This window comes from Cupressus sempervirens, chromosome 7 (genome assembly GCF_028749045.1).
Source record: "Cupressus sempervirens isolate cs-2001-9-10 chromosome 7, ASM2874904v1, whole genome shotgun sequence".
Lineage (NCBI taxonomy): Eukaryota > Viridiplantae > Streptophyta > Pinopsida > Cupressales > Cupressaceae > Cupressus > Cupressus sempervirens.
In genome coordinates this window covers 549060543-549204721 of record NC_143124.1, presented here as the reverse complement: position 1 = coordinate 549204721, position 144179 = coordinate 549060543, and the positions used below count along the sequence as shown (strand labels likewise).

General features: G+C 35.5%; 1 protein-coding gene across 1 annotated transcript; it reads left to right on the top strand.

The window, feature by feature from the left end:
• The first annotated feature begins 35843 nt into the window (after positions 1-35843).
• COP13 (Proteasome component (PCI) domain protein) lies at positions 35844-120552 on the top strand. The gene is made up of 11 exons (XM_089791989.1): positions 35844-36217; positions 59593-59708; positions 84948-85194; positions 97535-97592; positions 97679-97768; positions 98310-98372; positions 113274-113363; positions 113858-114016; positions 114186-114307; positions 119794-119866; positions 120022-120552. Exons 1-11 carry the CDS (start codon positions 36024-36026, stop codon positions 120091-120093), a joined length of 1284 nt encoding a protein of 427 aa, XP_089648115.1. The 5' UTR covers positions 35844-36023; the 3' UTR covers positions 120094-120552.
• The last annotated feature ends 23627 nt before the right edge of the window (positions 120553-144179 follow it).

Here is a 144179-nt window from a genome sequence, read left to right as displayed (position 1 = left end):
ATGTGAAATACCTTCAAGAAATGGCTACGAGTAAGCCAACCTCAAAAGATTCCATAGATGTGAATGGAGATGAGATGCAATGAAGAAAGAAACCTAATAATGTTATGCTACCATGAAACTATGTAAAATCTAGAAAATGAAACAATGCAAACAATTAACAAGGGTTAGCTCTAAGCATGAAAATCTCTAAAAGCTCTAAAACTAAACTAGCATGATAATAATGCAAGGGAGGAGATGAGAAATTATTGAGACAAGGGCTCTATTTATAGGCTTGAGAGAGGCCTCAGGGATGTGGCATCTATGTGACATCCACATAGGTGCCACAAGAGAGACACATGGGCTAAGGAGACAAGTCATTCAATGATCAACATAAGCCTTTTTGGTGATAGAGATGGCTCAAGGTTTGCTCACACATGTGTGAGCAACCTTGGAGAAAGGAAAGGGGGACAAGTGTGTAAGAGTGTAAGAGACTTTTTGGATAAAATAATAAAAGGGAGACTTTCTTGGATTTTGAGTTTCTCACACGTGTGAGAAAATACTTAGGGACTAAATGATGCTTAAGAAAGTGTTTAGGATAATTAAGTGGGATTAACTAGTGGGTAGACTTAGAAGGATGACAGTGATGGGTGGTAGACTAGGTTTTAGGTGGGATTAAGACTAGACTAAATAAGATTTAATTTTATCATAGGATTATAGAATTTAATAAAGTGGAGGGAATTAAATAAATTGAAATTTATTTAAAAGGGGATTTATGGAGCACTGTGCATTAAATAAATTTAACACATTAGGGGGAGTATTCAAATTATATTTAAATGCATTAGGGAAGTGAACCTATTTAATTAAACAAGTAGAAGAATATGACAAATACAAAAGAAATATTAATAAATTAATATAGTGTTTAGGACAATTTTAAGTGTCTACATTTTGTCCCTCTTTGATGTGGTGTCAAGACAACAAGGGACGAGGGTGCCCCCTTGAGGAAATGGGGTGCAAAAGGAATATATTTTGCCCCATTTTCTTGAAAATAGACACATGAAGGAAAAGGGAAAGAGAAAAGGCTTAAGAGATGACCTTGCATGACTTGTCGGTAAGATCAAAATGAAGCAAGGTGAATTGGATAATGATATAACTAGATAATGAATATAAATGCATTGTAACTATATGATACCGAGGGATTCAATTGTGTTCATATGGGAGAGCACACCCTAGTTTGATATTGCAAGAGGAGCTATGCATCAAATGCTATAGCAACATGGATGACAAAGTTCCTTTGCGTGGACCAGACTCTCAACACAATAGAGACTTTAGGAACATAGATGTAAGTTTCATAGTCATGATGAAACAAATGACATATATGCACTAGAGAGGTCTAGGCACACCCAAAGTCTTTTCAAGGATCTTGGTGGAAATTGTGCTAACCTGTTGCCCCCCATGAGCAATGCATAACTATAACTGGAGACTGTCAAAGATGTTTTAAAGAATCATGAAAATAGATCATACTACAAAATGACACGTTTAATCAAGTTAAGCCATGAAAATGATACCAAGATATTGAAGACTGAGGCACTGAGGCACATTTGGGAAGGTTGTCGCTGACACACAAAGATAAAATCAACAAAAAGACCTCATGACCAAGTAGTCATTCAATTCATAGTTCTTGCCATGAACATTATTCGAATGGTGAATCTGTAAAGTTTGTGTAGGAAGGATTCATCCTGTAAGGCAAAAATTGATTGTTTGATTGAATTATATTGAAATGTTTGTGATTGTTTGCTAGTAATTATGTGAAAGGAATGGGTTCTCAAATCATGTAGTCTCAGTGTGAATTTGTGTAAGTTTTTTTTGCAATCACTATTTTGATAAGCTCAGTTTGATGGGGTGAAGCTCAATGTCCTGAGATCATATGTTGAATACAAGAATTTAGATAAGTTATGATAAGATGATGGATGAATTGAATTGGAATGGAAGGAGAATGCAAGAGAGCAAGTGATAAATGTTCTCTAGAGGAAAGTTTTCTTAATGGAAGACTACAAATTTGATGAAGGTATATGAAAATAAATGGAAAAATGAAGGAATTGATTATGGAAATTGATTTGTATGAGATGATTAGAAGAAGGGAATATGATTAGATTAGAGGAGAAATGAATTGATTGAATTGATGAAAAGGACTAGATTGGGACCATTGACAAGGGAGATCCAAGGAATGGTAAATCGATGAGATGGTGGGGATATCTAAATGGTGGAACAATATGGGGGACCAAAGGGTCCAATATAGGAAAATTGGGAGCCAAGGACCATGTTTCAAAGGAGTTACCAAAAATGTCCTATACGAAGGGTAGGAAAAATGGAAGGAAATATGGTGGGAAAGGATGAATGAATATGGAAAGATGGTGCAAAAGTTATTGTATGGAGGAAGTTAAGGCATGTATTCTTCCAAAGCATGTATGAACATTTTGTTATCATGCCTCTAGTATTGATCATGAGCATAGGCATGAAAGTGGAAGGAGTATGGGATATGGGAGGGAGGGTATGAAAGTGGAAGAGATATGAATACAGTTGATGAAAGCAAGGGTATAAATATGATAGGGATAATGGTATGAAGGAAATGGATGAAGTGTGGAACATGAAATGGAGGAAAGGCATGGGAGGGAATGGAAGTATGTAGGATTATGTATGGATTATGAGCCAAGGATAGGTTGAGCATATGGATGGATGGAAGGTAAAGGAGAGTCAAGATCAAAGATGGAAAAGGAGGATGAACGGTATATGGAAGTATGGTAAGACAATGGGATATGGATGAAGCTTGCCCCCAGTATAGAGTGCACATGGAAGGATAAGTGAATGGTTGAATATATGAATTGAAAGGCATCGGATACAAAGGGAGGACTCAAGCATCAAGATACATGGATGGTATCCCTTTTTATTTCTCTTTCTTCTTTTCAAGGAATTTTTACTATTTTCTCATAGATGTTGGTAGGAAACTGAAAAGAACGATGAAATGGATTAGAAAATGAAGGTCAAGGACTTATGACAAAGTTTGGATTAAGGGGGTGGAGTGATTTGGAGGAAGAAATGGTTGATAGATGCTAGGTTGGAAGAATTGTGAATGAGTGGATGAAGGAGGTGGAAAGATATTCATTGACACAAACCTTGAAGAGTGATGGAAAAGAGGAAATATTGGAGGATATGTAGGAGAAAGTTTGACTTTTGGGACATACGGACCCAAAATGGATGAAGGAGATGATGGATTTAGGATGGTGGATTTGGATACATAAGGACCCAAAATAGAGTTGGTAAATGGAAGTTTTGAGGATTTATGGATGAGGGAAGCCTTTGGATTAGCAAAATTGGATGTCATGTTGGACTTTTCTTTGAGACTCATTGCTAGTTTGAGTAGCTTTGGAATCCACATGATTTTTGCATTTTTTATTTTCAGCCTTTGCGGCCTTTGAATTTTTTTCTTTGTTTTGGATCATATTTTTCTTTTCTTGAACATGTCTTTTAGAGGAGAAATGTCGATCCTTGAATTTTTGCATATTTTTGGCTTGATTCACTTTATCTTTGGCATCAAATTTGCTTCTATTGGCCATGGTACGGGTGTATGAGGATAAATGGTATGGAGAGCTTATGGATGAAATTAGGGATGGTGAACATTTAAAGTAATTAAAGGATGTGTTCCTTTGTTGATCTTTATTAGGAGCATGAGGGGATGAAGTGGAAGAATTGGATATTGTGGATGGATGTATGTAAGGACCCAAAATGGATGGAATGGATGAAGGGTTTTTGTTTGGAACATAAGGACCAAGAATGAATGGTAATGGGGATGGAAGAGGATTATTGATATAAGGTCCTGAAATGGATTTAGAATATGGATGATGGGAACATTTAGGTTTAGATGGAAGAATTTTGGATTTGGAAGGAGTTGAAGGTGTACCAACATCTTGAGACATTATTTCTTCAATGGGATACTTATTATTTTCAATACAAGATGCGAGTCCATGTATATCAGGTTCATGAGTGGATTGGATAGGTGTGATAGGATCATGTGGAGAATTAGGATCATGGGGGGGGGATTATGAGGGATAACATGATCTTTAGATGGACTAGGATCATGAAATGCAAATGAAGGGGTGCTTTGATCTTGACTTATAAGAGGATTATGTGGTTGAATGATTAGATCATGAGATGGAATATAATCATAGAATGGAGTGGAGGGAATGGAACCATAAGATGAAGGATCAATGAATATAGCTCTAGAGATGGAGGGTAATCAACAATACGGTACATGGAATGTCTTGATCTTGATTAGGAAGGGGATCATGAGATGGATTAAGAGGGATAAATGGATGTTGAGGGATAAGGGAATTATGGGATGGGGAATTGCTTAGATCTAGAGGAGAAGAGGAATCCATGATGGAATGCTTTGGAACAAGTGCTTGACATGGCATTGGGTGTATGACTTTGGGTGATTGGATCACTTCATTTTTAGTTTGGTACTTGTTGCCCCACTTTTCACCCTGTAACCATTTTGCAAAAGTGGAAAATTTTGTGTCTCAGTTAAGCCTAGGTTTTTCTAGGTCTAGTTTTAATTCCTCTTAGGTGAAAAGAGTCTCCATTTGATTTTTCATCTTTCCCTTCTCTCATATTTTATGGTTGAGTGGTTATCCTCGATGTTGTGAGTTTACGGGTAGCTTAGTACCTGATTCGATGGGGATTCTTACAACATGCAAAATTTATTCACAAACCTAGGCTTTTTTGTGGCTTATCATGTTTTCGATGAAAGAAGGAAGCTTGTGAAAAAATGAGCATCACCTTCTCCTCAGCGAGTTTTCTACCCATGAAGGCGATTTCTTGCAAAGAGCAACAAATGGGGCTCATGGATCGACGTAAGAAGATAATGAGCTATCTTATGGAAAATCCCTATTTTCACTACCATATTCTACCTTGGGAGACATTCAAGATTCATTATAGCACTCAAAATCATCTTAGGCGAAAAACTCAAAACTGACTTCTCCTCGATGGGCTTTTGACCCATGAAGTCCATTTTCTGCCAAATGCAGTTGTAAAGGAAAGAAACGAGAAAGTGGGCCTCCTTTTGCCTTTCATAGTCCTTTTAAGCCTTTCTGAGCCCAAAGAAAATATTAACTCAAAAGACAAAGTTTAAAGGAAAGCTTGGGTGGAAAAATGAGAATCGTCTTCTCCTCGGTGGGTTTTCTACCCATGAGGACAATTTTTCGCATTCAAGAGAAAATCAACTTTGTAAGCAGATTGGGCTCACAAATCACACATAAAACATCATAAGATGATAATGGAAACAATTTAACCATTACAAGAAAGGTATACTGTGTAGAATTTAATTAGGCAGATATTTCCTTACGGGATACTAAATTCATAATTCCCCGAAACTTAATGGGAAATGGAAAGGTAAGTATGAAAGAAAGGAAAGTTATCATTGGGCCAACAAAAACAATGAAAAGACACCAAAATATCTGTTAGAGCTCTCGCTTTTACTATTTCAATGAATTTATCCTTTAATTCATTCGTGTGGTGCGAATCTTGAAGATCAACAAATGAATTGAGACTCCTATATAGATGGAAACATAATAGCTATTCAAGCTATCACTTTTTCTTGAACTGTTATTCTATTAAATTGCATAATTCTTTCAAATAGTCTATATTTGTGAATTCAATATCCTATTCTTCATCTAGATTCAAAGTTCCAATTTACTTCATTCTCAAATAGAATGGCAACCAGGTTTGTGGGTTTTGATGGGCTAAATGGAATCAAGTCCAAGTTGCAAAATTTCACAGATACTTCACTCCATTTTTATGATATGCAAGATTTCCAAAGGAGGTTGAAGTTAGAGCCGATTCATCCCATAACTGAGAAGCTCTAAGGAAGTGGACTAGTAGAGGCAACTAGTTTCCCAGTAGTAGTCCAAGCTCCAAAATTGATTTATGAATGCATAAATCACTACAATCTAGATACCAGACAAATTGTGTTACCTGATCATACAATATTAATCTCCATTGATAGCTAAACTGTGGTGAATTGCCTCTGAGTTCCAAAACAGGAGGAGTTTTCGAACTTGACAGTAGGAGGAGTAGTCTTTGAGTTCTCCACAAAGAAAATGGTGTTGTGGAAGGAAATTATGCAATCTTGGTTTCAAAAGCCGTAGAGCGCTAAGAGTAAGGTCCCCAAAACTCTATTTGGTACTAATCTCAAACCTGAGATTGTAGATATTCTGGTTCTCTTGCAAGACTAAAAAGTGAGGTAGAAGCTTTAAATTTTTTTGAATGGTATTTCTTTCTAGTACGAGTTATTTGTTCAAATACACAATATATTGATTGGGCTCATGAGGTAAGTGAAAATCTTTCCAATGCTCTTAGGGCCACGAAGTTCTACAACACTTTCTATATGTCTTCCTTTCTAATTTACATGCTAGCATCTCTACAGTTATGGTCAGGCCTTCCAAGAATACAAAAATTTCCTGATGATGTGAAGTGTTATGAGTTCTATCCATGTTTGCAATTGCAAAATAGTTATGCAAAGTATGTCAAAGTTAATGATGCATTCACAATGAGAATTTGTAGGGAACTCCAAGGATGCCTGAAGAGGAGATTCAATCTAGAGGCAATGATAGCTATTAGTCAGTTCAGAAGCTATTTTATCCAGTTCTCATCTTTCTCATATTTGCGTCTTGTAGCTTTCAATGGATTCCCCTTAAATCTGCCCAGGTATCTGAGCTACATGATTGTGCTGATAAAGATCATGAGGCAGGCAATCTAGGTGAATGTGCTAAGTGAAAGCTTGAAGAAGAAGGGATATGAGCTCCCTATGAAAGTAACATCTTATAGTTGCGAGTCCTACTCTAATGCAAAGAATATGCTCAAAGTGTTCGAGATGAAATACAAATTGGAGATGTATGAGTTCTTGAGACGTATGTTTGATCTGAATGGATATGCTAGGGATGTGTTGTAGATTGGGAGTGTGATCAAACACATTATCACTATTGAAGACTATTGGGCGAATTGTAAAGATGAATTTGAAATTCAAGATCGTGCTTTTGCCAGGCTCACAATGGAGCAAATAAAAACATATAATATCAATCTTAATATTGAAGGATTGGAGGATGATGGGAAATATATGTATTGTAATACATATCTGACTAAGTTAAGAAACATTCCTATCCGTTCAGAGCCTTATGAGGATGCTAAGGAATATTTAGACACTATGATGGCCTAAATCATCAAAATAATTAGGAAGTGGGTCAAATGGACAACCAAAAGAAGCCAGAGTAAGGGCACAACCACTCAAGCTTCTCTAGCAACTACAACTCCCTCTTCCTCTCAGAGTGTTACACCATGCGTAACACTAGCTATCACTCAAGGGTTGGCTCAACCTTTAGGAGGAGGTGACCAAACTCCAGATAAGAGCATTCCCATAGCTAAGACGTGTCAAGATGGCTCCCTCCCAGTTATTGGAACCCAAACTGGTGCTGACGAGAAGAAGATAGAGGAGCTAAAGGATAATGTTGTTACCTCAGTTCCCTCTCCTCATGTTACACCAGTTCCCTCTCCTCATGTTACACCAATTCCCTCTCCTCATGTTATACCAGTCCCTTCTTCTCATCATAATCCAGTTCTACCAATAAGTGGTACACTTCTACAACCAAGTGACTCTCCAATACAGATAGTAGACTTGGGAGATGGAAAGAGCAGTAGCAGTGAATCTACTGAATCTGATGAGGCAACGAAGAGAACCTCAGAGGTGGAGAAAGGCTAGAGCTCTTCCAAGCTCATTTCTTAGGCCCCAAAGAATCCCTTCTCTACAACTACAGTGACAATCACTCTAGTCAAGAAGAAGATGTTTAGCATAGATTCACTTGGGACAATCTCCAAGGTGATGAGCATTGATTCTTGGTTAGAGGATACTATGGAGAGAAAGAGAAAAAGGAAAGATGAAAGCGCCCCACCAAGGATACCATATCCCTTGCAATTCATTCTGGATCTACATTAACCAAAGTAAAGAAGTAGAAGACTTTTTCTATACTTGGGCAAGATCCAAAAATAGGGCACCTAACAATGGAGATGGCCAAGCCAAAAAAGAAGGAAGAATTGAAGATATGACTATTGATGATTTTACTTTGCACTCGATGGACCTTGGAGAGGCTAGACATGACACCAAGGTTGGCTTGTGGAGGTCAACCAATGAAGTAATTGAGGGACAATTGGAAAACCTGAAGTTGTCAAAAGCTAGGATGAAGGCTGAGATAGAAGAGTTGAATAGACTCTTCAGACAATTGGTCACTCCATTGGCAACTAACTCCAGAGTATCAATAATAAGAAATCCTACTACTACCAAAGTTCAAGCCCTTATCTCTCAACTTCAAGAAGATAGGCACTTTGGCCAAATTGGTAAAGACTGGATTGGGAAGCTCAAATTAGAGGGAGTCGCTATTATAGAACAAATTGGCAATTTTATCTTAAGATTAGAAATAGAGAAGGATAATATCTTAGCAAATAGCAGTACTTTGGTTAGAGAAAGAGCAAAGAGTGACGATTGTATCTCTCTTCTAAAGATGATCATCCAAATGAAGGCAAAGGAAGCCATTAAAGCAAAAATCTTGCCAAAGGGAGACAAACCTCTATTCAAATAGCTTCAGAGCATGCAGTTCAAGTCAGAGATGATCTTATTAGTAGAAAAAGGACTTAAGGAAATAGAGGATAAAGTGAAGAAGACTCAAGACAGAGGATTTGAACTCATGAGGGGACTACATACAAATTCATAGACTAGTGGCCAGGGGGAAGCACTCATTGGGATAAACATCACGAAGGAGAATTTCTCCAAATTTTTAGATAGTTTGACTGATGTATCTTCCAATAATCAAAATAGAGTTGTGGAACTCTAGAAACTCAGTAGATGCATACACATGGCCATAGAGAAATTGCCAAATCAATTGAATGATGTGAAGGAGTTGGCCAGGGAACATTCTAAGTGGCTCTTGAGATACACCAACATACACGTGCTTAGGCATGAAGAGCTAATCCCAATCATAGTTGCCACTAAGGCCTATAGAACAAAAGTAGAAAAGGGGAAGAAGATGAAGTGATTCACATTCCGCCCCCTTTTCACTTTCTTATGTAATTATTGCAATACGACAAACTAGTTTCTTGCCATTTATCATTCTTTGAGGAGATGAACTGATTGAACTTCTATTGTAACAGTCATCTCAGAATCCTATATGTATGAAAATGAAAGATTAATAAAAGGTCAAAATTATTTTGGTGTGAAGTACTTGAGCTTGCAGAGTCAATTGAACGGTATTTTGTATCAACTATTTTCTATTCCATTTCTATTAATTGTAGTTACATGTTTTCTCTTTTGTCTGGATTGAAGCAAGGAAAGAACAGAGTTTCATTCCCCTATTTCAAGGCAACGAATGGATGTGATAAGTAGTGTCATTGCATGTTCAAAGAGGAATCCCTTAAACGTTTCTCCCTTTTAGTTAACTTCTTCTTCTCTGTAGTTCAGATCCTAGTTAATTCAGTTTAGTATTAGTTGTTATGCTATTAAAGCTTTGTGAGCTCATAAGATGTGTGGGTTCATAAACTTAATCAATTCCTCAGAAATCTTTTTCTGCCTGAGTTAGATCTTGTTTAGCTCTGGCTCAGTTTTACCTCTTTTGTTCTCCGGTCAAGAACACACCCCCATATTAGTTTAGGAATAAAACATAATTCATTGCAAATCCACCATAGGGAGTTGTACCTATTAATTTAGAGAAAGGCCAATCTATCCAGAAGTGGCTTTTCAACTACTTGTAATCAGACATTGTTCATAATTTGGGCATTCAAGAGTCATAATTAAAAAAGGAAAAAAAATTTACACCAAAAGTACTTAGATAAGATTTTTGCCAATGATTGTGGCACAAAGACATACTTATTACAAGGTGGGGATGATGTTGATTTTGGAGGATTAGGATTATGTGGTGATTGAGAGCTAGGTAGGGGATTGGGATAATGGTTGTGGACATTAAGCTCAAAGTATGGGGAATTACATGGAGGATTTGGGTTGGATGGGACATGAGGATTATGGTCTTCAAAACATGGGGGAAGAGGACATATGTCTTGGAAGGTAGATATTTGCTTTTGATTTTCTAGGTTCAAGATAGAATTCTTGAGTTCCTCAATTTCTTTGGCAATGACATTTTTGTTTGAGGAATTGTGTGGGCTATGAATGGAATTGTATGTGGTTGAAGGATAATGAGGTGGATTTCCCTTGTCAAAGGTAGAAGAATAATGAACATGAGATGGATTAGAATTAGATATGAAGTTTTGAAGATTGATTTGATATGAGGTTTGTGCTGGAGGTGTGACTCCATATTACCTTTGAAGGTTCCCAACCATTTGGTTAAGCCAATTCGTATCCATGGAACTTAGATGAGGAGTGGTGAAATATTTGATGATAGATGAAATATGATCTTAGGACTTGGAGCAATTTTGGACTTTGTTTTGATTTGGATTTGGATTGATTTGATATGAAGGTTTGAGATAACCTTGATGTAGATAAATACTTTATGATATTTCAAACAATTGGATGTTGGATTTGGATGATGATATATTTTTCCACTTTAAGATGGAAAAATGATCCCAAGTTGGAATAGGATACAAGATGGATGACTCAATACTTGGTGATGGACAAATAATCCCAAGTGAGAGAGTGTAACTAGGACAATGTTTGCTAAGGATGGAGGTCTAGTATCACACATTGCATAAATTTTTCTTCCCAAAGATTGGATTTAATCTTGATGAAGGAGAAATATGATTGATGATATTGATTTGAGTGCATTAAGATAGCTAGGATTAAAGTCCAAGATTTATGATGGTGCTCCTATGTCCAAAGTGGAAGACTCAATTAGAAGAAGATTTGAGTAGATGAAATTAAAAAGATTGATTTTGGATGTAAATGTATTGAATTATGAATTGATTAGAAATGAATGAATTTGATAGGGGATTGGATTAAGAATCGCGAGGATGAATCATTGGACAAGGGAATTGGATCTTGATGTGGATTATGAATCATGACTAAGATGAAGATTAGGAATTTGATGGAATGATTAAGAAAGTGAGGAAATGATTAGGAGGGTTGAGATTTTGAAGAGTGTGATGAAATGGATGAATAGAAGAAGTGATGTGGAAAACAAGAGCTTCTTTTTATTATTTTTGTTTTTAAAATGTTTTTGGATTTTGAATATTTACGATGTTTTTGGATTTTCTTGAAACATAACATGCAAAGCATGCAATGAAATATATACAAGAAAAGTTTAGATGGTGTGTCCCCTTCAATTGGGGAGGGTTTTGAACACTCAAGAACATCAAACATACCAACAATCCTATAAGGTTTTGACTACGATATACAGGCTCAACTAGGCGTCTCCTCAATATACGTAAGGTATGTGAGGCCCAAATTTATAGATGAAAGAAAATAATGCCACACAACCGGTAGGAGATGGTAACCCAAATCCCCACCTTCACTTTCCAAAGGTATAAAGTTCTTTGGGACTTAGTCAAGAGTGACAAGATTTTACTTCCAAGAGAGGTGTCTTTTGATTCACCTCCTGATATTTATATTCCACCACAATGCTAGAGTTGAGGTTGTCCCAAGGGGTGATGAAATCTCCAAGCAGGCCTCCTAAAAAGTGTAAAACAAAGCCACTTATTTGTTGTGCACTCAAGATCACATGAAGGTGCGGGAGGAGTGAATACATAAGTGGTTTCGGATTTAAAAGACACTTTTTCTTTTTTTATGGAGATTTAGGGTTTGTAATTTATTTTTGAAGACACTTTTGATTATAACATACAATGTTCTTTCCAACCTAGAAATGTCGTAAACATAATAAAAATTGAGACTTTTCTAGCATAAGTAAATTAGGCATCGTCCATGTGAGAAATTTGATAAGGAAAGAGTCAATTCGTTTATGCATTCAAGCTTGAGTGAGTGTTTGTTTTAAGCACCAAATCCAAATGTTCATTGCAATGTTCTTTGAACCTTAAGCATTCAAGATTTGATGAGACTCATTTTAAACCCAAATTGAAATGTGTATCATGGTATTGTTCTTTGACCTTTCAAGCATTCAAGAGAGTGTTTTCTATCTAACCATTCATTCCAATGAAAAACTATCAATTCCTTAAGACACTCAAGATTGTGTTTTGTCACTCTACACATTCATTCCGATGAAAAGCTTATTCATTTCTTAAGGCATTCAAGAGTGTGTTTGAATATTTATCCAAATGAAAGATTTTTGTTCAATTGATTATGCGTTCAAGATTGGATTTGCTTGTTTTAAGTTTAGTCATTCAAGAGTGTGTTTGATTTATCCAATTAAGTGTAACATACATTCAAAGACAGGTGTTTAAGCATTCAAGTTCATTTCCTAAGAGCAACAAAACTTTTAGAAAAATATGCAAGAAAACATGATTAGGTGTTTCTAGAAGGCTCCCTTTTGCAATGCTGCAATAAACAACTTGATTAGGTTCAACAAAATCCCCAGCAATGAAAGCTTAATTATGGGAAAACTTATTTTAACTTTTTAAAATTATTTTTATACATGTAAATCAACTTAGAATAACCCATAGCCTACAAAACCACTAAAAGTCAATTTTTGTTTTATACTCTTTAAAAAAAAGTAGACGATAGAATGTAGGTGCAAACGATAAAACTTCAGACACAACAAAACGAAGATGACAAAAGAGGAAATGGTGAATACCTGATAGTTTGTTTTATCACAATTGACAATAGTATGTTAGGATTAAACCATGGATAAAAATAACAATTACATGCAAATATAACCAATAACAGAAAATAATAGATCACACATAAAAGAACACAAAGCACCACAATCTAATAATCTCCCACTTGGGGACTAATCAGGCTCCACACTAAACAACAATATCCCACTTGGAGACTGATCCTATAGCAATAGCGCTACCACATGGGGCTCCCATTGGAGCAAACCACCCTAGACTTTACTGTTCTGTTATTCATATTTAGTCTAGAAGACCCATCGAAGTTGAAAAGGAGTTCAACTTCTCCCTTGTTACTACCTTTGTCAACATATCTACTAGATTGTCATTGGTATGTATCTTCTCTAGCTTTAACCCTCCATCCTCCAAAACTGACCGAATCAAATGGTACCGCAACTATATGTGTTTGGTCTTTGAATGCAGAGGTGAATTCTTTGCAAGATGAATGACACTCTGACTATATGTGAACAAATAATTATCCTTTTGAGGATGTCCCAATTCTTGTAAGAAGAACTGAAGCCATATCATCTCCTTGGTTGCCTTTGTAGTAGCTACATACTCTACCTCTATAGTGGATAAAGAATTAACCTTTTGTAACCTAGAAACCCAGCTTACGGCTGCCCCACCAATAGTAAAGACGTAACCTATAGTACTCTGCTTGGTATCAATATCCCCTGCCAAATCTGAGTCAACATAGCCCTATAAATTAGTAGTAGAGCCCCCAAAGTGTAAACACTTATTAGATGTTCCTCTCAAATATCTGAGAATCCATTTAACTGCATTCCAATGCTCAATTCCTAGATGACTCATATACCTGCTAACAACTTCCACTACATGTACAATATCTGGCCTAGTACATACCATAGCATACATAAAGCTTCCTACAACTGAAGCATAGGGTACCTTGGACATCTTATCCTCCTCTTCTTGTGTCTTAGGACACATGTCCTTAGTCAATTTCAAATGACCAAGTAAAGGTGTACTGACAACTTTAGCATTCTCCATAGAGAAATGTTGCAACACCTTCTCAACATAATCAACCTAAGATAGCGTCAATGTTCTATTTTTCCCATCTCTGCAAATCTTCATACCAAGGATTTGTTTTGTTGCCTCCATATCCTTCATAGCAAACACATGTGCTAATTAGCTTTTTAGCCCCTTAATGTGATCCATGTTAGACCCAACTACAAGCATATCATCAACATATAAACATAAAATAATGTAGTTATCATCATCCAACCTCTTAAAGTAGACACAATGATCTAAATGACACCTACTGTAACCATGCTCATGCATAAAATTGTCAAATTTTAGATACCATTGCCAAGGTGCTTGCTTCAAGCCATATATACTTTTCTTCAATTTGCACACTGAGTTCTCCTTACCTTTGACCGCAAATCCCTGTGGTTAAACCATATATATCTCTTCATCCAAATCACCATGAAGGAAGGTTGTTTTAACATCCAAATACTCTAAATGCAAATCTTTAGTAGCCACTAGACTTAAAACTGTATGGATAGAAGTTATTTTAACAACAGGAGAAAATATCTCATCAAAATCAATTCCCTTTTTCTGTGCAAATCCTTTTACAACTAAACTAGCTTTAAATCTTTTCTTACCTCCATCCTCTTCTTTTAACCTATTTGTAAAGCCTTTTTACCTACAGGCAACTTGCATAAATCCCATGTCTTATTCTTCAGCAAACAGTCCATTTCATCTTTCATTGTAGACTCCCACTGAATCTTAGTATCCACCTACATAGCTTCATCATAACTTTTAGGTTCACCAGCATCAGTAAGTAAAATAGAATACAAAGAGGGAGAAAATCTTTGTGGAGGTCTAATTTGCCTTGTTGATCGTTTAACATTCACTGGTGTGTGTGGTATTTGTTGTTGTGGTTGTTGCACATCATGAGGAATGACTAGAACATTAGCTTTTGGAGTATCATCTGGCACTACATAATCATCTTCTTTCTTCTCATGGTGTTGCAATAGATCTTTGTACAACACTTTCTCATTGAATATGACATCCCTACTTCTTACAATTTTATGATTTTCAAAATCCCAAAGCCTATAACCAAACTCAGTAATGCCATATCCAACAAATACACATTTCTTTGACTTAGCTTCTAGCTTGGTTTTATTTTCAGAATCTATGTGAGCAAATGCTTCACAATCGAAGGTTTTGAGAAAAGAATAACTCACCTTCTTACCAATCCATGCCTCCTCTAGAATACCATAGCCCAAAGGAGTAGAGGGACCTCTATTAATCAAATATATAACAGTATTGACAACCTTTGCCCACATGTGTAAGGGCAACCTAGCATGCAACCTCATGCTCCTTGCACGTTCTATTATAGTCTTGTTCATGCATTTAGCCACTCCATTTTCCTGTGGAATCCTTGGAGCAATTTTCTATCTATGAATACCATTAATGGAGCAATAATCTTCGAATTCATGATTGTAATACTCACCACCATTATCAGATCTGAGACATTTTAATTTTTTACCAGTCTCATTTTCAACCAAGCATTTTCATTTCTTAAAAGTTTGAAATACATCATATTTCTGTCTAAGGAAATAAACCCATACTTTTCTAGTTGCATCATCAATAAATGTAACATAGTAATGAAAGCCACCAAGGGAAGATACCTGAGCTGGTCCCCATACATCGGTATGCACAAGCTCTAATTTCTCCCTTTTATTTTCCTTCCTAGTCTTTACAAAACACTCTCTCTTTTGTTTTCCATACACACAACTTTCATAGAAATCCATATTAACACATTTTAGACCTGGTAAAACTTTCTTTGAATGAAGTACTTTCATACCTTTCTCACTCATGTGCCCAAGTCTATTGTGCCATAGTGTTGTATCAGAATCTACAGCAGTTATTTGTTCTCCCTGCTCAACTACAGCAATTGTTCCTAAACATTTATTTTTCTCTGAAACAATTAAAGTAGAAGGAACAATATGACCTGTACAAAGATATAAGATGCCTACTTTCACACCTTTTGCTACTACAAGGGAACCTTTTGAAACCTTCCAATTTTTACCATTAAAAGTAACTACACAACCCTCATCACTGAGTTGCCTTGCTGAAATTAAATTCCTACTTAGCCTTGGAACATGTCTTACCTCATGTAGTAGCCTATGATTCCCATTCCACAACTTAATCTTAATTTTTCCCTTTCCAACAATCTGACAGGGTTCATTATCCCCCAAATAAACAAGCCCAAAATCCCCTTGGACATAATCAATGAAATAACCTTTATGAGGTGTAACATGAAATGAAGCCCCAGAATCTAAAACCCACGAATCATCAACACTTTCTAAAGATAGAAGCAAAGCATCCGCTTCGAATTTGTTACTTACCACATTTGCCTCCTTGTCTCCATCTGATTTATCTCCTTCATTTTTCTTTTGATTCCAGCAATCTTTCTTTTTGTGCCCTGCTTTCCCACAATACTAGTAATTGTTCAGTCCTCTCAATTGAGACCTCCTCCCTTTTGACTTTCCTCTTGATTTCCCACAATTTCCAGAATTACTTCCTCTCTCAGTCATTCTACCCCTGCTTTGTGCATTCAAAGCACTTCCTGATGTAGATCCACTTGAGGTTTTCCTACGAGTTTTCTCACTGAAAATAACATCGATCACATCATCATATTTTAGGGTACTAGATCTAGGAACAAAATTACTCACAGGCATTACCAAGCCATTCCAGCTTTCAGGCAAAGAACACAAAATCAAGAAAGCCCTAATTTCTTCTTCAAAATTGATACCCACAAAAGATAATTGACTAGTCATAGTATTAAACTCATTTAAATGATCTGTAACAGATCCACCTTCTACCATTTTCATATTAAATAAGCGCTTCATAAAAAATACCTTGTTTGAAGCGAAGGGCTTTTCATACAGTGTCACTAGGGTTCTCATCAATTCTTCTATCATCTTTGCTTTTGGAATATTAAATGCCACTGATGGTGCCAGGAATAATCAAATACTTCCAAGTGCCTTTCTATCCAAAAGATCTCATTCATCATTTGACATAGATCCTTGATTCTTGGCTTTGCCTTCCAATGACTTCCATAAATCCTTCTAATACAAATAGTCTTCCATTTACAAATAACAATTACATGCAAATATAACCAATAATAGAAAATAATAGATCACACAGAAAAGAACACAAGGCACGAAGATTTAACATGGTTCACCCAATCCCTGGGCTATGTCCACCAAACAACAAGTCCAATATTTTTATGATCCAGTGATTACAATCTGTAATCCCTTATAGCTCAATATTGCTGCAAGAACCAATTTCCCATCACCTTATGAAACAATCCCTAACCCTAAGCCCTTTTTATACAAGTATTTTAACTACTTTAGGGTTATAATTAATAATTACATGTCGGCCCAAAATCTTGATAAAATAGGGCCCAAATTTTTTTTTTTCAAGGTGATGCCTCAAACCCCAAAGAATTTATGAAGTATGTACAGTACTTTCCTTATCAGTCACCACAATCTAACATAGTAGAACAGAGACGCTAAGCCACATAGACGATAGAACTTGCAGCTATGAAAAAAATTACAGATGACAAAACTAGGATTTGCCGACAAATCGCAGACGCCAAAACAGTGGGTGCCCGAGAAATCCTAGGTGACAGTCTACATGCAAAGACACCGTTTAAAAGGCAGAGACTTTAGTCAAGTAAAACTACTAATTTTTAGTAGTCCATAATGTAGAAGACAAAACATTAAACTACAAAGATGACAGTTAAGTATGCAAAGACGTCCAAACATTGGAGATGACTAAATAAATTTTAAAACAAAAAAATGGGTAATTTTTTGTGGGTTGTTGAGTCTGTCACTAGCACATATACCAAAATGTAGAGATGATGATGAGTGAAGATGATGAAGCATCTATGCTGATGACATTGCATCCTAACGAAGATGACAGTGTGTTGTTTCCTATAGAAAATGCCAAATTTTTGACCGAATTTGAGTATGGAAAAGGGACGTGGGTCCCACTAGGCGTGCCAAAATGTATGCAAAAAAAAACCTAACTTGTTAGGAGCTCATGTCAACAAGCAAACATTAGTTGCACATGTATATCAAATATCCAAAAGAAACTAAACTACAACTAATCCTATGCTTGGGTTTTAAAACTTAGTGCAACCGAAAAGAAAAGTCCTCATGCAACTTCAAAGCAACTCAACAAGGGCACCCATAAGAGGTCTTGTTGGTGTGCTCAAGATGAGGGATGTGGATGTGCTCTCCTAAGAAACAACTATGAATGAATCCCTTTAAATCATTTGAATGAATACAAGAATGCATGTATGAAAACTATGCTAAGACGTATGTGAAATACCTTCAAGAAATGGCTATAAGTAAGACAACCTACAAGGATTCCATGGATGTGAATGAAGATGAGATGCAATGAAGAAAGAAACCTAACAATGTTATGATACTTGTTAGTTTGTGGTGACTGATCAAGAAAGTACTATACATATTTTTGTGTCGTGGCCAATGTTGCGGCCGACATATAGCTGACATGTTGTAACCCTAAAGTGGCATAAAATTACTTGTATAAAAGGGCTTACGGTTAGGTATTTTATTTTTGTGGTGATGCAAAATTGGTTCTCGCAGTAGTATTGAGTTGTAAGGGATTACAGATTGTAATCAAGTTGTAATCACTGGATTGTAATAATATTAGACTTGTTGTTTGGTGGACGTAGCCCAGGGATTGGGTGAACCACGTTAAATCTTGGTGCCTTGTGTTCTTTTTCGTGTGATCTATTATTTTTTGTTATTGGTTATATTTGCATGTAATTGTTATTTATGTCCATGGTTTTATCCTAACAAGTGGTATCAGAGTGAGGTTTTGGTTTTTCAGTTATCCTCTATAGGAAAGTCTCACAGTTGAGTGGGAGTCTCATGGTCGAGTGGGAGCAATGGCAGACGAGGGTAAGCTAAGGGTTGATAGGTTTAATGGGTAGAACTTTTAGTTATGGAAGATGCAAATGGAAGACTATCTTTGTCAGAAGGATTTACGGAAGTCGTTGGAAGAAAAAATCAAGAATCAGGGATCTATGTCAAATGATGAATGGGATCTTTTAAATAGAAAGGAACTTGGAAGCATTTGATTATGCTTGGCACCATCAAACAACAAAAGAGTTGATGAAAACTCTAGTGACACTGTATGAAAAGCCCTCCACTTCAAACAAGGTATTTCTCATGAAGCATTTATTTAATATGAAAATGGTAGAAGGTGGATCTATTGTAGATCATTTAAATGAGTTTAATACTATTACTAGTCAGTTATCTTTTGTGGGTATCAATTTTGATGAAGAAATTAGGGCTCTCTTGATTTTGTGTTCTTTGCCTAAAAGCTAGAATGGCTTGGTAATGGCTATGAGTAATTCTATTCCTAGGTCTAGTACCCTAAAATATGATGATGTGATCAATGTTGTTTTGAGTAAGGAATCTCATAAAAAATCCTTAGGTGGATCTACATCAAGAAGTGCTTTGAACACACAAAGTAGAGGTAGAACAACTGAAAGAGGAAGCAATTTCAAAAATCATGGGAAATTAAGAGGAAAGTCAAAGGGGAGGAGGTCTCAATTGAGAGGACCGAATAACTGCTGGTACTATGGGAAACCATGGCATAAAAAGAAAGATTGTTGGAATTGAAAGAAAAATGAAGGAGATGAACCAAATGGAGACAAGGAGGCAAATTTGGTAAGTAACAAATTTGAAGAGGATGCTTTGCTTCTATCTTTAGAAAGTGTTGATGATTAAAGGTTTTAGATTTTGGTGCTTCATTTCATGCTACACCTCATAGAGGTTATTTCATTGATTATGTCCAAGGGGATTTTGGACTTGTTTATTTGGGAGATAATGAACCCTGTCAAATTATTGAAAAGGGAAAAATTAAGATTAAGTTGCAAAATGGGAATCATTGGCTACTACATGAGGTAAGACATGTTCCAAGGCTAAATAGGAATTTAATTTCAGTAGGGCAACTTGGTGATGAGGGTTGTGTAGTTACTTTTAATGATAAAAATTGGAAGGTTTCAAAATGTTCCCTTGTAGTAGCAAAAGGTGTGAAAGTAGGCACCTTATATTTTTGTACAGGTCATATTGTTCCTTCTACTTTAATTGTTTCAGAGAAAAATGAATGTTTAGGAATAGTTGCTGCAGTTGAGCAGGGAGAACAAATAGCTACTGTAGATTCTGATAAAGCATTGTGGTACAACAGACTTGGGCGCATGAGTGAGAAAGGTATGAAAGTACTTCATTCAAAGAAAGTTTTACCAGGTCTAAAATGTGTTAATATGGATTTCTGTGAAAGTTGTGTGCATGGAAAACAAAAGAGAGTGAGTTTTGTAAAGATTGGGAAGGAAAACAAAAAGGAGAAATTAGAGCTTGTGCATACCAATGTATGGGGACCAGTTTAGGTATCTTCCCTAGGTGGCTCTCATTAATATGTTACATTTATTGATGATACAACTAGAAAAGTATGGGTTTATTTCCTTAGACATAAATATGATGTATTTCAAACTTTTAAGAAATGAAAATGCTTGGTTGAAAATGGGACTGGTAAGAAATTAAAATATCTTAGATCTAATAATGGTGGTGAGTATTGCAGTCATGAATTTGAAGATTATTGCTCCACTAATGGTATTCATAGATACAAAAATTTTCCAAGGACTCCATAGGAAAATGGAGTGGTTGAACACATGAACATGACTATAATGGAGTGTGTAAGGAGCATGAGGCTGCATGTTGGGTTGCCCTTACACATGTGGGTGAAGATTGTCAATATTGTTGTATATTTGATTAATAGAGGTCCCTCTACTCCTTTGGGCTATGGTATTCCAAAGGAAGCATGGACTGGTAAGAAGGTGAGTTATTCTTTTCTCAAAACCTTTGGCTATGAAGCATTTACTCACATAGATTCTGAAAATAGAACCAAGCTGGAAGCTAAGTCAAACAAATGTGTATTTGTTGGATATGGCATTAATGAATTTGGTTATAGGCTTTGGGATTTTGAAAATCATAAAATTGTAAGAAGCAGGGATGTCATATTCAATAAGAAAGTGTTGTACAAAGATCTATTGCAACAACATGAGAAGAAAGAAGATGATTATGTAGTGCTGGATGATACTCCAAAAGCTGATGTTCCAACCATTCCTCATGATGTGCAGAAATCGCAACAACAAATCCCACACACACCGATGAATGTTAGATGGTCAACAAGGCAAATTAGACCTCCAGAAAGATCCTCTCCCTTTTTTTATTCAATTTTAATTACTAATATTGGTGAACCTGAATGTTATGATGAAGCAATGTAGGTGGATGCTAAGTTTCAATGGGATTATGCAATGAAAGATGAAATGGACTCTTTGTTGAAGAATAAGACATGGGATTTATGCAAGTTGCTTGCAGGTAAAAGGGCTTTACAGAATAAATGGGTTTACAGGTTAAAAGAAGAGGAAGGAGGTAAGAAAAGATTTAAAGCCAGGTTAGTTGTAAAAGGATTTGCACAGAAAAAAGGAATTGATTTTGATGAGATATTTTCTCCTATTGTTAAAATGACTTCTATCCGTACTATTTTAAGTATTGTGGTTGTTGAAGATTTGCATTTAGAGCAGCTTGATGTTAAAACAAACTTCCTTCATGGTGATTTGGATGAAGAGATATATATGGCTCAGCCATGGGGATTTGGGGTTAAAGGTAAGGAGAACTTAGTGTGCAAATTGAAGAAAAGTTTATATGGCTTGAAAAAAGCACCTCGGCAATGGTATATGGAATTTAACAGTTTTATGCATGAGCATGGATACAATAGGTGTCATTCAAATCACTATGTTTATTTTAAGATTGGATGATGACAGCTACATTATTTTATGCTTATATGTTGATGATATGCTTGTAGTTGGGTCTAACATGGATCATATTAAGGGGCTAAAATGTCGATTAACACATGCATTTGCTATGAAGGATTTGGGGGCATCAAAACAAATCCTTGGTATGAAGATTTTCAGAGGTAGGAAGAACAAGAAATTAATGCTATCTCAAGCTGATTATGTTGTGAAGGTATTGCAATGTTTCTCTATGGAGAATGCTAAAGCTATTAGTGCACCTTTACCTGGTCATTTGAAGTTGACTAAGGAGATGTGTCCCAAGACACAAGAAGAGGAGGCTAAGATGTCCAAGGGAGACACATGAGCTAAGGATATAAGCCATACAAAGGTCAACATACATCTTTTTGGTGATGGAGATGGGTCAAGGTTTGCTCACACATGTGAGCAACCTTGGAGAAAGGAAAGGGGGACAAGTGTGTAAGAGACCTTTTGGATAAAATAATAAAAGGGGGGCTTTCTAGGATTTCGAGTGTCTTGTACATGTGTGAACAAATACTTAGGGACTAAAAGACTCTTAAGAAAGTGTTTAGGATAATTAAGTGGGCTTAACTAGTCGATAGACTTAGAAGGACGAGAGTGATGGGTGGTAGACTAGGTTTTAGGTGGGATTAAGATTAGATTAAATAAGATTTAGTTTAATCATAGGATTATAGAAGTTAATAAAGTGGAGGGAATTAAATAAATTAAAATTTATCTAAAGGGGGATTTATGGAGCACTATGCATTAAATAAATTTAACACATTAGGGGGGAGTATTCAAATTAAATTTAAATACATTAGGGAAGTGAACCTATTTAATTAAATAACTAGAAGAATATGATAAATTATAGTGTCAAAGGAAATATTAATAAATTAATATAGTGTTTAGGATAATTTTAAGTGTCTACACAAGGTTTTAATGACCATCCAAGAGTCTAATCATTAGTGGCCTTCCTAAGGTATCTAACAAGACAATCCAACAATTCTTGGTAGAGTTACAAACTCTCTAACCAAGGAAACCTTGAATCCTATCCTTCCAAAGGACTACCTTTCCACAATTGCTTTACTAAATAAGATATAATCAAATTAGAATTTCTCATAGAGAATGAATGTGTTTATATGTTACTTAGACCCAACATGTAACCATAGATACTTTTCTTCTTGTCCACGAAAAAACCCACAATCCAATTTGTTGCAGTAAGGGGTAAAAGAGACATGATAAAATTAGCCCTCCTAATGAAGTATTTGAGTTTTTTCTCCTACAAATCCTAAATTACCCCCAAATTAAATTGCATATTTAGAAACTCTTTTTAGGCTATGAAATAGTATCAAAGAATGAGAATTTGGCTTTTCTCCTAACTCCCTTCTCTTAGATTGAGCAAGATTAGGCTTGATTTGCAGATTTAGGACCAACTCGCTCTGTAAGTTACTATTGAAAATATTCACTAGACATCTCTATTACTAAGGACAAAATCCTATACCCTTGATGGTATGATTTTATATGTTTTCATTATTGGTCAAAACATTTATATTATGTTGTATAACATAAGAAGAAGTGTTATCAAAGAAGTTTTACTAATATACTTATAATCTGGTCCAACTTCCATTAACTTTTGAAATAAATAGATCACGGGATTCTTCATCTTGTATTTACATTCTCACTGGGACTTATTTTTTGTTTTCTATTGATTATTCACCGTTATATTTTCTAATTTGCTTCCAATATTTTCACATCATTTTTTCTTTGTTTCTACCCAATTGTCTATTTGTTCTCGTCTCGAATGCATCCTTTTGGCATAGGGTGAAATCATTTGTTAAAAAAAGGATTTGTATTTTGTGGAGTAATATGTTTACAAGAACAAGAAATGACTTCTTGTGTTGTTACCGTTGTAAAAAAAAAAAATTACATCTTTGATCTCACAGAAACCTTGATCCAATATTTCCTCTTATCCCCTAAGTTTTCAGGATGGGGAGGATGGTAAGGGACAAAAATTAAAATAAGGAAATTGATAGAAGTATAGAAAATGTATTTTTTAATTCCAAACGAAAGAATCATTCACCTTTTTCTAACTAATAGTAATTACAAGATTCATATAGATGTAAAAAATTAATGAATCTGATCATTACTATATTCAAACATTATATAGATAATATTAATAATAAATTATAGATAGAGAAAATTCTAGTATGCATATTAAAGTCACTCTTAAATGAATTTTTATATAGTTGTTAATGTCTTATCAAATTTGACATTGAGAAAAATTACTGCTTGCTTGTTAATTTAAACCAAGATCTCATTATGACTTGTGTCCTGTCGATTAATTTCCCACACTTCTGTTGACATATCAATCAAGTTTTTTATTAGTGACACACACTTATTCAGTTTGTATATAGCTACCGAGTGCATTGTATAGTTCATAGTGTTTGTCATGTATTTTAGTTGTCACCGAGTTCTATAGTTGCTACCGAGTCCTTTGGACAAATCTCAGTGGTTATCAAGTAGATTCAGTTAATGTGAAGACCAGTAGTGTAAACCGTGCATTTCAGTTGATGCCAAGTTTATTAGTGGTTATCGAGTAGTGCAGTGTTCACCATGTTCATAGTGTATGTGATGAGATTCCAGTGTTAATCGAGCTTCCCAGTGTTAACCAAGAGACTCAATTTATATTGAGCTTGAGGTGAGAATGCTTACCGAATCATACAATGTAAATCAAGAGACTCAGTTTATATGAAAAATTTCACAATGTCTACCAAGTCACCAGTGCAGACAGAGTTCAAGACTACTTAGAAGTGATCAGTATGGACCGAGCTTCTACATCTACCAAGTGCATGACGATGTCGAGCAATGACAGTGGATATCGAGTATCAGAACCTCACCGAGTCAGTCTTCAGAATCCGAATGTCTTCATGTGGGCTGACTTTGTAACATTTGTGGTAACTTGTATGATGGTCGGCTTTGTAATTTGTATAATTGGATTGATATATATGTAATGCATTGTATCATATCCAATGTATGTATGTAATGTGTGTGAAAATATAAAGATGTGAATGCGAATTACATCAGAGAAAAGCAGAAGAAGTGAGTTGTAAAGGCCATAACAACAAAAGGAGCAGCAAAGAAATATATATCATAGAAAGGTTATTAGTACACAAAGGAATCTCATTCAGCAAACTAAGTTGCAAATCAGAGATCTTCTACTGCTTTGTCCTAATAGGTGGATTAGTCAAATCCTTTCACAAGGTAGACCTAACAGTCTTTTGTAAATTTCTTTACCGAGTGCATACTTAATTGTATGTTTGCAAATTCTTTTACAAGGTGGACCTAGCAGTCCTTATTGCTCCTAACAGGGTAGATCATTAGAAGTAATCAATGTAAGTTTTAACAGGCTAACTTTATACTGCAGTACCAAAGTTGTGGATATCATCCCAAGCCAATTTTACCTTCTATTTGGAAGGTTTTTGGGTCACCAAATCTTTGTTTCTTAGTGTTATGAATGCTTTTAGTTTCTTATGCATGCAATTAGATCATAATTTATATGATGGATTAAATGCTAATTGAATGGTTGGATTAAAGGTTGAAATTGTTGCAGTTTTAGAAGTTTCTGTTTCACCTCTCCCCTCTTAGTAACTTAGCTTAGTCTTGAATATTTCCAACAATTGGTATCAGATCTTTTTTGTTCTCAAAAGAAATCTTAACAATTTGAGCAAAGATCAAGGCCATGGAGATATTCAAACTTGAAAAAGCCATTGACAATGAAAAGTTGGATTTAGAAATGGCCATTGCCCAACTCAAGAAAGAAAATGAGCAACTCTCTCAATCCTTGAAAAGAAGAAAAGAACTTGCAATTAAAATGAATGATCAACTCTACATTGAAGACCTTCATTCAAGTAATTTAGATGAAGCCAATGAAGCAATCAAAGAACTCCTAGAAAAGAATGATTCCCTGCAAGAAGAAGTAAGAAAACTAAGAAGAGAACAAGAAATTTAGTCAGTAAGGTTATGTGAAGTCTTGGAGCAGAGAAACAAGATAAAAGAAGAGATAGATGGAAGAAATAATGAAATCTAGAACAAATCCCTTCAGCAAGTAGACCTTATTGATCAACTCTCCAATGCAAATGAAGAATTCATGAGCCTAAGATTTGAAAATGAAAGAATGAGGAATGATCTAAATTCTGAAAGGAAAATCAATGAAAGAATGAGAAATGATCTAAAATCTCAAAGACAAATCAATGAAAGATTAAGGAATGATTTGAACTTTGAGAGGTAAATCAATGAAAGAATGATGATATCTCAAGCAGACATGAATCAATTGAATGAGAAAAACCTCTATAGGAAAAAAGGAAAAGCAAGAATTTGATATATAGAAGAAGGAGAATCATCCAAGCAAGAAGCTCAAAAGAACTAGAGACCTACTTGCAATCACTATGGTAAGACAGGTCATACATAAAACAAATGTTGGAGTAATGGAAAAGCAAAATTCAATGGAAAATGCTACAATTGCAATTAGCATGGTCATAAGGCTAATGAATGCAAAGAGAAATCAAGATTTGAAGGAAAATGTCACAAATGCAAGAAACATGGACACAAGTCATCAAAATGCAAAACCAAGGTATAAAATGCAGTAGAGCAAATTGTGAAAGCAATATTTGGATGGGACTACAACACCTGGTGTAAATGTCATTACTGTGGAGAATTTGGAAACTATGAATTGTGTTAAACATCATATGAGGAAAAGAGATACCACTAAAAGATGTTTCATTTGTACAGAACTTGGTCATCTTGCCAAGAACTACATGAATACTAGTAGAATTGAAGATGAGAAGAAGGCAAAAGCTGATAACATTCAAAAATAGATGAGACAACAATGGGTTCCTAAGTCTACCAAGGATACAAGTCCAAGCAATGATGGTCAAGTCACTCAAGAATTGGGTGACTACCATTTCTAATTAAGTTCCCAAGGGAGAACTTGAACTAGGCTATCAAAGATGACATCCAAATCAGTTCTAGTTGATCCTAAGGCTGCATACTTTGGAACGTATGATGAAGCAAAGGCCAAGATTGAACTTGAAATAAAGTTCCCTCAGGTAGTCAACAAAGGAAAGAGAAGGATTGCAAAGCTGAAATCAAGTACACCTCTCTTGTTAACTAAAGGAAAAGGTGAGGATGAGCAAGGTGAAGAAGTAGAGGATGAGGAAGAGTCTGAGGAAGAAGAGCCACTAAAGAAAAAAGGCAAGGTGATCATCCCCAAGCCAGCAAAAACATCCACTATAGTTTTCACAAGGAGATCTTCAAGGAAGAAAGCTTGCAAAGAAGGAGGAGACATCATATACAACAAACCTCCACCCACCTTCTAGGATAGGTTAAATCAATTGGAAGAAGGGTCAGGCACAACAAATTTCAAATCATTGAAATATGAGACTAGGACTATAGAGGAATGGAAGCAAATTGAAGACCTGGTGTTGAATAAAATGGGTGAGTGGAAATACTCACTAGATTAGCTCACTTCTCAAGTTCCTAGTGGATTATTGGAAAAGATAAATCCAAGATGAGATTTTGCTATGCAAACTGTCAAGGACATATATGGGCAAACCTTGAGGCAGCTATTACCAAGCATATCAGATGCTAAGGTAAAAGAGTCATTGAAGAAAAATAAAGAAAAATTGATTCTAAAGTTTAATACTTGTCTAGTTTTGATCAAGGACATTGAGCATGTTGTTAGGGATGCAACAAACACTTGGAAGAATATTTATTTTTTACATAAACCAAGTGATTTTCTAGTCAATGTCAAAGATGATGAAGAAGAAGATAAGGAGAAAGATGAAGTAGAGAATGTTGAAGAAGTCACTCACTTTGACAATAAAGAAGATGAAGAGGATCAAGGACAAGAGGTTGCTGAGGAAGAAAAGCAAGATGATGAGGAGACTTGCCTAGTTAAGATAGCTATAGTAGTCATTGCCTCACTTCCTCACTCTCCAAGCAAGCTAGTGTCAACATCAAGCATGGAGATAGCATTAACAAGTTTGATTATGACCACTAGTGACATTTCAAATGTCCAATCACTCTTTGCTCCTACTCAGCTCAGTACATCATTGATAGAAGTAACTTCCACTTCATCTACCCAGCTACAGATTCCTCCTTCATCTACCAAGTTGAGTTCTTCAATTTTGACTTCTCTAGTTCTGATTTTTTTAGTTGTAAGCAGACCAGCTTTGGGTTCTACAATTTTGAGCACACCAATTTTGGGTTCCTCATGTATTTCTATAAATATTCCTTTAGTTAGTACAATATCAATTTTTACTGCAAGCCCAAGTATCTCTACTATTATTTCTATTCTGGATATAAAAGCAATAAGTGTAAGGACAATCTAGCCCAAGGTTCAATTGAGCACAAATTTTTTGGGAAAAAGAAAGGAGATAGAGGAAGACATTGATTTAGACGAGGAAATAGTAATCCCCAATTGGGATATTTACAAGCTTACTCCAGACCAAATGTAGACATTTAATGAACTCCTCCAGGAGAAGGCTAAATAGAAAAGGATAAGAGAGGAGAGAGATAAATAGTATAAGATAATTGAAGATGCTAAGAACATTTTGGCAGAGGCTATAAGAATTGAGATTGATTCTTCTCAACCTATTTTGTATCAACTAGCAGAAGTAGTCTAAAAATTTAATGAAGACACTGATGGACAAGATATGTTGGTGCATAAGGCTAAAAAAAAGTTTGACAATAAAGTGTTGGAGCACATTGCTCAGCAGATAGCCTTATAGCAAGTAGAACCTTCTACAATTTTGGGCAATTTAGAAGCATCATGTTCAAATGTGTTGTCACTTTTTGGGAAACTATGAGATGTTTCTAATTTTACAAAGGAAATAAAGGACAAATTGTCCAAAATAGATGAAGATCTAAAGGCTAGTGCTCAGTAGCTGCAACTCGACCCTAGTTCAAGCTCTATACACTTCAAGAAAATAAGATTTTTGTCAGATATGCAAGCAGAATTGCTAAAGGAAGAAGCAAGGATCATATCCACATTAATTGATATACAGATCATGATCCTTCCCAACATGGATGAACTGCAAAAACATATTGCATATTCAAAAACTCTAATCCATGACAATAACTTCTCTATTGTGGACCATATGATAGAATTGTCAGCAGAGGTACAAATTGCACTTCATACATGCAAGGTCCTACAGGAAAATTGGGATAAAACCTTGGCAATCATTCTTAAGGTACATTCTAATTTTATTTTTCTCATTTTGGTGTTTCTATGTAAATAAAATAGAATAAATCTTTGCATTACTATCAAAAAGGGGGAGAGAGACACATACTATGAAGGAAAAAAGAGGGAAGAGAGACACATACTATGAAGAAAAAGACAGAAGACAATATGGGAAAAATATGCTATGGGGGAGAACTTGCAATAAGTAAGACATGTATAGAAAGACATGTTGTATATAGTGGGAAGATGTATAGTATACTGTATATACCTTACAAAATCAAATTTGAAAAATCCCAAAAATAGTATACTCTACCAAGCCAGTATCACGTGGTGATGGATATAAGGTATTTAGTTTTGGCTGATAAGTGTTTTTGTCACTAATTCCAAACGGGGAGATTGTTCACATGTTGGTTCAAGTTTGTTATTAGTGACACACGCTTATTTAGTTTGTATATAGCTACCAAGCTCATTGTACTATTCACAATGTTTGTCATGTATTTCAGTTGTCACTGAGTTCTACAGTTGCTATTGAGTCCTTTGGACAAATCTCAGTGGTTACCGAATAGATTCAGTTAATGTGAAGACCAACAATGTAAACCATGCATTTCAATTGATGTTGAGTTTATTAGTGGTTACCAAGCAGTGTAGTGTTCACCGAGTTTACAGTGTATGTGATGAGAGTACAATGTTAGTCAAGTTTCTCAGTGTTAACCAATAGACTTAGTTTATACTGAGCTCGAGGTGAGAATGTTTACCGATTCAAACAATGTAAATCAAGAGACTCAGTTTATATGACGAGTTTCACAATGTCTACCGAGTCACCAGTGCATACCGAGTTCAAGACTACTTAGAAGTGATTAGTATGGACCGAGCTTCTACATCTACCGAGTGCATGACAATGCCAAGCAATGACAATGGATGTCGAGTATCAAAACCTCACCGAGTCAGTCTTCAGAACCCAAATGTCTTCACGTGGGCTAACTTTGTAACATTTGTGGTAACTTGTATGATGGTCAGCTTTGTAATTTGTATAATTGATATATGTAATGCATTGTATCATATCCAATGTATGTATGTAATGTGTGTGAAAATATGAAGATGTGAATGCAAATTAAATCAGAGAAAAGAAGAAGGAGCGAATTGTAAAGGCCATAACAACATAAGGAGCAACAGAGACATATCTACCATAGAAAGGTGATCAGTACATAAAGGAATCTCATTCAGCAAACTAAGTTGTAGATCAGAGATCTACTACTTCATCCTAACAAGTGGATCAGTCAAATCCTTTCACAAGGTAGACCTAACAATCTTTTGTAAATCTCTTTACCGAGTGCATACTTAATTGTATGTTTGTAAATCCTTTCACAAGGTGGACCTAACAGTCCCTATTGATCCTAATAGGGCAGATCATCAAAAGTGATCAATGCAAGCTTTAAGAGGCTAACTTTATACTACAGTACTAAAGTTGTGGGTATCATCCCCACCCCAATTTTACTTTCTATTTGGAAGGTTTCTAGGTCACCAAATCTTTGTATCTCAGTGTTATGAATGCTTTCAGTTGCTTATGCATGTAATTAGATCAAAATTTATATGATGGATTAAATGCTAATTGAATGGTTGGATTAAAGGTTGAAATTGTTAAAGTTTTAGAAGTTACCAATTCACCCCTCCTCTCTTAGTAACTTAACTTAGTCTTGAATATTTCCAACAACTTCAACTGATCATCTGCACGGATGTACATTCGTCACCTTCTCTTTAATCTAAACCCCTCAATTTGATTACAAGATGTCCTTCCATTGAAACAAGCATATCATGTCATCTTAGGGTTTTTTTGGCACCATGTATTTTCTCTCTTTGTGTTGCTAGGCTTCCCATTTTATTAGATTTTTAAGCTCCCAATTGGTCTACTTCACATTCATTCTTAGACACTAATTTTTTGTCGTCTGCATTTGCTGCTATTTCAATTGGTTTGAAAATGTGTTACAATGTTTAGCAATTTTTGAATTTAATTGTGTAAATAATTATTTTGTTATTAGAATGCAAGAGAGCTAAGGAGTTAAAAAAAAAAACAATTCCTTCATCCAAGCACTAAAATCAAGATCAACAAGTAGTGAACAAATTGTAATATAAAAGCATTCATTTTTTTGGCTTGAAAGCAATAGGAAAAGTTAGTTTATTCAATCATTACTTTGATGTACTTATTTTTGTTCTAGTTTTGATTTATTTCCATGTAATTACTAGAAGGGCAAGATTTGTTGTTTTGTTGATTTTAGAATTAGATTTATTTTTTTGGTTGTAAAGTGTGTCATTTCATGCAAGCATGAATACAAGAACATAGAAAAGAAGGGTTTCCTTTCATGTAAAGTCACTATGACCCAAAATTCCACTTTAATCATTCATCTATGACATCTTTGGATTTTTTTCACTGGCTTGCAATCTTCCAATGGAAAACATGATCGTCAAAGTCCTTGATGTGCTCAGCCATTCTCACGACTAGGGTGATATTCTTAGCTTGCATCTTCAAACATTTTGTGCATAGTCACGATTGTGGACTGACAATTCTAAACCAAATCAATTTGTTTTTTTGTTTTTTGACAAAAATCAATTGATTCTCTTGATGGATCATGATGAAAAGGGTCTTTAGGAATGATGAGTTTGGTTCCTGTATGGAGTAAGAATTGGTCTCTGGAGAATAGACCAACAATAGGTGATCTAAAGGAAAGGGCCAATGTTCTTTTTTTTTTTCCAACCTTCATGCACGTTGAAGATAAAATGAAACACATCTATGTAAGGATTTTTTAAATGTTGATGAAATGAGCCTAGTGAAAATCGTAGATTCGTGTCGAAGTCTCTACACTTGGCCTATGTTTTAAAAATACCATCAACATAATTGACACTAATTCTCATGAGCAACACTATGCTAGAAAGATTAAAACAATTTTAAAAAGAAAAGTTTAAATCATAAGGTCCAATTTAACTATAAGTCATAGATTTCAGAAATTTCATAACACTAACCTTCAAATAGTTATCAATTTTAGTCTCGAAGATATACTTAACGTTTGCTAGATCCACAGTGAAAAAGAGTTTGAAACTTGTGGGGTTCACCTTGAATGTGGGCATTTGAATTGTAGGTTTGTGGTCCACAACATCATTTGAAGGTCCTCCTCCACTTCCTCTTCCAACAACAATTTTTTTTAAAAATATTTTAGCAGGCTGTTGCAATTACAATGATTTGATCCAACGGAATGACGTTGGATGAACAACATTTTTGTCGCATGGTCATCGCCATTATGACGACTAAATCTGATGGATATCCGTCACACCCATGGCACTGCTATCACAAACCATCACAATTGCAACGCCAACTTTGATGAATGATTGTTAGCCTTTGAATGTGGGCATCACTATTACAATGATGTAGTGAAACTGTCAAATGTCGTAATTGTGATGATGGCCTGTCACATTGACAACAATGTGATGAAGAACTCTTGGCCTTGGCTTCTACCAAATTGCAAAGTATTTTGGCATCCCAATTGTGACGGATGAGCTTGCCATCGCAATTTGCGATGCCAAAAGTCCAACACTCGTCGAACGAGAGCCAATTCTTGGTATTGTCATTTGGGCGATGACCTACCATTGCAATTTGGGTCCAAATATAGTAGTGTGGTTTTGTGCTTGGGGATCTTTGGAAGTGTTTGTAAGATTTCCACTAGTGTAGGTGAACATGTGAGTTAGCCATGTTCCCTATCCTTATCGGTTGTTTCATCCTTGCACTTAGTTACCTTATGTTGTTGTTATTAAGGAACTTCATTAAGAAAAAAAATTATTCAATGCATATTTTTATCCTTGTTCCAAGGATCTCTGGGTGGGGAATTACATGATTAGATCATGACAATGGTAAGGTCTCTTAAGATAGAAGATTTGATTCGGGAAATTTCCCAAAGGGAAAAACCTACCTAATTTTTCCATTATTTGACTAAAGCCTTAACATCTATTATTCCAAGTAAGAGATTTGTCTACTGAGGTAACTTCCACTAGGGCATTGGTGCTTATCTAGTGATTAAAATCTACAGAGGCTTGAGAAAGTTTTCTCAACCCTCCTCTTTTTTCCAAAGGTGAGGTTATTGCATTTGAATCTCCTCCTATAATACAAAATTGATTTTAAGGGCCTAGAAATGTGTCCCTAACTCCTATCATACCTTCATTTTATTAGAGGTAGAAGTAGGGCCATGTACATTAAAACAATGAAATAATCAAATTCTTATTAAGATCCTTAACTTGAGCCATCATCTAGTAATTTTTTGCAAAAATAGGAGAGATGCAAATGTTGTGGGGGTTCAAGATGAAGGCCATTCCCCCTGCAGTCCCTTCTTCTAGGCTTCCCCAAATACTTCTAAAACTCAGTTTGTTATTGAATTTAGATAGTTCTTTTGTACTCATTTTAGTTTCTTGAATAATAGCTACATCAAGTTTGTATTTATTAAGAGAACACTTTAGAAGGTGTTGTTTTTTAAGGCCATTGAGGCCCCTAACATTCCAAAATAGGACTTTCTCCTTGAGAAGGCTCTTCCCCTTCCCTGCTTCAAAGAGATTAGTTAATTTTTTCTATCCTTCTGCTTTAGCAGCCTAAGTTCTTAGTTCGATTAGGGATTTCCTTCCTCTTTTTTAGGTAATCTATCCAGGTTAGGAGAGGTTAGAGGAGCATCTAATTGTTCAATACCTATGGATTTGTCCAATTCCTCTAATTCTAGAAGATTTGCATGATGAAGGTTAGCCATAGTGTAGCCTTCCCCACTGAGGGTAAGTAGTTGATCAATAAACATCTTCTTGTGAAGATCCAAACCATCTTTGACCGCATCCTTTGTAAAGGTATTATCTTTGTCAACTTCTCACAAAGGGCTTCTTTCTCATCACTGCTCAACCTTTTGTGAGAGGAGCCTCTATTATTAGAAGAGGAGGACCTTTTTTGAAAGGGATTCTAGTAGATCCTTCCAATTGGTTATTTTGATTTTGATCCCTCGCTAAGAAAGTTCGAGGAGGAGTCTACCCAGGATTATCCATGGAAATATGAGTTGTTCTTGGGGATGGCACTATGTTCTTATCATGATTAAGGACCTCCTTGCATTTTCTAGCAACCATAGAAGAGAGAATACATCCTCCTTTAGAAAGATGCTTCCCTCTAATAATAGAAAATCCTGCACCCGAAGGATTGAGAGTAATAGAAAATTCCATATTGTTGCCCTCATTTGAAGGAGGGTGGGAGAAGATGGCAAGATCTAATTTAGGGCATCCCCTAAATTATCCTTATTGCTAGGAACATGGGTTGCTGGAGAGCTAACCCTAAGTGAGGATCTACTAATCTTTGTCCAACATTCCCTAGACATATTGATTCTATGGAAAATACTTTTAGTAAAATAATTATTAGAACTAGTTGGTAGCCACAATAGATGACCCTCACAGGTACCCATGAAAATCTCTGGATTGAGATAACATATAGATTGATTCATGATAATTCTGAGGGGTTTTAGAGAAGATTCATTAACATTGAGACCAACCAAAATTTTCACATCAACATAATTTAAGAAATTTTCATCTAATTGTCTAAATCCCCCCAAAGAATTACCAATTTGACACAAAATGTCCTCTTGGAGGAGCTCTACAAGATTTTTTTTGGAAGTAAACCATTTCACAATTTAATGATTGTTGAAATTTTGACCATTAAAATTAGGCACCCATTTAATGAATTTTACATGTTGTCATTGTAGAAAAAATGGGACATCATAAAGTAATTTATCTCTAAGTTCCTTTCTTTTATAGTGGATAAAAAGTGTACTATTGAACAAGTTAGAAATACTTACCTAATCTCCCAAGACCGAATCATTCAAACAAAAACTTTGTCAGAAGCGTACTTGACCCACTCCATTTGGTAAAGAGGCCTTGGGTTTTGCATTATTCCACAATTTTTTTTTGTATTTTCATTGTCGAGGATTAGGGTTTGGATTTCTTCTTGTTCGTTAAGGAGGACATTTGACACCAGGGCACTCGCTTAAAATCTTGATGCAAGCAATTTCCAAAAAGTGGGTTAGGGTTTTTATAAACCCTTCACCATTGATTAGTCTTAACATTCTTGCCTACCACTCCATGCCCCAATGGAACATAATTGGCTCTTGTTGCAATGAAAGGAATTCAAGTCGACACCACCCATAGATTATTGTTTCTAGCTATCCACTGACTTCGAGGAGGGGCTTCCTTTGGATCAGAATTTTAGAAGCCATTAGGACTTTGCTCTATTCTTCTTTGTTGAGAAGGACGATGATCTATAACAGTAAATGCATTGCATTTAGCCATAGCCTGATCACTAACCCCTAGACCCTCCTTGAAGTAGGACAATCCCCTCTAGAGTAGAAAATGAGTTCCTTGTAGGAATAGAAACCCATACAGTGCCCTATTTAACCACATGAATTCAAGGAGAAGCAGAGGAGAAGCCAGATCGTCTTGAGGAGCTGAAAGGGCATAGGGGAAACTACCTCTTGCCATTTCGCCTGCCTACTTTTTTCGCCATTTTTAATTAAATTCAAACTAATCACATTCATTTTTTAAAATTATAAACTATAAAATATAAAATTGACAATTTATATTATTTTTCTAAAATATAATATCTTTTACTTTCATATTTCCTCTTGTCCTTTCAAAACCCATCCACCCACATGAATTGCATTACAAAATCTTTAGTATTTTTCATATACATATATTTATATATGAAGAACACTAAAAATTTAAAGAAAATGGAAAGTTTAACATATTACTAAAATATCTATAAACTTTTTCCGCTAAAGAACGAACTCTTCAAAAACTGAGTCCTACGAACGACGGGCAGGCTTGTAAGGTGTATAAATGCGTCAAATGATAGTGGAGGTAAGAATAATGCGCAGGTACAGGCAAGCAAAAGAAGATCATCGTAGGGGAGGTTGAGCCTAAAAGACATTCAAGACATTCTACAGAAAACAACCAGAAATCTTGAGTTGAGTGACAAGGCGGAGCGAGGGGGTGAATTGAGGAGGCGGAAAAAGTACTAGAAAATAACGGAATAAAACTGAAAAAATGGATCCATTGGATGCTTTGATAGCTCAAGTTCAAGGATTTTCAGACAGCAATGCGGATGTTACACATCTCCACGGGTTGCTCAAAGACTTCGACGCGCAATCTCCTCTCCACGACCTGCCCTCTACTCGCTTGTCTCATCTTCTTTCACAGTTGGACCCTGTCAAGCACTCTCTCGGCTATCTCTATGTCCTGTTAGTATTCTTATTTATCTTTAGGATTTCAGATTCCATTTTCTTTTAATGCCAGTAGGGTTTTAAACCTTCTTTCCGAACATTATGGGGGTTTACACTTTTAAGAGTATTATGATGCTAGAATAGCAATTCTGGAAGGATTTCTAAATCCGTGACAGGTAAAGTTAACATGGACATTCGTCAGCTGTGTTCAAAGGAAGTTGGGAACATGGGATTTTTTTAAAGAAAACTCCTTTTGGTGAATTGACCACGAGGTGGCCTAATTTACATACCACACGCGGCATAGCTTTTTCATCATCTTTACCTTGAATGCACACTATCCCTTGTCTTTCCGAGTACGCCTCATCCAATAAGTTGTATGAGGCCTCCTACGCAGATTCAACATTTCATCAAGTCTGCTGGAACCTTGAATTCGGAACTCTACTTTGGAAGTTCTTCTGCTTCTACTATTTTATATATATATATAAAATAGAAATGCTAGAAGGGAAAACTGAGAAGCAAATTGGAACATGTAAGGAACTTAAAAGAAGAATGCGTGGCTATGAGTGCTATGCATAAATTCCTGAGATAGAGTGTTTTCATGGTTCAAGAAAAAAAGCAAGCAAAAGTGTTTGAAATATTTGGATCACATTCAGTGATTTTCTTCTCTATAAAAGAAGATTGCATAGTTATGCGTGATGTGCACATTATTCTGTAATATATAAGACATGGGGTTATAACAGTCCATGTGAATGATTGAGTAGAACTTCTGTAATAATTGTGTGAATTATTTACAGAAGCTTTACTCTCTTTGATGAAAACATGATTAACCCAATTATTTCCACAAGCTTTACTCACTTTGACGCAATTAAAATTAGCCGAATTATTTCTAGAAACTTTACACTGTTTGCTGCAAACAAAATTAACCCAATTATTCCCAGAAGCTTTACTCACGTATCCTTGAAATGTGTCCAGTTATTTTAGGGTTATGATTCTCAAAAGTTTAGGTGGAGAGGTTTAGTCCAATCGTAATGACCAATGCTACGCTGATGCAAACAAAGTCCATACAGTTATCTCCAGAACCTTTTCTCATGTAGATGCAACCAAAATTAACTCAATTGTTTCCAGAAGCTTTACTCACTCATCTCCCAAATAAGTTGAGTCAGATTAGTGTTAGGGTTCTTAAAACTGTACATATGGCCAAGGCTTAGGTTTTAATTAATAAGTGGTATTGTCTACAAATAGTTAAGCTGTTGCATGGTTTTTGGAAGCTTAGCAATCTCAATTCTCAACTACCGGAAAGAAAAGACTTATTGTTAGGAATCATACAAGGGCTTATGAACCTAAATGCGTTGGTGCATTTTTTTAATTATTTCCACCTTCCAGGGATGATCATGAATGAGAACAAATAAACAGAATCAACTTGTCATCCAGCCTGATGCATCTCATATATTGGTTCCCTGTTCCTTTCTTGCCATCCCTGTTTATGTGCTTTATTTTTCTACGGTGTTTCCCCTAGCGTTTAATATGATATACAAATTGAATATGTCAAGGCCTGTCATTATAGATCATTGAAATCAACTGCTTATGTCACAAGACCTAAAGAAAACAATGTATTCTTATTTTCATAATTTTAATAATTAGAATATTGTGCTAAATTTTGTTGACCAACAGTTCTATATAGTCATGATCTTGTGATAGTCATGCAGTCATTGTTAGGATTCAGGAATAATTCAGGTAGAATAAACTTTCTTAATATGTAAAAGGAATCTGTTTGCCGTAAAGTTTGTTACATTAAGGAATCTCACTTAGTAAGGATCTTGAAAGTGTGACTCAGTGAGCAAGTATGCATTCCCATGATAAAAAAAATCATGGGAAGAAATTGTGATGGCCTAAAATGCCAACTTACAGTATTCTGTTTGGGGAATGTTCTGTAGGAGTCCTGAATACTGTTTGTGATCTACTCATTGTTCTTGTGAATTAGATCTTCATCCTTTCCCTCTAATACATTCCAGTGTATTGTTAATTTTATGCTGATGTTGTGTTCTGTAAAACCCAAAGCATGTCAATACACAACAGCTTCCAGTGTAGACGATCAGCCTCTGATCATGTGAAATGAAGATAGATTATTTTACCTTTATTTTACCTATCTAGGTCGGATGCCGCAGTTTCATTGTTGCCATTCATTTCTTTCAACATTATATTTGTTCCTTTTCCCTTAAGAAAACAATTTTAAACACCACCTGAAATAAAAAAAATTCAATTAGTTGTTTATAATGTTTTTAGCTGCTCATGCAATGTGAGAATTTCAGTTAACAGCTCTAATTAGGTTTGACAGCAACTGTTGAAAGGCTTAGACAAATTCCATAATGAGAAAATCACCTGTTTACTGTTCATGCATTATCAATGAGTAGAGCAATATTTCTTTAAATCAGTGACCATAACTTTATAGCAAGCATGGACGACGACAAGAAAATATAGGTACAAGATGTTAGACAAACACTATAGCTTTTTTTTAAATGACTCATTTGATGCGATATCCATGAGAACTCATGTCTGGTGTGAGCTTAAGAGGAGCAGCTATGATGTGACTAGGAAAAATCTCAAAAATGAAAAGTTGAGATAATAGAAATTTTGTGAGATAAAATGGGTAGGTTGGTAAGTATTTATTTCTTAACATGATTTTTTTGGATTTTGATAACACAGACAGTAAAAAATGTAAATTGGTGGAGAAAATTGAAATTGTAAACCAACAGAAACTATTTATTCAACTTCTCAAAGATTGATTACATTTTGCAAACTATATTTCAAATGTTATAAAAGGCAGTCTTTTATAGAGGTTACAGCCTCAAAAGACAACTCAAGGACTCTTAAATAAACATCAGTTCATGCAATCAATAATGAGCAGCTCCTTTTTTAACTTACGGATAAACTTGACAAAAGACTGTTAAAAAATGCAAGCTAACTGTCTAAACATGCAAAAGTGTGCATGGCAAACAATTGAACACATGGGAGAAATTTGAGTGAACTGTATGCATGGTATTGTACACCAGTATCACATACCGACAATTTGTTTCATTTGACCTACCCAATAATCTGTGATAATCTAGCTAAATATTTTACATCATATGTCATGCAAATTGAATTTCTAAGGCATTGAAGAAGGAATTTGATCAATTTGCGATCAAGAGTGAATGCCATCGGTGTATCTATTAGTGTATAAACTGAACCTTGTAACTTCCACTTGTTTTCAAATGTTTGCAGGTCATTAATCCAAGTTAACAGATTCGCCTTTGGCAGGCCCAAATTTGGGTTTGTCCTCAGCAAATTTGAAGTCCTGCCAAATTTGCTGCAAATTCTGCCACAGGTGGCCAAATTTGCTGCAATGTGTGTCAGCAGAACCCGAGCAGAATTTAAAGTGAATTTGAAACAAAGTGGCAGAACAGAGCTAAATTTGGGCAAAAAAAACCCTTTTTCACTTTTAAGTTTTTTTCTTTTTGTCCAATTTTGTCTACTTGACCCTGTAACCTTAAAAAGAACACTAAAAGGTCAAAAAGGATGTTTTATATGTCATTTGGGCTAAAATGTTAATATATATGGGCAATGTATTTGGCTGTGTTGCTTTAATATTAGCATAGTGGTGTATGAACTTATTTGCTGCTGCATATATATACATATATATGTATTTTTTTTTTAAACATGTTCTGTATGGACTAACCCAAAACAAATTTTAACCGATCCCCACCATAATTTTGAACCTCAATCTCAAACTCAAATCCAAAGTAGCAACTTAGCATTTAATTAATGATGCCCAAACCATGCACCAAAGGAAGAAGTGGGAGGTGTAAACAGGATATTACATATTGAAATCTCTTCAAGATCTGATTAGAAACATTGGATTTGATGGTTACTACCATAATTCAAGAACTCACCCTAGGCCAAACTCTGGCAGCCCAAGAATATGACTTGCACTTGGCAAATAAATCAAATTACGTAAGTACTTAAAATAATCTCCAGGATTGCGTGAGAATCATAAAAAATGAAATTAGAGAATGTGTGTGTTAATTTTGACAATTATTTATCATTGATGAACGATTATTTATGTGATAAGCCTTTATTGCTAAAAAATTAAAATCTCAGTAGTAAGAAATCCAAAACTTATAAGCAAACACTTATTTATTGTGCTTTAATTTGCAGTTACAAGAGATGGCAGCACTTGCGTTTGCATTTATTGCTCCTTTGCTGCCTATATAAACTTGCAAGTTTGCCAAATTAGGCAAATTACTTTGTTTTAATGATCTTAACACATTGAAGTTCGTACATGGATGTGCTGCTTGAATTGCAAAAAAATTACAGTATACATGAAGTTTTCCTTTTTCCGAAAACATGCTAAAGAGCACAAAATCAACACACTTATTGGATCACACCTACCTAATTAGCCAAAGTTTGGTTCTCAAAAGCTAGAGATTCAACAAAGGAGGGTGATAGAACCCCTAAACAAGCAACATGTGTGTCACTTCACCTTACACCACTTTAGAAAAGCAAACTACAACTTAGTATATTTTTGTTCCGGGATTTCAGACGATAGAATGAAAAAATCATTGGAACTGAGAGCTATATCATAAACATTATTTTTGTGATACTGCTATCAGGATTTAACTGTGTGATTTTTGAGTCAAACTCATCGACTCATATTTCATGAGTAGTGATTCAACATGAATCCATCTCTCATGAGAATAAATGGAACACTTAGCACTCATTGGATGTAGGTGATGCTCACAAGGGCACCGGGACTTCCTGGGAGGTCACCCATCCTAGTACTACTCCAGCCTAAGCGCGCTTAACTATAGAGTTTCCTCCATGGTTAAACCCAAAGCTTGCAACCCCATTTGCAAAACCTTCACCAAGTGTTGTGCCTTATGAACCATTCATTAGAAAGCCCCTTAAGCTCATCGATTGAGAAAGACAAAATGTGTTACCACACATTTTGCCATGAAGTTTCAGGATCTTGAAAGATTTCTTGCCACCATGAAGGGTGTTCCATTCTCGATGACATAGTATTTGTCCCCTCTCCTATAGAAGAATGCTTTACTATCAAACAAATATGAGCTTCCAAACAAAACTCCACAAGCGTGTACATGAGTGACATTTACCAAAACTTATTAGTAAGCTAACCAACAACTAACTTCAACTTACATTGCTTATCAATAAGAATCTGATTATCACCCTTTATCCAACCTAAACTATAGGGTTTAGGGTGTTGCAATGCTTTCAAACCAAGTGTTGTTACCAAGCTCTTTGCAACCACATTAGTTTGTGAACATGAACTGAACATGGCATTGATCATAACATTATTGACAAAAATATTAGTTCTAACAATACTTTTCTATTCAACATAACAATGTCCTTAGTAGTGAAAGCAATTCTAGAATCCTCTTTAGAATTACTACTAATTTTCTTAAGCTTGAGAATTTCAATCGAGTGTTAGCATCCTTTTTAATCCATATTTTCTTGTTTGGAGGTAATTTCCAACATGACGATTTGATGTAACCAAATTAATTACCATCTTGTCCTTTTTCTTTGCCTTAACTTCATTACAATTGGAAGAGCTTGATCCTTGCTTGGAGAGCAACTGTGGCCTATAAAGATGACTATTCCAATTGTTCAACAATCTGTATCAGAGCTTGATCCTTGTTTTAGCTTAACTGCTTGAGGGAGATCTTGAAGGTTGAGTAGTTGGCATTTGAAGAGAGTGCAGATGGAAACTAAATGGAGGAGAATTGCAAACGGCTTTTAAAGATCTTGAGAATATAGAAAGTGAAAACAAGGACATGAAAGACAATATCAAGGAAGCAAATAAATGTGTCAGAAAGCTGAGAGAACAAATTGAAAAAATCAGAGAAAGCCATAGAGAAGTCAGCAAGGAGTTGAAATAAGCAGATGAAACAAATGGTGATCTGCAGATGCAATTTCAAGCAAGCTAGAAGATTGAAGAATGTCTGAATGCATTAATCAAACACAGAATTGAGGAATGTGCAAAGTTGGAACAAGAAATATTAAGCTTGAGATTAGAAGAAAAACTCAAGAAAAGATCTTTGAAACTTGACGAATTAATGGCTGCATAGAAGACTTTGAAAGACAAAGGAGGATCAGATTTTAAAATATTAAGCTTGAGATTAGAAGAAAAACTCAAGAAAAGATCTTTGAAACTTGATGAATTAATGGCTGCATAGAAGACTTTGAAAGACAAAGGAGGATCAGATTTTAAAATATTAAGCTTGAGATTAGAAGAAAAACTCAAGAAAAGATCTTTGAAACTTGATGAATTAATGGCTGCATAGAAGACTTTGAAAGACAAAGGAGGATCAGATTTTAAATCTGATGAGTGCTCAATCATGGAATCAAAGAAAAGAACAAGCTGAAATTAACCTACTTTACCTGGGGATGCATTTCCACCCTTAAGCCCCAAATTTCGGAAATAGGTACAGTTTTGGGGACAGGTTGATGTCAGGGGATGTTTCCAAGCCATCCTCACCCAGCCAAGAAAACTGGAAATGCATCCCCAAAACTTAGCAAACAGTCAATGAGTTTCTGAATCTTGTTGACAGTTTTGGGGACTGATTTTTTGTTTCCTAGCTGTTTTGGAGACTGCTAAACATTTTTGATTAAAAAAAATATTTCGACACCAAAAACATAATTTTTTTTTTCTTCTTTGCGGGCCCTGCGTGTTGGAATTAAGACTTGAAATAAGTTATAATAATTTAATTTAATTTTTTTTATAAAACTTTATGTTTATAACTTCGTTCATATAACAGTTTCTTTTTTACTTTTCATTCTTATGCCCGACACAGAGACAGATGACTGTCTTGATGCAGAACGCAGGTGTTAAAAGGTTTTAAATTTTTTAACACAGGTTGAAAGGCAGCTGTTAAACGTAGTTTGAAAGGCAAACACAGGTTGAACGCAGCTGTTCAACGCTTATCAGGCCGAGACTCACTATTGGTATTCTTATATGATGATTGAGAATGATGCTATTTTCTATGATGAGTCGATTAGATGGTAATTGCTATGTTCTATGATCATTGATGAATCATTACTTGATGAATGGAATTGATACTTCTAAAGTTTTAAACTATGTTGCTGTGATGATTGTGAAACTGATGAATATATTTGAAAATTTCTCGGTCTCTGTCTCTGTCTCTGTCTCTATAGCCTTCCCCTGCCCGCTCTGGTAAAAAGGAAAAAGAAGTCATGGAAACCTGTTCCCTGTCCCACCCGTCTCGAAAACTTGGGGTAATATAGAAGTAAACTGAAGAAAATTCAGAGAAGACAAATGAAGGCAAGCAAATCTGGAATCAGAAGAGGTTTTCAATAAAACCACCGATCACCCAACCTAATGTTGGAAGGTGCCCTTTTTCAATGGTTTTGCTTTTCTTGTAACAAATTTGGACACAAGGCTGCAAAATGCAGAAACAGGATGAATCAAAATGTTTAGTGCTTTTACCTACAAAAGGTTTGGTCATAGGCTAATAATTGTAGAAGTCAAATTGTTAATAGAAGAAATAGACCTTTTTATGGTTATTGTCAATCATGCAATGGATGTGGACATAAAGTTGTTCAGTGCAGATCTAGAGCGAATACAAAGAATTTAGGATATAAATGCTTTAATTGTTATACGATTGGGCATATTGCTAGGAATTACAGAAATGTGAATACAGATACTCCGGTAAGGAATAATGAGCCATTAAATAAGGTTGACATAGAAGGAAGAAAAGACATGAAGAATATTTGGAGATAGATAGAAGAAGATTCAACAGATAATGTTGCTGCACTGATCTCCAGTGCAGAGACTTCCTCTGAAGACTAAGTCAAAAAAGCCTTGCTCATAGGGAACTATAATGAAGATCTAATTGCCTTGCCAAAGAAGCCAGTGTTATCACATGTTAATATGTTTATAAGTCAATGTATCTGAGTTATTGATGAAAATTGTGGCAAAAACATATGAAATTACAGAGGCATGCAAAGTTTCAAAAGGTAACTATGTACATAGACAAAATATGATTAGCAACTCTTCAATGATATGGACGGGTGGATAGTAAAATCCTAAGTTCTTTTGGCAAATGTATATAGCAAATTCTTTTAGTGATCATTTTCATGTTAGTGATTTGGCACGTTCTGAGGATATAGAGATTTGGAACAAAAGATTCAATTGACTATGATAAAGTATGGATTTCATTAAGCTTGTGTTGTTGTTTAAAATTTTGCAAAATTCATGAAAGAACCAATTAGAGATACTTCAGTTGGTGCTTTTTTAGTCTAGGACCTAGGTTTTTATGTGTTGAAGACACACAAATATGTTGCGGTTCAGTTTGATGTGTATGGCAATAAAAAATTGAGAGATATGGAAGGTTCTTTTTCCAGAAACAATTTGCAAACAAGGGTTTGAACACATCGAGATTGTGTTAAGTAGAATACAGATCAAGATAGCATTAAGTAGAATAGAAGATTGAATTTCCGATAGTGACAGATCAAGATTATGTTAAGTAGAATACATGATGATTAGAGTTGGTTAGATAAACCCTATCAAATAACCAAAAAAAAAGCTATTACAGGTCTTTCCTCGGGCAGGTCCATACCAGTAATGAAACCAGTCAAGAACAGAAGGCTGAAGCTCTAACAGGTGTGACAGGAGATCAGAGGGCCTTATGAAATGACACAATTATTGTTTCATTCGAAAGGTATGCTGTTTTTGGCATTACATACAAAATTAACTTTCGGAACAGGGACGGATCAACATCAGATTTTTAAAGGAGGAATAGGTTATGATTTGTGTGAATTGTTATGATAAAAACTGTTGAGCAACAGGTTGAGCAGAAATTAGGTTTATGCCTTTCGGTTTGGATCTTTGGTTGCTTGTTTATTTTTTTATTTTTTGAATTCATTACCATTTAAGGAGAATGTTGTCTGGGCTGAGAATTTGCCTATAGGAAAACATATTTATAGTTATTTGAATGAGCTGGACAACAAAGACAATTCATGCAAAGACTACTTCATTGAGCTTCAGAAGTACTTAATTGCAAGATTTAGAATTTTGGAAAACTGTGTTGAGAAATAAAAGAGTAGCATTACTTTTCTAGTCAATGCATATCATTGCTTCATGGAAGCAATTTTTACCTAGAAAGTACAGACTAACCGAGTTTGGGTATGAAATCAGTATGGAAGATTGTGTGACGAATGCTGCAGAAGTTTGGCTAGAAGATAAATTTGGGACTTTTGAAGAATTTGTAGGATCAGATGGTTTGGAATGTGTAGCTTTGGAAGCATCCGCCTTCGACAAGAGAAGACATAGAAGATCCATTGAGGCCTTGTCTTTGGCCTCGAAGAAGAAGAAGAAATGTGATAGTAAGAAAAGACGACAATGTTAATTGATGTTGATGACCTAGAACTTGGCAAGTTAGATGAGATGCAAAAAGGCATTGTGCTTGTGCAGAAGGAAAAACCTAAGGAAGACTCAAGTTCTTTTGATGAAGGTCCTTATGAGGTGGACAAAGTATCAACAACACTTGAAGAATTAGATGAAATGAAGATGGGTGATGTATGTTTCTCGCGACCATCATATGACAAGGGCAGAATCCAAGAATCTTTGATTTATATGCTTTGGAATAATATAGATCCTAGTGATATTGGAAGTTTGCTCTCAAACATTCTATTATATCCAAGAACCCTTGACCATGAAAGTTGCAGGAATGGAAGATGATGATCTAAAAGAAAGGCTATAAAGAGACTCGGGGAAAACATGTATTGCAACACAACAGAAACTAACTGTTGGCATAAAGGAAATGAGGAAATGTGCTAGTGCAATGATAAGGACTTATAGATACAGTCTTAGGTGGCCTACTCACATTGGAAAACACATGACAAAAATGATGAAATTGAGGAGTTGAATAAGTTGGCTCAACCTTTTGACATTTTTAAAGACATTGGCGATACACTGAGGACAAAAATTAATGCTTTACAGTCTCAATTGGCATGTTTAAAGGAAAAGGCGATACTGAGGAAGACAATTAATCCTTAACAGTCTAAATAGATATTTGTACAGACGTATAGAGATGATCTTGTCAAAACATTTTGGAAAGTCAAGGATATGGTTGAAGCAAAATTGGAACGGTTTACCAGCTTTTTAGAAGAAGGAGAGAGAGAAGACAGTCTAATTGTACTGACATCTTGATTAGTTCTATTGACCTACTTGTGTAGTGTAATATTTAACATTCAATGCTTCTATATATCATTAGTTATTGAACTCTTCCCATTCAAAAATCAAAGAGATGCACAAGAAATTTTCCTCCTAAAGTTAATTGAAGTGTTTGCTTTTTTTTGGTTATCCCTGTGGTGCCCTTTGCTCTTGATGGCAAAGGGGGAGAATAGTAGAAGAAGGATAATAGTAGGAATGCAATAGAAGGATATAGAAAAGAACAATGGTTTTTAGGGTGAGCATAGCAGTAGCGGCTATTATAGAAGTATTGATAATTTTGATTTTTGTCCTCCTCTTAGCGCGTTGCCATCAATGACAAAGGGGTAGATTGTTGGAAAGTTTGTTGTTGATGAAGGAGAATGTTGTGGACATGTCATATCTGTTGTCATCGACATCCACAGACTTCTATTGGCCTCTAAAGTTATGGCTTTCAGAATTTCAATGATAATTGTTCCTATTTTGGTCTCTGTGGTCCATAATTGCTGATACAGGTATGAGATTTTTACATCATGTTTTCATACATCTAATATCTCTATTCTTAACTTTTCACATGTTTTGGTGCTATGGTCATGATGCTATTTGGTTTGGAAGATTGGTTTATCAGTTGCTCTGTTTTGTGGGAACACAATAGGTTATCCTTTGTTCATCGTAGTAGTTCTGTCGGTTGTTTTTGGTCCAATGGTTTAGGACAAGGATAAAGAAAGGATGAAATGTGTGATTTAAGTTGGTATGAATAATTGTTTTGTTTTTGGCTAACTCAGAGACACATAACATATACTAGACTCTTAGATGAAACATTTAAAGAATTACCTTAGTTGATGACTTGATGGAGCGTGTTTGGCCGACATGTAATATGGTTGAGCTTAATATACATACACACACACACACACATGTGTGTGCGTGTGAATTTATGTCTGTATGTATGTATAGATATCCATATATATGTATGTATAGATATTGTACGTATATATATATATATATATAATTGATCTACTTATTTTGAAAGAGGAGACAAATGGGAATATAAATGTGAGGGAATAGTCAGTGATATTTGACAAAAACATATGCGAATTGCCAAAGTACATGTGTGTGCGTGTGTGTATATATATTTGATCTACTTGTTCTGAAAAAGGAGACAAATGGGAATATACATGTGAGGGAATAGTCAGTGATATTTGACAAAAACATATGCGAATTGCCAAAGTACATGTGTGTGTGTGTGTATTTGATCTACTTGTTCTGAAAAAGGAGACAAATGGGAATATACATGCAAGGAAATAGTCAGTGATATTTGATAAAAACATATGCGGATTGCCAAAGTACAAAAGGGTGTGTTAAGTCTATTTTCCGAGCTTCAAGTGAACTGCTAATAGTTCATTCTGTCTACTAATTCTACTCTGGGCAGTGTTCCCTTTAACAACGAGCCTCTAGTTATTGGGTAGTTTTGGAGCACTTGTAATATTTCATAACTAGTTATATTATATTTAGAGTCAACCCTGTTTGTGGTTTTTCCCATTTGGATTTTCCACTATAAAAGTCTAGTGTTCTCTTGTGCCTGTTATGTTTATTCAACTGTTCATTTTATTACATGTTTCTTTCTGTTGTATGATTAATTTGAAGAATTTGGTAAGCATTTAAGTTAATTGATTGTAAGGATTTAAGGGCATATTGGTTTACCCCCTAGCCTCTCAGGATATGATCTATTCAACATTCTTCTCCTTGTTGGAAAGGAGGGCTTTGTCTCAATTGCACATTTCTACTTTCTTTCCTTTTCTACCTCTTTAGAGCTTGAATGTTGGACTTTCATTTTGCATTGCAGTTCTTCCTTCACTTGGTCACACAATGTGATACCTCGATATGTAATTTGAGCAAGTTGGAATTTGATTCTTCTTCTCATATTAGAATTTATAAATCCATAATAAATACCTTTTACCATGCCCTTGATTGCACCCATTGTGCTATGATTCAATATAGGGTCCTCTCCACCTTGCAAGTTGAGGAGGATTTGGACATTGAAAATAAAACCAAACAAAGGAATAGGGTTCTAAGATGGAAAAGACAAACAGAGAAAATGATAGAAAATCCAAGCCAATACAAAATAAGCTGCATTCTAGCAGTTAATAAATCCTACCAATCACTTGACAAATTACTTCAAACAATTGAGATTTTTTTTTTTGATAGGTTAAAACTAAGATACCGATGCGTCTGGTTTCAAGCCGGATGCGGGTGCTGATGAGTGGTGATACACGAATGAGTTAGGATGCTGCATGGGTGCTGTCAAGAAGCACGATTCTTTCTTGCGGATGCACGCGGGATGCTTGGGAAAGCATCCGGAGAGAATCAATAGAGCATCCGACTTTTTTGTGTGCCCAGTCACCTAAGTGACTTACTAAAACATGTGTTTAAGTGTTTTTTTATTATATTTTTTCTCCTATTTGCCTCATAACCCAAAAACAGCCCTAAAAGAGGCTATTTATCGCTCATTTTTCTCGGGGATATGGAAAAATAGATATGCATAATATATATATTTAAAAAAATACATATTTATAAATGGACACACCCAAATGCATCCAAAATCCCCCCCCCCCAAAAAAAAAAAAATCCGCTCATCAGCACCCTGCACCCGCATCGGTAACTTAGGGTTAAAATAACAACGAAAGTTAGTTTTATGTAGTTTTAAGTCTGTTTTTCACTGGCCTGGTCTCTCTGCTAGACTTATCAAGTCCTGGTGATTTTGTGGGAGTAACTCATTGAGCTGAAATTCGTGTGAGTAGTTTTAGAACATTGGTTGTTGTAATATGGAATGATTTTCTATATTGTGATATACATTCAAAAGGTAGTTTTCTAGCTTCCCTAATTTATTTAGCGAGTGAACAACCAATCTCAAGCTACAATATTCTTTCTGATCTTAAACTTTGGTTAGTGCGTGCACTTTCTTTGGAGTTGGTTACATTATAAACTTTAATTTCAAGGTCTACTGGATATTTTGTCTAGAAGATATTTTCTGAGATATGTAATGACCCTTCTTGGAATGTTCCTGATTTCTACTGTCAAACAACAATTCCAACTTAAGATGAGAATCACAATATATTTATAAGTATAATTTTATGAAAATTGAAGATATTTCATTACAATTTTTAACTTAAAAATTGTAAAGATAATTCAGAAGATGGAACTTAATTTTTTGTAATTACTCTTACTCAGACTGCCCTGTCAAAGATCAATAAATTGTAGCATTAGTAATATTAGGATTGATACTCTTAGCATAGTCCTTATAGTTAGCCATATTAGGAATTCATTGGATTGCTTGCAAACAGTCAAAATGGTGGTCATCCTTTTATTGCAAGAGCATGAATGATTTTTGATTTGTTCCATCTCTCAGTTCACCTTTGATGCTAGCTGTCCTTCTCGACCAAGCCCAAGAGCACAAAGAGGATTTCTAGACAATTTGGTCTCTTGGCCTACAAGCTTGGCAGGACCTCCAATTTATTTATCTCAGGGTGGCATACCTAATAAGACACATTAAGACTGACTTTCTGAACCAAGCCCAAGAGTACATAATGGATTTTTTGTCCATTCGTTCTCTTAGTCCACGAGAATGGTATGACCACTGGTACATCCATCTTGGTGTGGCATACTTGGTGAAGAATGTTGGGTACTGCAATTTTTGTGAACTCCGAAGGTTGGCTGTCCTCCCTATGTGCAAGACTGTAACTTTAAATTCAAGCTGACCGCTCAATGAGTTTTTTAGATTCACTGATTTTTTGATTTCTTTTTATCATCATTTCTTGAAGGATTGGGTGAGTGGATGGTTAAATGATATAATAATGAATTGAAGCTGTAATGATGGATATTCGAATGATTTGATGATAGAATGGTTGATGTTTGAATGATCAAATTGATGTAATAATTGATAGTTGGTTTGTTTGCTTGATTCCTTTGTTCGTAATTGATGATTGATGGATGATGAATGATTGTTGAATTCATCAAGTGACAAGTGATGATTGTTGAATTCATAGAGCGACAAGTGATGATTTGATGTATTGGTGTGTTATAATGCTTGGCATACTTTCTACTTTATAATTTATTTTTGAAAGGGCAAGCATCATTCATAAGTATTCAGCCACCACCCTTCATTGCTGTCTTTGTGTGATAATAAACTATTTTCCAAATTGATTTCCTTCGACGTTTTCTCAAATGAAACCTTGTCATTTTTAATATTTTCCAATGTGAGGGAGAAGTCACACCTCTTCATGTTTCCCTTTGCAAGAGTTACAAGCTTTCACTGACCACCCTTTGAAAGAGTCACAACCTTCCACAATTACTATTACGAAGTAATTGGTAAAATACTTGCTTGATATTAACAAAGACTGAGAGGTCAATATATACAAAAGAGTAAAACATTGTTTCCTTAGGAAACGATTGTAAAGAACAGAGACATTCTATTCTAGCTAAAACAAAGCTAAAGAAAGCTAATAGATAACTAGAGACTAACTAGAAAAAGAAACATTCTAATACTTACAATAGATTACAAACAAATAATTATTAACTAATAATAAAAGCTTATCTATTTTACAGTAGACTGATGTTAATGTTGCCTTCATCGACAACAGTGTACTCTTCTCTGCCACCAATAATAACAAAATTTGAATAGGGTTGGTAGTCAGTGAACTAGTCTTTGCAATGGGTTAAATGACGAGAGGCACTTGAATCAATGTACCAGGCAGATGACTTCACATTATCTGTAGGTCTTTCAGCCATGAAGGCGTAAGAGGCAAATTCCGTCTGCTTAGTGTGCTCTGAACTGTTTGCTTTAGGCTGCGAACCTGGTTGCTTAGATTGGGCAGCTAAGCGTTTCTGACATTCAACCTTCATGTGACCAAACTAGTGGCAATAGTTGCATTGAATGTTTTTCCGGGAGCCTTCTGAATTTGGAGCAGAGATTTCTGCTGAGACTTGTTTTTATGCTTTTGAAAGGATTTAGCAGCAAAGTCTTGCTCTGAGGAGGTGGAGTTGGAATTGCTACTGAACCGCTGTTTTCACCAATCTTGCTGAAGTTGTAGTGTGCAAAGATCTGTGAATTTCAGATCAACACCAGAAGAGGTGATTTGAGAGTCTTGATAAAATGCTCATAGGACTTGGGTAAACTCTTGAGAGTGATGACCCAATGTCCTCTTCCTCTATCTTGCAACCAATGGCAAGCAATTGATCATGAATTTCTCGAATCGTATTCAGGTGAGCCTGGAGTGATGTTCGCTCATCCATGATAATAGAAAACAGAGTGTTCTTAAAAAAGAAAGCTCTGCTTTTGTCAGAAGTCTTATGAAGATTCTTGAGATGTGCCAATATCTCGACAACTATCTTGCTTGATGGAATCTGAGATAGTTGATCATCAGCTACGGATAGTTTGAGAAGCATCACCGCCTCCTGATTATTTATATCCCATGTATCCTGATTAGTACTAGGGGCAGTCAGATGCTGTGTAACACCTAGAACAATCTAATCAGTATTCCAATATTCAAAATTGCTATTATCAACTACTTCCGAGTGTCATAATTCCGACCATTGAATTTTGAATTGCTCTAGAGCAAAATATTAGTCAGAGATGCCATAATATGTTTTTTAATGAAAAAGTGTGAAAATTTGTGAAGGCATGTACTTTGAGTCGAAAAAAACGGAAGACCCAAAAAATTTGAAGGGGTACCCAAAAGAGAGCTCGAAAAACCCAAAAAGAATATGTTGCTGATTTCTAGATTGGTTGGCTCAAAAATCGAGGCACCTAGAAAAAAATAGACAATCCAGTTGAGATCTCAAAAAATCCACCAAGAATTTATAAATTTGATTTTGATCCGGTATAGAAAATTAGGGTTTTGAACAAAAATGGCCTTGCTGCAAAAAAACCAAAAAAATGGCAGAAGCATGTAGATTAAACAAACGACAGTTGTAGAAAAATGGCCGTAAGAAGTCACTATCACAGAAAATAATTTTGAAAAATATTGCTCTGATAATTTCGAACAAGAAATTATAATATTTTTCGAAAAAATTCAAAGAATTGGCATTCATAACATATTACGAAGTAATTGGTAAAATACTTTCTTGACATTAACAAAGATGGAGAGGTCAATATATACAAAAGAATAAAATGATGTTTTCTTAAGAAACGATCATAACCATATTAGGAAGTAATTGGTTGAATACTTGCTTGATATTAACAAAGACTAAGAGGTCAATATATACAAAAGAATAAAATGATGCTTCCTTAGGAAATGATCGTAAAGAATAGAAACATTCTATTCTAGCTAAAAGAAAGCTAAAGAAAGCGAACAAATAACTACAGACTAACTAATATTAGAAACATTCTAATATTTACAATAGATTACAAATAGATAACCATTTATTAACAAGAGCTCTACAAGAGCTTGAGTCCCTGCCTTGTGTTGTCAGTGACCATATGTAGAAATAAAGAGCGAGTTGTTGAATAACTATGTACATGACCACTTGACTAGTTTGAGGTTTTAGTTGAGAAGGGTAGGAAATTATTGATTTTTATCATCCTAAGTTTGTCTTAGTGGAATTGAATTAGAATATTGAATTCAACAAGAGATCACATCACTGGAGAAGGAATTGAGAGGTGTAAGTTTAGTAGAAGAAAAATTGAATGATTTTTTTGCTTTTATTGAATATATGTTCATTCCACTAAATTTTTTGAGAAGTATAACTTTCATTCATTTTAAATTGAATTAGAATTAAAGCTATAAAATAATTAAAAATATAAAATATAAAATCATAATGCTAAATGGGGTGCTCATGAATGTTAATGACAATTGGATTAGAAAAATCTTAGGATCATGAACAAAGCATAAACCATCAAGTTTTAGCTTTATTTGTTATAATATGATGATTGATAACTAATTCATTTTTTTCGGGCATAGATCATAGTTTCATCAAGTCAATCATTTTGAAAATGTATATCTATTAATTATACATGACAATACATATAACTAAGATAGAACTAAAATCAAAGTCCATTAAACAATCGGAAAAAACTTATGATATAAAAAACAAAATCTAATTATCAAATCATAATTTAATGCACCAAAAAGTTTCATCAATGTTATATGAAATAAAAAATAAATGTAACACATTTCTGATTATGATTACAAGCAAAGCATTGAAAACAAAATATTGTTGAAAATGCAGCTCCATTGATAAATTGAATACAACTAAAAATAAGAATAATCAAATCGATAATTATTCATTTTCGAAATAAAAAATTTGACATAAACATCTGAGGAAATAGTAATTAATATATATAGTCTAAATCTAATACTATAAATTCTCCAGACTAAACATATTTCCATATGGTCATCTCAAAGAGAGAAGATCTTTATATTTATGTAAGTTAAGTTCACAAGAATTTTCCGACTGATGTGTATGTAGACGAAAGGAAGGGTGGCTTGGCTGGCATTTGAACGATTAAAACAAGATAAGTATTTGCAAATTTAAGATTTCAGTGACAATTGCATTGGAACAATAACTATCCACCATAGTGAAATGGCAATCAAAATAACCCATTTTAGCCTGCTATGAGCTAGCATTCAAAGTGACTATTAATAATTAGTCTCAATACTATGATATCTCATCCTATGGCCATTCTAATGTAATTCAATATCAAAAAAATCCATACACAAAACAGCAATGACGACTAATTGTAGCCCACTAATATCTGGTATTCAAACTAACAAAAAATAAACAGTCAGTCTCATTGATTTCCCTGTTTCAAGTCAAACTGTGTGGGATGTGTAGGATGCCTAGCATGACTAGGGGCACAGGGCTGTTGAAATGAATTTGTTAGAAGTTTCCAGATATAGTGCTTTTTGGCTGAAACGAATTCAAAAGAAGTTTCTGGAGATCTTTTTTCTTTAATTTTTAGTATGAATTTTTTTTTTTTATCCCTAGCAGAATTGTTGCTGGCCAATGAGAAAACAAGAATTTTTGATTTAAGATTAATTTAAAAATAAAAGATTTTTAAACCTTTGAAATTTATTAGCTTTAGTAGAAAAAATAAATTGATGGTGACCACCACCGAAAACATTAGTACCCTGCCTTATGCAAGGCAAGGACTAATAATAGAAGCTTATCTATTATCGTAATAATTACCACACCATTTGAAAGAGTACAACCCTTCATAACTTCTGCCCTTTGGAGACACCACTTCCTTATTTTTGTCTCATCCCTTTCTTCTTCCATTAATCCTTCCTTGGTTCACATGCTTAATTCTTTCTTCCTTCTTCAAATGAACTCTTCTCTCATTTTTATCTCACATTCAAGGGAATCACACCTCTTCATTTCATGCATTTTGTCTATTCATCTAAATTTCCAATTTGGGTTTGGGGATGAGTATGGGTACGAGAGCGTAGTATGTGGGTGCATGGACTTTTTAAAGGGTTTTCAGTGCTTATGGATGTGTGTGCGTGTGTATCAAAGTAACGAGAATAGGAATTGGATCGGAATTGACAAGGTCGAATCGAATCGTGAATCGGCCATGAATTGGAATCGAATCGGCAAATTAAAAGAACTTTTTAAATTTAGAGATTTTAACAATTTAACACTTATTTCATGTACCCTTTATTGAATATAACTTATATTACTAATATATTAGTCCTAGGCTCGATTTCTGTAATTGGATTTATTAGATGTGTTATATTTGCTAAGAATGGGTGTTATTTGATTGAATATCCAATGTTCTAGTGGTTCATAGGAATTTGGAACTATGTTGCCTCACTGTTCTTCTATATGACACCATTGATATAATTATCCCAATTGTATTTGTTGCACATGTATAAGAGTACATATTCTTTGGATGTTTTTCTTTCTGTGTTGTCAAATCCTGACATTGTGGGGAGATTTTGAATCCTTTCCTTGGTGGGTGGAAAACTGATAGTTCTATTCCTTAGTGGAGATGATTGATTTACTATTTTAGTCAAATGTGTGAGAGGCATGACTTCTGTAGCTATTGCAGAGATACGATGATGCTAAGTGATAGTTTCAATATAAATGTGGTGTTAATGTGTACCCCTTTGACTCTATTTTGGCAACTCAAGTAGCGTTGATTGTGTTCTTCCCTCTGCAACTGAGGTTATTATGATAACTGAATGGCCAAGGGGAGTATATGAGGCTGATGTGGTGGATGTTTCGCTGGGACGAATGTCTTATTGCACTATCTCCTTCGTCTATTGCTTAGTTGGTATGACACTTTGATCGCTAGTTCATTGATTCCTTGATGTCGAACTGCACATACCAAGATGTTGATGGGTTTGTAGTTTGACAAATTGATGTATTGGTCCTCTTTGGAAAAACATTAATTCCACGCTAGGTTGGATTCACGCTGTTGATTTCTACTATGGTTCTTAGTTTAATTGTGTTTATCTCCTCTTTTCATCACTGGCTGATTTAGGCGATTCATGGCAAAAAATCAGCTGAACTGATTCACAACTCCAATAAAATCATCAAGCCTGAATCAAATTGCCAAACCGGCAATTTTGGCAATTTTCAAGCGATTCTCGGAATTATGGTGTGTATATATACTATATATGATATATGTGTATAATGCATAATATATATATGTGTGTGTGTGTGTGCAGTATATAAAAAAAAATAGAGAATTGTAAAAAATTGTAAAACTAAATTATTTCATTTTATGATCATTCTATCTTGTATCCTAACCCCAACCTTAAAGACGTCTCTATGTCGGGATTACTAACCCTCTTGAGAATTTGTAGGGCTTGAATGATATAATCTCAATTCTAGCATCATCGATGGTTACTTTTTTGTCTTCTATGTAGTGCTCCCACTAAGGTCATATATGGATTATTTATCTTGATTGGATATATATATATATATATATATATATATATATATATATATATATATATATTGATTATAATGGGTACATTGTTATTTATGACATTCTTTACATCACTTAAACATATTATAATAGATCGATCAATTTCTTAATTGGGGGTCATTGCATAAATATTAAAAATTTAAATTCTTGGTCATTGATCTATGTTTGTGATTCTAACGAAAATCAAATTAACATGATTCAATGTTCATAAATTATCAATCAGCAAAGGGATTGTCAAAAAAACATCATCTATGGGGTTTTGACAGCTGCAAGTAGGTCATCATCATCATTAGAACCCAAAGCAGTTCTACTAGCACTAGATGCACCATGTGGTATGCATCATCATCATCCACATTAACCATAGTTGCTCTAGCAAGATCCTATATGGTTTCTTACAATTCGATAGATTTGGGTGCTATATCCCCAAAGTTTCCTTGTCCCCTCTTTGTTGGGCATCCTTACGTGGTAGAAGGTGCAAATCAATTTGATTATACACCAAGTCTTCAACTTTTTTTGCAGCCAACTAGTTATTCTTCATTGAGTGGGTAAATGAGTATGTACTCCAATTTAGCTTAGTGACAAAAGACCTTGCAATTTGGAGAGAATCAGTAAATAAAAAATAAAAATGAAAAATGCAAGATAAATTCTAGAATATTAAGTGTTGAATTCTGCATCACAATTGGTTAAAAAAACTTAGTTGTGAGAGTATCTTGATTACAATAGGTTGGAGGTACATATAATGTTGACCACGAAGGTACCACCATGTGATATTATCCATTTCCATTGGTCTTTGAGAGGACAAGGGGAACGATTTTCTTCCTAAGACAATCCAAACTCGTTTAATTAACAACTTTAGAATCTCTATATGGTGACAGTTTTCTTGATATAGCAACTACTTGTGAGCTATGTTACCTGGGATATGTGAGGATGTGCAATAGCGTGGTCACCTTGTTCTAACGATGTAGACCAATGACTTCCACCCTTTTTCTAAATTTGTCTTTAGGTCCTTCTCTCTCCTTTGTATTACCATTTTTATTTTCTCCAAAATTGTTTCCATGCTACATAGACATCCCCCAAGCATGGTTCATCTGCATTAGCTAATCAAAGCATAGTCATGACAAGTTTGGTAAATTCCAATACATATTCCACCAAACCCACTAATCATAATCCAAAATCAACGCCTTCACATGTTGGGCCTTCTCTAAATTTGATTGCTTGTAGATACTCAATTGATTGCTAGTAATCATCTGACTCAATGCCTCTTTCACCTTCGCAAGTCATCGTAGAACAATTGTTTGTGTGAGATATAAAACGGGTCTCAACAACCTATGAACATGTTAATAGTAGGTTAGTAACACATTTTAAAATATGTAAATAACGCAAAAAGTATTTTATTCAATTGTGTAAAACATGATATAAGTGAAACTAAATAAATTTTAAATTTTAATTACCTTCAATAATTCCAATCTTGAAAATTTATGAAAATTTCTTGTGACATATGATGGTTTGTCACAAACTCTTGGATCTTCTACCTCTTGGTATATTTCTTCACCCACTCTATTTGGGTGCCAATTGCTTGCATCACCAAATTGAGTAAGTATATGGTGCACAGTTAAAGTTGTGCTCATATCTAGCCTCTACCAAAGCACCTACAACCTTGCAAACTTTTGTATTGTCCATAATTACTTCGATAACATTTTCATGACCCATCACCTCTATAGAGCCAATGAGAATCTTGGAAATGAACTTGACATCTATTACTCCTTCATAGTCAACCATCCTCAAACATTGCCCCCCTTTTGGGACACTTCGCTAACATTGATAATGGATGGCTTTTGCAATCTTTCCATTCATCAAAAACAATAGATACACTTGTTTGAACCTAAGAATGTCTAATCGGTTTTAGTTGGGCCTCTATGAATTTTTTCACCTTTTGCAATAAGGCGGTATTCACCTTTTTATACCTAGGACTTGTGAAGTCAGGAGGTGCATTATTTATTGTTGACACCATGTCTCTCCAATATGGTGACCTCACCAAGTTGAATGGAAGACCATTCTCATAGAGGCAAACCGCAATTTTTTCATCAGCAATATCTCTTGCCTCATTTTAAAATGCCCTCTCTTATGGACCTCTTCTTCATCTTTATCCTATGTAGATGGCATTGTCTGTTTTCCTTTTGCATCCACTTTGTCAACGTCTTCTTGTTCATTTTTTAGTGCTTCTATTTGTTCAACAATTATTATCTCGCCGTCGACTCTTATACATGTTAATCCTTTTACCTCAGGCCCATAAAATGAAGTTTCACTTGGTAATATGAGCTATCATATTGTGCATTGCAAAATTACACTTCCAAATAAACCCCCCACCTCTACGAAATTGTGAAATTCTTGTGGTATGTCTCCAAAAGGTATTTTTACCAATTTTGTGTTTTTGACTTCTCTTTCCACCCATTGAGCTTTGACTATTAGCAATTGTTGTAATCTATAAAAAAATGAAAAAAAGACTTGAAAAACTTCTTCACAAACTTGAAAAAGTCCATCAATTTTTTTTAAAAATCTATCAAGGACATAAGAATAGGGTTTAAATGCATACCATAAACACTTAAATCTGCTTTTTGGCCCTCCACAATCGTCCTTCAAATACAATCATCTCGCTTCAAATTGCCAAGATGGAGAGAAAATATGAGATGTAAAAAAGAAATGAAAGTGTGTTTGAAGGCCTCATATTAGAGCGTTTTATGCGTAGGAATAAATATATAGGCTAGATATAGGTTTATATGCGTTTTATGGTTGGAAAATGCTTATGAGATATATCTAGCCTCTACCAAAGCACCTGCGACCTATATCTGAACAATATATAAGGTAAATGAATTCGGATTGGCAAGTGCATTGCATTGAAAACTCTTGGATGGTTGACAAGGAAAGCATCTTGCATGGTGAAATAACAAGATTACATTTTGATCCTTGTACTTGCAAAGCTTTTTAGGAGATGTTTTGGGGTAGAGAGTATGAAGCTAAGGTTTTGCTAGGATTTGTCTTGAGAATGAATAAATCCAAATCCTTTAGGTTGATGAATGGACTGCATGCATTGTTCATTGTACTGTTTTCTTGTTGTAGTATAGTATATCAGATGAGGGATTAAAGTTTCAAGTTGTTTTGAAAACAATAAAATATGCTTTTAACAGTGTTCAAAAAGTTTCTATTGGTTGAATAATTCTAATTCAAACAGTTTGACAGGGAGGCACAATCTTCTGGATCGATTCCTAGGGAGCAGGCTGAGACATCCTTGTTGACATCCTCCAATTTTATTAATTCATGCTTAGCAGAACAAATACGTGTAGCTCCTGAAAAATGTATGTTTATCACTCTCCTACATGTGGTAGAATGTATTTATGTTTATTACTTCAATCCTTGTGCTTATGTTCTGGTTTTTTATGCACCTTATAAATCCTCTTGTTTCTTGAGACAAAAATCTGCTTATTTCCACTTCACATTGTGATGCACGATTGCCTTCTTCGAAAGCTTGGTTAAGATATTTAGAATATATATCAGATGCACAAATCAACTGATTGTAGTTTCTTTCATTATGTGTGGTTGTAAGGCATCACCAAGCTTACTTGTGGTCTGGGCCCAAGAACCATTCAGAATTTTCTAGTATATTGTTTGATAAATGTTTCTACTACAATACTTATATGTTGATGTGACTAAATAGCATTTTTCTACATTTGATTCAGTTCTATTTATACCATTATTTTCCTCATTGCCATTTTTGATTGCTAAATAGAATTTTTGCCAAGCTAACAATTTGTATTCTGGGCCCAAGAACAACAAGATTTTATAGTCTGTTGTTTAATAAGTGTTTCTATGTTGATGTGAATAAATATCATGTACTATAGTTGACCCTGCTTTTATTTATGCCATTATTTTCCTTATCTCCGTTTTTTGATTGATAAATAAAACTTGTACTGAGCTAACAATTTTCCATTCCTTGCCCTGGAACAAGCTAATTTTTTCTAGTCTATTATTTGATAAATGTTTCTACTTGATGCGTACATGCTTATATGTCTATGTGAATAAATAGCGTACACTATATCTGAATGAGCCTTCATTTATCATCTTTTTTCTCACTACCATTTTTTGATAAATAAAATTTGTATTATTAATGATAGTTACAGTTATAGAGGTCATAAAATTAACCATTTAAAGGAGTTTTCTGGGCTGTAGGAAAGTGAGGCTAAAAATATCCCATACATCATAATTGAAAATCTCAGACTTGACAGATCCAAAAAAATTAAAAAGCTTCGTGTTTGCGATAACTTCAAATTTAGTGAACATTAAAAATAAAGATATATAAATTAATCAAATATTCCAGTGTTAATGAATATACAAAACATATACTGACTTGCTTCCATTATAGACCAAAATTATAATTCAATACTTTTAGTAAATTTACAATATTTAAACTATTTAATTAAATATATTATATATGATAAATAATTATTTATATGATTAAGTATATTGAATATTTAATTAATTAACTATGTCATGTAATGTATAAAAATAAATATTTAACTAGAGACATTAGATTGCCACAGTAAATACTCATACATCCTGTTTCTGGATTTAGTTGCGTCAGATTTCATTGCATTAAGTTTCAAATCACACTCTGTGATCCATAATCAAGATGCAGAGAGAGCTGTAGGATCTGTGATCATGTTTTGGTCTGCAATTATCTGTTGTTCCTACAACTCTCTACATCCTGATGATGGATCACACAGTTTAATTTGAAACATTGGCATTGAAATCTAGAAACAAGATGTACCAAAATTTAGTTATTGAAATATATGTTAAATATGATGGCTCTTAAAATGTCTACTAGTAATGCTCAAACTTTTGTTAGAGTTCCTGCAATATTAATTTTGGATTTTCTTCGAGTAAAGATTACTTTGTAGTGGCGAACCTTCATGAAATCAAGCTGCAATAGGGTTTTTTGCTGAAATCTAATTACATCATTCGTAGATTGTGTAATGATATTGGACTATCCATAAGCTTGCTTGTTGTTTTCACAACCCCAGTTAAATTATCCATGGATTTGAGATTATTTGGATGTGGCTTTGTTTTTGTGCATCTTGAGATTGATCTTTAAAGATCAACTTGTGTCATATTGCTATGAATCTATGATTTTTTTCCATCCAAAACATTTTGTTGTGCTGTACACATAAAACCTAAATTTCCTTCTGAGAAAGGTGATTATAAGGCTCTCAATGGAGACTTGGATTACTTGGTTTCTGTTCTTTTGCTCTAGCTTCCTATTAGAAGGGGTGCAAATTTCGAATATGGGAGCTATGGTTGTGAAGATTTAATCGCTTTGACCTCATCATATTAGTTAATGTGTTTGGACCACAAAATTTTGGAAGCACCTCGTGAAGGATAGAATTTATATCTTTTTGTGTGTGCAAGGTTTCTTCATTGTGGGTTGTTTGCATGATTGAATGACAATTTTGAGTGTTGGATTACGATTATGGGAAGAGAGCATCCTTAGACTCAAAATTGGGTACCCTACTTTCAACCCCTTGATGGATTCTTTCTCCTCCATTCATAGATGGGTTTGTCTTTCATATCTACCTTTAGAGTTGGGTTACTTCTTACCTTATAGCTAGCCATTGGGAATTCTTTGGGGAATCCTTAAATGTTGCTCAAGAAACTACAAACCATTCCGATACTATTTATGCTTAGATTTGTGTGGAATTAGATTTGGAGAAGTCGTCGTTTGAAGAAATTATTCTTGAAAAAGGGGGGAATTTTGGGTACAAAAATTGGATTATGTGAATATCCAATATTACTATTTTTTGTGTGGTCATTTAACTTCTCTTTTCCTTGAATGGGTTGTTTTCTCTTCTTGATGCAGGAGCATCCTAGGTTTCCTTGTAATCCTGCACTTTTGTTCATTTTGCCAGTTGCTACGGAGTTGCCAATTCCAGTTGCTGTTGAGTGCCAGTTTTTTAGTTGATGCCGAGTACCAGTTTTCTAGTTGATGCCGAGTACCAGTTTTCTAGTTGCTACTGAGTTACCAGTTTCTAATTGATGTCGAGTTGCCAATTTCCAGTTGATGCTAAGTTGCCAGTTTCCAGTTGATGCTGAGTTATCTAGTGTATGCCGAGTGTCAGTATTTGGACGTGAATTCTGCGAGCCGACTTGCAGGATTTATTTCGATCGCGACATTTATGCTAAGATCTTTTCTTGGGTTGTGTGCAAACTGTTGTTGGGTCGGCCTTCCTCTTATGTAATATTCTAGAATAATTTGTAAGTCGTTTTGGCAAGTATATATAGAGTGTTTAGGCTTAGAGTTAGGCAAGTTTTTGGGAGCAGATTGGAGAGCAGAATTGAAAGTGCGAATTTGCAGTTGGATCTTTGAATGTGAATGTATTTGTAATTGGCCGTAACTTAGAAGGCCTTACAACTGGGCATGTATGAAGATGTTTTGATGAATCAATAAAAGTATTTCACTCTTCTTCCTTCTTTGGTTGCTGTTCCTTGTGTTTGCTTTCGTTGTGTTAACTCTTGCAGGGTGGTTTGGATAGCTGGGTGAGCCGTTGGCCCTAGTTATTCACCCTTTGCCTACGTCAGTTTGGTATCAGAGCTTAAGGTTCATCCTTGTGGAGATTGGATCGTGTAGAACCTTGACTCGGATTTGGTTGTAGGGTTGCAAATTTGCGGATTTGACCTATAACTTGTAGAGGGTTACGATCTTGCAAGAACCTGATTTGTAAAGATGGTTCGTGGTAGAGGAAATAATGTTGATAATGCTATATTGGATCAGTTGAGACAAATTGCAGCCAGATTAGATGCTGTGGAGACAGCCTAGAGGAGACGAGCGCATCTTGAAGATGTGAGTGATGATGAAGCAGCAGCACCAAACCATAATCCAGAACCTGAAGAAGATCAAGATGGGGAAAGATTGTTGCGAGTGTTGTCTAGGGAAAATTCAAAGCCTGCTGTAGAAGTTGTTCCTTATGATGGAAAATTGGATACCGATGTTGTGTTGGATTGGATCTCTGATATGGAGAAGTTCTTTGAGTATGAAAACACTCTTGATAATAGAAAGGTGAAGATTGCAATCACTAGGTTAAAAGGTCACGCATCACTATGGTGGGAGCACTTGCAAACTGATAGACAAAGGAGAGGAAAGGAGAAGATCAGAACTTGGCCAAAGATGGTGAACAAGGTAAAGAACAAATTCCTTCCTGTTGATTACCAAGTTAGCTTGTTGAGAAAGATGCAAAATTTGAAACAAAAAGACATGACTGTGGAAGAATATACCGAGGAATTCTATAGATTGGACATCAGATCTGGACATGTAAATGATGATGTTGAGAAAATTGCAAGGTACATTAATGGATTGAGATCTGGAATTCAAGATGAAATAAGTTTTGTGAAGTTGGAAAGTGTAGAAGAAGCATATCAATATGCCTTGAAAGCTAAGGAGATATTGACAAAGAAGCATGAACAAAGACAAAGAGGTAGAGGTGGTAGATTCCAGAGAGGTAGAGGTAGATCTTATGGTGAAGGTGGCAGATCTGACAATTCTATGCAGGATAAAGGCAAGACCGAATGGAAAAGTGGTAATTCATATCGAGGAGGCACTAATTCTTATTGAGGAAGAGGTAATTCCTATTCTAGAGGTGGATTTCATGGTAATTGTTTCAGATGTGGTAAAGAGGGACATAGATCTTTTAAATGTAGATCCTTTGAAAGTAGGCAAGGTAACAAAAATGTTGTGATTCAAGGAGATGATGAGGGTTCACCAAGTGGACCTAAGGTTGGAGAAAATTTGATGGTGAGAAGAACCTTATGTAATAAGGGAAGTAATGAGGAACCTATTTTAAGGAGAAGTCTTTTCAAGACAAAATGTAAGATGGCTAGAAAATGTTGCAAAGTGATCATTGACAGTGGAAGTTCTACAAATTTGGCATCAGAAGAGCTAGTTACCAAGTTGCAGTTGCAAAGGTTGAAACATCCCAAACCTTATCACGTTTCATGGATCAAAGATGAGCCTAAGATATTGTTTAAGTGAGCAATGCCTTGTGAAGTTCAAAATTGGACATTACTTTGATGAAGTTTTGTGTGATATTATGCCCATGGATTGTTGTCATATTTTGTTGGGTAGACCTTGGCAATATGATAGATATGCTGTACATGATGGAAGATTGAATCAATATACTCTTTGGGTAAATGAGAAGAAACAAACATTGTTGCCTATGATTGAAAGTCCATATGAGGTTAATTGTACTACTGTAAAAAATTGCATGGTTAATGGGAAACAATTTGAAAAGGAAATGAAAAAGAATCAAGTCTATTTTGCCATAGTTCCTAGAGGACCAAGTGTTGGTAGTAATGGGCAAGCAGCAGAAGCTAGTGATGACCGAGTGACAATAGATAGTGATAGCCGCGTACCAGTAGAAATTACAGAATTGTTGAATAAGTATAAAGACATTATTGCCGATGATATTCTTGATGGTTTACCTCCAGTAAGAAGTATAAGTCATTGTATGGATCTAATTCTTGGAGCTAGTTTGCCAAACAAAGCACCATATAGATTAACACATGCAAAGAATGAAGAACTTAATAGACAAGTGCATGAGTTGTTGTAGAAAGGTTTGATCAGAGAAAGCTTGAGTCCATGTGCTGTACCTGCTGTATTAGCACCTAAAAAGAATGGAGAATGGAGAATGTGTACTAATTCTAGAGCCATTAACAAGATAACAGTGAAATATAGGTTTCCTATGCCGAGGATGGATGACATAATGGATTGTTTGAGTGGAGCAAAGTGTTTTACCAAGATTGATTTGAAGAGTGGCTATCATCAGATCAAAATCAGAGAAGGTGATGAATGAAAGACTGCGTTCAAGACAAAGGATGGTTTGTATGAATGGCTGGTTATGCCTTTTGGTTTGACTAATGCACCTAGTACTTTCATGAGGTTGATGAATGAAGTTTTGAAAAGATTTTTGGATAAGTTTGTGATTGTTTATTTGGATGATATTCTGATATTCAGTATGACTAAGGAAGAACATCTTGAGCATATTAGAGAAGTATTGCAGAGGTTGAAAGGGGAAAAGTTGTTGATTAATCTGAAAAAGTATTCTTTTATGCAAGAGGAGATTGTGTATTTGAGATTTGTAATTTCAGCCGATGGATTGAAGATGAATCTTGAGAAGGTTAAAGCAATTTTAGAATGACCTACACCTGAGAATGTGGGTGAGGTAAGATCATTTCATGGTTTGGCTAGTTTTTACAAAAAAATTATAAAGAATTTCAATGCTGTTTGTAATGCTATGACTAAGACCATGAGAGGAGATAAAAAGGAATTTAAGTGGACACATGGAGCTAATAAGAGTTTTGAGACTTTGAAACAAAAGGTTGTTGAATTACCTGTATTGGTTTTGCCTGATTTCAATAAAGTATTTTAAGTTGAATGTGATGCAAGTGGTAATGCAATAGGAGCTGTATTAAGTGAAGAAGGTAAACCCGTTGCTTTCTTTAGTGAAAAGTTGAATGATGCTAAAAGGAAGTATTTTGTGTATGATCAAGAGATTTATGCTATTATTTAACCATTGAAGAAGTGGAGACATTATTTGATTCCTAAGGAGTTTGTGTTGTATATTGACCATAAAGCTTTACAATACTTGGGAAGTCAACATAAATTGAATCAAAGACATATGAAGTGGGTTGAGTACTTGTAGAGTTTCACATTTGTTATTAAGCATAAGAGTGGAGTTACTAACAAAGTTGCTGATGCATTGAGTAGAAGACGTTCTTTGTTGATTGAAATGAAAGTTGAAGTTCTTGGTTTTGATGAAATGAAAGAGTTGTATGATGCTGATCCTGATTTTTCTGAGGCATGGAGAGAGTGCAGAGCACCAAATCTGACAGATCACATAAGTATGATGAGTACTTCATTCAAGAAGGTTTGTTGTTCAAAGGTATTTAGTTGTGTATTCCTAGAAGTTATATGAAGTTGAATCTGATTAAGGAAAAGTATAGTGGTAGATTGACTGGACATTTTGGAATTGATAAGACATTGAGTTTACTGAAAGAAAAGTATTATTGGCCACAAATGTATAAGGATGTTCAGAAATTTGTAAAGAGTTGTGGAGTTTGTCAAGTTGCAAAAGGGGTGAGTCAAAATATTGGTTTGTATACACCTATTATTGTTCTTGAGAAACCTTGGACTGACATTAGTATGGATTTTGTTCTTGGATTGCCTAAGACAGTGAAAGGGTATGATTCCATATTTGTTGTAGCCGACAGATTTTTTAAGATGGCTCATATTATACCATGTAAGAAGACATCAAATGCTGAGTATGTTGCTGAACTTTTCTTTAAAGAGATTGTGAGATTGCATGGATTACCAAGAAGTATTATTTTTGACAGAGACAGTAAGTTTGTTGGCTACTTTTGGAAGACTTTGTGGAAGAAGATGGGTACTGAATTGAAGTTTAGTTCTACATTCCATCCACAAACAGATGGATGGACAGAGGTTGTGAATAGAAGCTTGGGCAACTTGCTAAGATGTTTAGTTGGGAATAAGCCAAGTAATTGGGAGATATTATTGGCACAAGTTGAATTTGCATATAATAATTTTATGAATAGGAAGACACCTTTTGAGATTGTTATTGGAAGCATCCTAGAGGTATATCAGATTTGAGACATGTTGTTGGTGAAGAAAAGAGAAGCACTGTAGGAAAAGAATTTGCTGATTTTATGGAGTCTTTGCATAAGGAAGTGAAGTTGAAGTTGGAACAAAGTAATCAGAAGTATAAGGAGAATGCTGATCAGTTTAGAAGACACCATGATTTTCAAGTTGGTGATGAGGTGATGATTCATCTAAAGAAAGGAAGATTTCCAGTTGGAACATACAGTACGCTGAAAATGAAGAAATTTGGACCTTGTAAGATCCTGAAGAAGTTTGATAGTGGTAATGCTTATGAAGTTGAGTTACCTGATGACATGGATATATCTTCTATATTCAATGTTGCTGATTTATACTAGTATCACGAGTCAGATGATGAAGTTGTTGTGTTAGAAGATTATCCTAAGAAACAGATTAAAGAGGTTGAAAAGGTATTGGATCAAAGAGTTGGTAAGAGCACAAGAGGAAAAGATTACTATGAGTATTTGGTGAAATGGAAGAATAGACCAGTTGAAGATGCTACATGGATTTCTCAGTCTAAGTTGGATTCAGCTCAGGTTGTGACATTTCAATGATTCAAGAGAATCACTTCCTTCAACCCTGGTTTTCTGATGCAGGATCATCCTGGGTTTCCTTATAATCTTGTACTTTTGTTCATTCTGCCAGTTGCTACCAAGTTGCTAGTTCCAATCGCTGTCGAGTGCCAGTTTTCTAGTTGATGTCGAGTACTAGTTTTCTAGTTGCTATCGAGTTGTCAGTTTCCAGTTGATGCCAAGTTGCCAATTTCCAGTTGATGCCGAGTTGCCAATTTCCAGTTGATGCCGAGTTGCTAGTTTTCAGTTGATGTCGAGTTATCTAGTGTATCTCGAGTGTCAGTATTTGGAGGTGAATTCTGCGAGCCGACTTGCGGGATTTATTTTGTTCGCAACATTTATGCTAAGATCTTTTCTTGGGTTGTGTCCAGACTGTTGTTGGGTCGGCCTTCCACTTATGTAATGTTCTAGAATAATCTGTAAGCCATTTTGGCAAGTATATATAGAGTGTTTACGCTTAGAGTTAGGCAAGTTTTTGGGAGCAAATTGGAGAGCAGAACTAAAAGTGCGAATTTGCAGTTGGATCTTTGAATGTGAATCTATTTGTAATTGGTTGTAACTCACAAGGCCTTACAGCTGGGCATGTATGAAGATGTTTTGATGAATCAATAAAAGTATTTCACTCTTTTTCATCCGTTGGTTGCTGTTCTTTGTGTTTGCTTCCGTTGTGTTAACTCTTTTAGGGTGGTTTGGATAGCTGGGTGAGCCTTTGGCCCTATTTATTCACCCTTTGCTTGCGTCACTTCCAAGGAGAAGAAGTTATCATATGAAAGAAGGGGTTAAGAATGATCATCTCATTGTATTTTCAAGACAAGAATGTGAGGGGTTTTAGGTTGCACAACAATTATTTGGAGGCAAATAAGTTTTGGAGGTCTCTTTAGGTATGGAAATAAGATTTTAACTTCTCCCATAGCAACCAATGAACTATCCAATGCCTCAAATATTGTTCCGTTTCTAAAGTTGCTGTTAAGAGTAATTAGGATAATCAACTAATTAATCAATAATTAATTAAGTCCTATTACTTAGGAGCTTTTCTATATTTAGGTCATGTCTCATATTGTAGGATGACACTCCATATGAGCTTCACCCAAGGTTTCATCTACGGTTTTCATTTTACTTTTATAAGCTTTCACTCGCTCTTTGTAATCATTTAGATCAATCAACACAAAGCTCGACCATACTTTGGTGGATCAATCCCTTCTCAAGGTTACATATCACAACAATGCCTTTTCTCTATATGTGATAGGTGTTTTAGTTTGTGGACAATTCTTGGGAGTTGTGGGGTTCATTGTCAACTCTAACATTTGCAAGTTGAACACTAAGCCAAATGTTCGGACAATGTGAAAAAAGGATTGTCGTGAAGGAAAGTTGAAACATCAAATGATTTTGAGGTATTTCAAGAACATGAGGAAGAATGTCTTATAGTGGGGTACATATTGGAGTTAAATATGAGATGGATTTTGGATGCCTCCTGATGTGTGTATATATATACATATTGAAACAAATGTATATTATATAAATATTTGAAAAAAAAAAATATTATATAAATATTTTAATTTTTTTTAATCTTATATATTATATATGCAAAGAAATGTACAAAAATAAATCATTCCCTAGTAAGATAGTTCACCATTGATAGTTCAACTTCAAACTTCTCAAACACATTACTAATTGAAATAACTAATTAGTAAATTACTCATGTTCAAGAGTCCAATGCAATTTGAATTACAAAATCAAAACTTAGTTCATGATTCACTAATCAGATCTAGAATCATAAGGATTTTGAAAGAAATCTACATTCTCATCATGTCCAACTTCTGCAAGTTCAAGATAATTTGAACCAAAAACAGTTCCACTTGTGCACATCCCTGTGGTACAATGCTTGGAGATAAGGCATATGCAAGGAGGTGCGATGAGGTAGTCATCATTTCCCATCGATGATGAATGATTGCTTCCACTTATTGTATAAGACTTATCTTTTGTATGGTCATTCTCATGTGTTTGTATGGAAAGTTTTACCCTCTCTACCATGGTGTCCATGCTATTGTACACATCCCCCAAGCAAGGTAAATATGTATCAACAAAGCGGAGCATAGTCATGATAGTCTTGGTGACATCCAATACAAATTGCACATAAGCCCACTAATTGTCATCCAAGACCAAAGCCTTGACCTTTTGGGCTTTCTTTGAACTTGAATCCTTTCATATAACCATTTGCTTTAATGCCCCTTGCACTTTGACAAGTCTTCTCATAACAATATTAGGAGATGCAAATCAAGTCTTAGCAACCTAAACAAGTTAACAATATGTCAATAAATATTAAGTAAAGTTGTATACAATTTGATAATTGAACATGAACATAAAACTTATTCGAATTATATAAATAAATGAAACCAACTTATTACAATTTACCTTCAACAACTTCAACTTGGACGATGATTTGAATATGGATTTTGACATGTGGTGGTTTGTCACAAACATTTGTACCTCCTCTACCTCTTGGTATATTTGCTTTACCCAATCTATTTGGGTGCAAATTTTTTGCATGACTAAGTTGAGGGAGTATACTGTGCATGGTATCCAAAAAGTACGGTCATACCGACTCAACTAAATCGCTTGCACCCCTACAATTTTTGGCATTATCTAGTAACTGCTTAGACCACATTCTCATTACCCACAATCTCTATGGCCTCAATGAGAATTCTAGACATGAATCCTTCACTTCTCCTTCACAATCAATTGCCCCAAAAAGCATTGCCCCTTTGGGGGACCCTGCAATCACTTTAATCAATGATCGATTTCTTGCATCTTTCCATTCATCAGGCACATTAGATATACTGGAAGTTTTCAAGAAGTTTTAAGTGGTTGAAGAGCTTTTTCTATAGAATTCTTCTACTTTTGCAATAGAATAGTATGTACCTTTTCATACCCAAGACTAGTGTAATCAGGTGGTGCTTTATTGATGTCTTCCACCATTTCCTCCCAATATAGTGATATCTTGAAAAGAAGACCATTGATATAGAGGCAACTTGCAACGACTTGATCAGTAAGCCCTTTCACCTCCATTTTAAATGCAAAATCCAGCGGACCTCTTTTGCGGGTGGTAACTTTTACTTTTTTCTCTTCCTCTCTTGGTACCGGTACTTGCAGGAATGGATGTTTGGAGGATAAACTAGACCAGCGAGCAATTTTATTTTGTTCTTTCCAAACAGAGGTGGATGAAAACTTTTTTTTTTTTTTGATCTTTTAACCATATGATTCACAACTTGTTCTCTTATTAATTGTGCACTAATCATCATCTTTCCATCTTTGTTTCCTTTGCACATTCCCATTCCTTTTTAATTAAGGTCCATGAAATGAAGTTTGACTTGAGAATATGAGCTATTACATGGTTTACTATGACATACCTTACATTTCCAAATGCATGACCCACCTCTTGAAACCTTTGATAATCCTAATAACCTTTGTATTATTTTGAGCTATCTTAATTTTGAAGGGAGGTTCCATTGCTCATTCGGAGAGTGCAGGTCCCTATCCTCCTCCTTTAGGTATGATGATTCTATCTCTAGGAGGCCTTTCATCTTTTTGATCTCACGCTTCAGGAGTTTTCCCGCTCTGGATCAGCATCCTTTCATCAACTTATCACTTCTTTCTTCACTTTGGTTACTTCTCCTAGAGGAACCAAGTGGTTCAGGAGCCCATCCAGTGCTACTCACAATAGATCGATGAGGCCACGTAGAGATCACACACATGCACCATCAACGGCAACAACACTCCTCTATTTGGTGATAGGGTCGGACTTCATTGCACATGGATAGCTATCTTTCGATTTTGAGCTACTTCCTGACGACTACAAACCACTAGTTTTGCGGTTTCATAGTCTCTCTTGTATATGGTTGTTTCTCTTTGTTTGCTTCTTGCTCTGTTGGTTTCCTTTTTCTCAGACACCGTTTTGTGGCCTTGTTGCCTTCTGGCATTTGTTTGTACTTTCAGTCCCTTGGGCCCGTTTGTGGTCTCTTGTTGGACATTTATATCTTATCTTATCACCTTTCCCTGCCATTGCTGGTAGTGGCCATTCTTCCACAATACAATCTAATAAGAAAATAAATAAATTTAACTTAGAAATAAACTATGAACATCAAGCATACAAGTGCAAAAGTATTATACAAAAGTATTAAAATAGATAGCTAAACTTGTTTCTTATTTTCTTTAAAAAAATGGAAAAAATCTTGTAAAATTCTTCCAAAACTTGAAAAATTCATCATCTCAAACAAATTCAGTGAAGAAACTTAAGAATGAGATTAAATGCTTATCTTAGATGCTTAGAACTCCTTTATGGAAGCTATTCGACACATTATGAGTGATCATCGTAAGAATTAATCTGCTTGTTTTTAAAATGCCAAAATGGAGACTAAATGAGAAGAGAGCCCGACTGCAAATAAAAATGAGAAGAATAAACAATGAATGGCCTCTTTTAGGGCCATTTTAGGGTTTAGGAGCAAACAAAGAATAAAATAAATACATTTTGTTGGATGTTATTATCATTATGGTCACGTTTAGTTGAAAAGGACATTTTATGATGATAGTTGTGATATTAAATATAAAGACGTGCCATTCAACATGCGTTGAAGCATGGAAATTCATAGAGTTGTATATTTGAATATGAAGTAATGGGAAATTTCAAGAGACCTGCGGTTGTAATGTGAAGAGTCTATCTATGTGTTATATATATTGCTTCAAGCGAAAGACATTGTATACTTGAACTTTTATTATCAATAAATTGATCTTTTATTGTGTGGATGGGTTTTTCCCTTCACTTTTGGAAGGGCATTTCCAAGGTAATTTTTGGTGCTTCTTGTATCTGTTCAATTCTTTCTTATTGCTGTTTATCTTTATTTCTAGGCAAGTTATTCAACATGGTGTAGCTAGGTTAGATAAGAACAACAAAGAAGTCTCTCTTAATTGTGCATTAATTCAGAATGCTTGAGTATTTATAAATGTTGAGTTTGTATGTAGCAGCAAGATATATATTTTTTTCTGTTGTGCTTCAAGCATCAAGTTTTTTTTTGTATCCAGAGTTATTTAGCTTCAACTTAGAATGATTATAGGCTTTTAATCTGGGATTGTCCTTATACTTTTTGCCTAGAAAATTTGCCTCATGCCATGAAACTAATTTAAAAGCCACAAATCAACCTTTAGAAAACCGTAAAACCATTTTGCGACGGTCAAAAAATCTGTTCACATTAAGAAAATTATGTCTAACATTATATATATATATATTTTATTTGAAAAAAATCTTATCTATTTTTTAATGAGTAAAATAATTATTACTAATTATCTTTTTTATCAAGCAATTTAAAAAATTAAAATAAATGATAATATTGTATAAAATAATAGCAAAATGGATAAAATTAATTGTATAAAACCTAAAAAAATGTCTTTTTAAAAAATAAATTATAGTATAACGAGTTTATTTCTTTATAATTTAATTGTTCTTTTAGCAATAAAAGCAACAAAGAAATTAATTAATTAAAATAATTATTACAAATTTTCTTTTTAATTAATTAGACACAATAATATTCTTGAGTGAATAAAATAAAAAATATTTAAATGCAATGATAACATTTAAAGAAAACAAATTTTAATAATATCTTCAAAACTTTAATTAGTAAATTTAAGATTACTTTTTATATTAAGAATTAAATAAACACTTTGTCTAAATTTTTATTCCCTTTTAAAAAAACAACTATAAAAAATTAAATAAAGGGGAGTTCTATGACCAAGATTGAATAGCAACATGTGGGAAAGGTTCTCTTGACAGTTCTCAAAATATTAAACCATCAAGCAGGCAACTACAAAACATGAAAGAATTCTTGGGGTTATGCTCTAAATCAATTTTTTGTTGAACCCGATAGTTTGTTGCTTCCAATCATCAAGTTTCCTATCAACAAAGTAAAGAGTGGTGAAGCTTTAAAAGAAAAATCACTCTTTCGTCAATATAACCATGACATATGGCAAGGGAGACAAGAAGGCTTTGTCTTAGAGGCATCTTTTAATGTTACAATGAAGGAGAATGGACTTGATGCTCCCTATAAATTTGAGAAGCAAGATAGTGCATGGTGATTTTCCCTGGAATTTTCACTAGTTGAGAAGGTTGAGATACTTTTCCTTTTCTTGTTTCTAGAGATATTGGTTCCATCTGCCATGACAAGAATTTGTCGTAGAGTAACCTATCTATTGGGCAACTTTGTTTTTCATGCCATGACTACAGGGGCCAAGAAAGCTCTTTGATTGGGGCAAATGATGCATGCGGTAGGAATTGCCTAGTAAATTTGTTCAATTTTACACATTTGGGCATATAGGTAGTTAAATTAAAACATGTACAAAATTGCCTATCGGCTATTCCCTTGGACCTCCTATGACGCAAGTGCTAGCTTATCCTCTTCTATTTTTAGCTCGAGAATTCTTATAATGATCCAACGTATATTCATGCTACCATGTATAGACTTGGCATCATGTTCAATTTTTTTTCAAGCTTGTCTTTAGTTCATGGTTATGGATTTCATTTCTTTACCTTGCTGGCAAATGACATGTCTTTAGTGCACATTATGGAATGATTTTTGAGTGCCATAATCAATGGGTGAATGAAAAGAGTCAGAAATGGAGGTAGCCATGGATCTGATACGTAGAATGTCATCTTTGTTATCACAAAATGCACTTTATAATTTGGCGGCTCTCCTTCCTGAGTACTCTGTCGACCTGCTCTCATGTGTTAATGAGCCGCTCTAGGAGGAAATTGATGTAGACTTAGGGAAGGATTTTTAATAAGATTTCAATCGGGATGGTGATTTGTACAGGTCATCTTGGTCAATCAAATAACCCCCACCATTGGAAGATGGGGCGCAACCATTATTTGAATTACAGAAGATAAAAGTAAATTTTTTTTTTTTTTTCGATGAGGATGGGTCGATGTCAAATTGACCACTTTGTCTTTGTTCGAACAACTCTGAGAAATGATTTTTGCTCTACACTTTAAGGCAAATATGAACTATCTCATTCTAGCTACTCTAGAATCCTTGGGCATTTTGGAGTTGATAGTTGGTTAGACTCTGAACATCAAACAAAGGGAAGAGAAGCCAAAATAATCACCATCTTTGTGTGTTATTGGCATTTGTTGAGGTTGGTGTTATTTGCATGTGTTTGGGCTGATGAGCGTCTTCCTTTGTAACAGTTGTCTCTTCGAATTCGTGTCTTCCATATTCATTCGTCTCCATTGATTATTGGGGATTTTTGTTTTGTGTCAACTGTTAAAGTTCTTGGACTTCAAGAATATGAATGACGAGGCATCTCTACGGTATATTCAGTGAACTCAAGGTAGCATATAGCCTTTACTCATTAATTTTGAGTTGGGTTTTCGATTTCTGCATAAGATCGGAGAGTAAGAACATGAGTAGTAGAGAGTCGTCTCTATGATCAAACTGGCATGTTTGGTGTCTTCTTGCGTTATCGGGAGTTTGCGTGGCTATTGAACAAGGTTTTGAGTTGCGAAGAAGTTGTGGGTTGGTTGACACCATTCTAGCGTTATCTTAAATCAGAATTGGTCAACCATTAATGCTCAGAATAATGGGAAATCTACTTGCAATATTTGAATTAAGTATGGAGCATCGTCTAGGATTAACGCTATGCAGTCCTTATATTTGTTGATGAAAGTAATGTTATTTTGATTGGTGGAGTCGCAATCCAACTTTATGGTGTCGAGCTTTCCCAAGTTCCTTCGAATCTTAATCTACTCTATGTTTGAATATCAGTCTCAAGGAGGGGAAACTTGTAGAGAGATTGACTGGAATGGAGGATTGATGCCCATTGAAATGGAAGGAAACTACAGTTTCACATTTTTGGAAACAAAACTACGGCAAATTGAATGAAGTAACATTGACCTGCTTGAGCTTCCAATGGTTCAGAATCATGATATACTAGCTTCTTTCAATCATTAGTTATGATTCACTACTGTAACGACTTAGAGTAGGCGTTTTACTATTTCATGATGATTGGAAATATGCATTGAGTGAAATGTAGTGGTAGTGTCATCCTTAGGCTATTGGGTTTCCCAACAATGTCTCTCTGCAGATCGTAGCCAAAGTACCAAGGCAATATTTTCTTCTAAATGGAGATCAGTTGATACTCTCTAATTTTGATTTTGATGACATGTCAAAAGTGTTGAGGATTTGGATCTTTATGCGTCATGAAGTGAAGTGTCGGGAAAAGTTTTAACCTATGAATCATGGTTCAGAGAGGACTCATAGGTCATGAAGCGAAGTGTCTGCATTTTTTATACATGCTTTTAATCTTTGTGGTATTGTAGTATTTGAGACTCTTGTTGGAAACGAGTTTCAGTTGTGATTTTTCTTTGTTGATTATGAGTTTATATTCTTTTGAAATTAATAATAGTTATAAGGTCAACCTAATAACTCTCACTAATGAGAGATTCATAATGAACATCATGTAGAGATAGCCCTCGATATCATTACATTGAGAGATTTTGTGATGAGATTTGGAAATTATGTTGAGAGAGTCCATGATTTATCACGTTGAGAGAATCCGTGATAAAATGCTGGTTGTAAACCTTACTAACTTGTCATGTTGAGAGATTCCATGACAGTATCACGTTGAGAGAGTTCATGATGAAAGCTGATTGTTATCCTTGAAAGTTTGTCATGTTGAGAGATTCCATGACAACATCACGTTGAGTGAGTTCGTGATGAAAGGTGATTGTGACTTAAGCAGGTTTTGCATGTTGAGTGATTCCATGGACTATGTTTTGGATCTATGTGATCAGAATTTATCATTGACAATTTTAGGTTGCAACCTTGTGTGACTCCTTGGCTAAAGATTTCTCTCTCGCTAAGAGGGAGTGTTGAAGATTGTAGCTGCAATAGAGATCTTATCTCTAAAAATATGGATGTTATTATTGCTATGGTCACCTTTGGTTAAAGAGGACATTTTATGAAAATAATTGTAATATTAAATATAAAGACGTGTCATTCGACATGCATTGAGGCATGGAAATTCGTAGAGTTGTATATTTGAATATGAAGAGTCATGGGAAATTTCAAGAGACCTTTGGTTGTAATGTGAAGAATCTCTCCATGTGTTATATATCACTTCAAGCGAAAGGCATTTCATACTTGACCTTTTTCATTAATAAAGTGATCTTTTGTTGTGTGGCTGGGTTTTTCCCTTCACTTTTTGAAGGTTTTTCCTAGGGTAATTTTTGGTGTTTATTTTATCTATTCAATTCTTTCTTCTTGCTATTTATCTTTATTTCTGGGCAAGTTATTCAACATTTTGCACATGCAAAAATGTTTATTTAGTGTTTTGGGGGTCCAAAAAGGTTTCTTCAATTTTCCAAAAACATGACTCATTACTTTCAAATACAACTCTTCGTATTTCCATGCCTTAATGCATGTTGTATGACACATGTCTTGATAATTAATATTACAATTTATTATAAATGTCGTTTTCAGCTGAAGGTGACCATAATGGTATTAATGCCCAAAGATAAAGATTAATTCCCAGAGATAAAGATCTCTATTGCAGCTATAATCTCCAACACTCCCTCTTAGTGAGAGAGAGATCTTTTGCTGAACAGTCACACAAGACTGCAACCACAATGTCAATGATAAAATCTAATCACATAGATTCTAAAAATTCTTGGAATCATTCAACATGAAAACCCTGTAAGAAACACAACCAGCTTTCATCACAAACTTTCTCAATGTGATGTTGACATGGAATCCTCAACATGACACTAAGAGAACAATTTAGTCATGGAATCACTCAACATGTTAGACCTGTAACAATTAATTATAATAATGGAATGAATCAACATGTTAGACCTGTAACAATTACTTATAATAACGGAATCACTCAACATGATAGATGAAAATATTTATTCATAACTAATAATCATGGTGGTGGAGCTCAAAATTTGAGCCTCCAATTTTTGTTAAGATTGGGCAAAAGTGGAAAGTTTTTATGGATTGTGGCTAAGTAGACTAGGATGAGATACTCAAACATAAATGATACAGAGCCAAAGGAATATGGGAGCCTCCAACAGTAAGGTATGATGATACCAATGGGAGGAAAGCATTGTTGACCATTCCAAATCCTTGCGATAATATATGGTGGACAAGCATATGAGTTTTCTAATAACACTCAAAAAATAGAATTTGACTCTATGTACAGTTTTGAATATGTATCAAATACTAATCCATATGGTTTGCCGTCAACCATGGAGGGACCGCTTTACATGGACAAAGACACGAAAAGGCATATTTACATTTAGCCTGATATAATCACAAAGATTGTGATTAAACTTCATGAGAAATATTGTTAACGGAGCTAGGTTGAGTTTGAGAAGTTTCGATAAAGCCCAAATGGACAGAGTCAAATCTGAAGACGGCACATTAAAATCAAACAAGGTAGAGATATACTTGTGGCAACTGGACATCTAGAGATGACTTATGGATTGGTGATAAGAAGAAAATTATAGTTTTGAATGAGAGTTGGCAAGAGTCGCAAAATCATTATCTAATAACTTTAATACAAGGAGAATGGACCTGCTAAAAGTTTTACAGAACAGTAATGAGGAGATTACGGCAGGTCAAGGACATGATACATGCATCGGGAGTATGCAACAATCACCATCCTTGGAAAGAAATAACATTGAGCACAAACAACATAAAGGAGGCATCCATATAAGCATTTGGCTATCTTGGTATAGCATCCACGTCATCATTCAAAGCATTTACACTCAACAAACTTGTGGAGAAGCCAGAAGGATGTCACAATAATATGAAGAGCACCAAATGTAGACTGTCGATAGTCATATCTCTGTATTCCAAATTACATTAATTTAATAATCGAAGGCAGCGAGCATAACATGCTGGACGTCAATGGTCAGAGAGGTTCTTTCAAAAATGTTGAAGCTAGTCTATACTCTGCGGCAACAATCAACACATGAATGAAGGAAAGAGGCCGCTATGTCCACACCGCGAGCAGAAGATAATCCTTGCAAGCACAATAATGAGTCATACAGTAAGCACAAATATGAAGGAAGCGATGTAAAGAAGCCACAAGTCTAGGGAAAAGCATACTATCCGCAGGCACGATGCCCAACCTAGTCTCACAATATATGATCACTTGCTGAACCTGACGTGCCAGAAATTTGCATAGTAGCAATCCATGGCAACATTTAAAATGTTCATACACAAACAACGATGGAGGAGAGATGGCTTGTTTGTGACGGCAATACAATCTGCACAATGAGACTCCATTAGAAGAGAAGGATTAATGCCACTACCACTGCGGAGAGAAGATGTGCATATTGCTGGAGTTATATATATTGAAATTCCATCTATATGGCACGGGTCTTCAATAATCACCATATATTAAAGTTTCAAACTATTAAAAACTAAGGGAGATTATGTGGACAGAATTATCATCGATTAATATTGAAGAAATAATAATTAAAAGAAATCCCGTTCAAAGTAATGCTAATTATTTAAATAAAGGGATATGACTTTTCATTATGAAACATAATGTCTTTTTGTATATAAAGATATATAAGGAGTAAGAAGACATGAGAAAATTTATGATTGTAATATTCAGACATAATAGAAGAGGCATTTTATATTTATTGTAAGGAGGGATAAGGGTTCAATATGATTTTATAATAAAGTTCCATTATTTTATTATTATAAAATTATTTTATTTTAATAATAAAATAAAATGTCTTTTGTTTACCTTTAATGGCGTGGAGATTTAGAATTGCAGGCGAATTGTCCTTCATAAATATATTTTAAAATTTTATATATGATTTTGTTATCAGATAAGTGGACATGGTCAATTAAGCATTTTAAATTTGATCATCGCAGGTGTTGTGAAATATTTAATTGTTTCCATAGCTGTGTCCAGTTTGTCTCAGTGGAGTTAAAATTCAATCTGGACTAATTTAAATATTGCATTATAATTGGTCTGTCGCATCTAGATTATCAAAATTGTTGGCAGTACAAATACATTGAACATTATGAAGTTGTATGTAAAAATTCTCTGAAGTTGACTCTATCGCCCGGATAAGCAAAGGCACTGGTCTTTTTGTTGAAGTCAGAAAATCAATATATTCCTCCTGCAAGCATCAATTCCATTATTTACAAAATTTATACAAAACATTCAATCATCAAGTATTTAGCATTCAGTTTCAGTTTCATTCTGATCGAGTTCAAGGACTTTGCCAGCCGAAGAACTCGTAAAGTTTAAATTCGCTATAGAAAACCCTTGAATTGTGTAGTCAGTGTTCAAGGTGAAGGTTTACCCGGCTGGGTGTAGCAGAGCCCGAAGTGCAGGGGAATCTAAGCGATTTCCGTTCGTTGGCCAGAACTGATTGAGAAGTCCTATCGGAGAAGTGGTAGGCTCTTGGATTTCCAATCTGCAGTTTTGGGAACGAACACATGGAATCACCCAACATGATAGACCTGTAAATATCACAATCACCTTTCATAACAAAATCACTCAATGTGATGCTGCCATGGAATCTCTCAACATGACAACCCAACAAGAATCACAATCAACTTTCATCATGGAATCACTCAACTTGATGCTGTCATGGAATCTCTCAACATGACAAGTTAGTAAGGTTTACAACCAGCATTTAATCACAGACTCTCTCAACGTGATATAGTCATGGACCCTCTCAACATGACCTCCAATTCCCATCATGGAATCTCTCAACGTGATGACATCATGGACTCTCTCAACATGATGTTCACTATGAATCTTTCATAAGTGAAAGAATTATTAGGTTGACCTTATAAATTTTAAATAAGAACTCATATCAACACATAAAATAAGAGCCTCAAATTCTATGATACCACAAGCATGTATAAGAAGGGCAGAGATACTGTAAAGACTCTCTGTCAAACAAGAACAACTCCCTCTGAAGTTGAACATCTCCCTCTCAATCTCATATGCAAATATGAATCATTAATTAGATTCAGTAAACAACATTCTCATCTCATTGATTCTTGTTGCATCTTGCAAACAAGAGAGATGTTAATAACTCATAACATCAACTATATTAGAGATCAATGCTACAATCACATATTATTCAATATTGCAGAGTACTTATCTCTTAGAAGTCTAATCTAACTTCCTACAGATTTGATGTTCAACTGTGCATTCACAACATTGTATTGCTCAGCAGACCACCCAAGGATGTACACTCTGAACTTAACGCTCTATACCAGCTCATTGTTCCCCAACATGATATGTGTGGTCTGCAACTCCAGCGATCCCACCCACTTGAACCTACACAACTATTTGATGTTTCTAATTGAGGATATAACCATCGTTGCCAAGACTGTTGTCTGGTTTGAACAACATAAAAGGAGACTTCTCAATTTCTGTTCCAAGACAAAATTCTCCAACCTGCATGTGTGTATCAATACCAGATCATAACAACATCCCACTTTGTAGCTGAAGATTGCAATCAGTGTCAACTTGACATCATCTCGCCTGGAATAATAACAAATGTGACCCACAGTGGCCATGTATATAAGGCCATGCCTGCCTAAACCATCCAACAAACCACTGATCCTCCTCCTCGGACATCATGGATATTCCCTATGATTCACAAGACATTGGCACCACGTGGTGCCACTAAAACATTTACTCCTCCAAAGCCTAGAGTACGAGTGACTGAATTCTGCCCGAATCCCACTGCTGGTGGTAACCTGTCCGCTCTAACCACTAAGCCATCAAAAGCTATTCTTGACTCAAAACAATCTCTCAAGCTTTCGATTTAGCCGCAAATGTTCTCACACTGCATGCATATAGTTCTGTGCATCTGTTCCAAAATGCTCATATCAACGATACAAGAAGTATAATAACCCATTAACATATGCCATTGCAAGATACTTCATTTCCCATAAAGACAAATTAGAAGAACTGACATTAACATGATGAAGCAAAGATAAAGGAAAACTTTCACGTAAACCCAGATACCAGACAAGGACCGAACACACCTGAATCATCAGACTTGAACACAAGATAACAAAGAAAGCAACTTGGGGTTCTATGCATGTTAAAAGCCACATGAATTCATTGAAGGCAGAGACATAAACAGGGATCTTCATTGGATACATGAACACTCATCTCTTGATGCCCAAATGGGACATGAATTGACAAGCAGAAGAAAACCAAAAGCAAAAACAAATATCAATATTCATGCGATGTTGAACATGAACCAATGCACTTCCTAACAAGAATGCAATATCAAGGGGTACCGGAAGACGGATATCTTTTGAGAGGATTCTCTGCTGGGAGACATAATGGAACAATAGGAAAAACAAAAGAGTCGAATTGCCAGGCTGCCAAGAAGATAAATGCGATGAAATGAAATCATCAACAGTCACAAAAGCAATCGCAAGGTGAAGAGACATCCATTACAAGGTCTCGACAAATCCCAAGAGACAATTACAGCTCTTAAAAACATTATGAAGTTCAATGAAGTTTGCATGTACCAAATTACAAATGCCGGCAGCATCAAAACAGAGGGATAAAAACAAAAATTAAAGAACCCATGATGCCAAGAAAACATTACCAAAAGTGACAAAGCTGACAATGCTCTCCTTTATGGCCAAAATAGATGATCGCAGAAATGTAAATGACAAAATGATGAGATGGTAGATTGCAACTCTGAGAGAATTGACTAGCCGAGCAATTAGTAGTCGGGTTTCAATATTTGATGCAAGAAGAGAGCAATCTGGAGATGCAAAAATAGCCACAATTATTAAACAGCTGCAAGAGATAGAATACAAACAAAGATCTGATAAAAAGATGAAGTGATTGAAAGAGGGAGGCTGAGCTATACAATATCTATAAAAAATATACATGCAAGCATGATGAAAGCCATAAACTTATGACTGAAATTAACATCTCAGCTAAAAAGTGACATTAATAACCTCCGAGAATGACGGAGAAACATGTGCCAGAAACAAGGAAAAATGCAGAGAGTCTCAATTCTGAAAACAATAAAATTCTATATTGCTGTAATAATCTGGCTCTGATAACCATGTTAGATATTTCATATTTGCCTAGAAATAAAAGATAAACAACAATAAGAAAATAGCCAAAATAAATACAAGAAACACAAAACTACCCTGGGAAAACCCTTCTAAATTGAAGGGAAAAACCCAGCCACACAACAAAATATTACTTGATTGATAATAAAATTGGAATGTACAATGCAATATAACACATAGACTCTTCACATTACAATCGAAGGTCTCTTCAGTTTCCCAAAACATGACTCTTTATTTTCAAATACAACTCTTCGCATTTCCATGCCTCAACGCATGTTGTATGACACATGTCTTAATGTTTTATATTACAGTTTATATAAATGTCCTCTTCAGCTGAAGGTGACCATAACAGTATTAATGCCCAAAGACCAAGATCTCTATTGCAGCGAAAATCTCCAATACCTTTCACACATTTTGATGATAGATGCTGATAATAATATTCTAATATTATAATTATACAAACCTTATGTTAATATGAGTCTAAGTGAGCTCCTGATAAATAGTAATAATATAATTATCTATGCTCCATGAAGGCACATCCCGTGGGCTTTTAGGCCCGCTCTGTCCTTGGTACAGTACATGGATGCTGGGATGGCATTTTGCCATCCCTAACGACATTTCGGAAGGGCCCAAAAAAGGACCACTTCCCTTAAACCCCTTTGAGACCTGAAGGGTACAAGGGTATGACTCGAAGTCCTTGGTATGGCTACGGGACTATTAGAATTTCCCTACTCATCTTGGGGATCTGGCTAGTTTTGAAGCTGCTGATGTTGAAAAGTAAGGCATTTTCAAATTTGAAAAAGAGGCTGGCTGGCCTACAAGGATGCCTAAACCACATTTAACAATAACAAAACCTAATCTAATAACCAAAAAGAAAAAGAAATTCATTTTCACATTTGCAAAGGAGAAGAGAAGCTGGTCAAGGAGTGAAGAACAGTTGAAATGGGAGGTTAGGGTTTCAAGTCTACTTCATTCAAATTCATAGACCTACCATGTACTGATTATGGACAGTTATATATTTTTACAGACTTCTGTGTTTACTGTTTAGTAGTCTAGCTATAATACTTACATTTTAATAGTTTATATGTCATTTCATGGTTGAAATTTCAAAATTCTGGGCATTTTTGCTTATATGTATGCCATATATTGACAATGGACACATTTGAATTTTGTTAATTTGCTTATTGATTCACAAGAATTCAAATCTAATGCTATGTATTAAGCTTCTAAAATGTTTATGATGAATGCTTTGTCAATGTCATGATATGCATATTTGAATTTTTTTCTCTTTATATATATTCCCCTATTTTTTTATAGCTGTCTTCTACCATCCCCTAAAAATTGACTCTGAATAGTACGTGTACCAGTAACACATCCCCATCCCCTAAACTGGCCCTGTTTGTGAAACTCCATGGAGCATAGATAAATATCACCTCATAAATTTAGAAACATCAATAGATGAGCATTTTGTAGTGATAATACACAGCATTCTCTTTGGAAGAATTAAACTGATGAAGCAAGGTTTTATTCAATAACTGAAAGGAACAGATGATCTGAATCAATTGAATGGGCCTACAGACCTTCCCTCGTTCCATTGTGGTATTAGCATCCTCCAAAAATCTAAAAAACATTTAATTGCTAGAGTGCCCTGCAGGGAAGGGGAAAAGTGTCAAAAATGTTCCAGTTTACTCCAAAAACAGGTAAATCCCTTTTCGGTTTGCTAGGATTCTTAAATGCATGGTTAGGTTCAAAGGGAGTTCTGGCTGCTTTGCCAAAGTAGAACCCATGGGCAGAAAACAGGAGTCTTGCCAACTCTACTACCAGACTGCATCGGATTCAATTGATTGATTGATTGAGGGCTTTTATTCCTGGTCATTTAGAGTTATTGGGCTGTTAAATGTTCCTCACTGAAAATCAAGTATAGCATCTTGAAAATAATGAATCTGACATGTTTGAGTTTTTCAAAATCTGGAGCCATTGTGTTTATGGTTTTTTTCCAGAACATTTGAAATATCTTTTTATATGTTTTATTTCTTTTTGAAATTTTTTTTATGGCTGATTTTGCTCAAGATTGGACTTTTATGTACTTTCCACTTTGAACTAATGGATGTGCTAGTTGTGTTGGTAATAAAAATTATATTGACTAATTTTTTGTATCGGCTGCAGTTACAACATTCTGCAAGAGGTTTAAGGAACAGGCAATGGATTTGCAAGTGCCCAAACAAGCAATCATTCCATTGAGGACAGCTATTAGGAAGCTTCAACCATCTTCTGAGCATTTGACATCTTTGCATCCAGACTTTTTGCTCATGTGTCTGGTAGCAAAATGCTATAAAGCTGGATTAAGCATTTTGGAGGACGACATTTTTGAGATTGATCAGCCAAGGGATTTTTTGCTGTACTGCTATTATGGGTGAGTATTTCCATTTCTCTGAAGATTGCAATTTGCAACCTCGTCCATCTCATGCAATGATTTAACCAGCATTGAAATGGGCAACTCTATTTTTACCTTTCATATAACCAACAGGACTAATCCAGTAGTTGTGTTTTACCTTTATTCTCAACTGGGCTTATCAGTTCCCAGAACGGTGTTAGGAGCATCCGTGTGGTACATATGTATATTAATAGTCTAATCATCAAGTTAGGCTGCATATCTTGTCAAATATGGGGTCTAATATATCCTTTCGAAGAAAAATTTCTTTATTGACATTTTTTCTGCATGTCACAAAATGTACATTTGTTGTGTCACTCTGAGGATCTATCCCCAGTTAATCTCGTCTTCCTCTCCAGGGTCTGCTCGTGTCTATTATCTGGGGGATGCTTAGCTCTCTAGTTGCTAATTCTGTCTGCATTGTTCTTCCCTTTTTGCCAAAACCGTCCATATCCTAGGCCCTCTTTATTGCTCTTTTGAAAAGGCTCTGCACAAAAATGATACTAGCATGATTCCTGTGTTGCTCAATATAGATGGTTCCGCCTCACCCGTCTGTTATTTCTGTGGCCTGTTGGCCTCATACTGGTGAAAATTTTCCATGTTCCTCACATACCCCTTGTCATGCTGTAATCCAGATTTACTTTTTGGCTGGCAATTCCTGAATTCTGAATTGAAAGGAGCCATTTTTTCCCGCAGGTTTTAATTCCTTCCGTCATACCCTTATTGTTGTCCTAAGGGAATCTTGTTGATGGCAGTTAGGGCATTGGCTCCAGACCTAACAGGGTCAAAGATTATCCATTGGGATTTCCCATTTTGCATCCTCTGCCCATCTTTTGTGTTACATCCCTTGAGGACTCATTTGTTGTCATGTCATGTCCCCTTTTTTAGGCTAGTGAGTGTTGTTGCACCATTAGCCCATTTTTCCTTGGTCCCAGAGGCAAACTAGGTTTTTTATAAAATCGGAGCATTTTTTGACCTAGGCAGTTTCAATTACGGGCTAATAAGGGTTGTCACTGTGGGGTTTCCAGACATTTACTATTTATAGTAAGTCAACTGGCTCCACATTCTTGGCATTTTAGGATTGGACTAGGAGCGTCTTATTGAGACCTTTCCGACGTGCATAACCGAGTCCATCTGATTAGAGATTTTAATATTTGAAGATTTAATTGATTTATTATAAAGCGACTTTATAACTAAGTTCATATTGTTAATGTCACTTTATTATCTATGGACACTCTGTTTCCTAAAGTGGGGGAAAAGTATTATTTTAAAAAAGAAATAAAGAAATAGAAATGGCAATGTGAAGAGTCACTTGTTTGTGCTTAAAAAGGGAAGAGGGTGCTCATTTTCAGCATGCTTGATTTTGTAATTTGGATTTCACTCTCTCTTGGAGAGTTATTTTTGAAAGCTTCAGCTTTCAGTAGGTGAGAGGACAACAACTCTTAAGCTTGGACAGCGGATGAAAACCCATTGCCGGTTGGAGACATCACATAGGTGTTTCACATTGTATTCTAGGTTCATCTTTTTTGTTATCCAATCTTTCTTTAATTACTCTGTTTACGATTGAATTTCTTGGTCATTTTACTGAAGAACTTCAGTGATACATTATTTTTGAAAATATATTTCTATTGAAGAGTTATTGCAATAATATTTTTGAGATTTCTTTTTATTTGGCTATTTATTTGGGTTTTGCTGGTGAAATCTGAAAATCATTGCGTGAATTTACTTATTAAAATTTTTATGAGATATGAGATTTGGGGCAAATATTTGGTTAGGGATATTATAGTGGCTTTAGAGCATCGATCGTGCCATCGTGTAAAGTTATATCAAAGACAAGAATACATAATTCTATTATCAAAATTAATATTTGTTGGAAAAATTGCACTCCTAATATTGGAAAAAAATGAACAGATAAATTAAAAGGGGTTCTTGGTAATGAAAAATAATACTATATTCCAATATTGGTTCACTTTCCGTGAGGAGAGGATATTAAATTTCTTTGATCGAAACTATGAAATTTATTGGGACTTTGGGTATTGTCAAAGATTATTATCGAAAGAATATTGGGCGTAAGATTTTACTTTTGGTTTTGGCAAATGTTCAACGTAGAGTAATATTAAGGAAAACTTGCCATGATTGGGAAATATGGTCGTGGGTATACATCTAAGTGAAAACTCTGCAATAATAATTGCTGAGGTTTATCCTCAGTACAAAGCTATTGTTGTGGAGTCAACTTGCCACAAGGAATCGCTGAAGACAACCTAGGAAGCATAGCAGATAAATTAAAAGGGGTTCTTGGTAATGAAAATAATACTATATTCCAATATTGGTTCACTTTCCGTGAGGAGAGGATATTAAATTTCTTTGATCGAAACTATAACATTTATTGGGACTTTGGGTATTGTCGAAGATTATTATCGAAAGAATATTGGGCGTAAGTTTTTACTTTTGGTTTTGGCAAATGTTCAACGCAGAGTAATATTAAGGAAAACTTGCCATGATTGGGAAATATGGTCGTGGGTATACATCTAAGTAAAAACTATGCAATAATAATTGCTGAGGTTTATCCTCAATACAAAGCTGTTGTTGTGGAGTCGACTTGCCACAAAGAATCGCTGAAGATAACCTAGGAAGCATATCACTGCTAAACCATCTCAACAAATATTGAATAAAGTCTTTGAATGGAGATTTGTGACACAACATTATATTAAGTGTTGAATATAAGGAAAGTAAGGGTTGCCGTGCTAAATTTTTTATTAATCATTTCTACACTCATTAAACTTGTCAAGCCAAATTATTGTTTGAAGTCTATGAGAAATTTAATATCGAAACGCTACCTCACATGGTAAAACATTAAGGCGGGGACCCATTTTGGCCCGACCTGTGGAATATCAAACATCGTATATTGAAGCCCAAATTGCATCGTTTGAAGTGGGGCTCGATTTATAATGCTAAACATTAGCTCGATTTATAATGCTAAACATTAGCATATATTAATTGAGAATGATAGCATTTATCGAGCTCATTATTTGTTTTCTTTATCACGCTCAATTATTGCCAAGGCTATGGACGTGAAATATTAAAGTTATAAAATATTGATGTTGTGACTATTAAAAGTGGTTCGAGTAATAGCACATTTAAAAATTGCCATAAAATTGGGTAGGACGAGCGCTTCAAATGGCCAATGTTCAAATATTATTGCAGTATTGCTAGTCCAGGTGCAGGTGCCATGCCAGAGCTCGGGCAAGTAGACTTCTGTTACGTAGGACAACTCGCCCAGAATAGTTCCAAAGAATCAGATATTGCCACCGGGGTAAGTGCTATAGGGAGCAGTAGACAGTAATGAAGTGTCACTTTGCTAGAGTTTGAAAGGGTTGTAATGGTCATGTCCATTATTGCCATCTCAGTGTAACGGAAACAGTGCAAGGGAAGAGACAATGCCTGTAGAGGAGAGTTCAGGAAGATCTTGAGCACTTGCAAATTAAAAAGGGAACAGCATCATTCATAGCACCTTAAATCTGTTGGAAGACGGGTTAACCATTCTTTACAGGTGGAGCCCTTAACCGTAGCTCTGCAAATTTTTGAACCATGGCTTTGTGAATACTAGGTTCTTCCTTCTAGAACACACCCTCATGCAAATGAGCTCATTTGGAGGCTATATATTGAGTGGTTTAGGCATAAGCAACCGTGAGGATTGACAAGCAACAAACTCTTAATTGCCACTGAAAACTGATGGAAGCATTGCCTTGAGTTATACATCATTTTTTTCCGTACAATTTGTAAGATTGATATCTTTCCCAAGGTATCGGATGTGCCAACAAATTGCTGCTGTTTGTTACTTGACCACTGTTTGTCTTACTTCAGACTGGTACAACAATTTCTGAGCACTGGTAATACCACTTTCAATTTGCTAATTGAATTAAAAATAGCTGCCAATGTATTTGGATCCTTCATCTTCAATGACAGTCCTGTGCATGTGATAAACGGCAGGATCAAGACTTCAAAATTAATGTTTGAGCAGTTGCCAAATGAACGTGGATTTTCTGAATGATTTAAAGGTCAATTCTCAGACTATCAAGATACTGAAATCAAATACTCGAGTCCTTTTCAATTGTACAAGGCTGTCATTGTTGTTATTGTTTCTATATGGCTGCCTTATCACTATGTCATCACTGTGAAGTTTGAGGTGCAGAAGATGCATCTACAGATCAAAGGGGGGCAAAGTTTGATGACATAATCAGACTACCCAAAATAGCCCCATTTTTCATTCCCCGTTAAGAAACTGTATGACAAGTGGTTTAATCAAGCCCGATTTTTTGGAGTGTGAAGTGAAACATTTTTACATGCATATTTAATTCCTTGAGGAAGAGATTATTGAAGATAGTAGCTGCGATAGAGATCTTTATCTCTGGAAATATGAATGTTATTACCGTTATTGTCATCTTCAGCTAAAAAGGACACTTAAAGTTTAATTTGTAATATTATAAATATAAATGACATATGTCATTCACATGCATTGAGGTATGAATATTCAAAGAGTCTTATTTAATTATAGGAGTTATGAGAAACTCAAGAGACCTTAGGTTAGAATATGAAAAGTCTCTTCTATTGTTATATATTCGCATCATGTGATAAGCATTGTACACTTGAACATTTCATTATCAATAAAGATATTTTGTGTTGTGTGGTTGGGTTTTTCCCTTCACTCTCGAAGGGTTTTCCCAAGATATTTCTAATGTTCTCTATTTCAGTTTTTGTCTCTTATGTCTGGTTAATTTCATGGATTTCTGGGCTCTAGTTTCAACATGGTATCAGAGCCAGGTTAGATAATCGTAATTATTAAAGTAGAAGCATCATTTATTTAGTGTTACTTGATTTATGATTGTATCGATTATTGCAATATGTTTGATTTTGCAATTCAAACAAGCTTTTTGTTTCTTGTTTAACTTGCGGCATTGTATGGAAGGCAAACATTATCATATTACATCTTTTAACTTTAATCAAATCCCTTGTAATTCCTACATCTTTTATCTTTTTCCTGTAATGTTTCTAGTGCCCTACTTCTCAAATGGAGAGGGTTAATAATGTCCGACTTTATCTCTAAGAATGTTAGTGGTTGAGCGATGCATAGCGTGAGAGACAAATACATCTCCATCTCTCACCGCAACCAAAGTATGATTTCTACATTTATTTGCCGTATGTTTTGCTTCAACATTTTCTTTATCTATTTTTATAGATTTGAAGCTTATGGATATTTAATTGAATCATATTCTGGGTCACATTCTTGCTCTCTTCCTGATTTTATATCTTGAGTGCAATTGACATTTTTTAATATTTATTTCTAGATGGCATCCTCTTTTCGTGCATTTCAGTGGCAACTCGCCTTGCTCTTCTATTTCATTCTTCCCATGCTAAATCATGCGATGACATGTCTCTTATATTTGTCTTGGCACCTTGCATGCATAAAGTTTTCTTTTGTCTTTTGTAGATTATATTATTATGTGTCGGTTCATATTTTCCTCGAGACTTTTTGTATTATTGGGGCAGTTTATGTTCGTGTGTAATATTGGATTTTGATTTCAATGCCAAGCTAGGGGATACGCCAAGCTAGGGGATACAACTTGCCATTATGTTTTCGGATAGGAGAGAATTCAGAAGAAGTAATCTGAGAACATGACTATGTATGTAATCTTAGTCGCTCGTCTACTGTTGTAGCAGAGTCTCTTTAAGGAATGATCATCTCCAGAAACGTCAATCTCATGTGTAGGGTATTCGAGAGTTATTTTCTAGGGAAGTCAAAGAAAAAGAAAACCTGTGGGGGAATATTTGAGATGTTCAAGTCTTTTCTAGATGAAAGGTTTGGCATTTGATAGTCCTTGAGTTTGGTTGGTGGCTATCTTTGGCTCTAAATATAATGGCATTGCATTTTTGTTGGCATCGTGTGTTTTCACATACACACTGATCTGGCATCGTGCATTTATCATCACTTATGCTATCGATTTTCTTTCTTAAATGGTCTTGAGTTGTTTGTCACCGTTTCTCATTATGGACAACAGTTATTAGTAATCATAAGTAACGGCTCATTTTTATTTTTATTTTTTTCTTGCCATGCTTATCCACTTTGTGAATAGGTCACATTCAGATTTTGGAAGCTGTGTGTCTTCTGTTTTATTTTTGAAGATTGCGTGGATGCAAAGATGAACCATCAGTTTTGAATTTTCTATCGCCTCTTATGATGCTACAATGATGTTTGACAGGATATAATTTGCAAAAAAATTCTATTCACAGGAATGTGTTCAGGAAAGTTTCTTCTTTTAATCTTGCTTCTTCAATATAAAATGTCGGCTTCATTGTGGTAGGCAGGTCACAGTTTGTGGGTGGTCTAGTATAAAGGACAAACTTGTTGAGACACTAGCGAATGGGATATTTTCTTTTTCTTCCTTGCTTACAGGATTTATATCAGGAAATTCGTCACAATGGCTGACTTCTGTGCTATTTAATGGCATATTTATGTGTTTGAAATATATTCTAGTCTTATGTCAACCTTTGATTCATGGGACGGGGTAGGGATTTTGAATTCATCAATATTAACAAAGAATCAATGAGCCTCAGTGAAGTGCATGAAAATTCTGCCTTTGCCTGTGCTTATGAGTAGGTTTTACAGGGTTATGAGCCTCTATTCTGCAGCTACAGTGGATTCTAAATTAAGGAATCATCTCTTATGGGGCTCAAATTACAAACCGATAAGTATTCTACTTTTGAGTATTGATCATGAATCTTTGTCATATCACTAGGAATATTGTATGATTTTAACATTGATTTCTATTATAAGTTCTTAATATCTCTTGTCTAGTATGGATGCAACAAGAATCATGAGCTGGAGATATTGTTAAACATATATTATTTCATTCAGATACAAAGCTCAAAGGGAGCTTGTGCTTTAGAGGGGGGTTTCATAGTTAAGAGGGAGTATTTATGGAATCTCCTTTGTTCTCATAAATGCTTGTGATGCTTATGGTATTTGTAAAATTTGAAACTTAAATGGAACTAAGTCTTGTTTTATGCATATTTCTATTCTTTTCTGAATAAATGAGATTGTAAGATCAGCTATGATAACTCTTTCACTATGCGATAGTGAACATCATGTTGAGAGAGTCCATGATGTCATCACGTTGAGAGATTTCGTGATGGGAGTTGGATGTCATGTTGAGAGGTTTCATGGTAATTCACGTTGAGAGAGTCTGTGAATAAAGGCTTAGCTGTGAGTCTTACAAATCTTTTCATGTCAAGTGATTCCATGAATATAATTAATTGTTTCAGGCTTTTCATGTTGAGTGATTCCATGAATATAATTAAATGTTACAAGGTTTCATGCTGAGCGATTCCATGAATGTGATTGATTGATATAGTTTTTCATGAATCTAATAGGATATATGGGATAAAATTTCATCATTAACATTTTGGTTGCAGTCTTGTGTGATTGTTCAGCTAAAGATCTCTCTTTGGCTAAGAGGGAGTGTTGAAGATAGTAGCTGCAATAGAGATCTTTATCTCTAGAAATATGAACGTTATTACCATTATTGTCATGAGCTGCAAGTACTGCATCTGTATCAGTAGAGGAACCCAAACCACTAGTACTACTAGTAGAGGGGATTGTTAACTCATAATCCTCCTTCTCATCATCCACATCAATCAATGTGGATCTAGCAAGATCCCGGATGGTCATATCTAAATCAGGAGTCTCGGGTGCTACATCCCAAAGCTTTTTAGGCCCCTTCTTGTACTTAGGATCCTTCCATAACAAGCAACGCAAATTGTTGTGACAGAACACAAGGTGTTTTGATTTTTTTGGAGCTAACCGGTTGCGTTTGACTGAGTGGATAAAGGAGTAACTAATCCAATTCTGCTCAGCTGCAAAAGAGCTAGCAACCTAAAGAGAAATTAAAAATTATCAATACAACAATCAAGATAAATAAATTAAATAATAAATTCAAGGAATTGAGAGTGTTAACCTTAAGCTTAATTTTACAAACTTACTTGGGATAGGATCTTTATGGCAAGAGGTTGGAGGTACATGAAGGCTTGCCTATGAAGATACCACCATTTGATGGCACCCATCCTGCTTTGGTCTGCTATGGCAATAGGGTGGAAATCCTCACGTGAGTTGAAGGCAGCAAATTCACTCCTCACAATTGCCCCAATCTCTAGATCTTGGAATATCTTAGCTAGTGCCTTCTTAAACCCATGTGCAACCTTTGCATCTCTAAATGGTGGCACTCTACCTGGAAGGCGAAGTACCTCTGCACTATAGTACCTGGGGATAACAAAAGACAATTGAACACTATCAAATATCAATTATACACCTCTACATTGGATAAAATAAGCACAAGCATTTGATAAAATAAGCACAAGCATTTGATAAGAACTATAGTACCTCGGGGATAGCGGATATGGAAGGAGGTGCAAAGGTGTGGTCATCTTGTTCCATCGATGATGAACAATTTTTTCCAACTTCTTGTAAAGGGTGTCCTCAGGATCATTCTCCCTCCTCTGTATGACCTAGGATATGAAATATGAATAATAATTATAATTAGTGAATATGTCAATTTAAACTTTAGAATTTAGATATCTCTCAAATAAAAAATTCAAATTGTTGTAAAAGAGTGTAAAACTTACCATTTTAATTTTTTCCAGCATACTATCCATGGAATCATAAATGTCCCCAAGGCATGACTCATCACTTTTTGCGAAGCGAAGCATTGCCATTATTGGATTGGTGATTTCCAACACATAACTCACAAGACCCCACCAATCCTCATCCAGTATCATTCTTCTCACATTTATGGCCCTTGCTGTATTGGAATTATTCCAAATGCCCCATTGGGTGCTAATGACCATCTATTTCAATGCTTCTTTTACCTTTACAAGTCGTCTCAAGACGATTGTGTGAGAGGCAAAGCGGGTTTCAACAACCTAAGAACATATTAAACTCAAGTTAGTAATACATTTAAAAATTAAAACATGTTAATGTAAACAACAACAAAAATTAATAGTTATGGAATCCAATAATATTCAATTATATAATAAATATACAAATTTACCTTCAATAACTCCAAGTCCGAGAAACTCCTAACAATTGCTTGTGACATGTGGTGAAATGTCACAAACATTTGAATCTCTTCACCTTCCTCATATATCCTTTTCACCCAATCTATTTTGGCGGCAATTGCTTTCATCACTAAATCGAGAGAGTGGATGGTGCATGGTGTCCAAAAGATATGATCATATCTAGACTCTACAATTATTCCTGCAGCCCTGCAAACTTTTGCATGCCCGTGACCAATTGGACAACATTATCAAGATGCACTGACTCTATAGCATCAATGAGAATGCATGAAATAAATTCTGCATCTTTCACTTGCCCTTCACAATCAACTGCCTTTAAGAACATTGCCCCCTTAGAGCATACAACAATAATATTGATCAATGGATGGTTTTTACAATCTTTCCACCCATCCGAAATAATAGACACACCTGATTGAACCCAAAAATCTTTTATTGGTTGAAGTTGAGCCTCTACATATTTCCTCTCATCATGTAATATGGTAGTGGGCAACTTCTCATAACCAGGCGGTTTGTAACCATGGGGTGCATCATTTATTGCTTCCACCATCTTCCTAAAATAAGGTGATCTCACAAAATTAAATGAAACACCATTTGCAATTAAACAACGTGCAATTTTGTGATCAGCCATGTCTCTCTTTTCATTTTGGAATGCCCTATCTAGTGGGCCTCTCTTGCGGGTGAGTGGAGATGGGTCTTCATCTTCATCATTTGTAGTTGGCATAGGCAAAAAAGGATGTGTTCTTGTGTTTGTTTGATCGGATGACGGTGTTGGCAAAATTGTTCTTTTGGAAGCACCACGTTTTGCTTTTGCAATTGCTCTATCAGCATCCTCTTGCTCTTTTGCTAATGCTGCTATTTGTGCAGCTGATAATCCCTTCTTATCACTAGCTAGACACATGTTAATTCCTTCACCTGCAGGGCCCAACAAATGTAGTTTCACTCAGGAATAGGAGCTTCTATGTTGTATGTTGCAATAATTACATTTCCATATGTATGCCCCAGCCCCAGGACATTGTGCAATTCTTGTTGTGTGTCTCCATAAAGGAGATCCCTTATCAATTTTGAAGTTTGGTGATGTAGCCCCACCCCCATCGAGCCTTGACTACTCATTGTTCTATTCTTGCAATCTAGAAAAAAAGAAAGAAAGAAAACCATGTTTCACACTTGCACAAAACCTTGAAAATTTGAAAAACTAAAACTAAATCAATAATCTATGAAAGAACTCAAGAATATGGTTGAAATGCATACCTTAAACACTTCTTGCAAGGTATTTGGAGCTCCACAACCGATCTGCTTCGAATCCAAGCTCTTTACTTCAAACTAGCAAGTATGAGAGAGCAAAATAGATAGTAAATGAACTTGCATTGTGATTTAGAGGGTCGTTTTTAGGGTTTAGGGCCTTTCGAAAAAAAAAAAAAAAAAAAAAAAAAAAACATTAAAAAATGAGGCTGGGCCCACTTTTTTGCAATTTTTTTTGACCCTACCGCGGATTCTTGCAGATCTGCGCATGGATCCTCGAGGCTTCAGGCAGGATCCGTAATCCTGCCGAGACCTCAAGGATCCATACGCGGATCCGGATCCAAATCGGACCTGAATCCGCAGGATTACGGATCCTGCCCAGATCCTCAAGGATCCATACGCGGATCCGGATCTGAATTGGACCCGAATCCGGATCCGAGGGTAAACGGACGAATCCGGTAACTAGGAGATAAATGGGAATCGACCTTCAGCTTATCAGGTTCTATGATTTATGCATTGTCAATAAATTTGAGTTGATGAATTCTTCACATGGCATTAAAGAAATGGAAAAGTCTTACTCAGTCTTTTTCATGTGAAGTTAGTTATTCAAGTGATAATATCTTTCTTTCCGTTATTTAGTGAACTATTCAGGTATTCATGATCACCTGAAAAGAAAAGCAGTTTTTTCTGTTATTAAAGAATAAAATCACAATTAAATTTCTTATGAATTATTTGTTATTTGATAGTATTTGTTGATGGATAGTGTTTAGCATGTTACATTCCAGTTCCAAAGGATTCACTTCTCTGCTCCTTGCACTGTTCCCTGCTGTTCTGATCTGCTCCTTGGTGTCATTCCTTGCTCTGCTCCTTTCCGTTCTGCTCTACTCCTTGTTGTCACTTCTCGCACACCATAACTTAAACATTCTCCTGCTATTTTATTTCCTATAGGCCAATTAATTATAATCTCTACATTCTATCATATTACTGCCATGTCTCCTTATTATCTCCCAAATAGTGCACCCTATCTCAATGATATTTTTATCTTCCTGAGTAACTTCTCATATGACTAATGCTCTTGAAATGTCTGTGACACCACCTCAGGTTGCCATCCATTATTTACGTTAAACATCGGATGCACTGAAATATCAAATACAAAATTGCCAGCAAAATTCTCAAATGAATTTTTTATTAGAATTTAAACAAAGTGTCACATTCCTCAGTCAAAATGGGAAAGCCAGAAGTTTTTGAAATGTTGTGAGAAAGGAATCCTCATCCTTAATTATGTTTCAATTGCTCAAATTATTGGGAAACTACTACCCATTGTTGTTAAGTGATGCAGGGTGTTTTCAATCTGCAACTTTTATCATAGTTTGAAAATTCTATGATTAACTGCCATGAGTTTCCTGCCACAAGTTTTTACAAAGTAAGCTTGCAAGTATCTGTAACTTTTTCTTAGCAACTCTGTACAATATTGTGGTGAGTACTCAGGTTATTTGGCAAGTTTGACCTTGTGACTTTGTTTGGATGGTCTTTGTTTTGGACTTGGTGGCAGGTGCTCTGCCGTGTGAAGGGTGATGCTTCTCAATCCCAATAGGAGCACTGCCCTAAATTCCTGCCAAATTCATTCTCGAGAGGGCACCGCCCTAATTTCCTGCCAAATTCATTTGTTATATTTGTAGCTATATTCTGCAGAAAATTCATATTTTTGCCAAATATTGAAGTAGCTTTTAAGTTGCCCAGTTGGAAATTTTTGGTCTACCGAGTCTGAGTTGCAAAGTATGTATTTAGAATGACAGGAATATAATATTTCTAAATTGTAAGAATTTGGTTCTTTTATAATCATAATAGTTGCTTTTTATGTAGTTTTAAAGCAAGATAAATGTAAAAAATTGAATCCAATTGTAAAATAAGGGCATCACTGATTGATTGGTTCTAACATATACTTTGTTTGAATCAGGGGGATGGTTTATATCGGTTTGAAGCACTTCAGCAAGGCCTTAGAATTTTTCCAACATGTTGGTGGATCGAAGATTCTAAGTTTGTTTGGTCTTCTTGATTTTAGTGCTGTGTAGTTTTATAACTATTAATATTTATTTTGCAGGCTATCACAGCCCCAACAACAGTTTTAACTGCAATAACTGTTGAAGCGTATAAAAAATACCTTCTAGTTTCTCTCATTCACTCGGGTCAGGTTATTTTTTTACTCATACCCAATATTGTTTGTAATAGTTTCCACAGATGTTTTTAACTTGACTAAATCCAGAATTTCACGTACGTGAAATGGAGGGTCCTTCATGAACTTAGTGAATGTGCTAAATGGATCCCGTACTTGAAAATAAGAAGATAGGGGTACAAAACTGAAGTGTTTTCACTGAGTGAATCTATTTAACATGCAAGATTCTTGCAAGCATGCAGGAATATATGAGCTAAAAATTTGACCTTGTAGTGTGCAGCTTATATCTTTGTCATTAGACAAAGCCTGAATTTTTCATGACTGGAAAAATATTTGTGCTTGGAATTCATCTTCTGATGTTAGACTCTGAAAATTCCTCTGTTAATTGTTCATGATTTTGATTAGTACAATCATACTCCATAAACTTTGGTCTCCTTATTGGATAGTTTGTGCTGTTAATGTGTAGTATCTCACAATACTCAGTAATCTACAGGGTCTGTTTCTTTCATGCGATGGTCTGTTTCATCCATAATATTTGAGGTGTTTTTTGTTGTCCCAGGTTCCATCATTCCCAAAATATACACCTGCTGTTGTGCAAAGAAGTTTGAAGTCTTGTACTCAGGTGCAATTTCTATACAGATATAATTTTTTGTTATTTATTGCAGTTGTATCTAAAGAAATTGTCTCTTAGCGATGAATAATTTGATTCACTGCAGGAGCTAATGTAGTATGTAGCATGTACAGTAAGGGGATTTTGATTGAGAAAGAAGTGATACAAACCGGTTAATTCTCCAAGATGTGGTTTTGAAATGTGGAAAATTGTAAATCGTCAACTATAGGATACAAGAATAGCACACAAAAGTTAAGGGATTTAGAAGAATCGAATCACAGGTCTTTTCCTTGAAAGTTAAGGTACTGAGTGAGTGTTTAAGTTGTCAAAGGAATCACAAACATGAAATTACATGCCTTGATAATCATTGTTTTTCTGTTTAGTATTTTCTATATTCTAGGCTACAGACAGACATACACCAAACATAAAATATTAAGTTGTCTTCAACTACTTGAATTTGTAGACAATCCTAAAGATGAATTGTAACATATGATTGCTAGTCATTACATTTGAATGTCCTCAGCCTTTGTGTAGATTTCTTTGACCCACTTGTTTTGCAATATCAGATTGAGTGAGTAGACAACCCATGGTGTCCAGAAGTAATGCTCATATGTACCTTCCACTAATGAATTAGCTTCTTTACAGTTTTTTAGCAGTGGACATTATGATAGACAACATTGTATGAAGATATTGTTGATGAAATTTGCATCCTTCACTTGCTCTTTACTATTTATTTCCTTAAAAACTTCTGCCCCCCTTTAATGGGTACTCCAATGATATTGATTATTGGTTTATTTTTGCAATCTTTTCATCCATAAGAAACGGACACCTGTTTTGGGCCATGTATCTTTTTTCAACACCTCTATCTTTCTCATAGAGATGTGGCCCCTCAAAAAATCCCATACTTTTGAGTTGGGCATGTCCGAAGATGTGAGCATGCGGAGGGACATCCTCTTACCATCTCACTGCTGCCACTCAAGATTTAGGGATAGTTTTGGGACATCCCCACAAGGATGGAAGGATTTGTGATGTCCCCTTGGCTTGGGAAATTTGGAGGCTGTTGGACATCCTCCAGATATCCAGGGAAAACCAAGGAGTCTACCAATCATCCATGGGACTTCCAAGTCCCAAGCATCTTCCATGGCAGGAAAATGAAGATGTGTATATTTTAAAAAATTCAAAAAGTTAATTTTAAACCTCATTTCAAATAATTCCTATGTTTCAGAATTTATAAATATTTGTTGTTGCCAAAGAAAATAATAAAATTGTGAATATGACATTTTGCATGACAGTTTTTGTGGTTTTGAAAACTTTAATTTGTGTTTGGGTGCTGCCTCTTGACTGTATTGGGAACTTAGCCCACATCCACCTGCCATTGTTATTGTTCAACACTACTATTGCAATGTGTTTAGTTTTTAGTTTTTTTACACAGTATGCCAAAGTTTCATCTGTAATTCTTATACATATCTTTATAACTGATTTTTTAAAGTACTACCCTCTTGCCATACCCAGACTTCAGCCCTTGGTCTTGCCATCCTTGAAAATTATCGCTTGTCCGAAAACTTTTTGGAATATAGCCGTAAATATAAAGAGCAATGCTCTCATTTGCAAACTTCCTCACTTCATTTGTTAAGGTTTTTCTAATGAGCCTTTTTCATGTAAAAGTAAGGGCATTAAAGAATGTGGGCTGAGGTGATTCCATTAAGCCACCAGGACCTTTTGTAATGCTTTCTTGGAAAAAGGATGTGTTGTTTCCTTTGATCTATTACTTTTAATGTTAGTATGGTTTTTTTCTTTAATAAATCCCTTCAAGACGAATCTACATCAATGCAGGGCAATCGAATAAGAGCTATTAATGATTCAGTATGAACATAACAAAAGGAATTTAGAGAAAACAATCTACAACTATGCAACATAATTTTTTTTAAAAATGTGTTATATCCACATGTTATGTATAAAATGTTTTGAAAAAATAAATTTAAATATAAAAAATAAACGTGGTAAAAATTTGAAAAATATTCAAAGCTCCAAATTGTTTTTGTAAAATTTATTCACCTTTTCGATAGATGATTTTTTTAAATGTAGCTTTTTCTCTTTTGTTGTAGTTTTTCGTACCCAAAGCTTTCACTTGAAGAAATTTTTAGCAACCCTCAAAAAGCAACAATAGCATCTTGGAGATTAAAATGTTTTAGTGACCTGTGCTGATGAAACGAGGCAAAAGAGCTCAAGTGCTTCTCTTTATTGTGAAATTATGTATTTGGTTACTTTTTTATTTTAAAAATGTTTTCCAACTTCATGTATAGGCAGTTGGGTAGTGGGCCCTACTAGGTCCACTTGGGTTTCGCTTGGATTTTCTTAGGGTTCAAGTTAGGTACTCTCTCTAGCTTTTGGGTCTTACATGTGGAACTTAGGGTACCTTAACAAGCCAAAGCTAGTTTGGCCCCTATTCAAACCCATACAAGTATTAGGGGACACTAGAGTGCTTTTCAACTTAGAAAAATGTTAATTAACACAAATAGTTACTTGCAAACAAGAATGAAAGACACAATCAAACAGGAATGGAAGGACACAATCAAAAGAATGAAATGATGATACCTCGTTTGCAAGAGTAAATGGATAGAGTACTAGTGCAACGAATGCAAGGAATTGAATGTTGGCATAACTGATGCAGATGTCTTCAAGAGTTGCTAGAAGATTATATGATGTCCTGAAGAACCTGTTTCATGATGATTGAATCAATTATTGTGAACAGGGTTACTACTAATAAGGCTAGAGGCAAATCCCTTAACTGTGCGACTCCTAATAGGGCTTGTTCTTTATCGGATATTATTGTAAGCTCCTAATAGGGCTAAGCTCACAACTTGTCGCATTTTAGAAGAGTGGGTATCAATTCCCACTGTGGTCTTTCCCTTTGACCAAGAGTTTCCATGATAAGAATCTCCATGTTATTTTGTTACTTGTGCTGATGCTTTTATGATTAAGTTCACAAGTTAATATGGATGGATGGATGATTTGATGATAAGTTTAATTTTGATTAATCAGTTTTGATAAGTTGTGGTTGGAGATTACTGATTCACCAAGGAAGGTCCTAAATTCTCCAAGGAGAATCTCTCAGTTTGGTGTGATAGGCTGGAGCTCTACATCAGAGGAATGGGGCCACAATTCTGGACACGTGTGGAAAATGAGTTCACCATGCCAAATGGTCCTCTAGGTGCAGATGAGTTGAAAGCAGAGACAAAAAGCATACAAACCTTGAATGCAATTGTAAGTACTCTATTTGATGCAGATTTTGTTGATATCCATGGACTTAATAATGCTCATGATGTCTGGAAGCAACTTCAGTTAGTTTATGGTGGAGATGTTCATGTTCAAAAAGCTAGAATTGAAAGTTTGAAAGGAAAGTATGATGACATAAGGATGGTAGAAGGTGAAATTGCTGCTCAGTATGTTCAGAGATTGAAAGAGGTTGTTGCAATCAGAAATGTTGGTGGAGTGATTGAAGATGAAGCTACGGTTAGTAAAATGTTGAGAACCTTGTTACCAGTCTATGCAATCAGAGTTTCTGCAATCCATGATATGAGAACTTTTGAGAAAGTATCAATTGATGGGTTAATTGGTAAGCTTACTGCTTTTGAAAAGAATAACTATGACAATGGTATTCCTAAGGTTGAAGCTGCTTTCAGAGCCTCATTATTATTGGATCCAGGAAGTAAAGAAGGGGATTGCTACACAATCTACTCTCAGTGATTTGGTGTATTTCTTTGATGAAGAAAGGAAATGAGATGAGTTTGAAGCCTTGCTTGTTAAGTGATTACCTAGAGGTACTAGTAAGTATAAAGAGAAATTATAATTGATTTGTTTCTCATGTAAAAAGATCGGTCATATTGCTTCAAGATGTCCTAACTCTAATGCAGATCAGAAAGAGAAGAAAAGGCTATTTAAGGACAACAAAAGGAAGCAATGCTATGTTGCAGTTGACAAGGAAGAGTTGGAGATGATGAATCTGATGACAATGATGCTGAAGAAGATTTCTTTGTTTCTCATGTAGAACTGAGTCAGGAATGGGTGATTGACAATAATGATGTCTATTTTGTTGAAGATTTCATGCATAATATGCTTAGTGTTGCTCAGCTGAATGACAAAGGATACCATTTAGAGGTTAAAGGAGGTATGTGTGGAATTATAGGAAGCAAAACATAAAAGGTGCTTCCATGTGGATTTTGACAATTTGATTAAGATAAGCAAAATTGATACAGTTAGAGAGTTACTTGCCTTAGTAAAACTAAACAATGTTATGTGCAGAGATTGCTAATTGGGTAAGTTGACAAGTACTTTTTTCAGTAGAAAATCTTTCAATCTGAGAACATTTTAGATTCGGTACATACAAATCTTTTTGGGCCAATGGGAACTAGAAGTCATTATGGTGATAAATATTTCATGTTTTTTGTTGATTACTATTCTAGTGAAATAACCCTGACAGGTTATTGCTTTCTCCAGCACCAAAACTTAAAACTTCAGAGGTTTGACATTTCGTCAAACAGTTAGCAAACAGGCTCTGATGTCACGGAAATGACCTTTCTGAAATGACCCTTGCTTACTAAATTGATATTGTTACTGACATGACACTGGAGACTTACTTTACTAAATAATTGAGTCTGTGCTATTCCGATTTTGAAGGCAAAACACATAGAATGGGCAAGCTAAGTATTTTTCTTCATTTATTAATAACTATGAGAGACTGAGGTTACAATAATAAACATATAATAGATATGAAAAGCCAAGAGTTTGCTCGAATCTTCGAACCTTGTTTTGCTACCAATTATCATGGCATATTCGATCTTCAGAAGATGGGCAAGGTCGGAATAAATATCAAGTCCCTGAATATATGCCTGAGTTGTTCGGTTGGGCTGCTGTCACTGTTTTAACCTTATCTATACTTGTGATAAATCGCACTTGCGACCTCCATCAAGACTATTGCTGCCGTCTCCCTTATCCGTATGTACTATCGGTCTGAGATTGCCGAGTGTTGGGAGCTGATGGTCGGGATTGAGCCTCAGGTATTCGACTACCAATTTACTCTATATTTCCGTCTTTGCTCTCACCTTTGACCTTCCGCAAGGAACATACACTGTGCGATGATGTCTTTAATAACGGCACCTGAAACGATTGAATCGTTTCCTCCCCTACCTGATCAACCTTGTCACTTCTCCTGTGCAAACAGAAGCCGCTCGCAGTTGAAGTTGATGGGTTTGTATCGCTGATGGATACTACTGGAGCGGTAGCTTGTAGTTGCACTAGTCTTCAGAGTCGTTGTTGAGCTGTTAAGTCCGCTGCGGATTGCAAGAGTGGAAGTTGAAACCGTCGCCCGTCAATACTGCTGTCAATGCCGCCCAGCTAGGTAAGTTGCAACAGAGAAGACGCTAAGAATACAAGGGATATTAGCGTCTTATCTTCAGGAGTCTTAATGCCAGATTAACAGGTAATATCAGGCATTCTAAATGCAGATAGCAACACCAAGGTTCAGACCAAAACCCCGCTAATTATCAGGAGTGATGAAAAACAACAACAAACACCTCAAAGCGCTGAGTGGATGCCGATTCAACATGGATCTAGGCGCTAGAAATGCAGATAAATGTCTTACCAAATGACAGGGGAACTCACGCCGATTAGCAGATTAATGGATCAACCAATATATATATATACGTTTAAGTGCGGCAAACTTCGATGTGATGACAGGAGTTCATCAACCATACAAAATCATCAATCCTGCGATATCTGGATCTGTTGACCACAATCGGATTCTTGTCTTTTAACTCTCTTCCCGGCTCCTCTTCGTCTTTCCACTCAATACTGCAATAGTTTGTCTAAATGACAATTAATTCCGCTCTAGCTAACAATCACTGATCCTCAGATTTGACCTTAGGCCACAGATTTGTCCCTGATGAAATGACTGAAACGTCACCTCCAATCTGCAATAATTCAGATGATATTTCACACCCTCAAAATTGCGTACCAATTGAGAGTTATCGTTCTCAATGGCCAACTGTGACAATTGCGAAAACTCTAGGTTCCACAATGCACTTGTGATTAAATCACAATCTGAAAATCAAAGAGAGATAATCAACTGCCTGATTCGAATGGAGCCCCGGGGTGCCTATTTATTCTTTTTCTCCATCCTCTCCAGAGACTTCTAGAATCTTTTTGATCTTATCCCTCAAGTGACTTTATTAAATACTCCAAGTAACTTTATTAAATACAAGGTCATCTTTTAATATTTATTTATTTAATTAAAATAACTAATTAGTCGTCCTTGGACAACCATTAATTAAATTAATTAAATCGAACTGTCACCAGAAAATTGGGGACATGACATCTAGAATGATCTGGGTTACTTTCTTGAGAGAAAGCTAGAAGCTTTTAATAAGTTCATAATCTTTATAGCTTTAGTTGAGAAGGAAAGTGGAAATAACTTGAAATGCTTTAGATCCGACAGAGGTGGTGAGTATGTATTTTGGGAATTTGTTGACTATTGTGACAAGAATGGAATCAAGAGACAAATGTCAGCTTCGAGGACTCCCCAACAGAATGTTATAGCAAAAAGGAGGAATAGAACCATTGTTGATGCTGCAAGAACAATGGTGTTGCAAGAAAATGTTGTAAAGAACTTATGGAGAGAAGCTATATGTGCTGTAGTCTACACATTTGAATCGAGTACAAGTCAAAAAGGGAACTGGTAAGCATCTTATGAACTATGGTATGGTCGTACTCCTACTGTGAATTATTTCAAAGTCTTTGGTAGTAGATGTTACATTATGAGAGATTATTTCGCTGGAAAGTTTGAAGTAAAAAGTGACGAAGGAATTTTCCTAGGACATTCTACCAAGAGCAATGCAGGCAAAACTAACAAGATGATTGAAAGTGCAAATGCAAAGGTTGATGAATTTCTTTATACATCTGAAGTTCAAACAAACAAGAAATAGAGACAGGTCGTGATATGATGTTTATCCAACCAGAAGTGCAAGAAATTGTTGTGCAAAACAATGAAGAAAATGCAGAGGTACAACCAGTGAAAGAAGAATGAGAACAAGTACCTGAACCAATATTGCCAAGGTATGTGAGATTGAATCATTATGTTAATCAAATAATTGAAGAGAAGAATGCAGGTGTGCAGACAAGAAGGAAAATCAAAGAAATTACATGCTTAATTTTAGAGATAGAACCAAGAATAGTTAATGAAGCCTTGAAGAGTGATGATTGGGTTAAAACCATGGAGGAAGAACTTGATCAAATTAACAAGAATGATGCTTGGACTTTGTTGTCCAGATCAGAGAACAAAAATGTGATAGGTACATAGTGGGTCTTTAGCAACAAATTGAACGAGAATGGCAAAGTTGTATGGAACAAAGTAAGATTAGTGTGTAAAGGTTATGCACAAGAAGAAGGCTTAGATTATGGTGAAACTTTTGCACCAGTAGCCAGACTTGAAGGAGTAAGAATGTTACATGCATATGCCAGTTAGAAGAAATTCAAAGTTTGACAGATGGATGTGGAATCTGCATTTTTGAATGGTGTTTTGGAAGAAGTCTACATAGATCAACCAAATGGGTTTAATCTATTAAAGGATCAGGATATGGTTTGCAAGTTGAATGTTTTATATGGTTTGAAGCAAGCTCCATAAGTATGGTATGAAAGGTTACATTCATACTTATTGATGACTAGTTTCAAGATAGCAATGTGTATCTGAAATTGAAAGGTGAGAGATTATTAATTGCTAAAATCTTTGTGGTTGACATTATCTGTAGATGATAACTTGAGTACAAATGAAGATAGAGTTTTAGGTGTCCATGATTGGAGAAAGAATATTCTTTATTGGACTACAACAAGTAATGCAAATGGAAGAAGGAATTTTCATTTGCAGTCAAAATATGTCAAGGAGGTGTTGAAGACTTTTAGCATGGAAGATTAAAAACCAGTAGGTACCTCTGCGATCACAAGTTCTAAGTTGTCTAAGGAAGATACTTCATTTTCAGTAAATGAGACTCTTTATAGATTTACGATTGGTAAGTTGCATTATATTGTTCATGGTAGATCAGATGTTGCTCATGCAGTTGGCATAGTTGCAAGATTGTGGTCTATCCCCAAGGAAGCACATATGATGACAGTGAAGAAGATATTTAAATATCTTAGAGGGACAATTGATTTTATCCTGAAGGTGTTCACTGATGTAAATTGGGTAGGAAGTGTTGATGAATGATTAGCTTCTTGGATCAGTAAGATCAAAGTTGTATATCTCAGCCAATAACTGAAGCTGAGCATGTTGCTGCCTTAGATAATTGTTCAAAAGTTATGTTGATTAAACAAGTCTTGGAAGGTATAACGAGAAGGTTACTGAATCAGTTATACCTAAGAATCCAGTACAACATCCCAAGACAAAGCATATTGCAATAAATTATCATTTTCTAAGGGAAAAGGTATAGAAGGAAGTGAGAATGGATTATGTTACATCGAAGGAGTGAGTAGCAGATATATTCACTAAACCATTGCCTAAAGATGATTTTGAATATTTGAGAGGTAGGTTAGGGGTCATTCCCATTCTAGGTCAAGATTAAGATGCAATGGCTGCATCAATCCACATAACATAATGATTATCTTTCTATGGATTTGTGTAATTAGAGCTACTTCTCAGACAAGAGTAAGTAGTTGCGTGGTTTAGCAGTTGATTGATTTTTCAGGAAGTTATTGAAGATTGAAAGTATGGAGGTGGACTCAAAAGTGAGTGAAGTACCTTTGGCATTGTTGTCAAAGGGGGTGAAGATCATAAACTATAACAAGGATCAATGGAGAAGATTATGAGGAACAACAAATGATAGAAGTGTAGAAGATTAGAAGTCAAGGACACAAAGAAGGACTACAAAGGAAGCACAAAATAACTGAAGATAGGGGATCATTTTTCCAAGGGGAGAAATTTCAGGAAGTAAAACACAGATCAAAACATGTCAAAGAACATTTAGTCAGTATTGTATCAGTTATTGTTGTTGGCATTGTTTGACATTGCCATCAATGCCAAAGGGGGAAATTGTTGGCATAACCGATCCAAATGTCTTTGAATTGCTAGAAGATTGTATGATGTCTTGAAGAACATGTTTGGGGACAATTGAATTGGTTATTGTGTTGTCATTGATGTCAACTTGATAATGTAATTGTTTATCAATATGAGCTTAACTTACCATGCAGGTGACAAATCATGTGTGGTTGATTTGTATGATGAGTTAGTGGCATGATTGGTATGGGAGAGTCAAAGATGTCTCTAGTTGCTATGTTTGTAATTTCATGTACTGCACATAAGAATTGAGTGAGTAATGAATGATTGAAGTGGAACAATCTTATCATGTTGGTCAATTCATGATAATCAGTGAATGATTTGATTGGTTTATCAAATCTATGTTGTTTTGAGTGATAAAACTTAAGATTTATGAAGGTTATTTTGTTGGTGAATCAATGTCAGTGCTATGGTTGATTTGGTTTACAAGAAGTCATGTTTTGGATTGATTGAACTGAGTTCAAGAAGAGAAATGAAGAACGAGTTGAAAGTTTAAGTTTGATTTTGAATTGATAATATGTAGGTTGTTTTTCGTAGATCTTTCTAGGTGGTAAGATGGTCGATGATGCGACAATGATATGGAAGCAAAGAAATTTGAATGATTGGTTATACATTGAAGAATGTGATTGAATTTCTTGGAGCTGTGTTTGTTCATTGGAAAAAGTGAAAAGAACAGATGTGTGATGTTAGAGCAATGCGTGCTGCAAGATGTTGATAGTGTGGTGACAAATAATGATGGATTAGAGTTGTGTGACACATTTTGGTCAACTGTTGCTGGATTCCCATGTGTTAGGATTAAAGAGATAGAAATAACAATTAGATGCAAATATAACCAATACCAGAAAATAATAAACCACACAGAAGAGAACACAAGACACAAAGATTTAATGTGGTTCACCCAATCCCTAGGCTACGTCCACCAACAACGACCCCAATATTCTTATTATTCAGTGGTTACAACCTGATTACGATCTGTAATACCTTACAACTCAATACCACCGCAAGAAGCTACAATCTCAACATACATTTTAAGATTTCTAACGCTAAGCCATTTTATACAAGCTTTTTGTTGCTTACAAAATTAGGGCTAGAATAAGTTGTACAATAGAAAAAATAGCAGTTAACACCTTTCACAATAATAAAGTCAGTTTAGCTTCCTGGGGCGCTTCCCTCGAAAACCCCTGCGAGGCATTGCCCCTCTACCCCACCCTATATCGCAACAGGGAGTGCACTTGGGGCTCTGCCCCAGAAGTATATAATAAAGTCAGTTTAGCTTCCATTGGGCGCTTCCCTCGAAAACCCTTGTGAGGCATTGCCCCTCTACCCCACCCTATATCGCAACAGGGAGTGCACTTGGGGCTCTGCCCTAGAAGTATGCAAGGGGCGTTGCCCCCCCAAATCCCTGTAGAAATAATTTGGGGGAAAACCACACCGAATAAAGTGGGAAAAATTAACCTTGAAGTCTGATTAGGCTCCACATCACAACACCATGGGTAACACATTTAGGATTCAGGGTTACCTAATGATGCTAAGTATATGCATATGGTAGAGAGTTATTTTGCAAGTGTGTGGAAGATTTATCAGTTGAAGAAGTGGTCAACAATAGGTATGCGATCAGGTGGATAGCTAAATGTATGCAAGAAGAAGATGTTGACCTGAAAAAGGATCTGTACAAACAAAGGTGAAGCACTGTTCCTAGATCATTTCACTTGGTCAATCCTAACAAGTTAGCAAGTTAAAAGCCTCTAATAAGGTCACTATGAATAGGGTGGGGTATATTTAGCAGAATCTGAGCTTAATTCTTTTAATGGGTTGGCTCTAAAAGCTGAGTTTGAAATTCTCCAATGAGGTTACTCTTAACAAGGTAAAGCTCCTTACAGGGCTAGAGGCAAATCCCTTAACCTGATGACTACAAACAGGGTATGTTCTTAATCAAACATTATTGCATGTTCCTAACAGGGCTAAGCTCTTAATTGGGTGTATTTTAGGAGAGTGCAAAACACTTGTGGGTATCAATTCCCAATGTGGCTTTTCCCTTTGATCGAGGCAAATCCCTTAACTTGATGACTACAAACAGGGTATGTTCTTAATCAAACATTATTGCATGTTCCTAATAGGGCTAAGCTCTTAATTGGGTGCATTTTAGGAGAGTGCAAAACACTTGTGGGTATTAATTCCCAATGTGGCTTTTCCCTTTGATCGAGGGTTTCCATGATGTCTATGTGTTATTGTGTTACTTGTGTGAATGCTTTTATGTGTTGCTTTATGATTAAGTTTTCGAAGTTAAAAGGCATGGATGGACTAATGATTTCATGATCAGTTTAATTTTGGTTAATCAATTTTGATAAGGTTTGATTTAAGTTTTTAAGCTGGTTGAAGTTGGTAATTATTGATTCACCTTTCCCTCCCCGAAAAAAGAAAAAAGAAAAAAATCTAAGACCTTGCATATATTAACATTTAACAATGAAAGCATGAAATTAGTCGCTTGGACAATCATTATTGTCTTTTCAGTAAATGCTTGATTTCGGTTCCCCCCCTAACACATTTTCCACATCTAATTTTGCAATGTTTTTGTTAGGGAGATTGTGGTCTGTCAGAATTTGAATGAATGACTCAAATGGTTGGTTCATTTTGTTCTTATTGTTGATTTAGTTCTTCTAATTTCTTCTTTAGACATTTTGAGTTCTTTGTTCTCTAAATGTTCACTTAATTTTTTAATTCATGTCAAAGAGACATTTGAGCCACTATTAGAAAAAATCATTAGAATAGATCAAAACCATTGTATGGTTTTTCTTCTGGCTTTAGGTCCCTGACTATTGTTGGTATGAGGTTGCCAATGTTTGCGGATAATCAAGTGACAAATTTATCTGTCTAGGCCACACAACTCATTGTCAAGAATATGTAGGTTATCTTGGAACGTGAAGGTTATTTTGGATATCCTCTAAATAACCAATGATAGTGTTAAATACATTAAGGGTATTAGATTGTTCTTCAATTCTCTGGCATCTCTTCACCGCCTAATGGTGAATTTGAAAATGAAGACTATTTTCTATGTGGTAGATCTTGAGCTGACATGCCGAGATTTTGTAATTCGCTACTTGCTTCTCTAAATTTGTGGAAGACATTTAGCCAGTTAGAGTTGTTATCCTTAGAATAGGAAGATTGTGTGGAAGAGCCTGCAACTAATGGATTACTGTGAAGGACAGGCTTCAATTCTAGGAGGGTTAGCATCAGGGTTATCAGCATGGCTATGGGATGCATTGATTCTTTTGCTAGGGGAATTATCAATGGAATTTTTTTACCTCTTTGCTTAGAGATGAGCTCAGAACAATATTAGCTGATGGGAAGATGGCAAATTTTGAATAAATAGATACCATGTCCGGATTATTTCTTCTTTGTACTCTTTGAGGTCTTTATACATCAAAATTTTGCTTTGCTATGTTTCTTCTTGTCTAAGCCCTATATTATCATGTGCTTGGTAGCATTTTTTTCTCTTGATAATCTGCCATTGATGACCTGTGATTTTTTATTTGGACATAATACTGGTAATTTAATTCGCATTCCAAGATATTTGCAATAGATAAGATAAGATAACGATATTAATGTCCAACAAGAGACCAACAAGGGTCTAAAGGACTGAAAGATACAACAGCACAGTGAAGAAAAGTAACCAACAGGAGCACCCAATGGTGACTGGAAAAAAAGCGCTACAAAAGGGAAAAGAAATAAACAGAAGAAAGAGAGAAGGACGAACAGGGGTCTGGGTCTGGCTCTGCCTCTGCCGCTGCCTTTGCATAACTGTGGGGGTAGGGTGCTGCTGTCTAAGGAACCCAAGCCGAAGTTTGACCGATCTGGCGTGTTTGGAGACAGGCGGGTGGGGTCATTTCCTACTCTCGGAAGTGGGCATGGATGGAAAAAAAAGTCTGTGATGAGCTGATCTGAGGTCTGGTGCTGAGAGAATTGGAGCTGTAAGGTGTGATCTCTAAGTTGGGAGGCCTCCCGTAGATAAAGCGCTAGACACCTCTGGTCAAAATAATTGAAAAATGCTGAGAGGGATTCTCAGTCTCTGAATAGGCAGTGGAATCTACCTCTGATCTCATAGTAGATACGATACCTGAAGATAAAATGGGTCTCCGTTTTCATTTATGATAAAGTGCAAAGGCGGCACACCCGTTCCTCTTTGGTTAGGTGATGATCAGTCTGGCAACAGAGTCGATGGGCTTTGACTCTAAAAGACCCCAAGGCGATGCAGAGGGCATGACACAAACAGTGGCTCAAATATGAGGGGCCAACAATGATACCATCCCGGATCTCCAGAAAATGCTGAGTAGAAGGCCATCCAAGGGCGTAAACTGCCATGAGGGCTGATCCAAGTTGTGCAAATGTACTGCCTGTAAATGTCGAGTCTGATGTGTCCGTTCAGCTCCTGCTGTGACAAGAGGAGGTGGGCTGGAGCATCCAACAAGAACTGGTAGAGCTCTTCTTCAAACACAATCTCTCTAATTCTTCTTTTAGTTAGGCAAATGTCTTGTATCTTAGAAAAATTCAATAAATGATTGAATTTTTGGAGTTAGACCATGGGATGCTTTTTTTTGAGTTTTCTCTGATGATGGAAATCACCTATTGAAGACATCTATTGGAGACTGACAGATAATGGTGATTTTCTACTTTATAGAACTTTGTTTCAATCAAATTCTCTCATTTTTAACTAGTCTCTGGCTGATTTACTTGTGAGCGAAACTTCCGTGCCATTTGTTGAATAATGAGGCTGATCTTCACAATAGTGGCCACACTCTGTTCGATTGAAATCTACCATTTTGATCATGGTTTGCACACTCGTACTCAGAGAGTACATGGCAGGCCCTAAATCGTCAACTTGGCAAAAACAAGGCAAAAACTGGAAAAAAAAAAAACTCTAAAAATATAAGCGACATAGAAAGTGCTAAATATTAAAGTTTTCTAGAGAAAAATATATGTTTATGTAAAATTCAATTACAAAATGTGTTAAATTAAAAAAAATGACATCTTGAAAGATAAAATGCATGGTTTAGTAGGCAAAAATAATCTGTGAAAAACATGTTCTAACTAATGTTTTACCCGTACTGGCATTTTTACCCAATTTTTTCTTGGGTCTATAAAAACTTAAGTGTAAACTTGTAAAAGCTTGCCCAACATAAAACGTAGAGAGTACTCGGCAACTCGGAGAGTACTCATAGGGTTTACAAACTATGATTGTGATAATTATATTGCAGCAAAGTTGTATTCATTTTTGCTTTATTCTAATTTTATTTAATTGAATAATATTGATTTGATTATCTCATTTTAAGCTTGTTAGTATCATATGCTGAATAGCTGTATTGAAGACTCAATTTCTTCCTTTTCATCCATTCATTTATGGTGTTAGGAAAATTTTCATGTCCATCTCATTATATACATGATATAGTAATATGCATTCTGCAAATCTCCATGTACAGTTTTTTTATACCATATGTCCCTGTGCATTAGCTAGTCCTGCATATTTTTGTTGCCTTTTTTTCTATCTGTCGGAAGACAATAATTTACCTGAAAGATGTGGGAGGCTAGCACGAAGTTAGTTGTAGAAGAGAGCATTCAGGTGGTCAAATGATATCTTCCTACAGATTATTGAAGCAGTCATACTTTTGTTGTAAATATTTTGGTTTGCATATTCTGAAATGGTAGCTGTTTAGTGCTATAAAAGCTTCAAGGTCATTTACTAAATTAAGTTCTATGATGCAGACAAGAAATACCAATGTGTCAAATATTCTGACTTTAAATTTATGCTTTTTTTGCAGTCATATATTGAGTTAGCAAACAACTATACTTCTGGGAAAATTTCCGTGTTGGAAAATTGCCTCAACACACATATGGAAAAATTCAAAAATGTAAGATGCTTGGTACTTGTTATTTTTATCAAGAGAGAGAGCTCATGTTTACACTTTTTTGCTACTTTATTATAGGATAGAATAGTTTTTTTTGAAGGCAAGCGTAGCAAGCAATGCTAGCTTCAAGAGTCTCAATCTATAGCTTATAATTATCTTTATATAGTAGTTATTGATTAGTGGATTAAATTTGATAACTGTAAAACCTTGGTTCCTTTAGAAGTGAATAATTACCAAGTGCATTCCTTGCTTAATTTATCAGTGTCTCAGGTATTCCATCTATTCTGACATGTGGGCAAAGTAGATATGCATTATATTTGTATATATATAATCATTAGGATGATTTTAAGTTCTATGGTATAATATTTCCATTTTAAGTGTGGTGTTTAAAGCCCGACTTTATTATATGTTCATTGACCTCTGCGTGAAACAAAGCAGGTTATAGCTTAGGACAAGAATAATGTATATACAAGCTGACAAGTGGGATATCTTTGCAGGATAGTAATTTGGGGTTAGTTAAACAGGTTTTATCGTCTCTTTACAAGAGGAATATCCAGAGACTAACACAAACATATTTGACTCTATCTCTTCAAGACATAGCAAATACAGTTCAGTTGGAGACAGCTAAGCAGGCTGAGCTCCATGTTCTTCAAATGGTATTTTCTATTCTATCTGGTATCCTCTTGTTTTCTAAGCGTGTTTCAAATTTCAGGGAGCTTCAATTTTCTTGCCTTAAAACTACATTTAGTTTGTAAAATTACTTATTTTGTTTATAAACTATTATTGAAGTCATCCTATTGTAATATTGTTAATAATAATTTTTAGATTCATGATGGTGAGATTTTTGCAACAATAAATCAAAAAGATGGGATGGTGAGCTTCCAGGAGGATCCTGAACAGTACAAAACATGCAAGATGACTGAGCATATAGATTCAGCAATTCGAAGGTATGCCATCTTAAGACAATTAATTTTTAATAGTAGATAAATCTTCAGTTTTCTTTATAATTCTTCTATGATAATATTTTTGTAACAACCCCTTAACTGTGAGTTTAATTTTTCTTGTTTTCTATTTTAACGCAATATTACATTCATCTTGTGTCTGCTTTTGGGACTTTACTCAATCTGCCCTAAAATTTCCTTTTGTCTAGACCTTGAATAATACCGGGAAATGGGAATCGTTACTATTGTACAAATAGAATTCAAATTCACTATTGTAATACTCAGAATGTACATATACTATTCATTTGATGCTCTATCTATCCAACTTATTGTCATTATGAAGCCCTTGCACCTCAAGCCTTTCTACCCAGCCTAGGATTACGGAATGACAAGCTTTATCTGGTCTCCCAGCCTCACTTGGGATGTGTCTGCAATCCTTTGTATGGAACCTCAAATGGTTCATGTTGATGTTTGTGGACCTAAGGCTTCTCCCTTTGTTGCTGGGGCTAGGCATTTTAACTTTTTGTTGATGATTTCAGTCGTAAAATGTGTGTATTTTCTTCATAAAAAAATAGAGGTGTTTGTTGTATTTCAAAAGTTCAAATCATTTGTTGAAAAATAGTTTGGTCAACTTATTATTACCAGTGTTACCTGAGGATGTGTTACCTGCAAAATTTGACCCATCCCCGTTTCTGGTACGTTCGAGAACTCAAAAACTTCCAGAAACCTTTCCCTTGGCTGTTCCATAAAATTAATGTCTCAGTTTCAAGAATTTGTTTGATTTCCGCTCGTGTGTGAACTCTAAAAGTTTAATAATTCAACACAAACATAATATATTAAGGCTCTATAATTTATATAAGCATGCTTATTCATGTTTTTATATAAATATTTAAAATTTCCCTGTATATTTAAAATTTACCCTAGTTTTTATATAGCTGTTCCCACTGCCATCCCCTGCTCCGAGAAAAAATAAGTCTCAGGAACCCATTGCTTTGTGCCCCCCATCCCCTCATCCTGGAAACCTATGGTAACATAGATTATTATTCTTAGAGCTGACAATGGGGGAAAGTTTTGTTCCTCAACTTTCTCCCAATTTAATGATCATCATGGCATAAAGCACCAATTAACAATACCCTACACTGCTCGGCGAAGCAATGTCACTGAGTGTCAAAACCATACGATCACTGAAATGGTCCGGCTTGTGCTTGAATACAAGCAAGTTCTAAATAAATTTTGGGCTGACATTGTCCACTTTGTTGTCTATCTTCTCAGATGCTCTCCTCTAGTGGTTGTCAGGAAGTAGACTCTGGAAGGGGCTTGGCTAGGTTGTAAACCTAGAATCAGTCATCTCAAAGATTTTGGCTCCACAAGATTTGTGTGGATTCTTGATGCTAAACACACCAAGTTAGATGCCAAGAGCTTGCAACTCATGCTAACTGAATACAATGATAATCACAAAGCCTATGGCGTGGTTGACATTGAGACAAATTGTCTCATCTTCACTCGTGATGTGGTCTTTGATGAGGAACGAGTGCCATTTCAGCTCTCTTCCATTTATGAAGTCAAAGGATCAGTCCCTCCAAGCTCAAGGCTTGGATATCCATCTCCCCACTAGGCCCACTTGATGGGAGGGTTTCAGCTAGGAATGCTCCAGTTGTTCTTGTTCCTGCCTCTCCACCGGTTCCTTCTCTTGCAAGCTTACCTAGACATCCTGCTGCATCACATGATTTTGCTAAATATTCATCTGACATTCTATTTGATGATGATGATCCTATTGCACCTTCTGCTAGGATGATTGGTAATTTTAAGTGCATCAAGGGTAGAACTGCTCCGAAAAAGAGAAAATTGTCTGACTCCGTAAATTTTGCTCTCATGGCCAACATTCACAGTGTGTATGAACCTCAAACATACACAAAGGCAAAAGGGATACTTGAGGGGAAGAAGCTATGCAAACTGTTGAAAAATAACACGGAGTTTTGTCAGATCTTCCTTTAGGAAATAAACTTATTGGTTGCAAATGGGTGTACAAAGGAAAATCCAAAGTTGATGGTACTTTGGCTAAGTACAAGGCTCATCTTGTTATAAAGGCTTGTCTCAACATGAAGGAATTGATTATGGAGAGACCTTTGCTCCCACTACAAAGACAAGCACTATCAAAATAGCCCGCACCATGGCGGCTCAATGTGCTTGGAAGGTCCATCAAATGGATGTTAAGAGTGCTTTCTTGAATGATGGGTTACATGAATTAGTATACATGACACAACCTTCTGTATTCAAGGTTGTCAGTAAAGAACACCAAGTACACAAACTAGTAAAAGCACTATATGGCCTCAAACAAGCTTCACAGGCATGGTGCATAAAAACTGATAAGAATCTCATAAATCAGGGTTTCCAGAGGAGTGCTGACTCAAATCTATATGTCAAGTCTACTGGCTATGGTATCATCATTCTGGTTATATATGTTGATGATTTGATCATCACTAGCAGTTTTAAATTGTTGATTTTAGGGAATCAAGCAGAATCTTTGTGAGTCTTTTGACATGACTGCCTTTGGACTTCTCCACTACTGCCTAAGTGTTGAGGTTTGGCTCCAGTCACAGGGCACCTTCATCTCTCAATCTATGTATGCACGAGCTTTGCTGGACAAATTTAGAGTGTAGATTTCAAACTTACCACTAACTGATGGAGTTTTGTCTAAAGTTTTCAGACAAATCTGGTTCTCCCTATTGAGAATGAATCTGCATTCACACAACTAGTTGGCAGTTTGATATATCTGACCACCACTAGAACTGATCTCAGCTTGCAGTAAGTTTCGAACCTCACTTCATGACAACTCCCACTTTAGATCATTGGGCTGCAACAAAGCGTATCCTGTGCTATGTGAAGGGTGCTTCTGATTTTGATATCCTCTATTGATGAACCAAAGATGCCCGACTCATTGGTTACACATACTTGAATTGGGGAGGCTCCGTTTATAATCAAAAGTCCACTTCTGGATATGTCTTCAGTTTGGCATATCACTTGGATCAGTAAGAAGCAGCATGCTGTATCTCTTTCATCAACAACAGTTGAATATTGAAGATCAAAGCAGGTTATGAGGCAGTTTGGCTTTATAGGATGCTTAACAACATCCACATGTCTTAGAGAGGACTATCACCCCTCTTCTGCGATGATCAAGGGGTGCTCAAACTTGCCAGAAATCCAGTCTTACATGAGCAAACCAAGCACATTGACATTCATTGTCACTTCCTCCAACAACTGGTTGAAAATGGATCCGTGGATTTGCACTTAGTTCCAAAGGCAGACCAAACTACCGATATTCTCACCAAGTCACTCCTAGATAAATTTGTGTTTAGGGGGGCTTCTTGGTGTGGTCGACAGACTGACCATTAAAGAGGTGGGCGGTGCCGGGGAGGGGGGGGGGGGGGGGGGGGGCGGGGGTATTACAATAATATCTCTGATTATCTTATTATTTATTTTTTTAATGATCAATATTGTGTATCTTGTAAATATTAGAATGTTTCTAAAATTCTGTTATTCTTTTGTAACCTATATCCAATAATCATCCAATATTTTACCAAATCATTTGTCTAATAAAAATAGTGTGGATTTTTTGAAAAAGAAAAAGAAAAATGCGTGATTGCAAATGAAAAGTAAATGATTGGTAAGTTTTATAAAATTACTAAGTAATGGAGTAGATTGCATTTTAAGTTCCTAATTCTGAAGTTTAGTGTGATCTTAAGGATCCTATTTGTGCATTTGCCAAACATTACATCAAAAACTGTTTTCATGACTTATTCTCCTTAATCAATTTGATGGTATTTGTTACCAGCTTATCAATATCAACACTTCAGAAAATTGTTAATTAAGAAAATTGTTAGTTGATGATTAAGAGAATTGGCAATAAATTGAAATATGTATTTGTTGTAGTATTCCAATGGAACTGCTGGGAGTCTAACCCAAATAGAGATCCTGTTAAAAAATTCCCTGGCAGCATCAAATCCAGTAGACTATCTTTTCAGGAAAAGATTAGATTTACCAAGAAACTAGGGACCGCCTAGAAGGATTATAGAACCGTCCTTTGTTGAAATGAAATAAAAATAACTATAAATTGGAAATCTGAGTTCAATTGTTATTTAGATTTATTTGTCTTTTTGACTCTTACTAATTACACACACATACTGCCACCTTAAGATTTTCTTATACAGCATCCCTTTCCAGCACCCCCAAATGTATCTGGGTATCAAATCCCAATGCATCTGTTGAATAAATCCAACCATTTAATGGTGGGATACTGTAGGTTGATACCATTTTACTCAACTGTTTGATTTGGACATTTGGTTACTGTTAGTTTCTAACCAACTTGGTGGTTATTGTTTGTAACCACAAGTTCTTTTATCTTTAATAATAGCCACACAAGGTGATAGAGCAACCTTATAATGACTTCAGAGTAAGTCAAATGTCTAAAACAACTTTATCCTACAAGATTCCTTCATGGTAAATAGTAGATCATAACTGTTAAATTTTTTTAACCGTGGGCAAAACATTTGATTACTGTACTATTAAATCTTGATTCCTGTAACAGTAAAACCCTAATGATAAAAAATAGTTACTGCTGATGGTGAATCCCTCAACCCTAATGAATGATTTACAAACAATACGAGGAGTAATTAAAGACATTAGATTTATAAGATCGATGACACCTTAATCATAATATAGTAAGAAAACATTCGTCATGGCAGCCACCCAAAAAATTGTCACCGTTTTTGAGAACCCAGCATCAGACAACATTGACATTTAGAGGAAAGCCTGAGAATAGTCCAATGGGGGCATTCCTCATTCAAGGAGTAGATCTGTCTAAGGCTGCAACAGGTACCTTAAAAATAGAGGATGATCTGCCCAAGGCAAAATAATCTTCTCCTGGGCTCAAATCAGAAGCATGCAAGGTTGAAACAGAAGGGGTACCTACCACCATTGGCTCCATTGAAGAGACCCGAACCTACACAGCATCAACAGGCCCATAAACATGCAAAGTTGGAACAGACTGTAATTGTGTATAATCTGTATAGTATTCTAGCTGCATTTAATCTTTATTAAAGGTGTAATTAGAGCTGTAGATTAAATCCTGGATTTGTAGCTTTGCAGATCTGGTGCCTCTGTTATTATACTTAATCTATCTCCAAGAGTCACCTGAATGATAAGAATAATTTTTTTGTAAATGTCCAGTCTTTGCTGTCATTGCCTAACGCACTGAAATGAAATGGCCATCTAGGTTCATTCTCTTGTAGTGCTAATAAGGAATTCATCTCCATTCTTTTTATAGGAACAATTTCTAGGTAGTCTTAGTGGCAAATTGATTGACTGCAAAACACTACGGATTATGCTACTCATTTGTATGTATGATCTTGATCATGAATAATGGCATTTTCTGGTCATTTTTAAGTTCCTTTTTATATGGAGAAAATGCTTATTGTTGTCGTTATGCTTGGCAGGATCATGACCCTTTCAAGGAAACTCACCTCCATAGACGAACAGGTTTCATGTGACCATGCCTATCTGAGTAAGGTGGGCAAATTGTTTTGTCTTATGATGTCTCTAATAATCACTAGTTAAACTGTAGGACTGTTTGCATTGCTTCATCTTCAATATAGCTTCTGTTTCCAAGATCACATCATTACTATCATTTTGCCATATACTCATGTGTTGATAACCATATTTAGGTGGGGAGAGAACGCTCAAGATTTGACATAGACGATTTTGATACTGTCTCTCAGAAGTTCCCAAATATGTGATACTGGGTAGATTTCAGTGCCCATGGTTTCTTTTACACTCACAAGTCACATTTGAATTACGATTGGTTCTCTGGTGATTGGCATTATTATGACACAGAGACATGTCATGGGAATAGTACTACCATCATTAAGCTTTCTTGGTGATAAGTTCTCTGATTTTTTCCTCAGGTGGAATTTTAAATGTAACAACTTGAGCTGTTAAACTATGAAGCTGCATGCTTATGTGCCTAGTGTTCACAACTTGTTTTAGATGTTTATATTTGCAAACTATCTATCTTTCCTGACAATCTTAAGTCTAATCATAAATTACTCTGAATGCTTTCAAAAGCACAGGACAATTAAAGCTTCTCCATTTACATTGGTTGGCTCTACTCAAAGTGGACCCAACCTCATCATTCTCACATGTATAATGAAATTTTGCAGGCATGCTAATAAATAAAATTGGGTTAATTTTACTGAGTTATGTAGTTATAAAACATTGAAGCAATTCATAATGAATAATATTCCCAAAATTATTGACTTGTTAAATAGGTATGTTTATTCTTCTATTTCAAAATTGTTATTCTCTCTGTTTACCCAATGGTAAATATTCTAATGCTACCATTTTAATAAGCACAAATGCGATACATCAACCACTTCCTAATTTTTCATCTTCCTCAACACCTATGGCATCCATTTGCAATTTGAACTCTTGGATCTGCTTCAAAGTGAACCTAGACCACCATCTCTTTCTCACTTCACAATCATCTTCACAGTCTGCCCAAAAATCTTCTATTTGTGGCACATGAGTGAAAAGGGGATATAGTTCAAACAAGGCTTGCACAAAACCCTTGCTAACAAACTTCGGTCGAGCAATACAAGGAGTCAGGTTCATGGTTTTCTGTTCAACTTCCAGATTGAAAGCATCCTGGATGTTCTTGCAGCGGTAGTAGCCAGGTTCAATTGGGAAAATATAGTCAAAACCTCTCCTTGCCTTGCAATTTTTATCTACGTCTTCCACTTGTCTTTAAACTTCAATTAACACAACAATACAAGCAATATCCGGGCATCTTTAGGGGTTCACCCTTGTAACCTCCAAACTCTCAGATATATAAATTTAGGGAATTGGATGAAGAAGCTATACCATAAATGGTAATGAGCTGAGTTGCTTCTTCTAATAACCCTCTATTTTCTTTTCCCTGCAATTCAAAAACCAAATTTACTAAGGTATCTTGAATCCTCATGAAATCTTTAGAATTGTTCTTCTTCAATAAGGGGTAATCGTCATAGATTGCCATATTACTAGTCTAGTCCTGGTGGGCCAGACCTTACCATTGTGTGCACCATGCCAAGATATAGAACCAGAAAGAAGACATATAAAAGCCACAAGTTCTTAACACTTGGGAAAACTCTTCATGTAGCCTATTTGCTATGATTTCCGTCGAGTCAATAAACTTACCCTCATCCAGAGTAGTTTGAATGAAAAAGTACATCCAATTCTCCCAGAAAAAAGTATGCTGATGTCCTTTTATTTTGTTGAGGAAAATGATGTCTTTGATCTCGAGGATCATGTGTTCACATGTCAGGGGTCAAGGGAGACACAAACCATCTTTCTCTGATTCAGCCAACCAGTTCTTAGCAATAACGTTGTTGAAGTCGCTAGAGTGCATAGTAAACTAAGAGTAGGATAGTCTGATAGTCCAATCTTCATATACTTCTTGAGGTGGGATTCTTAGGCCGCCCATTACTGTAACTTGGTTTTACATATATTAAGACGTCTCCGTTGTGTGTCACGATACACCTTTTCATAGCATCATATTTGTCTCTGCATTCCAGAACTAGTTGCTGATAAAGGATTGCCTTAGGGAAACCTCTAGCTTGCACTAATCTGCTTGGGGATACTTTTTCGATAATGGACCCAGGTTTAGTCTCTCAAACCTTGACAATGAAATCTCAATTTTCTCATCTACCAGAATGATATCTCCTAATTCTGGAAAGAAATTGGTTAAGGGAGACAATTTCATTCCTTTGGGTTATTTGGGGCGGGATGTAGCTATAGAATAACTACAAGACTTCAAGCATGCAATCAAAAGTGAAAAGAAAATAAACAAGACAAGATCGCTTCACTGCTAAATGAAAGAAAAACAAAATTTTAGAGGAATAAAGAGACTCACCACTTGGAATATAAGAAAATTCCTTGCTGGGCACACTAAATTGTTATCTCCTTTTATTATCAAAAGAAACAAAGATCTTACCTCAATCAATCATGTCAGCTATAGGATAATTAGAAAGGGCTTCTATGAAAGTTAAAAAGTGGAGAATATGTTGCAGAATGATAGGAAAAGTATCGGTGTGATGTGATATGTTTACTCATTAATGAGTATCTTTATCCTTGCATGTGCCAAATCTTTTGTTGTCATTCCTACCAATGATCATTAAATGCACGTCTTTTCCCTATTTTTTGATAAGTTAGTAGCGTCTGTTCTGCCACGTGGCTATGGCAATCCACTTTTAATCTTATGAACTTTGAACTCTTGAACCATGGATAATTGGTTCAAGGTTCAAGTTCGGCTTGCCATGAATAAATCAAGACATGATGCTTATAGATCGACTCAAAATTGACAACATCATCTTTGCATGGAACTTTGAACTTGAACCGACATAACAAATTGTTCAAGGTTCAATTTCAAATAGAGCATCAAAGTTCGCTGGATATCATAGACCATATCATGCTTAGGTAAATGGGTGCGGTGAACCCTTGAACCTTGAACCTTTGAACCAAATGGTTCAAGGTTCAAGTTCAAGGTTCAGGTTTGACAATTGACTATATACCATCCAAACATCTCGACATTGAGGGAGGTTGACTTGAACCTATTGTTTCAAGTTCAAGTTTAAGGCATATATTACAAATAAGAAAACTTTTAAGCATTAAATCTAAAAGGGGATAACTATTGGCTTTCACCAGGGATTCAGACTATAAGAGACCAAAAAGGAACTCAAACTCGTTGGTTTCACACAACACTAAATACTGGAAAAAAAAAACTCAAAACACAACAACCAAAAGAACAAAAGATTGACACAACAAAAACTTATATGCAATATATATAGAAAGAAAGAGATCAACCAGAGTTGATAAAGCTTCAAATCTTGCCCATTATATGATAAGGGCATTTCTATTCCATCCAGGTATTTTAGTCTGAAAGAGTCAGGGTCGAGCACTTCACTAATCTCAAAAGGACCTTTCCAAAAGGATTTAGACTTCCCATGGGCTCCAGTAGGTTCCTTCTATCCCATAGGAGCACCTTGTCATTCTCCATAAATTTTCTGGGTTTAGCCCTTCGATCAAAAAACTTTTTAACTCGAGTTTGGTGATTAATGATGTGATCTACCATGTTCTCCCTTTCTTCTTTGATTTGCATTAGGCACCATATTCTATTTTGCAAGGCATTTTGAAACACTTCATCTTCCAACACTTTCTAATGTTTGGCCGAAGCTAGTTCAAGTGGCAAATATAGCTGAGCTTCTACCTCATACACCAGTTCAAAGGGTGTCATTCCAATTGCCCTTTCCAGAGATGTTTGATCTGCCCATAATGCTTCAAAATGTCTTTTGCGCCAGTCTTTAGCGCTTTTACTGACCAATTTTCTTACGATGGAAACATGATTCTTATTAGTAGATTTTGCTTGGTCATTCCCTCGTGGGAAATGGATAGAGGAATGTGAAAGCTAAATTCCATTATCATAGCGTAATAGCTATAGTTCACTTGAGGAAAAAAATTGTGTTATCGATTTTACTATCTTTGCTGGAACTCCAAATCTAACGAAAATGTTCTCCTTCAGGAAGGCAAACACCACTTTAGAAATTGTTTTCTTAACCAACACAACTACCCATTGAGTAAATAGTCTGTGGTTGTTAGAATGTGAGTATGCCCTGCACTTGAAATCAGGTTAAGGGGGCCTATGAAATCAAGACCCCATTGTTTAAAGGGTTCTTCAATGACTACATGCCTTAGGGGAAGTGCGGCCAGATTGGGTTTACTTGTAAAATTTTTGTACTTCTCACATTGGGCAACCCATTTATAGGCATCCCTAAATATACCAGGCCAATAATAACCATTTCTAAATATCTTAAGCGCTATGAATGTGGATGTAAAATGTCCTCTGCATGCTTTATTGTGAAAGGATTGTAGTAGCTTCTTCTGATGTTCATTATCTACACATCTTAAGAACATGCCATCTAAACCTTTCTTGTATAGGACGTCCAACAATTACATATTTAGCGGACTTCAATCTTAGAGCTCTCCTCGCCTTACCAATAAGGTGGTCAGGGAACTCACCATAAGTGAGATAATAGGTGATATCTGAGAATCGGCTATCCTTTAAACCAACCAGTAATGTCAAGGGTTCCCTTTCCTTGATGTTTTCTTGCTTTTCTACCATTAGTTTACACAAACCTTGACCTCTCACCAACTTGGTCGGTTTGATCTCTAGATCAAACTCTTGCACTTTTGATACCCAAGTAGTTATGTTATTTACCTTCACCTCCTACTGAGTAAGGATGATTTTAACTGCAACACTTGGAATGAGAGTGCAAAATGTAATAATGGAAATGTTTTACTACCTTTGCTGTTGAGAAAGCCTGCTTCTTCGCGAGTGAATATCTTAACTCATGATTCTTCAGTGGTATACTCATGAAAGAGATAGGAACTTCCTCACCTCCATCATTCTTTTGCAGTAAAGCTGCTGACATAGTGTGCTCTCTTGCATAGTACATTATGAAATCTTTCTTATAATCTAGGTGAGCTAGAACTGGGGCACAAGCAATGACAATCTTCACCTCTTCAAAATCTTTCATGGCTTCTTAACTCCACTTAAAGGTGAGCTTCTCACTAAGTAGATCAACAATGGGCCTAGTAGTTTCAACAAAATTGAGAACACACCTTCTTAAGGAGTTGATTTGACCAAAGAAAGAGCATACTCCATTACAGTTTGAAGGTAGACATAGTTGCTGAATGGCACGGGCTCGTTTAGGATCAATCTTGATACCATCTTTTGACACCAAGTGTCCTATCAGCTTTCCTTTGGTAACACAAAACATATACTTCTTTAGATTAAGGATATTCCATGTTCCCTACATCTCTAAAGGACTAGCTTTAAATCCTGAAGATGCTTCTTTCTTGTTCTAGAGAAGATAGTTATATCATCCAAATAAATAACAATCACCTTGTCTAAGAGATAAGCAAAAGATGAGTTCATTGCCCTCTGAAAGGTAGCACTTGCATTAATAATCCCAAATGGAATCCAAATTTAAGCGAAGGTGCCCCAAGGAGTAGTGAAGGAAATATTATGCTAGTCTTCAGAAGCTACACTAATAATGATTGTACACTGAAAACCCATCAAGCATGGACATCATCTTTGAGCCTATGGCAATCTGCAAGATATGATCCATATTCGGTAACACAAAGTTATCTTTTAGACTTGCTTGATTCAAGTTCCTAAAATCTACACTGATTCTAGTTTCACCACTCTTTTTGCGAATTGGCACTATGTTGACTACCCACGTAGACTAGTGAATGGGATATATGATGCGTGCTTTCAACATCTTGTCAACATCCTTGAAAATCACATTCACCACCTTTGGATTATAATTCTTCATATGAGCAAGTGAATAAATCACCAAAATCTTTCAATAGTCTAGTGAACCTTATCTTTTTAATCTCACTGCAACATGTGCCTAGGTTCACAAATTTGGGGTTATCCTCAGTGCCTACATTTACCTTCTCACATTCAACTGAGAGATTCTCAACTTTCTTGATAGTTTTCCCTAAAAAATGATCTCTCCTATCAAAGAGTGTTTCTAGTGCTACCAACCCTCTTGGAGTTCTGTTACCTCTTAACTGGATGACTTCGTCATTGGATTCATTCATAGAATCATAACAACAATCTCCACATTCTAAGCTTGAACCTTCAAAGAAAAGATCTTTGAATTGCTCATTTCTTTGTAGGAAAGTGTTTATTTGTGCATCATCATTTTACACTTGCCGAGAATCATAATTATTGGGTACCCTAGAGCGATGAACCAACTCTATAGTATAGAGATCCTTTTGAAAATCAAGATGTAGGATCATCAAGGAGGCTGAGCCTGCAATTGCATAAGCTCTTACATTGAATTCCCTAGGTATTGTTTTAATAGAGAAGACATCCAACCCTTCCAATTCATCCCATACTCTATTTCTATAGTGCTTTAGTATGCTATTCTTCACAACAAAAACATCCTTGACTTATTTAGCTACCAATTTTGCATACCCACAAGCATTTAGGAGTTTCACTCCCCTCCTTTTGGCTTTTTCAATTCCAAGTAACAGGGGTTCTTATTCAACAATATTTTCAAATGTCAACTTGAAGGCACAAGGAATCATCTTTCTTGAGGGTGATATCAACATGACCCAACTCTAGATCTGAATGAAGAACAACTGCCATCAAATTTGACCTCACATATACCTTCTTCGACTTTTTCATATGCACTTGCTACATCTTCTCTAGGTAAAATCACATAGAAAACTCAGTTTTGCTATACAAAATATGGGATCTAGTGTCTTCAGAAGGGAAAATTGTATATTTTGACTTCATCTTAGGGTGTAGGATGAACTTCTTATTGCCAATTGGTATGGTAGCTTGACACTAGTCTAGTTTGACCTCTCCTAGATCTTTACAAAATGTCCTACTCAATAACATTCCATAGCTAGCTGGAATGTCTACTACTAGGATGGTCAACTTAACTCTCTTATCAGGGAATTGAGTTAGAGAGACTTGAGCACCCTTGATCTAGCTGATCAAGGTGACTTGCCTTGAATCTATGGAATAACATTTGCCAAATATCTTCGTCATAGGTAGATCCAAGGCTTTGTCGACAGAAGATGGAATGATGCTATCAGAGGCTCTAGAATCTATAATACAATTGCTCAATTTATGGCTATAAATAAACAAAGAGACATAGAAGGGGTTCGATTTTTCAATTACAAGCGAATTTTGGAAGTTTCAACATTTGCAGATGCATCTTGAACCAAAGGGGTTACTTAAACTTTTGACAAAAAATTTGGGGGACAACACATAATTCACATGTTGGGCCAAGTTTTAAGGAGCAAAATCTCTTACATACTCAATTAATCAATCTAGTTCACTAGGATTTGATCTTAAATAATCAATAGAGGAAATTTGGATCTTCGTGGACTTACAAAATTCAACGATATCGAAGGTAAGTTCTGGATTAGACCACTTCAATATCTTCACTTCTGGTACTGGACTTCTTTGAACTTTGGAATCACCATCAGGATGGTTCATTGTCTTTTCCCTATGCCAACCAGAGTAGGAGAAGAAGAATGAGTTGGAGACTTACTCCTGCATTGATTCGTTGTAAGCATAGAGAAAGGAGGTTCCTTAAGAGTAAAAAGTATATCACCACCATGCTCAAAATCACACTAATATTTGAGGGAGTAGTTGACGGAGTTGCCAAGTCCTGAGGTCCCCTCGTCAACTGGAACTCTTCTATAGTCTCTTTATTCCCTTCCATCTCTCTTTACCGTACCATTTCCAGACAAGAAGCACCATCATGGTCATTTGTTAGATGAAAAGTGCACATGTTCCCCTTACTAGTAGAAGGGCCTTCAATCATCAAATTTTATGAATGAGGTAACATATGCGATTGTTTACCAAATGTTTCTCCTCTTTGATTGGGATATTTTTTGTGAATATCTTGGTATGGCATGATGTTCTTTGGTAATTGCGTCTTGATCATTATTACATCATTGAACAATCTCTGAACTAAGGAATCTGTTGAATTCGATGTAGAGGTCTACAAATTAGATGCTTGCACTTCCCTCCTCCATTTCCCTATAGATATCAGGTCGTCTTCCAACTCAATGACTAATCTTTGGGCTACATCAACATCCGCTACCCTTTCATGCCTTAGGCGGAAACTAATGTCAGGCGGCATGGCATTGACAAAGAAGCCTTTCTTGTTTTCAACATTTGGTCTCTTCGCAACAGGTATTTTACGTAATATCTTGTTGAACCCTACTGCCACATTTTCAGTGGGAACAACAAGAACCCCACATGCAATATTAAAAGCATTCAAGTGCTCATCGATAGATTTCTTCCCATCACCACTAGACTTGTGAAGTATGTCTCTCACACCTTTTTCGGGTAGGATCTGGATTGGGTCCTAGATTCAGAGGACCAACTTGGGCATCCCAAGGATTATTTGCATCCATATTTTGTAATATGAAGTTAAGAGGATGGGTATCAAAATGTGATGGAACTAAGGTTCCATGTATTATTAAATCTTGCAGGCTAGCAGTAACAGGGGAAGTCTTGGGAGGTGAAGAAGGTCTACTTGTGGATTTAACGATTTTCTTCCTCCTATGTGAATGGTTAGTGGCAAAATTTAATTACTTTAGAGTCTCGTAGTCATCATCAACAAATCCTTTAAACTTATCACCCTAAATGTACTTCTTTCTAGCTAGATTCTCTTAATTAGGGCTTTCGAGACTTGGTTGATGGTTAGGGTTAGGGGCATCCAATCTTAGTTGCTGGGCCAATCTTTCCACAACCATTGCTTCTTGTACAATGAGTAGCCCTCTAATAAGTTCTCCTCATTCTTTTTCTCCTCTAAAATTGAATTGACTTGTAAGTATTGTTTGAGGCATGTTCTAGAATTCCAGGCTAGGGTGTTCAAGTTAGAGATAATATCTTCTTGGGTATTATAAAACCTTAAGTCTGGTTGAAGAATGAGAAAGATGTTTTGGTGAAGCAAGACCATTCTAGATCATAGCTTGTTGAATTAATGCCTTACAAACACTGGTGGTCTCCCCAGTAGAGTTGGCAAAAAATGTTAATGAATAATTTTTCCCTTCAAAGATTTAACTGATTCTTAACTCCATTTTAAAGTTTAGGGAAAAAAAAACACTAACAAATGAGTTCCTTTGAAAGTGAACTCTCTATATTTGATAGGTACAACTTCCTGACTTGAAAGATTTTGCAAATTGAAACTTATTTTACAAGAATATTTTTGCACTTACTTTTTACCCATAAGTATAAGGCATAACACTCAGTTCATCACAATGAAAAGAATGTGCAAATTAAAGAGTAGTTCAAAATCTCACTGCAATTCTTAGCCAGATGACTAATTATTAAAATGATTATGAAATGAGAAAAAGAATAAATGACAACTACTCTTCTATTTCGATACAAAATAAACACAATGCAAGAAATGAATCAACTTCACATAATATTCATTCTCATACGACAATAGACAATATGCTTTTGTAAACAATATGATTCAATAGCCAAGATTCATATATATAAAACCATACGATCCCATATATTATTGCATCTAATATAAAGTATCACATGTCAAAAAGATGATCGAAAACCCCAAGTTGAGTATCTAGAGAGTCGACCCTCTCAAAAGCATTAAAACCAACACATAGTTGCACATAGCTTGAAATTTAGTTTTAAAACTAACTCCCACAGAGTTACTAAACTAACAAAGTTAAAAAAAATGGCTAAAACAACTAACAAACAAAAAATGAAAGATTCTTTTGGCCTATGGCCCCTAAGCTCTATCTAACTACTAATTTTGTTAGAAGAATCTACATTGTGCTCTTGGCTTACGGGTAGGCCTCCACTTGCATCTTTCCACTATTTATGATCCACCATGAAATCAATCAACTCTTTTTGTTGGGGGTATACTTAGCTGCTCCATTCTTAGCCTCTACATGGTCATTATCTCGTGGATATTTCCATCATGCTCTCTTGGGCTTCCAAATGATCTCAACAGATGATAATCATGGAGTCTTCTTGAGCTATGGTGGTACAATGAATATATGTTATTAAACAAATCCGAAAAGGTTGTTTTGATGTGACTTGGAAAATTCTTGAGGACGAAAACCGTTGAGAACAAGTGAAGCTAGATGCAAACTTGGCTTTCACATGGTGTTTTAGAACTAAGATCTGGTTTAACACTTTGAATTTTAAGAGATCTCAATTCCATAACTGATTAAGGATTGGAGTCAATATAATTTGACGACTCTAAGAATATTGTTGGCACTGGAAGTTGGGATGGCAAAAGAGTGAGCTCCATCACCCACGGCAACAACATGAGTCTCCAAAGTAAGTACATCACATTCTCAGCTGTTTGAATGATACTGTGTTAAGTGGTAGTTTTAGTAAGAAAATAAAAGTGTGGCTATTATCACTATATGGTCAATATCAACACTTCATTCATAGTGGATTCCATATGTGAATTCATAGACACTAATAGCAGATGGAGACAATAGCAAAGATAAGTCATGTGATTGGGAAATCTACAATCATAGTCATCATTGGCAATATCGATATCATTCCCTGGAATAACCTACAAAGTTTAGGGTGTCTGTAGAGATGTGATTAGCACTGGTTCTAGACAGAGCAATAATACAATATTCCATGACCTCCCTCTCACGTATACTTTGAGGCCTCACTCACATACACATTGAAGCAATGAAGTTGGAAGTCGGACGAGGTTATAGTCACAACTGGGTTTCACCCACATGTGAGGAATGTTACTTGATGACTAGAGTTGAGACATGAATGCTGGAGGACCTCCCTATCACAATCGAGCACAATAGAGCTTTTCACAGTAACCATATGACTATATGGTAATTTCTAAATCTGCTTTAAATCATGGTATGCTCTCTCTAGTTGAAGTTGGAGAAATCTATCCAGTTAAGTGTGCACATCTGTTGAATTGTAACAAGTTTGTATTCCATTATTATAGTGTTGTGTTATTGAACCACCATCTAAGAATTTGATTTTGATTGTCACTATTTCTCGTACTTTAATAAACGATTGCTCATCCTTGTATTGGTTAGAACTGTAGCATGTTTGTAATGGAATTTGCTTAAGGTTTTGATTTCATAACAACTGTTTGACAAAATTTTGGTTAGTCCAAGTTTTTCATTTCTGATCAATATTAGCATAGCATATTATAGTGGTATTAGAGCTGGTCTTCTTGCCAGCCTGTGAAGTTATAACTAAGACAAATTTAAGGATTTATCGGAAACATTAGTTAAGCTAAGAGGAAATATTTGGAGTGTTATGAGATAGGGTAACAACCTTATCTTTGGCAAAGAGTTCTTCTACAGGTTCTCATGTTTAGAACAAGAGGAGATTATGTTTTCGCACTTTTATATATTCTTACAGGAAATTTGGATGTAATGCAAGAACAAAGAACATATATGTAATTAAAAAAGAAGGGAATATTGAGTCAGAAAGGCAGCTGTGTGGCCAGGCCACCAAGATTTGGACTGAGCGTTACTAGAAGAAGGACTATTTTGGAGCAGCGACAGTGCCCAGATGGGTATGATAAAAACTCAGGAAGATTGGTCAAATTTGGTAGGAAGGAGTTGCAGCAAATTCTAGAGGGAACTCTGATTGGAAACATAGAGTTTACCAAGATTGAGTCCTTCAATGCCCACAGGCGTCCAGGGAATCATGGACAGTGGAAGCAATTTGCACTAAGAGAGTGGCCAACTTTTGCAAGTTTAGAAGCTTGTCACAACCTGAATTAGTCTTCAACGTGGAGTCTCTCACTCAAGATGGATATGTAGAGGCATTACATGTCTAGTAGTTCATGCATGTTTGCGGTGGAAATAGGAGAATACAAGGTGTTTATCACTAAGTGCAACTGGACTCTTGAGAGTTACACCAGATAGCCATAGGTGCAAGCAAGGTTAGGACGTCTTCCACACTAACCCCCATTACCTACATACCTCTCTTATTGTGTTGAAGACCAACCAAGGTAGCGATTGGTGTAACCTGCAAATTGATCTTAAGGCATCACAGGAGTCATCACTAGCATTCTCGACTACCCCATAATCTTCCGACATCACCATACTCTCAGCATTGAAGACACCCAAAGTAGTAGCATTACCCATGGGTCACTGACTTATGACACGATGTGGAGAATCTCAGCAGTGAGTTGTGTTAAAGAGTAATTGGCGATAGCACTATAGAAGTCCCTGATCACGTGAGTAGTCGGGTTCAGTCTGCAAACAACTAGAAGTGAAAGTTTTTGGAAGTAATAATTTCCAAAGGATATGATCACAGGGACGTCAATCAACAGTGTGGAAGTTGGATGGAAAAAGGTGTGAAGCGATTCCCCTACATACAGTAAGGTAATGACCCCGTGAAGCACTATCCTTTAGCATGGTCGGTTTATGTCTAAGTTTTATCACAACTAAACCATAGCAGATTCATGTGGAAATAACAGCCAGTTCAAGCAGATATCCATTCTCACACGTGAGGGAATCAACTATAGGCATGTGAAAAGGGATAACAATGAGCACAATCCTTGAGGACACCATACCTAGAAAGGGATGCATTGTGTTGGGAGGTCAGGATATGTATAGCCGCTAGTGTTATCATCACTTTCGTCCAGTCGTACTTCCGATACACTTGCCATGGAATGCAGATATAAGAGATTAACAAGCTATATAGTTGGGGCCAGTGTTGGATTTGGTTGCAGTCGGTATTTGGGATCAGATGGGAGCTTTGGAAGCCATTCTGGAGTTGCACTAGTCTCACAGTGATATGAACTACAACTTAGGACTGTATGTTATCTGAGTATTCATTCTAAAACCCTGTACGTACACAAACTATTGTCATTAGAATATGGTAGTAAAGAAGATTGTATATCTCCACCCTTATTTGCAGTATTAAAGAATTGAACTCCATTAGATTTTTTTTTTAAAGAACTTAGTTTCCTTGCTGTGTGAGGAATCTTCTGCATACTATCATTGTTAATAGTTACTACAATAACATATTAGTATAGTGTGTTCAAGACTTGGTTTTCTTGATAACTATTTGACAAAATCCCACAGTTTTAAATCAAAACTTCGTGGTTAGAATTAGTCGAGTTTATTACAGTGGTAATATAACGTTCTGAAAGTCTATATTCAGCTTCAAGGTCTAGTTTAGCTTGAAAGTTTTGAGCCTAATGATAGAAATAGTTGAGAAACAACTGGTCTTGAAATCAGCTATGCATATCAAAATAGGTGTAGTTTGCAAAAGTAAGCCTACAGGTAGAACATATGAAATAGGATTGGGTCCATCTCAGGCACATGAAAAGCTACATGGCAGAGGAAGTGGGACAAGACTTCCAACTCAATATTAAAACTAAAGTAAGGAGACTGTATGATGATTATAACAAATTCCCGTCAAAGCTTCAAAAAGAATTTCATTTCATTGATTATGTGGACTTTCAACTACAGCTACAAAACAAGATGGTTATGATAAGAAAAAAATGCAATGATTTGGCTCGAGATCTCCTTGTAGAGGATATATTCAGAAATTTGCATAGGGAAGATATCAATCAATTGGATAGTAGTACTAAAAAAGAAGAGCAACTTTTGCATGATAATATGCAAAATACTAATAATGGCACAATAGGTAATTGGAAGATAGAAGTATCTTATGGAGTTGTTTGCACTAGTCCTTTTGATGAGCATGTTGATGACCCATGTAGAAGAGTTGACCAAACTGCCAATGTTGGCAACTCCCCATCTTATTTAGATGTGGAGAACACCAACATCTTATTTGGTGACATGGAAATTAACTTAGATGAATTTTATGGTGATTTTATGTTGGAAATTATGTCAAATATTGAGGAGGAGCAAATGGACCGCAATGTTGGCAGGATAGATGATCTAGCACACGTTGAGTTAGAGGACATATATTTAAATGTTGTCCCCCTAGGTGATGAAAAATCAAAAGATTCTATGGAGAACAACCCCCTTTTGTTCAAAGGAGATGACCAAAAACCATTATCACCCCTTGACTTATTGGATATGCTTTTGGTCAAAGAAGACAAGGTTGTCCAACTGTTGACGAGGATGGATGATTCTTCCAAATTGATTAAGGATCTCATGCAGAAGATTGTGATAGAAGAGAGACATGGGAATGTATGTGGTGTCACAAGTCCTCTTTTACATACTATTTTTGAAACTTTGAAAATGATAAAATATGATTACTTGCAACTATTAATGGATAGGGATCTAGCAATAAAATTTGGAAAGGACAAGGAGAGGGAGATAGATGAGCTATGCCTTCAATTGAGCATAACACATTACTCCATCCACAAGGTTGAAATTAAACAAGTGGGACAACCATGCATGAAGAAGATAACCGTGGTTCAAGGGCACAAGAAATCATGCAAATCATTGTAGGAATTCATAAAGTGGGTAGACATAAAGGAAAACAATGTAATTCAATCACGTGTTTCCCATTTGAGACTTTCTATGATGAGAAAAATTCTATGGATCAACAAGTTGATGAATCTGAAATTTCAGATTTTTATGACAATAGCTGTACATTTTCACATGAGCATAGGGTTAGTGATACAAGTGATGATAATTCAAAGATTTCAATTAATGGTGAACCTTCCTTTTATAAAGACTTTGACATAAGCGAGGGTATTTATGGTGGAGTAGGAAGTTCAGATTTATCCTTAGCATGCTCTGAGGAATTTTTTAGCTTACCTAGAGATTTATCACCTAGCTCTTATGAGGTGGCCATGACCTACTTGTTGATTGGTGATTTTTCTTGGTGGTATATTCCAACTATCAATGATTTTCCTGTGTATGTTTGTAATATATTCACTGATTCTATTTGGCCTTCAGGAGTCAATGAATTATTTGCTGATGAGTGGGGAGAACATACATTACCCTACATTCCATATGAGATGTCTACATTTTTTATTCAGCAGTATATTGAAGATAATGTTAGCATTCATGATGTTGGTTATTCACCAACCACTCTTTCCTTTACATAGGATCATGTTGATTGGGTGATCGGGTATCTAGGTGTTAATAGTATCTTACATCTGGTGGACTATGCTATGTTGTTACATAGTCACAAAATTATGATCGGTGTGTTTCAGCTTTCTGACACATCAGAGTTCTAGAGATTAGGATTACTCTATTTTCAGCAGGGTGATATGGTGGTGGAGTCAAATTGGCGAGATCTATCATCATCATCGGTACAGATATTGCAGGAGTGGTATAGTGGTACAATGGTACAAATATTACAGGAGTTGGTCAGTGGTATCTCAGACAACACACGAGTTCTCACTTGGGATCCAGGAGGAGCATCCCTATGTATTGCTTTTTTATCGAGGAGCTAGGTGGAGAGTCTATTTGCTATCATCTTGGAGTGGATATTGGTATATTGTTGAGCTTCCATCTTCATTTGACAGTAGATACTCACAGGGTCACCCGTGGAGTGAGGCATTCATTCTGACTGAGGGAATTGGCACATAGGGCAACAACACATGGTAGTTGGTGTCCCTTTTTGGTGAGACTTGGGATCCTGACATTCGGTTATTTCGCACATTCATCCCTATTGTACTATTTCATCATTCCAAGTTTGGGAAGATGCATGCCAGGGTACATCAGCTGAGGAGTAAAACCTCTTTCTCGAGGCGAGTATGGGATCCTAGCATTTGGTTTCTGCAGGTATGAGCAGATTGCTTGAGGGCAATAAATCTTTGAGAAAGGAGGCTTTGTAATATCCCTTTTTTCTAGGACGTTATGATTCTGTGTTGCCAGCTCACTTCGCCTAGGTTTCAGGGGCAAAAAAGTTCTTTACGGGATTTAGTTCAAGATTTGGCCTAGACATATCTAGTTTCAAACCCATTAGAGCAGTTTTGGCAGGTTGTCCGGATGCTTACGATTTTTAGTAAGTAAGCAAAGCTTAGAATTCTTGGTATCTCAGTGTTAGTTTGGAAGTGTCTCGTTGAGAGCTTTCCAACGAGCTATTGCACATGCTTATATGAGTTCATTTGGTTAGATATTTTGATGCCTAATGATTATATGGTTTACTAAGTGACTTTAAAAGTTCATTTAACTTGTCACTTTATTTTAAAAAGGTATTATGTTCACTTAAGTGACTAAAGGACGAAAAAGGTGTTTTATACAACATTGCCTAAAAGGGCGTGCATCACATTGGGAAAAGTGATAAAGGTACAATAGGCTCCACATGGAGAGTTATAAAGAGGATAATATTGATAAACACATATTAATCTAGGAGCTAGAAATAGTGACTAGTTACCTCTTCGAGGATGCAAACCCTTGAAGAAGCTTTTGGAGGTTGGACGCAAACCTAGTCTTCTTACAGGTTTAATCTGCATTTGCCAATCTGACTATTATTTCTGTTTATAAGATTGGATTATTTGGATTGTTGCATGTTATTGTATTGCTATTATATAATGCAATAACATATTTGGTGGTTATTTGTGTTAACTCCTGGTTTATATATGTACTTCTAAATATTGGAGGAATAAAACACAAACTTTTCTGAGTTTTCTTGTATGCAAATCTGCTGGTTACAAATTGATTAAAGTTCTGGAATTTATTTCAAATATTGGCTTTCTATTTGGTTTTAAATTTTCACGTTTATATCAAGGGTTTTTAGTAAAATATCTGGAAAGGGATAGTACAGTATACCTAGTTGCTCCATTCTTAGCCTCTACATGGTCCTTATCCTGCAGACATTTCCATCTTTTGCTCTCGGGCTTCCAAATGATCTCAATAGATGATTATCATGGAGTCTTCCCGAGCTATGGTGGTGAAGTCTTTGACTGAAATTTTATTAATCTCTTTCATGATTTTCATCTTATCTTGAAAATAAGAGACCACTTTATTCGGTTCCTTATTTGGTCGGTCTTCATTCTCCATGATCTTTATATCAATGCACTTAATGTTATTTCTTAGAATCTGAGTGAGACATTCTAACTCTTTCAGAAGTTCAAATCATTCTTCCATACTCAACTCAATTACCAGATTCCACCATTCTAAGTTTTCCCTAGATACAAATAAGAAATTTACATTTATGCTGATGTCGAGCTTATCAACCAAAAAATTGTCTACCCCTTATACTTGAACCTCGCTAATGTGGATGATAAACTCATCCCATTTTACCTTCTGTGGTTGGCGTTCAACACTGACTCAAGCTCAACCATGAATTTGTCTACTCTTTTTTTTATCTCATTAAAGTTGGAGATATAATTGACTCCATTAGAAGCCAATTAATCAACCTAGTCATCAAAAACTTGAGCTACTGACCTATCCCTTTTCATCTAATCTAGGATCCTTTGATTGATTGGAGAGGTGACATCAACTATAGAGGTGGCATCGGGATTATGCAGAGTATGAATGTACTCCACCATCAATCGTAAGGATTGCTTCAAATATCTCTTATCCTTCCAGTCTTTCTAAATCCTACTAGTGATCCTTGAATGGCTAGCTTGGAAGATCTGAATGTCTACAACTCTTGATGTAGGTCCAATGTATGCCCCTTTGACAGTGTAATCTTGTGGGCCTATATGTGTTAGCAACCGAACACCCTATTTTCTCATCCAATTATAACATAGTTTCCACCTTGGGCTTCTTGGTTCTAGGTGTTTTCCTAGACATTTACTTACCATGTCTCCCACTACAACTATGCTTCTCTTCTTACTAACCAAAAAATCAAACCAATTGGGTGCAAAGGAACTACCTTCACATGGTGGAGTTTGAAAAGATGGCGTGTGTGGGGGGGGGGGGGGGGGGGAGGCTAGTTATTTAATTCAGAATGTTGGCCCCATTAACTTCTTACTAAGTGATTTGGTCCATGATCTTTATTGGAATTTCAACGGTGAACATCACTACATGTTCGATTTCACCTTGCTCCTTGTTTAGGTCAAGAACAACTATTTGTTAGGCCTTTTTCCTCTGGCTGTGTGAGCGATTGATCCTAGGTGTAGGTTGAACTTGAACTGATCTCTAAGTAGGAGGTCAACTTTAGGTTCAAATTATATATTACATGTAGAGTGACATGTGACAACTTGATCAGTATAAGAAAAAGACAGGGTTGAATTAGAACTAGTAGAGCCCTTGTGGGGACTCTGTTTAGCTGGCACCGATTTTAATTTCTTCTTGTCAATGAGCCATTTCTTAGTCCTATTAATAATAGGAAGGGTTTTATCTTGCAAGTCATCTTTCTTTGGCTTGGTCTAGTCCAATTTAGGTATGGGAAGGGCTTTGACTTTTTCAGTAAATGATGGATCAACCGCCTCATCTTCTTTAACACCTATAGGATCCAGTTGCAATTTGAACTCTTGGATCTGTTTCAAAGTGAACCTAGACCACCATCTCTTTCTCACTTCATAATCATCTTCATAGTTTGCTCGAAAATATTCTATTTGTGTCACATGAGTGAAAGGGGGATGTAGTTCAAACTAGGCTTGTGCAAAACCCTTGTTATCAAACTTTGATCAAGCAATATAAGGAGTTAGGTTCAAGGATTTCAATAGAGGTTTATAAGATTCTCTTTTGCATGTTGGTGTTCCAAATAGGTATGGCATGCCAAAAATGAGGCTTGCCATGCCAAACCATGTGGTGTGTTCCCTATTGCTCTGGGGAACAAAAAACAAATTTAGCGTCTTTTTGGCCCCTTATCTTTGTGTACTTACCTTAATACTACATAGGATAATTCAATATTATATATCACCTATAGGATAGCCATCTTGATCATACGATTTTGACATTGATGAAAAAAATGTCAACAAAAATTATTGATAATGTATCCATGGAAGATGACTGTGATGCTTTAGTAGAATTCACATAATGTTTATTTTTATTGACAATTAGGTATAGTTATATTATTAGATAACTTATTGAAAGATAAGTATAATAACGACATAAAATAATGATTAAAATTGAAATGAACATGAAGAAAATAGTAGAAATAATAGAAACTACAAATGAGTTGAACATCAAGGAAACAATATAATTCTTAGAAAACTAGAAAATGATTAAACATCGAGGAAATGATAGAAATAATGTCAATGTAATAGAGTGAGTAAGGGTATAGAAAAATTAAAAATGAAATGATCATGAAGGAAACCATACATAGAATATTATGTGGAGTTTATAAATTTGCGATGACGTCAATCACTATGCTAGGGTTAAAGCAATTAAATAAAGCATGGATAACCTAAGGAGTAAGGGTTTGCAAAATTAAACAAACAATGAACATATAGGAAATAATAGAAAAAATACTTTTCCAATATTCTTGATACAATGTGCAAGGGTCTGAGGAAGAAAATAAGTCTTGAGGATCTCAAGGTAAATCTACAAAGTTTCGGGTAATTTAAAAGTGATCACATGATAAATAAAAAAATATAAAAAATAATGTAACCCGATCACATTATTCAAAATTTGAAATAACCTAATCGGGTTATGCCTCAAGGAAACTTAGCCTAACTTCTTCAAAATATGTTTTCTTTATGAATAATTAAATAAACACTTTTAGTTCTTCATAGTGTGTATACATTTTGGATATTGAGTTCTTCATAGTTTGTATGCATTTTAAAGAGCTAAAAGTGAATTTTGTGCTTTTCATAATGCATACGTGTTTTGAAGAACTAAGAGTTAATTTTGAGGTCTTCATAATGTTGACCCAAAGCCACTATTTCCATAGCACCCAAAGCCCCTATTTCTATATAAAATTTGCCCAATTTGGACATAGTTGACTGGTAAGGCAAAAAAAATTGCCCCCAAATATGGGCATGCTTACCATGGTGATGATTCATTTTTTTATTAAAAAAGTAAATCACAAAACAAAAAAAGAAGAAAACACTTTATTAAAAAAAAGAAACACATTTTTTTAAAAAAAAGTTTCAAAAAGCACTTTGAAAAGTGCATGCTTTCTTTTTCCTTTTTTCTTTTTTAAACATCATGTGATGCTTGCATCATTCAAGGATGCTTATGTCAATAAGGTACTAACACATATCAGTCCAGGCACTGATGCATGTGAAGGTGTGACATTAGTAGTTTTGAAGCAAAAATTTGACGGCCTTCAAACTGTCTCTTCTTTGATTTGTTTTTTCCTAAAAAGCTATATGTGGTTTTTTGGTCGTACCTTGGTCATACGAAAGTATTTTTTGACAAATCTTATATCCTCATAAATCTCTTTCCAAGCCCATCATGATGGTGTAGATTATTTGAACTTTTGATGCTCTTTGGTTTCCTGTTTATGCAATCAAATCTGGAAGTTCTATTTTGCACTCTATGAGACATATCTTGAGCATCTGATCTTTGATTTGGGAATTATTTATATCATTGGAAAGGTATTTATGTACCCTTTCTATTTATGTTTTTTTTTTTTCTAGATCCTACTCTAGGAACACTCTATTCATTTTTTTTGCTTTTTTGTAGTTTGGTGGATATCTTGATTGTTTCAGGTCTGGGGATCAATTTTGTTGCTTTAGATGATTCATCATGGGTTGTACTATCTGTTGTACCAACTATATGTCTCTTAGGGTCCATTTGGTTGCATGAATTATCGAATGCGATATTCATCTATGCTGGAATAAGCTCTTTTCTAGTATTTGTGCATTTTTAAAATAAGTTATAGAATATCATTCGGACTTGTTTGGTTGACTTGGAAGAGAACTCAAAAGATGCATATTCTATGCTTGGTTGCAACAATTGAAATAGGAATTGGAATAAGTTTTGTTTAAAAATTTTAATAATTAATTTTTTTTTTAGTTTGGTAATATTTTAAATAAACAAGATTTTTCATTTATAAAAATTGACTTTTTTATTAATTTTTTAAAAGCCAAATTATTTTATTTTTTAAATTGACTTTATAACTAAAAGATATACCACAACCTTTGAAATTTATTGAATTATGTTAATGAGTATAAGATCAAAACTAAAATCATTTTATTTTTAAATATATTAAGAAAATAAAAAATAAAAATAGAAATCATTAATATGATATTTAAATGATCTTTCAACATAGTTTTAAATATAAGAATAAACACAAGATTTATTTGTAAAGATAATTTTATGGAAGTTTAGAAAAGATATCAAATCTGATATTAGTCTTTTTTTGTCATTTAAAAAAATGCATATTAAACGTTAAATAACGTTGACCTAGTTTATATCTTATGATGAATGAAGAAAATAGTCCAAAAGTGCATTTGAGTGGAAAAATAAAATCAAATGGCAAAGTCACGGACCCGACAACCCATCAAATTGGGTTTATTAAAAACTAGAACAAGAATAAGTTATTCTTATTCCACTTTTTTTAAGGAATTCCGCTATGCTCATATTGGGGTGAAATTAGGATAGGCAAATTCTAATTCCAATTAATTCTGATTCTAATTCTGTATTTTGCAAACAAACGTCAAATTGATGGATGCGAGTATTTAGATTGTCATATTCCTGCTCATTTCCTGCAACCAAACAAGGCCTTATGGTCTATGTAGACACCATTTGTATGCATTCTTGCAAACACATTGAGATAAAGTGCCACTCTATTGCATTTTGGTATCTTGCACATCTTTATATTTTGTTGTACTTCCACTACATTATAAAGTGCCTTGGGGGGTTTCATGTTGGTCATATTTTCCATCTTCCTTTGTCAAGTGAGTGTTCCTTTCATGACATTAGCCTCATGATGTGTTGATAACATGTGTCATTATAGGTGTTTGTACTTCTTTTGCACTCTTGTTGTTCCTAGTTCTTCTTTTTACAGGAGATATTGCATTCAGTTTCAGTGTTCATGTCTTAGCTCTCAGCCTTATAGGGGGTTATGTTGGTTCTATTACTTTCTTGGTTTGATGGAGTGAGCTATGTATTCAGTTTTTGATTTTATCTACTGAGTGATTGCAATGGCCGAATACTTATGCATTGGCTGGATACCTATGCATTTCATTGAGATGGATCATTTACCATATAGACATCTTTCATTCCTATTTTTGGAAGCCATGAAGATACCTTCCATCTTCGATTTATTAGCTCTTTAGACTTATTCTTTTCTACCTGGTCATATTCTATATAGTGGAGGTTCTTCAGATCAACAGTTTGGTAGTGTTTGTAACTTCATGCTTCAGTGGTGTTCTTCATCATCATCTTTTGTTCCTATCTTCTGGGACATTCCCTAGTTTGGAGTCTTTTTTAGTCCTTCACTAGTTCTTTTTAGCGTTATTTCTATCTCTTTTTGAAATAGGTTTTTTTCCCATGTGGTTTTCTCTATTTCTCCTCTTTTCAAAGATTTGATTATGTTCGGGTACCTCATCAAATTTTGTTGTTGGGACCCAAATTTACTTTCAATAGTAGTTTCTAGGTTTTTAGCTGCTCCCTAAGTTTATCTTAATAGGGGGTGTTAGAGTAATAAGATATTTTCTTATTAATTAAATCATATTGATTTAATTATTAAGTCACTTATTATTTCTAGTTTATTTAAGCTAAACTTTGGGCATATAATAATTAATTCTTTTATTAATTATTATCATGCAACCTAGGTTAGTTACCTATTAGTGCATTGATCTCCTTTTATAAGGATTGATCTCTTTGTAATTTATTCATTCACTTTTGATTATAGAAATTTTTCTTTTTGCTCATCAAGAATGTCTCATCTATAGATCTGAGAATTTCATCCTCCATGGCTTTTGCTTCTCTCTTTCTATGATAGGTGTTTGCATGCAGGTGATTATTTGGAGATGTGGGGTTGGTCTTTCATCAATTCCAATGTGTGTGTGTGTGTGTGTGTGTGTGTGTGTGTGTGTGTGTGTGTGTGTGTGTGTGTGTGTGTGTGTGTGCACGCGCGCGCATGCATGTGCACAGTATATAACTAAAAGCATATGCAAAACCTTAATTATACATAATGCATTTGTACTTCTAGATTAAAAAATCATGTTTTGAGTTCTTAGAAACGCAATTAAATTATGAATAAGTAGGAAAGCTTGTATTTTGAAATACATAAAAACCCAATTATGTTATGGTAATGTAAGAGGGTTGGATACACCTCTAAGGCTTGTGAGCATTTTTTTCCCCTCCATTTCTCTCCATTTACATGCCCTTTGATCTTCCAAGTTGATTTTCCAATTTCTTCATCACCAGGATTATACATCACAAGTGGGTATCCTTAAAATTACCACCATATTTTCACATGTCTTCTCAGCTTTCTAACTATAATTTTTTTTTCTATTTTTGGACAACAGTAGGCTAGAAAGCCTTAACTTTTTTTACTAGTGTCTTCATAGTTCTTAGAGACAAATGTCTACCATTTTTACTTTTGATCTACTTGACATTAAAAAAAAAAAAACATATTATTATTCTAGACTTGATTCTATACACTCAAAAAAGCTTGCAATTTTAATTATTTTGATGCAATTTATATCCAATGCATGAACAAATACCTAATTTTTAGGATGCAACTACTTTAAAAAATCATAAATACATACTCAACAAAAAACATACATAATTTATAGCACTCACTCTTTCATATTATTATACAAGAGGATTTTTCAAAATACCAAATCTAACTATATCTTTTGTGATGTGCATGATAACCACTATGTTATATTTTTTTACAAAAACCAATTGAGGAACAATGTTTCTTGTACAAGAAGTATGACCATCTTAATCTTATCCATTTAAAAAAATATTAGTAGTTTAGAAACTAGATTCAACGAACTGCAATTATTATTCTTTGCAAGTCTCATAATTTTGAGTGTATGACTCTCAAATTTCTATTTGAAGTTTAGGTTTACCCAAGTTTGAAAAATAGAGGCTATTTATACTCCTCTTTTTACACACCATCTTGGTGCACTTACATATCAAACAATATGGATATGGAAAATTTAAAATACTATAAACAATAAGGGTATAAGAAATTATAAATATAATAAGCATCATGAAAATGACAGAAAGAACATTATTACATATTTGCATAACTATAATGATATGAAATAATATGTAAGAGTTTAACCAACAAAGTAATCAATGAGAATGTAAAATAATGAGGGTATAAAAAATTGAAAATGAAATTGAAAACAATGAGTCAATATGATGAACAATTTCTTGAGGCTATAAAACTATGATGTGATGTAGTAATGGAAAAGAGAACCGATTTTTGAAACATTGAGGATGTAGAACATTTCCTAAAATAGTAAGGGAGATAATCATAATTGTATAACATTAGGATATGAATTTTTTTGGATGTATAACACTAAAATGG

Excerpts from the sequence above, each read along its gene's own strand:
- COP13 (XM_089791989.1), top strand. The coding sequence starts at position 36,024 with ATGGATCCATTGGATGCTTTGATAGCTCAAGTTCAAGGATTTTCAGAC. Across the intron at positions 36,218-59,592 it reads CTCGGCTATCTCTATGTCCT|GGAGGCACAATCTTCTGGAT; the intron begins GTTAGTATTCTT and ends ACAGTTTGACAG. Across the intron at positions 98,373-113,273 it reads GTTTGAAGTCTTGTACTCAG|TCATATATTGAGTTAGCAAA; the intron begins GTGCAATTTCTA and ends CTTTTTTTGCAG.